Source organism: Thamnophis sirtalis, unplaced genomic scaffold (assembly GCF_051295495.1).
Source record: "Thamnophis sirtalis isolate CommonGarterSnake01/CBP01778 unplaced genomic scaffold, rThaSir2_p1.2 scaffold_12, whole genome shotgun sequence".
In the NCBI taxonomy this organism is placed as follows: domain Eukaryota; kingdom Metazoa; phylum Chordata; class Lepidosauria; order Squamata; family Natricidae; genus Thamnophis; species Thamnophis sirtalis.
The window spans coordinates 1,232,953-1,377,131 of record NW_028261392.1 but is presented as its reverse complement, the minus strand read 5'-3'; the positions used below and the strand labels follow the sequence as shown (position 1 = coordinate 1,377,131).

At 44.4% G+C, this 144,179-nt stretch overlaps 3 protein-coding genes across 5 annotated transcripts in view; 1 reads left to right on the top strand and 2 right to left on the bottom strand.

Moving 5' to 3' along the window:
* Window positions 1–31,524: 31,524 nt before the first annotated feature.
* SPON2 (spondin 2) lies at window positions 31,525–39,425 on the bottom strand. The gene is made up of 5 exons (XM_014071888.2): window positions 39,168–39,425; window positions 36,189–36,412; window positions 34,828–35,019; window positions 34,311–34,485; window positions 31,525–32,445 (listed from the first exon to the last, which is right to left on the bottom strand). The coding sequence occupies exons 1-5, from the start codon at window positions 39,388–39,390 to the stop codon at window positions 32,267–32,269; spliced, it is 993 nt and encodes a 330-aa protein (XP_013927363.2). The 5' UTR covers window positions 39,391–39,425; the 3' UTR covers window positions 31,525–32,266.
* Window positions 39,426–58,068: 18,643 nt separating this feature from the next.
* Window positions 58,069–115,313, bottom strand: CTBP1 (C-terminal binding protein 1). 3 transcript variants are annotated; one of them, XM_087726726.1, is made up of 9 exons: window positions 115,149–115,313; window positions 82,522–82,676; window positions 72,495–72,639; window positions 70,930–71,136; window positions 69,616–69,830; window positions 64,318–64,448; window positions 62,568–62,695; window positions 61,104–61,221; window positions 58,069–58,206 (listed from the first exon to the last, which is right to left on the bottom strand). In XM_087726726.1, exons 1-9 carry the CDS (start codon window positions 115,186–115,188, stop codon window positions 58,173–58,175), a joined length of 1,173 nt encoding a protein of 390 aa, XP_087582852.1. In that variant the 5' UTR covers window positions 115,189–115,313; the 3' UTR covers window positions 58,069–58,172. The 3 variants fall into 3 exon arrangements, with proteins under 3 accessions (XP_087582852.1, XP_087582851.1, XP_087582850.1); XM_087726725.1 differs by lacking the exon at window positions 58,069–58,206 and adding an exon at window positions 58,335–59,565; XM_087726724.1 differs by lacking the exon at window positions 58,069–58,206 and adding an exon at window positions 58,335–59,568 and having other exon boundaries at window positions 115,149–115,312.
* A 24,656-nt stretch (window positions 115,314–139,969) lies between these two features.
* MAEA (macrophage erythroblast attacher, E3 ubiquitin ligase) overlaps window positions 139,970–144,179 on the top strand; it is a 22,869-nt gene continuing 18,659 nt past the window's right edge. Inside the window, exon 1 of the mRNA XM_087726801.1 lies at window positions 139,970–140,126. Coding sequence (XP_087582927.1) covers window positions 140,058–140,126 — 69 coding nt within the window. The 5' untranslated portion in view covers window positions 139,970–140,057. The remainder of the gene's footprint in view (window positions 140,127–144,179) is intronic.

The window sequence follows — 144,179 nt, the reverse complement described above, 5'->3', positions numbered from 1 at the left end:
TATAAGTCTAACTGCTATTGCTATTGCTATTGCTATTGCTATTGCTATTGCTATTGCTATCTATCTATCTATCTATCTATCTATCTATCTATCTATCATCTATCTATCTATCTATCTATCTATCTATCTATCTATCATCCTATTGATCTATGTCTGTCTGTCTATCTATCTACCTATCTATCTATCCATCCATCCATCCATCCATCCATCCATCCATCCAACCATCCATCCATCCATCCATCCATCCATCCATCCATCCATCCATCCATCCATCCATCCATCCAGGACCCGGATTGTTGTTGGGGGCGATATGCTGACTCTGTAAACCGCTTAGAGAGGGCTGAAAGCCCTATGAAGCGGTATATAAGTCTAACTGCTATTGCTATCTATCTATCTATCTATCTATCTATCTATCTATCTATCTATCTATCTATCTATCATCCTATTGATCTATGTCTGTCTGTCTGTCTATCTATCTATCCATCTATCTATCATCCTATTGATCTATGTCTGTCTGTCTATCTATCTATCTATCCATCCATCCATCCATCCATCCATCCATCCATCCATCCATCCATCCATCCATCCAGGACCCGGATTGTTGTTGGGGGCAATATGCTGACTCTGTAAACCGCTTAGAGAGGGCTGAAAGCCCTATGAAGCGGTATATAAGTCTAACTGCTATTGCTATTGCTATTGCTATTCTATGCTTAGCCTGGAAATTCATTCTCTTATCTTGTGTTTGGTAATATTTGGAAACGTTTGGCTGGAGAGGGCTTACATTTACCAGGTATAACGCCTTGGTAAGGCCACACTTGGAATATTACATCCAGTTTTGGCAAACCACGATATAAAAAAAAGATGTCGAGACTCTAGAAAGTTTTAGGTATTGGGAGGGTCCTTGCGCATCGGCGGCGCTCCGTCCAAGGCGAGTGCGGAACACCCCCTCGGGCGGACGGAGGCCGCGTCTGATCGATGCCAAGTTGGCGGATACGCTGGCAGGCTCCAACGGCGGTGGCTACAGCTGCTGCTGCTGCTGCTGGAAGGTAGCCTCTGGAGTTGTGCGAAGGTAGAGGTGGCTGCGACTGGCTGTTTTTTCTTGTTCCAGGCCCTGCGGGAATCGCGTATCCCATCCTCGTCGCCAGTTTTAAGTATTGGGAGGATGGAAACGCAGGAGCCATGGATGGCCAGTAAGATGGTCTTTATTATTACAGAAGTAAGATGACAACGATTCGTGGTTTCACAAAACGCGCCCAATATTTATAGTAGTTGTAACAATCACATTAACCAATCAGGGGCCGGGTACTGCACAGCAACTGCTGAAGCAGTACCTCGGCCAATCAGGGAAGATTAGCTGTTAGGGAAGGCTAGCAACAGCCTCTGCTGCGTCCTACCCAATCAGGGAGCAGCAGAGCTGTTGCCAGCCCTTTTGAAGGTTTCAGAATACATAACAGAAAGAGTGCAGAGAAGAGCAACCAAGATGATGAGGGGCCTGGAAGTGAACACATACAAAGAACGGTTGCAGGAACTGGGCCTGGCTAGTCTAGGGAAGAGAAGAACTAGGGTGACATGATAGCGCTCTTCCAATACTTGAGGGGCTGCCACAAAGAAGAAGAGGTCAACCTATTCTCCAAATCACCTGAAGGCAAGGCAAGAAGCAATGGATGGAAAGGAGAGAAGCAACTTAGAACTAAGGATAAATTTCCAGCTTGTGAGAACAATTAATCAACAGAACAACTTGCTTCCGGAAATTCTGGGTGCTCCATCACTGGAGGTTTTGAAGACAAGGAGACTTCCAAGATCCCTTCCAACTCTGTTATTCTGTTATGCTTCTGTTGAAAGAAATGTCCTTCTGGGTTCAGCTCCAAGTGGGGAAGAAGACACTGGAGACATGGAGGCTGCTGGGAAAGATGGTTTATTAATGGACAGGGCCACATGGCTTGAGCCCTGAACAGAAAAGGTGGTCACATGTTTCAATGTTGATGGAGAAGAAGAGAAGAAAAGGCTGAGGAAGGGGCTTGCTAGGCTTTTTATACCGTTTAGTCCCACCTCTCTGTTTCCTGTTCCTGTGTAAGAAATGTATTCTGATTGGTTGTCAGACTCCCATGGTGCCATGCAGGGGGCTACTCTCTAGGCTGTGATGAGTTCTCAGATGCCTTGTGGTCAGTTGAGTAATATCCCTTCCCCCTACAGCTGCAGTGAGGAGAAGTCTTTATTATGTAAAGTGGGGCTAGCCTGGCCATCTTAATGGCCCATTAGCTGGGGATGGGCAGAAAGCTATAGGCAACTATTCTGTCTTTTAAAACATGCTTCTTTTCGCATCCAGAGAAACATTCTGCCTTTTCAATATTTCCTAGGATATTTCATTTTTCTGGGAGAGGGCTGGATGATAACTTCCCACACTTCTATGTCTGTTTCAGTCATAAGATGCCTGTTGGAGGACTTTTTTAATGGACCACAGCTCGTCTCTCACACGTCTTTCAGTCTTGAAAAATCCTTCACCAGTCTATTTAGTTTTAGGAATTCTCGAAGGCCTTAGGACATTTGAATCAAGGTGAAGTCTTTGAGCATCAATGTAATCTGACTGTTTTTCTTGGAAACAGAAGGAGGCCATTGTTGGCTATCCTGCCGTTATATTTAACATGATTGAGCGGGTCCAGAGGTATTTCACGGGAAGAGTCCTCCACTCCTCTACTCACAATAGAATTCTCTAAGCCACCAGACTTGAAATTTTGGGTTTGGACAATCTGGAATTGTGCTGTCTGCAGTATGATCTAAGCACAGTGCACAAAATTGTCTGCTACAAGGTCTTACCTGTCAATGACGTCTTCAGCTTCAACCACACGGGCACACAATAGATACAAACTCAAGGGAAACCACTCCAAACTCGATTGCAGGAAATACGACTTCAGCAACAGAGTGGTCAACGCCTGGAATGCTCCACCTTACTCCGTTGTTACCTCCTCAAACCCCCCACAGCTTCAACCTCAAACTGCTTACCGCGGACCTCACCCCATTCCTCAGAGGTCCTTAAAGGGGGGCCTGCATAAGCGCACCAGCGTGCCTTCCGTCCCTCTCCTACTTTCCCCATTTACTTGGACTCATTTCCTGTGTTCATGTCCATGTTTATACTTATACCTGTTATCTTGTAGATGTTTGACAAACTAATAAATGCAAATAGTTCAATTTGGGAAAAAGAAGAGAGTTTCACAAAAACTCAAAATGGCGGCCCCCAACGGCATGATTGAATCCCCAGCTATTTTTAACGTTGGCCCATCTTGACTTGATTTCCCCTGTTTTAATCTCTAATTATTTCACCCAGAACATATGCTGAGCTTTTGTCTCCCATTCAGGCTTCTTCTGTTGACAGTTTAATCGCCTGCCAAAAGCCAGCAAAATATTTTAATTCAATATATATACGATTCCCAGGAATAATTGTCTGGATAATATAATAAGATTTTCTTTTTAACACTTTGGCCTTACAAGAAAGAGAAATGCTCTTGGAGCGCTAGATCAGACAGGAGAGCGTGAAACTTTCTGGAACCAAGATGCTAAGCCGCAGCAGAAGACGAAAATTTCCCCTTTTTCTCACACGCTCTCTTTCACTTGTCTAAAGGACTTTCGGTACTTCAATGTTCGTTGGTGCGAAACTTCTACTCAAGGATTGACGCAACTTTTAGTTTCAAGACTCTGATAGCCTGAAGGGGTTCATCTAATGTCAGAGTGCGTCTAGTCAAAACTCTTTGTCTTCCTCTTATATGGAAAACTTAGACCAGTGTTTCTCAACCTTGGCAACTTGAAGATGTCCGGATTTCAACTCCCAGAATTCCCCAGCCAGCGAATGCTGGCTGGGGAATTCTGGGAGTTGAAGTCCGGACATCTTCAAGTTGCCAAGGTTGAGAAACACTGACTTAGACTGATAGTAATAGAACAGAATAGAATTCTTTATTGGCCAAGTGTGACTGGACACACAAGGAATTTGTCTTTGGAGCATCTGCTCTGAGTGTACGTAAAAAGACAAGATACATTCGTCAAGAATCATCAAGTACAACACTTAAGGATAGTCATCGGGTACAAATAAGCAATCAGGAAACAATCAATATCAATATAAATTGTTAAGGATACAAGCCACAAGGTTAAACTCCGGCAGTCATCAGTGGGAGGAGATGGGTGATAGGAACGATGAGAAGACTAATAGTAAGAGTAATGCAGCCTTAGTGAATAGTTTGATGGTGGTGAGGGAATCATTTGTTTAGCAGAGTGATGGCGTTTGGGAAGTGAGTCTTTTCCCACAGTAGACGCAGTTGCTATCTTTGAAAATAATAACAGGTATCGTTTGTTGGAAGGGATCTTGGAGATCTTCTAGTCCAGCCCTCTTCTCAAGCGAAGACACCATACCATTTCAGACAAATGGATGACCAGTCTCTTCTTGGAAACTTCCAGTGATGGGGCAAAGAATTTTTGAATGCAAATCTTTCCACTGGTTGATTGTTCTCACCGTCAGGAGATTCCTCCTTACTTCTAGGTAGCTGCTCTCCTTGGTTAGTTTCATCCATTATCGATAGTTGATAGACTCAATGAGAAGATGGCTTCATTGCATCTACACCCAGTTGACTCCATCTGCTGCCTGTTGATCTTAGACCCTTAACAGCAAAGTGATTTGTCTATGGAGATTCTCCGTCATCCAAGTCATGGTTGTCCCAAAGGGGCTTTTTCAAAGGACAACTGGACTTTCTTGGTTTTTTTTCTTGAAGATGCTTCACTTCTCATCCAAAAAGGATGAGGATCATTTCCCCAGAGGAGATTGGTTGCCTTCTCCTCTCTTTGGAAGAGTTTTATAGCTCCCGTTGCCTTAAGAAAGTTCAAAACATCCTTAAAGATCCATCTCCTCCTGGGCAATCATTTTTTTTTGAACTTTTACCATCTGGCAGCCGGTACAGGACAATCAAAACAAGATCAAATACCAATTACCTCCACTAGGCCAATAAGATCCCATAGATTAGGCCTCCTCCGAATTCCATCAGCCGGCCAATGTCGACTGGCAGCTACCCGGAGGAGAGCCTTCTCGGTGGCTGCTCCGACCCTCTGGAACGAACTCCCCATGGAGATCCGTACCCTCACCACCCTCCAGACCTGCCGCGTAACCCTTAAGTCCTGGCTGTCCCGACAGGCCTGGGGCTAAAGATTTCAACCCCACTCGAATAGTATGACTGTTGTGCTTTTTAATGATGTATTGTTTTATGTTTGTACCTTGTTTGTCCTCCCTCCCCCTGAATTGTGAGCCGCCCTGAGTCCCCTCAGGGAAAAGGGCGGCATACAAATAAAGTATCTATATCTATATCTAAAATAGGCTGAAAAACAGCTTCTATCCCAGGGCAGTAACCATATTGAATTTTCTGGTATAGTGCAATATCAGGTTTTCAATTTCAATTACATAGGAACTAAAGGATGTACCGGGTATGTTTTTGTGTTTTTATTTTTATAGTTATGATGTACACCGAAGACGGCACTTAATTTCGTTGTACCATGTTCAATGACAATAAACTAAACTAAAACTAAACTAAAGCTTCCATTCCCCACCATCCCTGTCAGAGCTGAAGAAGCTTCTTGGATGAGAAGCGAAACGCCTTCAACGAAGTCCAGTTGCCGTTTGAAAAAGCATCTTCGGGACATCGAAGAGATCTCTTCCCTTCCTGAGCTTGGCTGAGTGTTCATTTTACTTCGTTTAAATTCTTCCATCGGACATTCCCATTTTAGGGAGTGAAATTGAAGCAGCTGCTGAAATGGCAAAAAAAAAAAACCCCAACCATTTGCATTAAAAATTTAACATCAAATGTTGAATTGCTTGTTAAGGATAACTTAATACCTTATATATTTGCTCAGGAGCAGACTTTTTACTAAAAAAAAAAAAACACAAACCTTAGCGGAATTTCCTACCCAGGCACAAACAGGCACACATTTCCGAACAAATGAAATGTATATTAAATAGGGTCTTCTTTCATAGGTTAACATTAAATAGGTTTAATGTTAGTTATAAATCTGTTCCTGTATATTAAAGACATTGAAGACATTAAGAGCCGAGGTGGCGCAGTGGTTAAAGTGCAGCACTGCAGGCCACTTCAGCTGACTGTTATCTGCAGTTCAGCGGTTCAAATCTCACCGGCTCAAGGTTGACTCAGCCTTCCATCCTTCCGAGGTGGGTGAAATGAGGACCCGGATTGTTGTTGGGGGCAATATGCTGACTCTGTAAACTGCTTAGAGAGGGCTGAAAGCCCTATGAAGCGGTGTATAAGTCTGCTATTGCTATTGCTATCTATCTATCTATCTATCTATCTATCTATCTATCTATCTATCTATCTATCTATTTATCCATATCTCTTATCTATCTATCTATCTAGAGCCGAGGTGGCGCAGTGGTTAGGGTGCAGCACTGCAGGCCACTTCAGCTGACTGCTATCTGCAGTTCGGCTGTTCAAGTCTCACCGGCTCAGGTTTGACTCAGCCTTCCATCCTTCCGAGGTGGGTGAAATGAGGACCCAGACTGTGGGGGCGATATGCTGACTCTGTAAACCGCTTAGAGAGGGCTGAAAGCCTTATGAAGCGGTATATAAGTCTAACTGCTATTGCTAGAAGTTAAATACTCGTTTTTCATCGTTAAAAATTCAAAGGTTTTCCTTTAGGCCAGTGTTGGTGAACCTTTTCAGCCCTGAGTGTTGAAGCGGGAGCAGAGCCATGCGCATGATGGAGTGCCGGAAATCGGAAGAGCATTTCCCTGGAAGGTCTGTGCACACTGGGAAGCTGAGCTTCCAGTTTCTGGCCTGCGCATGTGCGCTGGTCACCTGGTCTTCCCGTTTCTGGTGCACATGCGCACACAAAGACCAGCTGAAGAAGAGCAACTGGCAATGGGTGCTGGAAGTGGCCCAGAGATATTGGCCCTACATGCCACTTCTGGCACCCATGCCATAGGTCCACCATCAGGGGTTTAGTCTACCAGTTCTGAGTTATTCTGGGCTGGGACAGCGCTAGAAATGTGTTAAGAATGAAGAAAAAAGATTACAAGAGAAATAAAGTGCCTGAGAGACTAGGAAAAAAATGGTTAAAAGGAGGAAAGAAAGAGAAGGATTTGTTAATTAGAATAGAGTGAAATTTAGTGCATAGAGCCAAAGGTTTACGTTTTAACACAATGTGTGGGGAATAGATTAAAATTACTCTTTGTGGATAACTAATTAAACAAAATGTTTAATATACAAGATTAAATTTGAGGATGCATGTTATTAACAGTAAACTAGAATAACAGATGGAAATGATATGTTAAATGTGACTAACTTGGAGAGGCAAATAATGATATTGGCAACATATTAAGAAGGAATTAAAATTAAGCAGGAGACTGTGGAATAAAAATTAGATGACTGAAATGGAAAATGGAAAAAGAAAGATGTAAAATTATGTACTATACATAATTAGAAGATGTAAAGGGGGGAAACCTGGACAACACTTTGTTCATAAAGAAGTTTAAATGTGTATGAATGAAAGAATGAATGAAAAAATGAATGAAAGAATGAATGAAAGAATGAAAGAAAGAAAGAAAGAAAGAAAGAAAGAAAGAAAGAATGAATGAATGAATGAATGAATGAATGAATGAATACCTCTTTTGATTTCTGGAAGGTTACATTTTCATTATCTCTTTGCTACCACCTAACAGTGCTTGGGATTACTGAAGACCAGATATGGAATTCTAATTCTCAAAGTAGGAATAATACTCTTAACTTAGCAGGTTTCACTAAAATTGGCCCTTGCTAGTTTTTGCCTTTTCACACACACACACACACACACACACACACACGCCAAGCTGCTCATTTTATTTTGATGCACCTCTGAAACGGAAGAGTTGGCATGAGACCCAACCAATACCACAGAGCCCCACATCTTGTGTGTAAACCCCAATGTTCAAATTATTTGAGAATCCTTTTTCGCCAGCTCTCTTTCTAGAAGAGGGTGGGACCACTTATTGTTGCAAATGCCATCCGCCCCATGATTTGGACCACCCAAGTGGAATCGTTGTGTTGTTGTGTTGGAAGAGATTGCAAGGTTGATTCTGTTCCAGACATTTGCAATTGGTAGCAAAAACCAACAGGACCATCAAGAGGTGGATATCCATCTTCCCCTTGAAGCCGCTCAGAAATGGACAGCCCAAAGCGTCTGCTCCTTACAGATCTTTAGAAAGATTCTTCTTGCATTTCAGCATGCAAGTGCCACTCAGGAGCATTTTTGGGTCCCTAGATCTGTGGCAATGAACATCTCCTTTCCATCAGTCACACAAGCCAACTTCCTTTGTTTCTCATCCTACAACATTCTGTCTACGTTCAGAAAAGATTTGTACGCCTGATCTGCACAATACTCTCTTGGAAAGAAATGTTACTTTGTTTGTGACTATCAGCTACCCAACCTAGGGTTAGATAGGGCCACCTGCCCTATCTAGAGGTCAAAAAAGTCAAGATGGAGTCCATGGTGCCATAATTGAAGCCCTGATCCAGGGGTGAAATCCAGCTAGTTCTGACAGGTTCTGGAGAACCGGTAGCGGAAATTTTGAGTAGTTCAGAGAACTGGAAAATGCGACCTCTGGCTGACCCCAGAGTAGGAAGGGAATGGAGATTTTGCAGTATCCTTCCCCTGCCACGCCCACCAAGCCACACCCACACCATGCCCACCAAGCCACTCCCACAGAACCAGTGGTAAAAAAAATGGAATTTCACCACTGCCCTGGCCCTTTTTAACCCAAAAATCTGGCAGTTCAATCATGTGACTTGTTCAATCATGGCCTCTACCTTAACTTTCTGGCCCTTCCCTGAGGTTGGTATCCCAGGTTGACGACCCTTTCTAGATGCTTGAGAAGGCTGATGGAAACAACAAGAAGAAGAATCAATTATGGATCCTGCTTACACAAGAAGTTGATTCCAGCTTGCAAGAGAGGCTGGATTTGGCAAAGCTGAAAAAGTACAAATTGTGTTGTTGGAAAAGGAGAAGCCAACTTCCTTCATGGAAAGTTACAGAAGGACAGTAACCAACTCTGGGAGTCAGTGAAGACATCCTCCAAGAGGGATTGGCAGCATTTCCGCCCTTCTGAATGGAGGCCTTGGGAGTTCTAACAACATAACTCAAAATGACTATGTTCCTAGGCCTTATTATGTCTCCAAATAAATAAATAAAAATGAGAGAGAAGTTATGTCTGCACAGCGTATTTCTTGCTTCTGTAATCAGAAACAGAATCCCCTGTTTGAGGGGGGGGAAAGGGAAAACAAGAAATGTTTGGGTTTTTTCCTCTCTTTCTTTTTTTATAAAAAGAACTACAGTTCATGAGACTTTACATAAGTCTGTCATGAAGGATATTTTCCCACTTCCAAGTGTTTAAATAACCCTTGGGAGAAATGAGGAAATGCTCATCAAATTCAGCCAACCTTGACTAGGAGGGCTTAACCAAATCAACCTCCTTTTGATTTAAGGCAATCTGGTATTTTATAAATTAAGGCTGCTATAACGCTAAAATGAGAAGAGCCATAACACTTTTGTCCGGAAGCACCTATTCCTAGGCTAAAACGTGTAAAAGAGCCGAGGTGGTGCAGTGGTTAAATGCAGCACTGCAGGCTACTTCAGCTGACTGCAGTTCTGCAGTTCGGCTGTTCAAATCTCACCGGCTCAAGGTTGACTCAGCCTTCCATCCTTCCGAGGTGGGTGAAATGAGGACCCAGACTGTGGGGGCGATATGCTGACTCTGTAAACCGCTTAGAGAGGGCTGAAAGCCCTATGAAGCGGTATATAAGTCTAACTGCTATTGCTATTGCTATTGCTAATGAACTATTTCAGGAATTGGGTATCCTGATGAAAAGAAGGACGAGGGATGACATGATAGCAGTCTTCCAATATTCAGAGGCTGCCACAAAGAAGATTTGGTGTCAACCTATTCTCCAAAGCACCAGAAGACAAGAAAAGAAGCAAGGGATAGAAACTAAACAAGGAGAGAAGGAAACCAAAACTAAAACCGAAACGTCCTAAAAGTGAGGACAATTAATCAGTGGAACAGAAGTTGCCTCCAGAAGTTGTGGGTGCCCCATCACTGGAGGTTTTTAAGAAGACGTTGGATATCCATTTGCCTGAAATGGTCGAGGGTCTCCTGCTTGAGCAGGGGGTTGGACTAGAAGACCTCCAAGGTCCCTTCCAACTCTGCTATTCTGTTCTGTTCTGTTAAGGACAGGGATGATGGCCATCAGACCTTCTCCCTCTGATATAGTGGGAGTATATTGATTGCCACTGATTGGCTCCAAGGCCTTTCAGCCACCACTTCTCATTCACCATCCTGCTTCTCCCCTCACCATTGTCAGTTGAGCATCTTCCTCTGTTCTTGCGTTTCAGCCAAGGGTTTAGAAGCCCCTCCACCTCCTGGACTGGGGCAGCCTCTTCCACCATAGAATGGGGGCTGCCCCCTCCCCCATGCATAAGAAGGGAAATGGACGACAGGGGGTGGTCTAGTGGCTTGCTTGCATGCTCTATGATAGGAGGAAGGGGCCTTTAGTGGCATAGCTTTTCTCCTAGTTTGAGCCTGATAGATTCTATCATTAAATGATCTACATTATGATTCTTGACGAATGTATCTTGTCTTTTTATGTACACTCAGAGCATATGCTCCAAAGACAAATTCCTGTCCAATCAGACTTGGCCAATAAAGAATTCTATTCTATTCTATTCTATTCTATTCTACTCTACTCTACTCTACTCTACTCTACTCTACTCTACTCTACTCTACTCTACTCTACTCTACTCTACTCTACTCTACTCTATTCTATAGAATGTATCTTGTCTTTTTTATGAACACTGAGAGCATCTGCACCAAAGACAAATTCCTTGTGTGCCCAATCACACTTGGCCAATAAAGAATTCTATTCTATTCTATTCTATTCTATTCTATTCTATTCTACTCTACTCTACTCTACTCTACTCTACTCTACTCTACTCTACTCTATTCTATTCTATAGAATGTATCTTGTCTTTTTTATGTACAATGAGAGCATAGGCACCAAAGACAAATTCCTTGTGTGTCCAATCACACTTGGCCAATAAAAAATTCTATTCTATTCTATTACTATCAGTCTAAGTCCTCCATACAAGATGAAGAGTTTTGACTAGACCCACTCTGACATTAGATGAACCCCTTCAGGCCATCAGAGTCTTCAGACTAAAAGATGCGTCAGTCCCTGAGCAGAAGAAGTTCCACACCAACGAACATTAAAGTAGCAACTCTTGAAAGTCCTTGGCCAAGAAGACAGCCACGATCCATTGATCATATAATTTATGAAAATAGAAGCCTCAACCTACCCATTACGTGGCTTGAGGAGAGGTTGATGAAGGAATCTATCAGGATCAAACCAGGGGAAAGAGTGACATTGCTAAAGGCCCCTTCCTCCTCTCACAGAGCATGCAAGAAAGCCACTAGACCACCATCTCCCCCTCTTCCTTCATCAGCTTCTCCTCAAAGCCTCGTCGATGGCCTGAAGAGGTTGCAACCTCATCCTAACAGTTCCTCACCTCTGTTTTGCAAACGAATGGTTCACCCCTTGGCCAAGAAAACAACCACGGTCCAGGGACACATTAATCATATAACTTAGAGCCAAGGTGGCACAGTGGTTAAATGCAGCACTGCAGGCTACTTCAGCTGACTGCAGTTCAGCAGTTTGGCTGTTCAAATCCCACCAGGCTCAAGGTTGACTCAGCCTTCCATCCTTCCGAGGTGGGTAAAATGAGGACCCGGATTGTTGTTGGGGGCGATATGCTGACTCTGTAAACCGCTTAGAGAGGGCTGGAAGCCCTAGGAAGTGGTATATAAGTCTAACTATTATGAAAATAGAAGCCTTAACCTTAACATTACGTGGCTTGGTTTTTCTGGAAAGGGAAAACGAGGAAGAATGCTGGGGCTTTTAAGCAAGAGGACAGTGTAAACAGACACTTCAACCGAGTCCTGGGTTAATTTATACGAGAGGATGGAAGCTGAGAGCTGCAGGAATACATTGGAAGACTACACACCCTTCGAACGGATGGTGTGCCTGTTTATCTGGGATCAGTCCAGACCTTTTGGCCTCTGGGCCCTGGACATGATCACAGCCCCAGGATATTTGACAGTGAAGCAAACCAGCTGCAAAGTGTGAGGCCTCTGGGGCATCAGGAGGGATCTGTGGTTCTGATCAAGGGAGTGGGGGACTCTTTAGCAACTGGGGGGAATGAGATCGACAGAATAATAGAGTCGGAAGGTCTTCTAGTCCCACCCCCTGCTCAAGCAGGAGACCGGAGATCATTCCAGACAAGGGGCAGTCCAATCCCTTCTTGAAAACCTCCGGTGATGGAAGTTGGTGGAGATTCTCTGTCCTCTAGATCCTGGTTGCCCCAAAGGTGCTTTTTCAGGAGGCAACTGGACTTTCTTGTTTTTCTTTTGAAGATGCTTTGCTTCTCATCCAAGAAGCTTCTTGGATGAATGGATCTCCAGAGGGAAAAATTGCAGACTACAGGGACCATTTGCACCACTCAGGTGACCCCGAGGACACAGATAAACCTCCAAGTGGCCTCAAGGACCCTCTCAAAGGATGCAAAGGACCAGCTGTCTGCAAGGAGTATAAATCCTTCCATTCCCCACCATCCAGTCAGAGCTGAAGAAGCTTCTTGGATGAGAAGGGAAACATATCCGAAAGAAAAAAAGAAGAAGAAAGTCCAGTTTGGGACTCCAGTGATGGAGCACCCACAATTTCTGGAGGCAAGTTGTTCCACTGATTAATTGTCCTCATAGGAAATTTCTCCTTAGTTCTAGGTGTCTTCTCTCTTTGAATGCTTCTTGTCCTGGTGCAGTGTTTCTCAACCTTGGCAACTTGAAGATGTCCGGACTTCAACTCCCAGAATTCAGCCCTCTCTAAGCGGTTTACAGAGTCAGCATATTGCCCCCACAGTCTGGGTTCTCATTTCACCCACCTTGGAAGGATGGAAGGCTGAGTCAACCTTGAGCCGGTGAGATTTGAACCGCCGAACTGCAGATAGCAGTCAGCTGAAGTGGCCTGCAGTGCTGCACCCTAACCACTGCGCCACCTCGGCTCTTTAAGGAATCTCAGTTCTAGTCTGTAGAGAGCCGGCATAATTTGGCAATATACGCTTCATGCTTCCCAAGCCTCTTTATTCAAGTCAAGAAATATGGGGATTGGCGATTCGGCAGCCAGAGTGACGCTATTCAGATTTCATGGCGGAGCCCATTCATGGAATTACGAATGAACTTTCAAGAAACAAGAAGCTGTTCTAAGAGCTGCGCAGCCCGATTCTCTTTCAGTTCTAGCCAAGTTCTTCATTGTGCAACGTTAGCTATAAATCGGATCGATTCCTAGAAGGAATGGGGGAGGAAGGGCTCGGGAAGGCCCAGGGGGAAACACAACACAATGGATGGCAAGAGAGACAATAGCTAAAGCCAGGGTTGTTGGGTGTTTTTTTTGTGACTTCCAACTTCCTTCTGGTCCTTTTTATTTCTGAAAGTCAACACATTGAAAGATCTATTCCTATTTCTTTTATAACCATGAATGTTACAAACACCCTCTTTTTCAGCTAACAAAAGTTAAGGGTTTATTTAGGGCTAGAGTTTCCATTGGTCAGGAATTTGAGAATAACTTGGTAATCCTTGACTTATGACTACAATTGAAATCAGAGCTTTGGTTGCTAAGCAAGGTGCTTTTTAAGCAAGTCATGCCCGATTTTTTGCCATTTATTTATTTTTTTGCCACCATTGTTAAGTGAATCACGGAAGTCACGTGAAACCAGAGTAATAGAATAACAGAGTTGGAGGGGACCTTGGAGGTCTTCAACCCCTTCCCAGAATAGAAAGCAACAGAGTTGGAAGGGACCTTGGAGGTCTTCTAGTCCAACCCCTTCCCAGAATAGAAAACAACAGAGTTGGAAGGGACCTTGGAGGTCTTCTAGTCTAACCCCTTCCCAGAATAGAAAATAACAGAGTTGGAAGGGACCTTGGAGGTCTTCTAGTCCAACCCCTTCCCAGAATAGAAAACAACAGAGTTGGAAGGGACCTTGGAGGTCTTCTAGTCCAACCCCTTCCCAGAATAGAAAACAACAGAGTTGGAAGGGACCTTGGAGGTCTTCTAGTCCAACCCTCTACTCAAACAGGAGACTGTATACCATTCCGGCTATCCAATCTTTTCTTTAAAACCTCCAGCGTTGGAGTACCCACAACTTCGAGAGGCAAATCATGTGGTCGTTAAGCGAATCTGCCTTCCCCCACTGACTTTGCTTGTTGGAAAGATCAGCGATGTTGCAACCATCATCAATACATGCCAGTTTCCCAAATTTTGATCACCTGATTGTGGGGAAACTTGAAGGTCGTATATGGGAGGAACGGTTGTAAATCCTTTTCTCCACTGCCGTTGTAACTTTGAACTAGAAGAGTGGTTGTAACCTGTTCACAATTTAGACCGCAAATCTTTGAAAACTTTTCAGAACCAGAGAGAGAGAGCCGAGCAGGAGAAAGGAGAGCCTTTTTGCCTTCTCTTCCCACAATCTTTCCCTCGAGAGGCTCAGCCAAGCTTCCTCCCGCACTCAGATGTGGGAGAGAAAAAAATAATAATAAAATAAAAATAAAGGGATAATCCAAAGAGAGAAATTGAAACCTTGGGGAGGGGAGGGGAGAAAGGAAGGAAAACAGAAAGGATCCCAAAAGCTTATTAAGCTCCAAATCTGGCAAGGGATCTGTTTTCCGTGGACGTCGGTTGGGGAGAGATTTTTCAGCCGAGGAAAGTAATGAGTGGGGTTTGGTTTCCATCCATGGATTTATGGGCTTCCTTCAGGTCTTAACGCAGCTCAAATGTTCAGGACGGGCTGAAGCCCCCACGTCCACACGCAAGGATCTTCCCTTGAACGCTAAGGAGCGAACAGCATTTTGTGTTAAGTTATATCGCAGGTGGAGCCCCCTTCCTCTACTTTTAGGCTATTCCAGCACAATCATATGGAGACTCAGGCCAGGTTTCCATCGTGGTTGCCCTCCTACCCGTGTCAGGACCACAGGCAAAAGTTACGTTCTCTTCTGTGGAGTTGGAGCTTCGTGTAGAGAAGAGCACAGAGCTGGGCAAAAGTTAAATTCTTCCCCAGAGCCCTCAAATTCACAGGTCTCTGGTAGGGAAACTGAGGCACAGACCATCCAGAGGCAGGAGGAGATATTATCCATTGTCTGCCTGCCTGACTGCCTATCTTCCTTCTATCTATCTATCTATCTATCTATCTATCTATCTACCTACCTACCTACCTACCTACCTACCTACCTACCTACCTATCATCCATCCATCCATCTACCTACCTATCATCCATCCATCCATCCATCCATCCATCCATCTACCTACCTATTATCCATCCATCTATCCATCCATCTACCTACCTACCTATCATCCATCCATCTATCTACCTACCTATCATCCATCCATCCATCTATCTACCTACCTACCTACCTATCATCCATCCATCCATCCATCTACTTACCTATTATCCACCCATCCATCCATCCATCCATCCATCCACCTACCTACCTACCTACCTACCTACCTATCATCCATCCATCCATCCATCCATCCATCTATCTACCTACCTACCTACCTACCTATCATCCATCCATCCATCTACCTACCTATCATCCATCCATCCATCCATCCATCTACCTACCTATTATCCATCCATCTATCCATCCATCTACCTACCTACCTACCTATCATCCATCCATCTATCTACCTACCTATCATCCATCCATCCATCTAGCTACCTACCTACCTACCTATCATCCATCCATCCATCCATCTACTTACCTATTATCCACCCATCCATCCATCCATCCATCCATCCATCTATCTATCTATCTATCTATCTACCTACCTACCTACCTATCATCCATCCATCCATCCATCTACCTACCTATCATCCATCCATCTATCTATCTATCTATCTATCTATCTATCTATCTATCTACCTACCTATCATCCATCCATCCATCCATCCATCCATCTATCTTCCTACCTATCATCCATCCATCCATCCATCCATCCATCCATCCATCCATCCATCCATCTATCTATCTATCTATCTATCTATCTATCTATCTATCTATGATATGATATGATTCTATACTTCTATGATTGATTCGATGATTGATTCTATGATCTTATAGGATGCATTTTTTTATGCCCACCCTGGTCAGTCTAGAAGAGAAATTCTTTCAAGTTCATCCTATGGGTTGTTGTGGCCAAGAAGGAATGTGAATTCCTCCTCCTAAAACCCCAACGTCATTGTCTACTACATGGCAAGAATGGCAAAGGAATTGAGGTCTAGATTTCCCGAGGAGGCCTCTGGGACTGCATGTTGGACCTTCTCAGACTCATAAAATAAGAAGCCCTTCTTATTTTAAGCCACCCCAACTCAAGGCTCCATTTTTTCCCTAGCTAACCCAAGGGAAACTCCTATTGTGCGAACGCATTGAATTTTTGGAACTCAGCCTTGCTATCTGGATTTCATCAATGGTGAATGAATACTCTGGAGCATTCTTGTTGTTGTTGTTGTTGTTTTAAAAAAAGGTAGAAGTTCCTACTATCCTTTTTTCTAACATCAAGGGAAGTAGGATATTAGCTCAGACAAAATTACCAGAACGGCTCACATCATTTTTCTCATGATGTCATATGGATTCCAGCTGGGCTTTGAAATACGATACAAACAGCCCGATGATGAACGCACAACACTTCATTACAGGGTCTGTTAAAACAAACCAGCATTGTATCAAAGGCTGAAATGTCAACCCTGAAATGTTCATGGCCAAACACATTTGTTCCACCCACCTGGATGTGAGGATATAGTAGCCGCCTATATCATAACTGGTAGAGTCCTGAGGTAACATTGACCAGGACGTCTGGAAAATCAAAGAGCACAATGTGTGTGTGTGTGTTTGTGTGTGTGTGTGTGTGCATGCAACACACACACACACACACACCCCTGGCACAGTGTTTGCTTTCACAACGGAATTGAAATGAAATTAATACGGGAGTCTGGAGAACCAAAGAAAGCAAGGGCCAATTATCAATCTCTTTTGCATTATTTATGGTGCATTAAATTTTTTAAGCAATGCCTTCCTTTGCCTGTAGAACCTGGAAAATGTCAATTCATGGCTGGGAAAACTAAGGCTGCTAACCATGAAGAAATACGCACTAACACTGATTTATTTCCTGGCGCTCTTTGCCATGGGGCCCCCCGCAATTGATGGGCTGTTTGATGAACTCGGTCACTGAAGAAGTGTGATCTCAGTTCTCTGGTGGATTGGGAACATAAGCGAGAGATTCCAAGGGTGTTGTTGATGCACCTTCTACATCTTTAAAGGAAAAAGAAATCCGACCTCAGTGAAATGCACCACCAAGTCTCTGTACATTTGCATTAGTTTACCCTTTGAATTTATCTGGATAATTCTGCGAGACCAAATACGTGCATTCCCCAGTAAGAGACTGTTGATTTCTGAAAACCCTCTGAAGAGTTTTTATCGAATCACTCTGTGGGAGACATTTTTGCACAGCAGAATTTGAAATTATTGTTGAATTATTCTTCCCCGGAATCATGTTTTCAAACGAAATGGCCGAATGTGTAAGATTTAATTCTTCACTTCCGAAGACAGACTGGAAGATTTGGATACACCTTCCATAAAAGGAAAGTTTCCAGTTTTGTATTAAAGGAACATGACACTCATTTAATTCAATTGGACTTGGAAGCATATGTTCTGAGCTGGGCTTCCTGATAAAGCATAAATCACAATCTTAGTCCCAAAAGCCCTCTTTTATTTAGACGGCTGTGAATTATGTTCATTCACAGCCCGTAATGATTCACAAACAGTCTGTGAAGAGTCCCACAGAAGTCTGCCAAAGTCTTTCAGGGAAAGGCTGATAAGCCCCCACCTTTCTCTCCCTTGAAACGCTGCCAGAGACCTCGTGGCCAATTAGTTTTGCAAGACCAAATGGAGCACAGAGTCAAACAGGGCTTCTCAGAGCTTGAACCGACCAGAATGAACTCATTGCTTCCTGCAAAGGCTCACATCCCATTTTCTCCTCTTTTATGTCTTGTGGGAGGGGCCAATCATCCCCAAGCCTTACTTCCCAGTCGATCCTTTTTGTCTTAACTCTTCTTGCCTTCTGGCAGCTCTGCACATGTGCACACGGGGAACAGGTTCACACTGTTCTTCTGCCTCACTGATGTTAGACGCCAGAGGCTCCGGAGGCAGCACATAACCCCCAGATGGCCCTGGCCCCCTCTCTGCCTCCGACCCTCATCAGAGCCTTCCCCAAACTCCAGGACTGTCCCATGTTTCTCCCCAACCTCCTCACTGTCCAATTCTACTGTCAGCTTTGCAGGCTCCCAGTGGAGCACAACGGCATAAACCTGCATTGGACAAAAACGTTATTTTAGTCATTTGACTTTCCATAAATGCAGTCGTGTGTTCTTTAACTCATATATGGGCAAGCATATATGAAGGGCAGCTCGACCCTCTGAAGTTTTGGCAAGAAGGGTTGTGTAAATGTTCCATATATTAGCACGTACAACATAAATACTGTGCAGCCTGCTTGAAGAGCTACGTCGCGTAATCCTCTCCAACTTTAAACTGGCCAGGATTTCAAAATAATCGGTGGGTTGAGATGGCAGGAAGTTCTCCAAAGCAATCAGAAAACCATTGATTTGTGCTGGGATATATTGGGAACACTGGAACGCTCAACTGGGAAACTGACCATCCTAGACGAAGTCAAGAGCCGAGGTGGCGCAGTGGTTAAATGCAGCACTGCAGGCCACTTCAGCTGACTGCAGTTCTGCAGTTCAAATCTCACCGGCTCAGGGTTGACTCAGCCTTCCATCCTTCCTTTTAACTCCTAGAATTCCCTAGGCAGCATGGATGGCTGAGGAATTCTGGGAGTTGAAGTCCCCAAGTCTTAAAGTTGCCAAGGTTGGAGATCATCCCTGCTCTAGATTAAAGGATTGTTTTTATTAATTAATTATATGTTTTAGCGTTTAATGGCATCGTTTTTACAGTATGCCACGGTGTATGCTTCTAGAAGAACCACTTGCTTCGATAGCTGTAAATGTTGAAGTGAATTTTTTACCCATGCTGGGCAAAGACCAATATAAATTAAATACTGTAATAACATCTAAAAATAGCTCTATAATAAAATGTATGAAGACAAGGTTTCAGCTATCTGATGGGTTCCATAAAGAGATCCTTTGTTTCTAAAATAGAAAGGGGAAAATGCATTAATGTGTAGATGCTGTCCAAAAACCACTAACCAGAATCCACAAAAGTTTCAGAAAACATTTAGAGTTCTTTCATGTTACCTCTATGGCACTTCTCACATTTTTAAAAATGGAGCGTAGTCATTTTTCAGCATTTCTGAACATTTTTTTAAAAAATGTTCTTGAGAAAACAAAATGGAAACCTGATATTTTTGAGATTTCAGAGTTGGGAAATAGAGTCACATAGAATTTTAGTCCAAACAAAACATTTTAAATGGATATTTGGAAGGTTGAAAGGGCATAGTATACGAAATTTAATAACCACTTCAGTAGAAGCTAATCCCCAAGTAGGACAATTTATGCACAATGGACACCAGCTATGATGCAAAACCTTTAATTTCACAACATATGGACAGACTTAACCATATTTTTCAGTATCTGGGATCCCACCTCCAAGGGAATAGCGACATCAATGGTGAGGCGCGAGCAAGGATGAAGGCAGCCTGGATGTGTTGGCAAGAATTCAACGGTGGGTTATGTCAACCGGTCTTAAATATAAGATTTACAAGACAACGATTTGCCCTGTTGCACTGTATGGCACTGAATACTGGGCAACAACAACAGGGACCAAAAGCTCTCTCCATGCCATGGAAATGCAAATGCTCCGTTGGGTATCGGGCATCATCTCCCTTGTCAACCACATCACAAACGACAGCATTCGACAACATCTTGGTGTGGCACCAATTACAGAGAAGATGAGAGAAGGCCAGCTCTGCTGGTATAGACATGCTGGTATAGACATGTGGCCAAGACTTGCCTACCAAGTAGAAGTCAATGGCAACTGGCAACCTCGTGGCCATCCAAGACAGAGATGGCAAGACGCCCTCAACAAGCAAGCAGTGGAGACGCAGCTGGCCATGCAAAATGGCATTCAATGGTCTGAAAAGCAGACCCTGCCCTTGGGGGAATATGCCAGGAAGAAGTAGAAGATCGGCAGACTTAGCCATAGTTTCAACAGGGAAACAAGGACCGTCTTAGAACAGGCCCAGCCCAAAAATGCCAGGGAAAAGCCCAAAGGTGGGGGCTATGAAGAGTGAGTCTGTTTCCTGCCCCAAAAACATGCTTCTCCGTTTCTTATCCAGGGAAATAGAATATTCGGCCTTTTCAACATCTCCCAGGAGATTCCATTCTTCTAGGAGAGAGACGGGTGCTAACTTCCCACAAAATAAAATACAAAAAGCTGTGTGATGGTGCCTACAATAATGGGAAAGAAAGGGAGAGAGGGAGAGAATGAGAGGAAGAGTAGGGAAAGAAGAAAGAGGTAAGGAGAGGAGGGTGGGAGAGGAAGAGAAGGAGGGTGGGTAGGAAGGGGAAGGGGAAGAGTAGGAGTAGGGGAGAGGTAAGGGAAGAAGGAAGGGAAAGGAGAGGAGGGTGGAAGGGGGAGAAAGAGAAGGAAGGAGGGTAGGAAGGGGAAGAGTAGGAGTAGGGGAGAGGTAAGGGAAGAAGGAAGGGGAAGGAGAGGAGGAAGGAAGGAAGTAGAGAAGGGAGGGAGGGAGAAAAGAAAGGGAAAATAATAGCAATAGCAATAGCAGTTAGACTTTATATAAGTCTTCAGCCCTCTCTAAGCGGTTTACAGAGTCAGCCTATCGCCCCCACAGTCTGATTCCTCATTTCACCCACCTCGGAAGGATGGAAGGCTGAGTCAACCTTGAGCCGGTGAGATTAGAACCGCTGAACTGCAGATAACAGTCAGTGAAGTGGCCTGCAGTGCTGCACTCTAAGCATTGCGCCACCTCGGAGGAAGAGATGGTAAACAAAGCAACCCAAACTGTATATTATAACCTATTAAATGAAATAATAAATGTATAAGAATGATAAATGTAAAGAAGAATAACCATTATGTGAATGTAGACTTAAAATGGTATGTAAGAGAATTTTTTAAAAAATCCCCAAAAAAAAAAAAAAGCTGTGGGACGGACATCACAATCCTGGGAAAAACCGGGATAAACATGAGTGGAGAACGTACAAGAATTGGGAGAAACAATGGGGCTTTCTAGATGAAGGAGAAAGGAAGATGAAAAGGCTGCAGATAATGCAAGTTCATCAGCCTGCTGGACCCTCTGAGGAAGCCGTGCCTGGCCCAGGCCAACTGGCCTTTCCCAGGGAAGAAGCAAAGATGGTTTGAACCCAGGACAGAAGCGGCTCCAAGGAGACAGAGGCAAGCCACCCCCAGCACCCTCAAGGGTCTCCGTGAAAGAAGGGAAGCCCCACAGGAATCTTGTTTTGAGGACTGAAGGGTTCTGGGCTGGAGTTATCCATAGGTCTTGCTTGGAAACTGATACACTTTGCAACGAAAGGAAAAAGACAACTCCTTTGGCTGACCCTGTGCTTTTTTGGCCTCCCCCATCCTGCCTCGGTGCAAAGAAAAGACAGATCCCCCCACAACCGGGATTCCCCTTGGCTGGTGGCCAAGACTTTCAAGATTTCCGCCAAGTTGAAACCAGGGCCGCCCAACCCTCGGGTGTTTTTGTTGGCCTTGGAGCCCATCGCCTTCTTCTAAAGCCGGCCTGACATCTTCTCTCAACATCTTTTCTCCGCGGCTCCCTTTGTGAGGCTGCAGCTGCAGGGCTGGGAAAGGATGCGCAGAGATCAGACGCCGAGCCCCTTATCGAGCTTCGCGGGATGATGATGATGCCCCGGCCGACTGGCAGCTGCCTTGGTTCGTCATCCTTCCTCAAAGGTGGCAGCCGGTTGCTTGGTGAACCTTCAGCCTTCGATTCAGTTCCGATCCACAAGGGAGGAATGGCGGCACGGAAGGGCTCTGCACTCTGTTGTAGTCATAATGGGTAGTCAATCAATCAATCAATCAATCAATCAATCAATCAATCAGAATAGAGCTGGAAGGACCTTTGAGAATGGAATGGAATGGAATGGAATGGAATAGAATAGAATAGAATAGAATAGAATAGAATAGAATAGAATAGAATCAGGAACAGGAACAGGAACAGGAACAGGAACAGGAACAGGAACAGGAACAGGAACAGGAACAGGAACAAGAACAAGAACAAGAACAGAACAGAACAGAACAGAACAGAACAGAACAGAACAGAACAGAATAGAATAGAATAGAATAGAGGAATGAAGAAATAGAATAGAATAGAATAGAATAGAATAGAATAGAATAGAATAGAATAGAATAGGAACAGGAACAGGAACAGGAACAGGAACAGGAACAGGAACAGGAACAGGAACAGGAACAGGAACAAGAATAGAATAGAATAGAATAGAGGAATGAAGAATAGAATAGAATCAGGAACAAGAACAAGAACAAGAACAAGAACAAGAACAGAATAAGATAGAAGGAATGAAGAATAGAATAGAATAGAATAGAATAGAATAGAATAGAATAGAATAGAATAGAATAGAACAGGAACAGGAACAGGAACAGGAACAGGAACAGGAACAGGAACAGGAACAGGAACAGGAACAGGAACAGGAACAAGAACAGAACAGAATAGAATAGAGGAATGAAGAATAGAATAGAATAGAATAGAATAGAATCAGGAACAAGAACAAGAACAAGAACAAGAATAGAATAGAATAGGATAGGATAGAAGGAATGAAGAATAGAATAGAAAAAAATAGAATAGAATAGAATAGAATAGAATAGAATAGGAACAGGAACAGGAACAGGAACAGGAACAGGAACAGGAACAGGAACAGGAACAGGAACAGGAACAGGAACAAGAACAGAACAGAATAGAATAGAGGAATGAAGAATAGAATAGAATAGAATAGAATAGAATAGAATAGAATAGAATGGAATGGAATAGAATGGAATGGAATGGAATGGAATGGAATAGGAATAGGAATAGGAATAGGAATACAAATTGCTCCACTGATTAATTGTTCTAACTGCCAGGAAATTCTTCCTTAGTTCTAAGTGGCTTCTCTCCTTGATTAGTTCCCACCCATTGCTTCTTGTTCTGCCCTCAGGTGCCTTGGAGAAGAGGTTGACTCCCTCTTCTTTGGGGCAACCCCTGAGATATTGGAAGATTGCTATCATGTCTCCCCTAGTCCTTCTTTTCATTAAACTAGACATGCCCAGTTCCTCCATCGTATGTTTTAGCCTCCAGTCCCCTCATCCTCTCTGTTGCTCTTCTCTGCACTTTTTCTAGAGTCTCCGCATCTTTTTTACATCGTGGCGACCAAAATTGAATGCCGTATTCCAGGTGTGGCCTTCCCAAGGCCTTATAAAGTGATATCATGGGCACCTATTTAGTATTTAGTATCCTATTTAACGGGATCATCCTATTCTTTCTTTCACGGAAGATCTGGTTCATCCACAAATACACCAATTTCCTTGACCATCTGCTCTTCGGTTTGTGCTGAGTCCCTGTCAGAAATCAATGCCAAAGCACCACACGTCCATCCAGGACTCCTACAGCGGGGAGTTTCTACTGTCCAGATGTGCTAATTCTCATTCTTTTGCTGAGCCAGGGCCGTAGAAGAGCTCCCATTCCATCCCAGGGAGCAATGGCCACGCTTACAATTAGCCGACCACTTCCTACTTGGCATTCGTGAAACAACAATATACAAGCAACCTTACAACAGGATTGCTCCTTGTATTACAGAGAGAGAGAGAGAGAGAGAGAGTGGCTTGACCAGGGTCACCAAGTGAGTCCTTGGCAGAGAGGCTGTTTAAGGGATCCGCTGAGGTGTAACGGCTCCTTAGCTTCTTGCCAATGTAGGATCCTTCAGCCAAGGACTTCCCCATTTGTCAAGAGATGCCCGGGGATGGATGAGGTTGCTGGATGATAAATGCCGAATTCCTGGTGCTTGGCTGGGCTAGTGCTCTTGGCATGGCCGTGGCAAGCCCAGCATGGTGCAATGGTGGTGGGAGGTTGGACACGAGCGGTGAGACCTGGACCACAATTCCACCAAGGTCTTCAGTCCAGGCCTGGCTCCAGAGTCTTGGCACTCTTCTTCCTGGCATGTCTCCAATGATGTCTCGATCCGATGGTCTTCTCTACCTTGAGCAGATCCAAAGACAACGTGACGGAAGATTTCTCTTCCAGTACACTGTGGGGGAAAGCCAACACTTGTGGTCACAAAATACAGGATGACTGAGGAGACTGGAGACATTGACCCAGCTAACACTCAACGCACATACATAAACCCTCGGGGAACTCCAGCTGTGGGGACCGTGACGGTTGCCAACTGGACCAAAGGCTGAACCTGGACTGTTCCCGACAACTCATGTGTAGATGGGAGGCAGGAACAGATCGTGGTTAGTCCCATTGTGGCCTGGAAGCTCTCCAACAAGCTTTGGTGGTTTGCTTGGCTTTGAGCCGGCATGCTGTGTGTGACCCCCCCAGGCTACTGTGGCTTACTGAATAAACCATGTCTTCACGTGATGGCGAGCCCAGTATTTACATGACCTGCAAATCTAGCAGCACCTCCTATGCACGATCCATGCTTGTGTGAACCTGATGGAAACCCAGGTGTGCCTTTTCATTAGCAGCAGAGCATTTGAGTGTCACCTGGCTACATAATCACGCATTGTTCCTTCTTGCAGACCTCCCCCCTTCCCCCCCCAGAGATCAAAAGCAGAGAAAACGTTTATTTTCCCCGTGCAAACATCAAAGAAGGGTATTCCTCTTCTGCTAGGCAATCTTATCTCATTGTCCACTTCCAGTGATAAAAAGCTTGCTCTCTCTCCCTCTCTCTTCTTTCTCTTTCTTTCTTTCTTTCTCTTTCTCTCCTTCCTTCCCTCTCCTTTTTCTCACTCACTCTCTTTCTTTCGCTTTTGTTCTCTCTCCTTTCCCCCTTTTTCTCTTTCTCTTTCTACCTCTCTTCCTTCCTTCCCTCCTTTCTTTTCCCCCCTGCCTCCTTTTTCATCTCTTTTTCTCTCCCTCTCCTCTTTCTCTCAATCTCTCTCTTTCTCCCCCTCCCCCTCTCCTTTCTCTCTCTTTCTCCCTTTCTTTCTCTTTCTCTCTTTTTCCCCCTCCCTCCCTCACCTTCTCTCTCTCTTTCTCCCTCTTTCTCTTTTCTCTCTCAAACTTTCTTTCTGTGTCTTTCTCATCCCATCTTTCTCTCACTTCAAGAACCGGAGAATAAACTGTTAGAAAGAAAGGAATAGGAAGACTTGCCTCCTCCATAAAGTCGTTGAAATTTTCTTGCAGAGTTAGAGGGCGAGCAAGAACAAGGGCAGGTTTTGAGGGAGAGAAATGGGCCCTTATTTTCAGCAACAGCTCATCCTCCCTCTTCCCCCCCCCCCCACAACCATCTTTGGAAAAGGAGCGTCCTCCAGCCGAATGAATGAATAAGAGGTTCACCTCTTTTCCATCGAAGGTGCATTGCTGCTTTAGACCCATTCACTAAGTTCACACTCGTGGCTCCTCCGATCTGCCCAGGACTTCAGATGGGGGGAACCGTTGTCTCTCCTATCTTTGATCAGCCCTTGAAGTGGGGGAAGGATGGAGCGATGGAGAAAAGAATGGTGTATTCCTGAGAGTTTCAGTGTTACTGTTTGTCTGTATATAATACAACTGCCTAACATGTAAAAACAGCCCAGGTTCGAATCCCAGTAAGGGTATGGCTAGCTGATGAGAGCTAAATAGCTTGAAATAGATCTATACTAGTCTCCCTTTATTTATTTATCAGCAATATATACATATGTATGTATGTATGTATATGTGTGTGTGTGTGTATATATATATATATGTGTGTATATATATATATATATATAGAGAGAGAGAGAGAGAGTGTTTATCTATACTAGTCTCCCTTTATTTATTTATCAGCACAAATACACACACACACACACACACACAGAGAGAGAGAGAGAGAGAGAGAGAGAGAGAGAGTGAGTGAGAGTGAGTGAGTTACAACCCCCGGTATGCCCAAATATGGGAGGAAGTTCACTGCTTCCATTCTCTGTCTATCGGCTCGTCACAAGAGACCATCCAGACACAAAGCCAATATTTTTACTGTTGCCTTTGTTACATTTGTGTTGTATTTGTGCTGATAAATAAATAAAGGGAGACTAGTATAGATCTATTTCAAGCTATTTAGCTCTCATCAGTTAGCCATACCCTGCCTAAGATGCAATACAGCACAGGTTCGAATCCCAGTAAGTAGCCAAGGTTGAGAAACACTGATCTAGATTCTATCTTAGAGACTCAGCATTTCTGACTGGTGCAATTTCTTTTGTTCCTTTTCTTTTCTCTCCCGTGTGTCTTCGTATCTTTAGCAACATATATCATTTTCTCTGCTTGTTTCCTCCCTGTTCTGCTCCCTCCCCACACCTACGTAAAGCTAGGATTTTTTGAAAAGGGGGATACCGAATCTGGGCTGCCCAAATCAGGAAGGTTGGCTGTATCTCTTTGCTGCCATCCTGTGGTCATCTCAAAGGAAGCCCAAATCCTTCATAGTCCACTAAGACCCGTCTCATGGGGGGCACCCAACGGTGCTTTTTCCAAGAGGCAACTGGACTTTCTGATTTTTCTTTGAAGGCTTCACTTCTCATCCAAGGGGCTTCTTCGGCTCTGCAGAAGATGAGAAGCGAAACATCTTCAAGTCAAAACCAGAAAGTCCAGTTGCCTCTTGGAAAAAAAACACCTTTGGGACAACCATGACTGGATGATGATGGAGAATCTTCAGAGACATTCCTCTGAAAATGCTTTGCTTGTCATTCCAAGTAGCTTCTTCAATTCTGAAGAAGAGTTGAAGAAGCTTCTTGGATGAGAAGCGAAAAGTCCTGAAGGAAAAAGCAGAAAGTCCAGTTGCCTTTTGGAAAAAAAGCACCTTTGGGACAACCATGACTGGATGATGATGGAGAATCTTCAGAGACATTCCTTTGAAAATGCTTTGCTTGTCATCCAAGTAGCTTCTTCAATTCTGAAGAAGATTTGAAGAAGCTTCTTGGATGAGAAGTGAAAAGTCCTGAAGGAAAAAGCAGAAAGTCCAGTTGCCTCTTGGAAAAAATCACCTTTGGGACAACCATGACTGGATGATGGAGAATCTTCAGAGACATTCCTTTGAAAATGCTTTGCTTGTCATCCAAGTAGCTTCTTCAATTCTGAAGAAGATTTGAAGAAGCTTCTTGGATGAGAAGCTAAAAGTCCTGAAGGAAAAAAACAGAAAGTCCAGTTGCCTCTTGAAAAAGCACCCTTGGGACAATTGTGGATGACGGAGAGTCTCCAGAGACACTCATGGGAGACAGAAGAAAGAACAGGCTATCTGGGTCTGCAGAGGACAGCGGGCAACGAGAAGGGCAGACACCCTCCTCCACATCCTTCCATGACAAAAGTGTGCCACAATCGCACAATCTCTGCTGGAGTCTCCACTGCTCTTGTGGTGGCTTCCATCCATGTCATTGTTGCTTCATCCTCCTCTGTGATCTGACCCAACTTTGAGACTCAAGAGGAGAGGCAGGAGAATGTGTCGTTGCTCTTCAACCAGGAGTGATGAGAACAGGGTAGATGATGAGGGTTGCAGAAGATGACACGCTTGTGATGACATCATCCTGCAAAGAATTCAGGCGTCATGACGTCTGATTTGGTTCCCACCGTGATGGTGCACCTGTGGTCATTTTGACAGCCCTGTGAATTGTGATGGTGAGGGCAGAGGTCAAAGAGGGAGGGTCGGACTAGAAGACCTCTAAGGTCCCTTCCAGCTCTGCTATTGTGTATTCCATAAAGTTGATGGATGGGGAATCAATGAAGCTTCTGAACAGCGATGAGGCTGAGAGCTAGAGAGGGAGGCAGGCAGAGCACAATATTTGTTCCCGTTGAACTTCTGCCTGTTCTCCGAACACATTCAATTTTAAAAGGTTCAATCAAGGGCATCAGAATGAGACATAACTCTTTCAAAGGTGTTAAAAGCCTCCGAGATATGTCCTCCTGACTCCTAGACCTAAAAGTCACTTTGTTGATTTTGCTGGTATATTAAAAAAAAATACCTGACAGAGGTTTGATTAATTATCAAGCTCTCTCCCTTGAACTTGTCTTGCCAGTTGTATCTTGAGGGCTCAGGTTTCTTAGATGTAGTTTAAATATGTTCAATAGGTAGGTGGGAAGTAAAGGGATCGGGTGTCCCGTGTCAAAATTTCCCCCTTTTTTTTCCTCTGGGCTCTTTCTTGTAAAACAAAAAGGACATTTGAGGCTTCCAACTCAGAACAATGTCAGGAAATTTCTCCTCAGTTCTAAGTTGCTTCTCTCCTTGATTAGTTTCCACCCATTGCTTCTTCTTCTGCCCTCAGATGCTTTGGAGAATAGTTTGACTCCCTCTTCTTTGGGGCAATCCCTGAGATATTGGAGCACTGCTATCATGTCTCCCCTGGTCCTTCTTTTCATTAAATTACAATACAATACAATACAATAGCAGAGTTGGAAGGGACCTTGGAGGTCTTCTAGTCCAACCCCCTGCCTAGGCAGGAAACCCTATACCGTTTCAGACAAATGGCTATCCAACATCTTCTTAAAGACTTCACAACTTCTGGAGGTAAGTTGTTCCTCTGATTAATTGTTCTCACTGTCAGAAGTTTCTCCTTAGTTCTAAGTTGCTTCTCTCCTTGGTTAGTTTCCACCCATTGCTTCTTGTTCTACCTTCAGGTGCCCTGGAGTATAGCTTGACTCCCTCTTCTTTGGGGCAGCCCCTGAGATATTGGAAGACTGCTATCATGTCTCCCCTGGTCCTTCTTTTCATTAAACTAGACCTACCCAGTTCCTGCAACCGTCCTTCATATATTTTAGCCTCCAGTCCCCTGATCCTCTTTGTTGCTCTTCTCTGCACTCTTTCCAGAGTCTCCACATCTTTTTTGTACTGTGGTGACTAGAACAATACTATCCGGTAGAATATCTCTCACGTTCATAATTTCCCTTGGAGGCATTCACAAACCGCTGGGTTTTATTTCCTTGAGATCCGAGATGAATTAAGTAAGAGCAATGGAAGACAAAGAGGATGGCATTAGCACGGTACAGTTTGTTTTAACAAAAGTACCTGTAGCTGTAATTCTAAACGCTCTTATTACAAAGGAAAAGGGATTAGAAATTCAGTCCAGGCTTTGAGTAAAGTTCCTGGTTTTTGTTACCCTGGTAGTGAAAGCTTTTGTTAGAAATGGGACGATCGGAGGTGATAGAAGTGGAGAAAAGGATTTTGATTCTCCAGAGGGCTCCTATCAGACTAAATATTTGCCTATCGTTTCTTTCCCCTGTGCTTTCATCTAATAAATAAATGCCATATATGGAATTATTGTAAAAGGGAAAGAGAAGACAGAGAAAAACAGACCAGTTTTCTGTCTGGCCCTCCAAGAAGGAAAGGATTAGTCCCCTGAATAAACTTTCTCTGAAGCGGCGTTGATGTCTTAATCCAAATTTGTACAACTGGCTGTTTTGTTTCATATATTTCCTCGGGGCTAATAGAAGCTTTTCAATTCGCAATCCATCAGGGGGCTCAACCACTGGAGTGAGATTTAAAAATAGCAAGTGTTGTTAATTGAATTGAATTAATTAAAATTAAATGAAATTAAACGAATAGAGCTCTTCTGAGGATTCGGTTTTTTTTTTTTCGTTTTTTTACCTCAGCCCCTGATGTCTTCCCGTGTCTCTCTCACCCAATCTCCCATTTTCTCACCAAAACATTTAGGGGGACATAATAGTCCTTGATAATCACCTTCAATCTCCAAAAGCAGCGTGCAGCAAAGACTCAAGAGGGTTTTTAAAAAGGCCAAGATAGCAATAGCAATAGCAGTTAGACTTATATACCGCTTCATAGGGCTTTCAGCCCTCTCTAAGCGGTTTACAGAGTCAGCATATCGCCCCCAACAACAATCCGGGTCCTCATTTCACCCACCTCGGAAGGATGGAAGGCTGAGTTGACCCTGAGCCAGTGAGATTTGAACAGCCGAACTGCCGAACTAGCAGTCAGCTGAAGTAGCCTGCAGTACTGCACTCTAACCACTGCGCCACCTCGATAGATAGATAGATAGATAGATAGATAGATAGATAGATAGATAGATAGATAGATAGAGATAGATAGATAGATAGATAGATAGATAGATAGATAGATAGATGGATGATAGATGGATAGATAGATAGATAGATAGATAGATAGATAGATAGATAGATGGATGGATGGATGGATGGATGGATGGATGGATGGATAGATAGATAGATAGATAGATAGATAGATAGAGATGGATGGATGGATGGATGGATGGATGGATAGATAGATAGATAGATAGATAGATAGATAGATAGATAGATGATAGATAGATAGATAGATAGATAGATAGATAGATAGATATAGATAGATAGATGGATGATAGATGGATAGATAGATAGATAGATAGATAGATAGATAGATAGATAGATGGATGGATGGATGGATGGATGGATGGATGGATGGATAGATAGATAGATAGATAGAGATGGATGGATGGATGGATGGATGGATGGATAGATAGATAGATAGATAGATAGATAGATAGATAGATAGATAGACAGACAGATAGACATAAATGATAGAGAGAGGTAAATAAAAAGATAGATAAGAGAGGAGAGATGTTAAATAGATGAAAGATAATTATACATATATATTAGAGAGAGAGAGAATGATAGAAAGATTACTGAGGCAGAGAAAGCACGCTAATAAAATTATAATAAAGCTCTGGATTCCGATGATACCATTCTTCATAACTCTTATAAGAAACGTGATTGTAGAATTTCTTTGTGTGATCTTTCCAGGCATTTATCCTGGGGTTTCTACCTTTAGAGCAAGGGTTTCTGCTCTAAAGAGAAGGGATCCAATTCGGGGACCGTTTCTATGAGTTTGAGGCCTTGTGCTGCCCTCTGCCGAATCCCCACAGCAGAGTGGATTTCATCTGAACTCAAAACGCATATCGAGAAGGAAGGAATGTAATCACGCTTTTGTCTGACACTTTTATAATGTGTGACTTTAATTAGGAACTCCCTCCTGCTGTGGCCGATGCGGCTTCCAAGAAAATAGGATGCCCAAGGATGCAGATTTAGATTATTAACACTCAGAACCAGGAGGTGCTATATTTTAACTTAATAAAAACCCATCGTGAAAATTGCTCCTTAGGTTGAAATGTTTTGCATGCATGTTTAATGTATAACCAACCGAATTACAATGTTTGAACTGGGGGGAAAAAAAACACAATCTCCATCGTTCTATTATTTAACCTGAGGAAAAATGTTCCTTTTTTATTAGGAAAAAAAAAATCCTGAAATATAGAACACTGTTAGAAGACATATACCTTGGTATACAAACTTTTTAGCAAATTATTATTACAGTTTTCCTTTTAGGCCTTGTTAGCTCTTTACAGAACGGGACAAAATTCATGGAAATCTGCATAAAAGCTAGAACTTGCCAACTTTCACCATAGCATAGCCAGCCCAAGAGTTTTCAAATGACAGCTTTAAAATTCTAGAATTTTAACTTTACAAAACAAAAGAAAAAAAACCAAAATCCTCAGCTTTTTCTCAGACTCTTGAGAAAAACCTGGCTTTGTTCTTCCTTCAAGTTGATTCTCCCTCAAAACTTATGCATTTAATTCTCCAGCCCCTTTATAACTCAGTAGAAACTAGCTCATTATTCCTCAGATGCATTAAATACATTCCAGAAGTAGCAGAAATGAAAAGGCTGCCTCTTTGCTCCGTGCAGATGTTGGTAACGCTAGGTTTACTATTCGAGTTACTACTATTACTACTGTTTTTGACCGCTAGGTGGCACTGTAGGAGTTCACAATAAATGTGTAGGAAGCTCAGATACATAAATAGATCTATCTATTGGATTGATTGATGGATGGATGGATGGCTAGATGAATAGACAGCTCTTGAGCTATAAAAAATATCAACGCAGAGCAACCTTAAATATCCCCCAAACTACACGAGGTAAACAATTGTCCAAAGAAATGACCTCAGACACAATTATCATGTTCACAGTGTGTTTCTTCGCTCAGATCTGGACAGGGGGTTCCATTGTTGGCAGGCTGAAGCAACACGTACCGAGTCCGCCTTTTCGTTCCTAAATTTCCACAGGTGCCACGGCAAAGGCCCCACGAAGACCACAGAGAGGTCTCACAATCCAAGGGCGTTTCTGCAGGGGAGAAATGGTTTCAAGTTGTTTTACACGGCGACAAGATACAGATTTGTTTTGGGGATGTTCAGTTGATTTCCTCCAAGACAAACAGGTAGGATAAATGTGTGGAATTGCAGCACAAAAATCCTGCAAAAGCTTCTGAAAGCAGAAGGAGTAAAGCCAATGGGATCGACCCCTTTTGCAACACCCACCCCACCCCAAGCAGCTGGATGGGTGGCGTATAAATTCTATAAATGTATAAATTTGAAATAAATAAGTAAATCTTGTTCATTGTGTTTGCCGATAGGTGATAAAGGACATGTGGTCTGGATCAGTGGTGGGATTCAAACATTTTTACTACCAGTTCATGGTAGTAAAATACCAGTTCATACCAGTGGGCGTGGCAGGGGAAGGATACTGCAAAATCCCCATTTCCTCCAGATCAGCTGGGAGTCGGGAGGCAGAGAATAAATGTGGGCGGGGCCAGTCAGAGGTGGTATTGGCCGGTTCTCCAAACTACTCAAAACTTCCGCTACCGGTTCTCCAGAACTGGTCAGAATCTGCTGAATACCCACCTCTAATCTGGATCACTGGAAATCGCTGGAGGTTTTAAAGAAGAGATTGGACAGCATTTAACTGGAATGGTATAGGGTTTACTTTTTAACCAGGGGGTTGGACTAGAGGACCTCCAAGGTCCCTTCCAACCCTGTTAGCCTATGTTCTGTGTCTTCAAGACATTCCATCTTCAAACTCATCATTCCTAATAAAACTTTATTGAGACAGCTAAATTCTACAAGCTTTGGTGTGAAATTTTACATCCAGCTTTCCCATCAATTGAGAAAGCTCACCACAGAAGCTATCACGAATTGTCCCAGACATTGGAGGATATAGAATTGGGGAATCACGGAGCTGGAATGGATCATGGAGGTCTTCTAGTCCAACCTCTTCTCAAGACAGTAGCCTTATAGAGACTAATAGAATTGGAAGGGACCTTGGAGGTCTTCTAGTCCAACCCCTTCTCAAGACAGTAGCCTTATAGAGAATAATAGAATTGGAAGGGACCTTGGAGGTCTTCTAGTCCAACCTCTTCTCAAGACAGTAGCCTTATAGAGAATAATAGAATTGGAAGGGACCTTGGAGGTCTTCTAGTCCAACCCCTTCTCAAGACAGTAGCCTTATAGAGACTAATAGAATTGGAAGGGACCTTGGAGGTCTTCTAGTCCAACCCCTTCTCAAGACAGTAGCCTTATAGAGACTAATAGAATTGGAAGGGACCTTGGAGGTCTTCTAGTCCAACCCCCTGCTTAAACATAACCTTACAGCATTCCGGACAAATGCTGTCCAGTCTCTTCTTGAAAACCTCCAGTGATAGAGGACCCACAACTTCTGCTAATCTAAGGGCTGGCAAAACAAAGGAACTATTGAAAGATTTTACCAATTTCTCAAGTATTTCTACCCTTCACCGTAGGTTCCTCACTCCCATTCCCCAAATTTCATCCTGTACTCCCAAAAGAGAAGCCTTGAGGTTATTGCAATAGCAACAGCTATAGCAGTTAGACTTATATACCGCTTCATGGGGCTTTCAGCCCTCTCTAAGCGGTTTACAGAGTCAGCATATTGCCCCCAACAACAATCCGGGTCCTCATTTCACCCACCTCGGAAGGATGGAAGGCTGAGTCAACCTTGAGCCGGTGAGATTTGAACAGCCGAACTGCAGAACTAGCAGTCAGCTGAAGTAGCCTGCAGTACTGCACCCTAACCACTGCGCCACCTCAGCTCTTGGTTGGTAAAATATGCTCCGTTTGCCCTTCAGGGTAGGTCTGCCTTCCACGGCTGAATAATTAAAAGAAAACTTTCTCTTTATCCAGGAATAAAATCCTTACCCGAGACAGAGTCCTCTACTTCGTTATGGGCGGTTGTGACGTTTGGTTGAGAGAAAAGAAAGCCCAATTTCTTTCTTTTGAGTTTCGACAAGGTCACCTTGGCGATCGGCGGCAGAGTCTTAAGCTTAGGGTAATAAAAGGAGTTTGCAGGATGACTTGGAGAGGAGCAGGTGATCTGTGAAATCAAGCAGGTGCAAAAAAGGAGTTGAGTTTAGGCAACCAGAAATGGCCACAAGGTGGAAGAATCCTGATTCTGTTCCCAGATCCTGTCCTGTTCTTTACAGGCTTCACTCCTTCCCTCTAACGCTCAACCAACCTCCCCAGTCCTCTTCAGCCTATCATAGAAACAGAGGGCTGGAAGGGACCCTGGAGGTCTTCTAGTCCAGCCCCAAAGCAGGAGACCTCATTTCATCCTGGACAAACAGCTGCCTCAATCTTTTCTTGACACCTCCAGGTAACAGTTGACTGAGGGCATGCAGTGGGTCACCCCAAATGTTGATAAAGTAAAGAAACTTACTTGCGTGATTGTATCACGGGGGACTGTGGCGAAGTTGGGCGCGGAAAACGTAAAGCCGCTATCCGTTCCAGCATCATATGGAAATAAGTCAATGGAGACGTGCTTCTTCCAGCCATTCTTGCCGCACAAATTAAAACTCTCAATGCCCACAAACCAGTCAGGGCTGGGCACAATTCGTACTGCAAGGGACACCTGGATATTTAGGAAAAAATATCCTTTGTTTCAATAAACTGGACAGAATGGGCATAGGTAAAGGCAAAAGGTTCCCCTGAACATGCGTGCTACTCATTCCCGACTCTAGGGGGCGGTGCTCATCTCCGTTTCAAAGCCGAAGAGCCAGCGCTGTCCGAAGACGTCTCCGTGGTCAAGTGGCCGGCATGACTCAACGCCGAAGGCACACGGAACGCTGTTCCCTTCCCACCAAAGGTGGTTCCTATTTTTTTACTTGCATTTTTACATGCTTTCGAACTGCTAGGTTGGCAGAAGCAGGGACGAGTAACGGGAGCTCACTCCCTTACGCGGTGCTAGGGATTCGAACCATTGAACCGCCGACTTTTCTGATCGACAAGTTCAGCCTTTTAGCCACTGAGCCACCGCATCCCTCAATACTTGTATACAAGGCTGGCAGAAGCTGGGACAAGTAATGGGAGCTCACTCCATTAACGTAGCACTAAGGATTTGAACCGCCGAACTGCTGTCCTTTCTGATCGACTAGCTCAGCGTTTTAGCCACTGAGCCACCGCGTCCCCAGTTGTGAGCATAGTTCTCTGTAATTAAGATCGTTTTAATAGACCCCCCCTGCTAGAAGTAGGACAATCGAGACATTAATTATTTTCAAGTTATTCCAACTTATTTTCAAATCAATAAAAAAAAATATTACTTCCCCGAGAAGGTTCGAAGCAAGTTGGCAATAAAAATAGAAAGGCGCCCAGCAGGGTGTGATAGATTAAACTTCCCAGATTATAAGTAATGTAAAGTGAAGCATTACTTTAATAAAGTTGGATTCATTGCCGCACGGATCTGAGAGCTGCCGTCTTAGCAATGAGTTATATTTCACTGACGACCTTCTCAATGAATTAAAAGGTTTCCCCAAATAATCCGGCTGTTTTATGGTAATAAAACACGTGGGTGATGGGCACGGTCTTTAATCTTCAGTTCAATCAACTACGGGAGGAAATGCCAAGGCGGCCAGTCGAGATAGATCCCTGCTTCGGATGCTCTGCTGATTTAATTGCTTGCACATTTATGCAACCGTAATTAAAGAATAATAACCTTAAGTACAATGGACAAATAATTCTTTAGTTCGTTTGCAGCTTTGCTGCGCCTTAAAAAGCAAAGGCTGGGAGATACTCCCAACTTACTAAGGGGTGACCTGGGTCAACTTCAAAGAGAGTTGAGCTCTGTCCTGTTCCGGTGACCACAGGAGAAACGGAGAAGATTCCATAAACGCTTTGCATTTTCTCTCCAGCTGCTTCAATTTCCTTCATGAGCACCCAGGGCTCCCCCCTCTCCACCAACTCACGCAGGCCGTTGCTGGCGTAGCCGCCGGCCTTCCACATGAGATAGTCCGAGTTGTGGGCCACACCTGTCAAAGACAAGAGAGGCAAAGGGCAGACATGGAATTACAACTTCCTTCACAAGGCTTTGCTGCTTCTCTCTCCTCTTCCCGGAAGGGAGGTTCCTTTGGGACTCAAACCCTGGGGTTGACTTCTGCTGAAGAAGAGGAACACCTCCCCCCCCCCAATTCTGTATTTAGGGCTGTCTCTCAGGGATGTGAATTTGGATGTAGTAAAGTTTTGAGGTCCCTAAAGGGGGTCTGTATAAGTGCACCAGAGGGCCTATCGTCCCTGTCCTGCTGTCCCCATTTATTTGTCCCCATTTCCTGTGCTCTTATTCATGTTTATTCTCATTCCTGTTATCTTGTACATGAGTGACCGACTAAATAAATGGATAAAATAGCAATAGCAATAGCAGTGAGACTTATATACCGCTTCATAGGGCTTTCAGCCCTCTCTAAGCAGTTTACAGAGTCAGCATATCGCCCCCACAGTCTGGGTCCTCATTTTACCCACCTCGGAAGGATGGAAGGCTGAGGGAAGGAGGAAGGAAGGAAGGAAGGAAGGAAGGAAGGAAAGAAGGAAGGAAGGAAGGAAGGAAGGAAGGAAGGAAGGAAGGAAGGAAGGAAGGAAGGAAGGAAGGGCAATAGCAGTTAGACTTATATACCGCTTCATAGGGCTTTCAGCCCCCTCTAAGCGGTTTACAGAGTCAGCATATCGCCCCCAACAACAATCCGGGTCCTCATTTTACCCACCTTGGAAGGATGGAAGGCTGAGTCAACCTTTGAGCCGGTGAGATTTGAACAGCCGAACTGCAGAACTGCAGTCAGCTGAAGTAGCCTGCAGTGCTGCATTTAACCCCTGCGCCACCTCGGCTCTAAAATAAATAAATAGCTGAAGAACCAGCAAGAGAAGGTAAGGATGTCCTCCAGGAGGGCTCAGAAAGCCAAGATGGCAGCCTCAACTACTATTCGGAAAGACTGGGGCTTTGATAGGGTGTACGTGTCTGCCATGTTGGTTTTTGTTACTACCCTGTAGTAGTAGGACACGCTTGGGAGAAGACATTCAAAGTGGTGAATGCAGCCCAGAAGTAACATGACAGATTGCACAGCAATGACGAACATGAGCTGAACATGGGAAAGCAAGCACATCAACCAATCCCCATCTGTCTTGTTCCCTGTAGCTACCTCTGGTTGTGAAAGTTGGGCCTTAAAAAAACAAGTGAGGGAGTAAATCAACTCTCTTGAGCTGTGGTGCTGGAGAAGGCTTCTTCGTGTTTCACAACAGCAACAAGGAAGAACTGAAACACATGAGGCCAGACGGAAAAATCACAAACTGTGTCTCACTTACTTTGGCCATGTCGTGTGAGGGAATTCATTGGAGAAAGTAATTATGCTTGGAAGAGGTAGAGATAAAAGGAAACCAGGTCTCCAAAGAACATGATGGCTTCATGCCATCAAAGATGACTCCAGGCAGAGCATAGAGCAACTCAAAGAAGTAGGGCAAGATGGGGAGATGTGGAAAGACCACCTGGCCCACTGAATCACCAAGAATTGGACTCAACTCAATGAATAATATTATCACCATCTTCTTCTTCATCTTCATCATTTAATGGCTGGCTACCTACCTACCTACCTACCTACCTACCTACCTACCTACCTATCTTCTCTATCTCTATATCACTATCTCTATTTCTAAGGTATCTCTATCATATATCAGCCATCAGCCATCAGCCATCTCTATTATATATCCATCCATCAATCCATCCATATTCTATCATCATACGTCTGTCTGTCTATCTATCTATCTATCTATCTATCCATCCATCCCTCCATCCATCCATCTCTATCATCTTTATATATCACTATCATCTATGTCTATCCATCTATCATAAATATATCCATCCATCCACCATCTATCATTGTCCATCCATCCATCAATCCATCCATCCATCCATCCATCATCATCTTTATATATCACTATCATCTATATCTATCCATCTATCATAAATATATCCATCCATCCACCATCTATCATTGTCCATCCATCCATCCATCCATCTCTATCATCTTTATATATCACTATCATCTATATCTATCCATCTATCATAAATATATCCATCCATCCACCATCTATCATTGTCCATCCATCCATCCATCCATCCATCCATCCATCTCTATCATCTTTATATATCACTCTCATCTATATCTATCCATCTATCATAAATATATCCATCCATCCACCATCTAACATTGTCCATCCATCCATCCATCCATCCATCCCTCCATCCATCCATCTCTATCATCTTTATATATCACTATCATCTATATCTATCCATCTATCATAAATATATCCATCCATCCACCATCTATCATTGTCCATCCATCCATCCATCCATCCATCCATCCATCCATCCATCCATCCATCTCTATCATCTTTATATATCACTATCATCTATATCTATCCATCTATCATAAATATATCCATCCATCCACCATCTATCATTGTCTGTCCATCCATCCATCCATCCATCCATCCATCCATCCATCCATCTATCATCATCTGTAAAAGAAAACCAGGCATCCAAAGACCACAGTGCCTGGACACCATGAAAGCTGACATCAGCCAGAGTCTAGAACAACTCAAAGAAGCAGTGCAAGATGGGAAGATCTGGAGAGACCACCTGGCCCATAGGATCACCAAGAGTTGGACAAGACAGAATGGATCTCATCCTCATCCCCCTGTGGACCCTCTTCTTGGGAGAAGACAGGTGGTTGTCCTTACCTAGGAGAGAGGACCACTGCGCCGGGGGTCTATACAGTGGGTATTGCTTTGGAAAAGCTGCCTGGCTCCATTTCCCCGTGAAGACGATGCTGTAGGTCGTAGGCTCCTCTGCACCACACGGGATCCCTCCCTCGAGGGGGACACAATCCACACAACTCAAGAGTGCGACCAGCAGTGTTGCGATCATCTGGTCAGAACCAGGCATAAGTAGCGAGTTTTCCATTTCTTTGCCAACGGGGGTTAAAAGAAACGCAGAAATGAAAAAGAACCACAATTAATGGATTCCACCAGCAAATGCAGCATCTCCACCATGAAATCAGCAGAGATCACTTGAGACCCAGAAGGTTTTTTTTTAAGTCCAAGCAAAGGGGGGGAAAGGTGACTTTCATTGTTTAACAGAGTTATATAATAACAAGAGTTGGAAGGGACCTTGGAGGTCTTGTAGTCCAGCCCCTCTGCTCGAGCAGGAAACCCTAGACCATTTCAGACAAGTGGCTGTCCAACCTCTTCTTAAAACACTTCCAGTGTTGGAGCATTCCCAAGTTCTGGAGGCACTCACTGTTCTAGCTGTCAGCAATGACAGAATAACAGAACTTTAATGGAGTTGGGAGGAACTTTAGGGGTCCTGTAATCCAACCCTCTGCTCAGGCAGAAAACCTTATTACATTTCATATAAACGCTTGTCCAACATGTTCTTTAAAACTTCCAGTGTTGGAGCATTCACAACTTCTGGAGGCAAATTCTGTTCCACTGATTAATTGTTCTAACTGTCGGGAAATTTCTCCTTAGTTCTAGGTTGCTTCTGTCCTTGATTATAATAATAACAATTGATGATGGGCTTTGAATAGGCTGGTTTAATTTTCTTAACTTATTAGAATCATACACGTGGTTTAATTCTGGTCCCCACCCTTTCAGAACAAATAGGTAGAAGAAGATACAGCTGCATTCTTCTTTACTTTTCTGCCTAAGACATATTTGTTTAAAAATAAGATAAAGAAACACCGAATCCTCGCTTAATCCATTCCAACTTGAATTCATTACCTAATGGCAGGGAAATATTTCAGAAAACACCGAGAATTGAATAAAGAAAAAAGAAACCTGAACTGCTAAGATAAAACACTAAAGTTTAACCTTTCTTTTAAAACAAAAAAAAGCTTTTCTGCTTTAAGAGCAGAGCATAAATACGCAACGGCTCAGCTATAATCACTGCGCATGAATCAGTAATACAGACCGTGTTCACTTGTGGGTGTTCCTCTGACTGTGAGGTTCTTAGGAGGAGAACTTCCTTTGTCTCCCAGCTGGAAAATCTGTAGAGGGAAGAGAGGCAACCTCGCTATTTATGCCTGCAAAAGTCCCTTCAGTCCAACCGGGACAGCGCTTGGTTTCTCCCCACCCCCCCCACCCTCTCGACTCCCTGAACGCATCTTGTGCTGCTGGAAACATCTGTATAGTTTGTGGCCGTGCGTGGTGTGCCAGCTGTGGGGAGGGGGGAACTGCAGGAGTTGAACTGCATTTCAACTTTTGCTAGCCTCCAAGTTTGCCCCCTCTGCCTTCAAGGGTTTTTGATGGATGGGATTTCTCCACGCTGGGCCCGGGGCCCATAAGTTGCAGAAGAAAAGCTGCTCCCGGCACAAAACCTTTCTTGTGTGCATCTGGTCGTGTTAAGTTTTATGCCTTTCCCAAAAGCTGATTAAAATCCCTCTGCGCTTATCTCGGAGTTAGGAAAAGGAAGCCTCCAGAGAAATCGGGGGCCGTTTTGGAAAAAGGCTGCAATGTACATGTCATTTCATTCCTGAGTTGTATCTGGGGGAAGGGTGGAAAACATGGAGCAAACTGTGTGTGTGTGTCTGTGTGTGTGTCTGTGTGTGTGTAGAACTCTGAGGCTTTGTTGTTATTCTTGATGCTAGTTAACCTGTTTGACTTACAGAATACAGAATAACAGAGTTGAGATAGATAGATGATAGATAGATAGATAGATAGATAGATAGATAGATAGATAGATAGATCAATAGTTAGATAGATAGATAGATAGGACAGACAGACACAGACATCATAGATGATAGATAGATAGATAGATAGATAGATAGATAGATAGATAGATAGATAGATAGATAGATAGATAGATATAGATAGATAGATGATATAGATAGATAGATAGATAGATAGATAGATAGATATAGATAGATAGATAGATAGATAGATATAGATAGATGATATAGATAGATAGATAGATAGATAGATAGATAGATAGATAGATAGATAGATAGATGATAGATAGATAGATAGATAGATAGATAGATAGATATAGATATAGATGGATAGATAGATAGATAGATAGATAGATAGATAGATAGATAGATAGATGTAGATTGATACAGTAGATAGAGATGAAGAGAGACAGACAGACAGACAGACAGAGATGATAGATGGATAGATGGATAGATGATAGACAGACAGAGATAGATGGATGGATGGATGGATGGATGGATGGATGGATGGATGGATGGATGACAGAGATAGAAAGGCAATTGATCCCACCATTAGGGCCAATATGACTTTTTTGGGGAGGCATCTCTGACCTGCTCTGCAAAACAACAATTCCCAGTCTCCTGGTGATTGGCCAAGAGTCAGCCCTGGCTGGCTTTCAGGCTTAAGACAGGACTAGAACTCATGTTGATAAATATTCCCCTGAAAGACTGTTTGCTAAGCCTGGCTGACTGTGACTGAAAGGAATTCACAGTTGTGTAATAAAAGGGGTTTTGCAGGAACCAAGGCTGTGTTTCTTGCTTCCTAAGGAAGCCTGGGTCAAGAACAACAATATGAACACATTAAAGCGTTAAAACAAGAGCATTAAAATTAACAAAAAACTGGATAAAACAGGAATGAATGCCTAAACTGAGTGAAGGTGGGATCCTCTTGTCATTCTACTAACCATCTTCAGAATGGCTTCCTGTCCCCATCAAGGAGGGACCCCAGGCCAACTAAGGGGAGGCAGGTTTTCAGATGCTTCCAGAAGACCAAGAGGATGGAGGCAGATCCCAGCTTGAGGAGCACAAGGTACCAGAGGGTGAGGGTCAGAGCAAAAAAAGGATCCCACTGGATCACTTCCGCTTCTACTGGATCCCACCGGCTGAAGTCCCTTAGCCAACAGAAAACAATATATTTATGGAGTGTTCAAAAAATGAATAGCAGAACTCACCTGAGCAAAACTGAGGCTCTAGAAAGAGTGCAGAGAAGAGCAACCAGGATGATTGGAGGCTAACACAGCCGATGGACGGTTGCAGGAACTGGGCATGGCTAGTCTAGTGAAGAGAAGGACCAGGGGAGACATGATAGAAGTCTTCCAATATTTGAGGGGCTTCCACAGAGAGGAAGGAGTCGAGCTATTTTCCAAAGCACCTGAAGGCCAGACAGGGAATAATGGATGGAAACTGATCAAGGAGAGAAGCAACCAAGAATTAAGGAGGAATTTTCTGACAGTGAGAACCATCAACCCATGGAACAGAAGTTGCCTTCAGACGTTGTGGGAGCTTCATCAATGGAGGCTTTCAAGAAGAGACTGGACTGCCATTTGTCACAAATGGTGTAAGGTCTCCTGCTTGGGTGAAGGGGTTGGACTAGATGACCTACAAGATCCCTTCCAACAGAGCCGAGGTGGCGCAGTGGTTAGGGTGCAGTACTGCAGGCCACTTCAGCTGACTGTTATCTGCAGTTCGGCGGTTCTAATCTCACCGGCTCAAAGGTTGACTCAGCCTTCCATCCTTCCGAGGTGGGTGAAATGAGGACCCGGATTGTTGTTGGGGGCAATATGCTGACTCTGTAAACCGCTTAGAGAGGGCTGGAAGCCCTATGAAGCGGTATATAAGTCTAACTGCTATTTCTATCTATGATCTATCTATCTATCTATCTATCTATCTATCTATCTATCTATCTATCTATCTCTATATATCTGTCTGTCTGTCTGTTTGTTTGTCTATCTATCTATCTATCGGATTGTTGGGGGCGATATGCTGACTCTGTAAACCGCTTAGAGAGGGCTGAAAGCCCTGTGAAGTGGCATATAAGTCTAACTGCTATTGCTATTGCTATTGCTATTGCTATTGCTATTGCTATTGCTATTGCTATCTATCTATCTATCTATCTATCTATCTATCTATCTATCTATCTATCTATCTATCTCTATATATCTGTCTGTCTGTCTGTCTGTCTATCTATCTATCTATCTAACTCTATATCTCTGTCTGTCTGTCTGTTTGTCTATCTATCTATCTATCGGATTGTTGGGGACAATATGCTGACTCTGTAAACCGCTTAGAGAGGGCTGAAAGCCCTATGAAGCGGTATATAAGTCTAACTGCTATTGCTATTGGTATTTATTTATCTGATAATGTTAAAAGCTCTAAACAATTTACGTTAAGGCAGCCATTTGGAGGATATAACAAACCTGGTATTAACACAAAGGGTTTAGTGTTAGTTGCAGACGTTCTAAGTTTCCTCTCTCTGTGCCAGATATTTAACTGGTGAAGTGGAATATTTTCTTGCAAGAAAACAAACAAGAAGTGAGTACGATTTTCTGTAGCTACATCACAATGATGAGTCATCATGGCCTCCGCCAGCATTTTCCAGCTGAAAAGCCCCAGAAAATCGCAAATATGTTTGTGATTAAACATAAAGATTGATTGCAGTGTGTGCATTTTGGGTTCCGTTCCATTCTTTTCTTTCCATTTCATGAGGTTATCCACATTGGCTTCCGTCATCCTCACAACCTTTCACCTACATCTGCTTTCTGCCAAGAACGGCAAAAGTTGGTTATTTCCAGCTATTCTGAAGGAGAAGGAGCCAAAGGCCACCATTGAAGAGGAGCGACCTTTGGGGGAGAAAGGACTGCCCCAAAAGTGAAGGTGGAGACCACATAACCAAAAGACCACTCATGGTTTGCCGGTGCCTTGCATGCCCTCAGCTGCAGTTACCACCTTGGCTATCTTTGAGGGAGATGTCCACCTTCTCTGAGGGACACCTTCCTTCTTTTCAACATCAATATCTTCAAGAAATCAGAATAACAGAGTTGGAGGGGACCTTGGAGGTCTTCCAATCCAGCCTCCTGCTCAAGGAGAAGACCCTATAATGCCATTGAGGTCTACCAACCATAGGACAAATGGTTGTCCAAGATCTTCTTAAAAACCTCCATTGATGGAGCATCCAGAACTTCTGAAGACTCCAGAAGCATCCAGAACTTCTGAAGACCCCAGAAGCATCCAGAACTTCTGAAGACTCCAGAAGCATCCAGAACTTCTGAAGACTCCAGAAGCATCCAGAACTTCTGAAGACCCCAGAAGCATGCAGAACTTCTGAAGGCATTCCACTGATTCATTGTTCTCACTGTCAGGAAATCTCTCCTTAATTCAAGCGTGGACCTCTCCTTGATAAGCTTCCACCTCTTGTCTTAGCCTCAGGTGGTTTGGAGAATAAACCAGCCCTTCAAGTATTAGAAGATGATTACCTGGCACACACACACCCCCTCCCCCAGTCCTTCTCTTTGTTATACTAGATGTGAGCATCCTACGTTGGGACTCCAGAGAGATTAAGAGTTTGCTCTTCTAAATATATGAATTGGCTCTTTGTACGTGTAGACCAAGGATCTACGCAGGATTAAATCACCAGACGGAAGGAGAATCAGGAGCGATAATGATCCATTCTTAAGGTTGGTCACCAAAGATGAATACAGGTAGTCCACAGTTGCAACGGCACTGAAAAAAAGTGACATAGGACCATTTTTCACCCTTATGACCATTGTGATATCCCTGTGGTCATGTGATCAAAATTCAGGACCGACTCATATTTATGACGGTTGCAGTGTCCCAGGGTCACGTAATTCCCTTTTACGACTTCCTGGCAAGCAAAGTCAACGAGGAAGCCAGGTTCACTTAACAACCGGCTTACTCACTTAAGAACTGCAGGGATTCACTGAACAGCTGTGGCAAGGAAGGTTGCACTAGACAAATGTCTCACTTAGGGACAGAAACTCTGGGGCTCAGCTGTGGTCATGAGACTGCCGTTACTAGAATACTGCGGCCTTCAAAAAACCAAATCTTTTCATCTCACATCAGTTATTATTATGGCTCCCACCAAGTCCCTGCTGTGAATTCCTAACTTGGAAGCCTTTCAGGATTGGGGAAGCCAAATTTGGTGGCAAAAACCCAAAAGGTTTAGATAGGACACCAAGGTGTCACAGAAACAATGATTCTTTGCTACTTTCTGGTGTCCTTCTGGAGGTTTCGGCCCAGTTATATATCTGTTGCTTGGTGTTCTCCATCAGGAAGGCTGAGTACCAATACTGGAGACATGTTGGACAATAACTCTTCCCCAAGTCTCCTTAAACTCTTGGCTCTTAGATGTTTCATGAAGGAGACCCATTGTAGAAGACCTTGGGATACAAAGCAGGAATAAGAATGCACTTTTAGCATTAAGCCTTAATTCGTTTAGCATTAAGTTTTGCTTGTGCATACATTTTTAGTTATGTTGCGATGCGACAGAAAAAGGGAGCAAATTTCTTGTGCTTATCCGTTGCCTACTTCTGCCTAAGAGGCCACTAACCACAATACAAACCATGAAAGATGATGACTACAGTTTGGCTGACCCGCTTCTTATTTTGCAAGAGCGAAAAGTAGGTCATCCTTTTTCCTCTTCTGCTAATCCCATTCCGAGAAGAAGAAGAAGAGAAGAAGAAGCATCTTTTAAAAAGATTAAAGCTTCCTTGGCAGATTTTTTTTTTCCTAGCTTGCCTTAAAAAAAAAACCAAATCATACATAAACACCCAGCCTTCTTATGCTTCCTCAATCCTGTTAGCAGCAACAGTCTTTTAGAATAAATCCAGAGGTAAGATTTATTCCCCATTTACAAGTAAGAAAATGAAGCTGAAGGACAATAAAGATTCCCACCTAGAAGGGTAAAGGGGAGGAAGGGAAAGGAGAGAAGGGAAAGGAGAGGAGGAAGGAAGGAAGGAGAGAAGAAAAAGAAGAAAGGGGGGTAGGAAGGAGGGAGGGAAGGAAGGAGGGAAGGAAGGAGAGAAAGAGAGAAGAAAGGAGGGAAGGAAGGAGGGAATGTAGGAGAGAAGGAAGGGGGAAGGAAGGAGGAAAGGAAGGGGGAAAGGAAGGAGAGAGGAGAAAAGAAAGGAGGGAAGGAAGGAGGGAAGGAAGGAGGGAAGGAGGGAAGGAGGGAAGGGGAAGGAGGGAGGGAAGGAAGGGGAGTAGGAGAGAAGAAACGAGGGAAGGAAAGAGGGAGGGAGGGAAGAAGAAGTAGGACCGTTGTAAGATAAGATGGATCTATGGGATGATAAAAAAGCAATCTTCAAGTATATTGTCAACTGTAGGGAAAAATTGTTATAAATACATATTATTAATAACAGTTATGAGATCATATAATTGTGAATGTATATATGAAATTGATAAAATAAAATAAATAATAATAATAATTTTAAAAAAAAGATTCCCAGCTACGTGCAAAAGGTATGGGAGAACCATCAGATTAATCCAGATTGTAAATATTATTGGAGCAAAAGAAAGGGAGAAAAGTGGTGTGTTTATATGAGTCACACTTCTTCCTGAATTAAAAGCAACATGTGGATTTCCAAAAAAGCCTACATCAAAAATGAGCTCTTGAAGGCCCTCGTCTCTGAATCAGAGGAGCCATTACGGGAAGCTTTAGAACAGTGGTTCCCAAACTTGGCAACTTTAAGACTTGTGGACTTCAACTCCCAGAATTCTCCAGCCAGCAGAGCTCCAATCTGGGTCAGTCCACTGGGACCAGAAAGTTTGGTCTTCGGAGCTTTCAGAAGGAGCCCATCCTCAAGGAACTTCCCCCTAGCAGTGTGTGTAGAAAGAAGTTCCCCGAAAGCTTAGACCAAACCTCTAGTCCCTGTGACCGACCCATTCAGGATCCTGCAACTTCTGTAGTTGTTGCAATACAAAATACATTCCAACATACATTCCAATATCAAAGAAATTTTGCTCTCCACTCTCAAATCCAGTGAATCCCTGTGGTTTTAGCCACATTCTAGAGGTCGTTCAATTCCAAATTTCTTGCCCTTAAATTAGGTCAACCAAGGGGATTGTCCGTCATCCTAAAACTCGGATGCAAATCTCCAAAATGAATGATGATGGTTTATCCAGAGCTGCAATAAATAAAGGAAGAGTCATTCCACTGGATGCAAAAAAGAAGCTCTGAGAATAACAAAATAAAAAAGAAAACAGTTACAAATCATTTAGAATTGGTTGTAAGGTGACGATTATCTCAAAGCTGGTGCTAAAAGTATTTACAACGTTGTTTACACAGAGTCTCTGCTTCCTCGACATCCTGTGTGCTGGTGTGTGACTTGACGGACGGTGTCATTCAAGTTCAGGTCATCTAAGATCATCTGGAGGGTTTTCAACTAAACCAGGAGAGGATGTAAGGGAGACTATTCCTTAAAATCACACTTAAGGCACAATCCCGTTTTTCTTTAAAACTAGGATATGTTAAGTATATTGATATGGAAGCGGAAATACACCAAGGAGAGGAAGAGTGGGAAACAGAAGGGAGAAGAAAGATGGGAAGAGAGGGATAGGAGAGAGGGTAAGGGGGGAAGATGAGGAGGAGAAGGAGGAGTGGAATGTAGAGAGAGGAGAAGGAGAAAGGAGGAGAAGGAGAAGGAGAAAACTTGTCTGGAATGGCACATAGAGTCTCCTGCTTGAGCAGGGGGTTGGACTAGAAGACCTCTGTGGTCCCTTCCAACTCTGTTATTCTGTTTTTCTGCTAGTTTCCACAACAACGGACCATACCTGAGTCTCACCTCTACTAACGGCTGAGTCCACTTGTTAAAGTTTTCTTCTATAGCGCAAAGAGGTTTTTTTTTTAATTGTCACACATTTTTTGGGGAGAAAGAGGGTGAGGATGGCAAGCAAGACAATATACTTTTAAAAAGTGCTAGAGAGGATGAAGAAAACTGTGCTTAATACCCAAGGACTGAAGTTAAGAGTTGCTCCTTCAGGCCTAATATTTTATTTCCACAAATTGCATCAGGATTCCAAGCCAACATTTTCCCCAGCCAGGGTATATTTTATTTCCTAAAAAACTTCTGTAGAGCTGACATTAAATTCTTTTCTCCTCCAGGGCAGTATTTCATTTTCAAAAATTGCTTACGTATCAGCAGGAAGATATATTAAGTACTCCAGCCAAGGGCCCTCGCTTATCCAAAATTGTATTTTATGTCTACGCTTTTGCTGTGGGATGAAACTCAAACTTTAGAATGGAGGACTTTTCGCTTCTCATCCAAGAAGAACCAAGGAGGCTTCTTGGATGAGAAGCGAAATGTCTTTTGCTCCTTCCTGAAGGGAAGAAAAAAAAAATAGCCCATTTGTCTTTTGGAAAAGCACCTACAACTGAGAACCTCCACAGACAACATTATATTATATTTTCAAGAGGTTTTTGTGGCAACCTGTCACAAAAAAAATTATAGGCAAACCCATTGCGCAACACATTCAGTTCCCTATATTCTGCAGAGGGCAGAATATGGATCTATAAAGTTTTCCACCTGGAAAATGAAAAGAGGTGCAACTTTGGCTCAACCTTTTCTTCACGTCTCACCCAGTTTCTTGTTGCAGCAAGAGTTTCTGGAAATCCTACAGGGCAGCAAGTCCATGAGATGGAATCCATCTGGCTTTAACAGCCCTTTAAGTTTTCTGATTATAGTTTTTGCTTTTCAGAGATTTGCCGGAGAACTTTGACCGATAGCTTTACACGCAGCTGACCTTTCCCTAAGAATGGGGCTTCCCGTCATTAGGGGGGTGTTGAACGTCAGAGAGTGCAACCATTTCCTGTTAGAAAGACAGCACCAAATTCATCAGGCCCCGTCTGTCTGTCTGTCTGTCTTTTGGACGGCCCGTCCATCGCCTTTCTTGCATTAATTCAGTCGTGAAGGTTTTTCATTTGACTGGGGGAGTTTTAAAACATGTGCTTTGCCCAATCCTAACTTGCAGAAGAGCAGATGGGGGGAAAATAATAATAATAATAATAATGCTCTTCAGATCAAATCCTCAATTAGCACTAAAAAAAAAAAAACAACCCTGGATGCCAATTCATTAAAACAGCTTCATTAAAAGAGCTTTATGGTTCTTTGGCATGTGACTGAAGAGACAAGAAGGATCCTTCAGGGCCGGCTCTGTTTCACAAAGTTCAGAAGAAAGAGGGAGAGGGAGACACACACAGAGACAATCACATGTAGTCAGACAAGAGGGCTTTGATCCCACCATTAGGGTTATCTTGACTTATTGCAGGGGGGAGCAGCAGGAGGAGGAGAGGAGAGAGAGAGAGAGAGAGAGAGAGAGACAGGACTTCAAGTTGTCAAGGTTGAGAAACACTGCTCTATATCATTTCAGACCAATGGTTGTCCAGTCTCTTCTTAAAAGCCTCCAGTGATGGAGCATCCACAACTTCTGGAGGCAAGCTGTTCCACTGGTTAATTGTTCTCACTGTCAGGAAATTCCCCCTTAGTTCCAAGTTGTTTCTCTCCTTGATTAGTTTCCATCCATGGCTTCTTGTCCTGCCTTCTGGTGCTTCGGAGAATAAATTGATCCCCACTTCTTTGTGGCAGCCCCTGAGATATTGGAACATTGCTATCATTTCACCCCCCCCCCCATTCTTCTTCTCAGTAGAGTAGACATGCCCAGTTCCTCTTAACAGATTAACAGAGTTGGAAGGGGACCTTGTAGGTCATCTAGTCCAATCCCCCCCCCACTACATCATTTCTGACAGATGTCAGTCCAGCCTCTTTATCCTGCAACCATCCTTCCTATGTTTTAGCCTCCAGCCTCTTCCTCAACTAATTGATCAATGGATAGGCTCTAGTATATTAAATGCTATCGTATAAATATATCACAAATAAATTCCTTTTGGGGAAAACTATTCTGATGGTAAACGAAGAAAAGTGGACAACAGATTTAACTGAATACACAACAATTATGCTGATGGGAAATGATGGATTTGAAAGCTCTCTGGAACTCATCCAGAAGATGCCTTCGTTTCTCTTTTGTCCTTTGTAAGCAAGCAATTTTCTTTTATATTTATGCATTTATCTCCTGAGAAAGGACTACAGGCAACCTCAATCTTACTCAGTGTGTCAGCCTTGATTTTTGGAGTGTTTTTTTTTAAACATATGTATCAGGTCAAAGAAATGAATAATAGGGAATAATAGTCCCAAAGGAAGAACTATTTGCAACCAAAACAAAACAATTGTTAAGGCTGGGTTTAAAAAAAAAAAAAAAAGTCTGTGTTGTCTGCAAAAGAAAATAGTTCAAAATAGTTTGATAAGCTGTGACATAGACGACAAGGAATTTTAGCAATGGCGCAATGCAGACAGATTTATGGTAGCTGGAAGAAGGAAAGAACTTCTGCAAATGTTAAGGCAACCTTGATCATTGTGTCCATCTGGAGAGAGACACGGCACTACTGTCTAACACAAGACAAAACATCTTTTTTCATGCTCCAATGCAATGAAGAGACGGCAGCCGACATCAAATGGGGTTTATATGTTGTGTTGAGAGAATGAAAGGCCCACACGAACTGTGTTCATTGAGTCGTTTTTATTCAAAGCTTACATAATTCCAGAATAACCAATTTGAAAGGTCTTCTCGTTTGCTCAAATAGGAGACGCTATACAGATACAGACACAGAGTTGGAAGGGACCTTGGAGGTCTTCTAGTCCAACCCTCTGCTCAAGCAGGAGACCCCAAGAGATTCTGGAAAAATGGCTGTCCTGTCCCGGTCTCTTCTTAAAAAACTCCAGGCATGGAGCACTCACAACTTAATTGTTGCTAACAACAAAATCTTGAATGACTGTTAAGAGTTTCTTTCCACATTCCTGACTGCTTTGTGTTATCCTTATATCACTGTTGTTAATAAGCCTCATTGAGTCAACTCTGCTGGTTCTGGATGACACAAGCTTTCTTCTCAACATTTTCCATTTTATTTTTTGGAGTTGGCCTTGCCTTTTTCTATGACCCCAACCAAGACCCCCAGCTAATTCCATGCCATAAAGCAGTGACGGTACGGGAGGGAGGGAGGGAGGGAAGAAGGAAGGAAGGAAGGAAGGAAGGAAGGAAGGAAGGAAGGAAGGAAGGAAGGAAGGAAGGAATAACAGTTTAATAACAGTTCTTCCAGTTTACAGAGTCAGCGTATTGCCCCCAACAACAATCCGGGTCCTCATTTGACCCACCTTGGAAGGACAGAAGGCTGAGTCAACCTTGAGCCAGTCAGGATTAATCTCCAGGCTGTGGGCAGAGTTAGCCTGCAATACTGCATTCTAACCACTAGGTAGGTAGGAAGGAAGGGAGGGAGGGAAGGAGGGAAGGAGGGAGGGAGGGAGGGAAGGAGGAATGAATAACAGTTTAATAACAGTTCTTCCAGTTTACAGAGTCAGTCTCTTGCCCCCAACAATCCGGGTCCTCATTTGACCCACCTTGGAAAGACGGAAAGCGGAGTCAACCTTGAGCCAGTGAGATTTGAACTGCCAAACTGCAACTAGCAGTTTGAAATAGCCTGCAGTGCTGCTCTCTAACCACTGCCCCGCCTTGGCTCTTATACCCTTAGAGGTCTTCTAATCCAACCCCCTGCTCAAGCAGGAGACCCTGGGCCATTTCAAACAAGTGGCTGTCTTTTGGAGACGGAAGTCACTGAGAAAGAAGAGTCTTTAACAGCAACTGAAGGGGAAGAGTTTGCTTCAATGGGGTGAGGAAAAATGGGAAAGACTTGCAGAGTTTTACCGACAAGTGTCGTTTCTGCCTTGCAGGATGTTTAAAAATCAGAAATCCTGAGGCCTTAATACGGATCTCCAAGACTGGCAAACTCTTCATTTATTCCTTCTCGAGCACCGTGCCCAGCGATGGCTCAGAGCCGTAATCCAATTTAGCTGGAAGAAAGCAAGAAACAGCTTTTTCTGGGACCAATTCAAGAGCAACATCTTGGCCAAGGATGGGCAATCTGGATTTTATTTAAACCGAGAAGAGCAAGCGGCCGAAATCTGCAAGGCAAAAAAGGGCTTTGGGAGGTGCGTTTTTTAATCTTCCTCAGACTTTTGCTCCAGATCACAAAGTAAAGAAAGAGTACAGAGGTTTCCTCGGTTTACAACTTTTCCCTTAGCGACCATTGGAAGTTAGTGACTTATGGCTGTTTTTCACACTTAATATCTGTTGCAGCATCCCCAGAGTCACCGGATCATAATTCAGAGGCTTGGAAACTGACATGTACTAATGACGGTTCTAGAGTCCGGGAGTCATGTGATCCCATTTTGCGACCGTCCGACAAGCAAAGTCAATGGGGAAGCCAGATTCACTTAGCAGCCGTGTTATCAACTTATCAACTGTAGCGATTCACTTAACAACGGTGGCAAGAAATGGAGCAAAATTCACTTAACAACGGTCTCACTTAGCAACAGGAATTTTGGGCTCAATTGTGGTGATAAGTCAAGGACTATTTGTAGATACAAACAGTCACACATAAAGTTAATTAAAAAAAACCCCACAAAATGCATAAATTTTTCATGTAGCACTCAGGTGAAACTCCAATTATTAAGGAAAACATTTTGGCCGGTCCCAAAAGTTATGATTTGGTTCTGTAACCAAGGTAACATCCTTACTTATTAAAAGTAGCTGAGAGCTTTCATTAAAATGATTTTAGGGCACCCAGCATTTATTATGCTGATCTGGTGTTGATTCTAAACAAAATGTATATGATCTCAAGAGAAACCAGAGTATTAAAAAAGGCATTATTTGCATTTGTTGACTCCAACAAGCTAGTTGCTACATTAAATTATAGTTTTATAAAAACAAAATATTCTAATGTACTGCACTTCTAGTTGCATTACGAGGTTGCCCGATATTTTGATTAGAATTATAGGTTAGCCTGTGTGCTTTGCAAAAGCTAATTTGCCAAGAGAGGACTCTATATATTGCATTTAGAGACACACAATTCTGCTTTAACTTCCCAGGGTTTTTTTTCCAATGAAAAAGAAAAATTTTGTAACATGACAGGCGTGTTCAGTATATTTTTGGGGGAGACGGAACACATTTCTAGAATTGAATTGTTGTTGTTAGTCGCAAAGTTGTGTCTGACCTATCGCAACCCCATGGACAACGTTCCTCCAGGCCTTCCTGTCCTCTCCCATCCTCTGGAGTCCATTGAAGCTCAGGCCGGCTGCTTCGGTGACTCCATCCAGCCACCTCCTTCTCTGCCGTCCCCTTCTTCTTCTTTTGCCCTCCATCGTTCCCAGCATGAGGCTCTTCTCCAGTGAGTCCTTCTTCCTTCTCATTAGTTGGCCAAAGTCTTTGAGTTTCCTCTTCAGGATCTGGCCTTCTAAAGAGCAATCAGGGATGATCTCCTCTAGGACTGACCGGTTGGATGGCCTTGCAGTCCAAGGGACTCAATGCAGGAGTCTTCTTCTCCAGCACCAGATTTCAAAGGCCTCCATTCTTTGGCCCTCAGCCTTCCTTATGGTCCAACTTTCACAGCCATCCATCGCAACTGGGAAAACCAGAACTGAATTGAGGGATGAAAATCTTACAGTGTAGGATTCCTTGTACATCTCTCACAGGTTTTGTCAGATAACTCTTTTTTCGGAATGAAGTTGTTGCAAAGTTTTCAATCGTTGCTTGATCTTCTTGTTTTTTCCCCCGTTGGGGAAGGAACTTCTTCAATCTCTTCTACGATGGTCTTTGCTATCATGGGAACGAAGGCCGTTTGATGCTTTCCCACACTGTTCGGTAACATCAGACGCCTGAACTTCAATGGAAGGAATTCCTTCGAATGGGAGCTGGCTTGGGGTGAGAAGGCTAAACTTTTGTCTCTTCCCGTGTTTTGGGGACTTCTAACAATTCTTGCCGACATCTTCCAGCTGTCGCCATTGCCTTTAATTTCAGTCTACTGTCTGTTTGGGAATGTTATTGGAGACATTTCGGGCAAAATGATGGATTTGCATAAAAGTTCAATGAAGAGTTGGACGTCATCGGATTAATCTAACAGAGTTTGCATCAATGGAGGGATTGTTTCAAGATCACAGGAAGTGATAGTCCTGCTTTAGTGAGGCCCTGCTTGAGTCCAGTTGTGGTCACCACGATACAAAGAAGATGTTGAGACCCCCAGAAAGAACACAGAGAAGAGCAATTAAGATGATTAAAGGCCTGGAGGCTAAACCACATGAAGGAGCATCTTCCAGTATTTGAGGGGCTGCCAGAAAGAAGAGTGGGGGTCAACTTATTGTCCATAGCACCTGCAGGCAAGACAAGAATCAATGGATGGAAATTAATCAAGGAGAAAAGCAACCTGAGATTAAGGAGAAACTTCCTAACAGTTGGGACAATTGACCAGTGGAACAGCTTGCCACCAGAAGTGGAAGTTTACAAGAAAGTTTGACAGCCACTTGTCTGGAATGGTATAAGGTATCCAGTCAAGTAAGGAGTTAGACTAGAACAGTGTTTCTCAACCTTGGCAACTTGAAGATGTCCGGACTTCAACTCCCAGAATTCCCCAGCCAGCATTCGCTGGCTGGGGAATTCTGGGAGTTGAAGTCCAGACATCTTCAAGTTACCAAGGTTGAGAAACACTGGACTAGAAGACCTCTAAGGTCCCTTCCAACCCTGTGATTCTACCTTCTATGTCAAGATTCTGCAGAGGGTGTGGCAGCTTCATTGTGAACTTTTAGATGAGTGCAGAGTTTGGGGAAAGCTTTTGTGGTTCAGATTTGATGAAACGCCTCGAGAAGCCGAATGTGTTAGAACCGTTACGCTGCTGGCCTGTTTTTCTAATCAGGTCCGAGGGAGGAGACCTCGAAAGGCTGGAGCACGAAAGGCCATCTGGCACCCGCGGCTCGAGGAGGTTTCCAAAGAAAGATTCATCCTAGAATTATTTCTGCCGTCAAGGCGGATGGTCTCGGAGTCCCCCCGGGGGAGCTCTCCAGATGCCAGGGAAATTGAGAGCCAGAGCAGGGAGCCTCACTCCCCACTTCTCGGGCCACGGAAAATACCAAGAAAGGCCAAGACCGAGAGTTCAGAGAAAATGGGGGCGTTAGCTGGGATGCCCTGCAGGAAGAAGCCACAGGAAAGAGAAAACGGGGTGAGAAAATGTCCTGGGATGGCGGTTCTATAGGGGTTATTGCATAAGAGAAATATTGGGAAGGAAGGAAGGAAGGAAGGAAGGAAGGAAGGAAGGAAGGAAGGAAGGAAGGAAGGAAGGATAAGGGAGGGAGGGTGAGTGGAAGAAGGAAGGAAGTAGGAAAGAAGGAAAGAAAGAAGGAGAGGAAGGATGGAAAGAGAAAGAGTGAAGGAGGGAGGAAAAGGAGGAGGGAGGAAGAAGGGAGGGACAGAGGGAGGGAGGAAGGAAGGAAGGGAAGAATGAAGGAGGGGGGAGAAAGGAAGGGAGGAAGGAAGGATAAAGGAGGGAGGGTGAGTGGAAGGAAGGAAGTAGGAAAGAAGGAAAGAAGGAAGGAGAGGAAGGATGGAAAGAGAAAAAGAGTGAAGGAGGGAGGAAAAGGAGGGAGGAAGAAGGGAGGGACAGAGGGAGGAATGAAGGAAGGGAAGAATGAAGGAGGGGGGGGAAGGAAGGAAGGGAGGAAGGGTTTATGTTGGGAATTGACTGATTTCACTTATTCTCAACTCCCAGAAGTGACATGAGAGAAAAGGGGTTTGTTTTTTCTATAGTAGATAACATATTTCACAATTGATTGCATCTTTTCTGCATGCGGTTTGGGCAAAATGTGATTGCACCAGGTGAACTCACCTGCCTTCTCTGCTGGGACTCTCAGGCAGAAACTCTTCACGCTGGCCAAATGCTAAGCTTACACCGTATAATTTCCCCATATTATTTTCACTCTCCATAGGTTTTTTGAATGCAGCTTTTAAAAAAAAAAACAGTTTTGCCCAGTGCTGAAAAACCCTAATTTTGCAAATCCCTTGATTAGCAACTTAGTGTGACAGCCCAAAAAGTCTTTTTCTAACATGATCTCTGTGGTAAATAGCAATAGCAATAGCAGTTAGACTTATATACCGCTTCACAGGGCTTTCAGCCCTCTCTAAGCGGTTTACAGAGTCAGCATATCGCCCCCACAGTCTGGGTCCTCATTTCACCCACCTCGGAAGGATGGAAGGCTGAGTCAACCCTGAGCCGGTGAGATTTGAACAGCCGAACTGCAGAACTGCAGTCAGCTGAAGTAGCCTGCAGTGCTGCATTTAACCACTGCGCCACCTCAGCTCCCCTAAATGCGGGGAGGAAAACGAGGACATAAAATCAGAGTTATTAAGGGAAGCGTTATCACACGTTTCAAATGAAATGACAAGACCTTTCCCAGAAATATATATAATTAGGGCAGCCATGAAAAAGTTATCTTGCGGTGAATTATTCTAGCCTTCTGCAGCCCTCAGATCCCACCTCAATCTAGAAAGGATGCGTAACTACCCAGCGATAGACTAGCTAACTTGGACTGGACCTTAATGGAGAAGTATGAGGAGGACCTGGCAGGATGGCCTGCTCAAAATTAGGGTCCAGCCATTCTAGAATTAGATCGAGCAGCTTGAAATTTTACTTTCACACTTCGTCCCGATTCAGAAGAGCCTCTGCTTGAGGGAAACAGGTGGTGACTACCAGTAAAGTTTGCTTCCCAGATTCCTGAAGATCTTCAAGAAAATATTGGACAGCTATTTAACTGAAAAGAAGGAAGGAAGGGAGGGAGGGAGGGAGGAAGGAAAGAAGGAGGGAGGGAGGGAAGGAGGGAAGGAGGGAAGGAGGGAAGGAAGGAAGGAAGGAAGGAAGGAAGGAAGGAAGGAAGGAAGGAAAAGGATTCCTGCCTTGGGCAGGGGGTTGGAGTAGAAGACCTCCAAAGTCCCTTCCAGCTCTATGTTCTAAGTTTAACCCTTTGGCCCTGCTGTGGAAGCTCAGGGAAGCATCCTCAAGATTCAGGCTTTTATTATGTTCCTGGTAGGTGGTGTGAACACTACTAGCCATCCATCCATCCATCCATCCATCCATCCATCCATCCATCCATCCAGCATAGTTATTAAGACACCATTTATGGACAAAAGTGTCAAAAGCCCATTGTGAAGTTGAATTATGAAGAACAAAAGCACGGCCAACTTTTGTCTCTTCGTGAAACCATCACATCCCTGAAGCAAAATCCCAGAATTTGCTCCCAATGACCTGCAATCCAGTTACGATACGAGGTTGGATTCAAACATCCTGCCAGAAAATTCAGCATGGGCCAAGCTGAAAGGGCTTTACACTGACCCATCTATAAAACTTCAGAAGATTTAAAGTTTCAGCCAATATAAAGAGTTTTCCTGAACATTATGGCTGAACAGAATCAATCTTTTTAGCGGAGTTAATAACCAGCTGGGCTACAGCTCAAGAAATTGATTAATCCCAGAACTTTCCACTTGAGTTGGTTTGGAGGGAAATCAAATCAATGGTGGTGTAACTGAGGGACTCGGCTGAAGGACGACGTCCATAGGACACAGGGAGGAAGAAGCGTTGAGCGAGGAGAAAGGAGTTCTGAGGTCCCGAGATGGTCATTGTTGGCCACCATAATGTCCAGACAATCTTGAGGACCCTATGCCTTTCACACAGAAAGGCAACCTGAAGACCTCCAACTGTTGAAGGAAATAAAACTTCCTTCAAGTTTGCCAAGAATCTTGCAGGGATCAATTTCCACTTGTGTGAATGTAAGCTGGGTAGGGTTTATGAAAAAAGAGGAGAGAGTTTTGTTTTATTGGAGGAATTTGGTGGAAAATTAAATCCCATAAGGCTATCTAGCTTATACTTCAAATAACGTATTCTCAACCCGCATACGTACAGGCAAAATACGTAGGAAAAAGAAGGCTAAAATTTCTTATCTGCTTTGTTTATTTAAACTAAAATTTCTACTGACGTCGTTATTCATTACAAATCGATTCCCGCTTGCGATTGTTTCCAATCTCCTTCCAATTTTCTCTCTTAGAAATTGGCAATGACACAAATTCTTTCCAGCCTGCATTAGGGGAAAAAAAACAACCCTCATTTTTTTTATACTGTTTTAATTTGTAGGAAAGCCACGCCAAAATGAAATGCGCCTATGAAATAAATGACGTCAAAAAAAGGAATTAAAAGAGTCGCGTGTGGTTTGTTTGGAATTTTTATTTCTTTAAAATAATTCATACAAATGGATACAGTCACAAACATGATTTAACGCAAAATATTGCTAGCCTACTAACATTACTTGGGAAGGAGTTTCCATGTAGGCAATGAAATATTTTTCTACTTTTCGTTAGCTCTAGTGCGCCTTTCTCAGTCAATCTCTCTTCTCTTTCTCTCTTTCTTTCTCTCGCTCTTTCTCTCTCGGCACCTCAGCAATAATATATACTTTTAACTGGTGACGAAAACAAAAAAAGCATGACCTTTGTTTATACAAAAACATTTTTTTTATTTGCACCTCAAAAATCTCTTTCAAACATCTTCATTCTGAAATGTGGGGGGGGATTTATGCCAAAATCAGGAGAAAGGTGTTTTTGCGTTTCATTAAATTATTCTAAAAAATAATAAAAATGAAATAATAAGACAAGAAGGTAGAAAAAACAATGCACTGTATGGCATAGAAAGAAAGGAAAAAAAATATCAGTGGGTGGAGTCATTATCCTGAGAAGTTTCATCAACTGCCTCAAATTTTGGGGCACTTTTTTTAAAAAAAAACAACATATAAAACCAAAACTTAAAAAAAAAAAAAGTTTTCAACTTTTGAAAGTGGTTTGTCGAATGCCTCTCTTTGTGTTTGTTGTTGTTGTTGTTGAGCAAACAAACCTTGGTTAATGTTCTAAAAACTGTACACAGACAAGTACATTCATGATATAATTAACTACTAACTTCTCTGGCTTAACAAAGAACCCACAGGAATACAGGAAAACTTGTGATTCAGGTCACTGAACAGGAACAAACTACATTTTATATGGAGGAGTAAAGTTTTCAGAGCTTCGTTCCATCACCTCTCTCCCCTTCCGCTGCTCAGGAGGAGGATGCGGCGTCTTGGACCAGTTCCTTAAAAACGGGAGGCAGAGCCTGTTCCCCAGGCCCTCCCTCCTCGTGGCTCGGCCTCTGTCCGAAGGTTTCACCACGGGCTTCCAAAAGCGGGGGGGCAACCGTCGGCATTGGGAATGGTCTCCGCGTAGTAGGCTACAATTGGTCGCTGGCATGGTCTCTATCCACTTCCGGCTTCACCGTCTGGCCGGGAGAAGGGGCGTGCGGGGGGTGGGCCACGGGAGGGAGGCCGTGCGACAGGGGCATGGCGTTAGGGACGATGCCTTCCACGGCGGTGGGGATTCCGGGGGGAGCCACGCTCACCACACCAGGGGGGTACCTGCTGAAAGAGGAGGAAAGGAAGGGCCGTTACACCTACGGGGGGGGAACCGTGGCTTTCACCCAGCCGAAATGCTTCGGGAGAGGCCCAAACCCTGAGGCCGGCTCTCCTGGGGGGGCCTCTTGAGCTGGGTTGGCTTTCTCCCAGATGTTTCCTTACCCAACTACCGTCTTTCCCCGGAAATAAGACAGGGACTTGTTTTCTTTTGATCCCCCCCCCAAAAAATAAGCGCTTAGCCTTATTTTTGGGGAGGTCTTATTATTTTTGAGGTGTAGGAGGCGGAGAGGGTGGTCACCTCGTGGCTGCGGCTGTGTTGCAATATTTTCAGGGAGGGCTTATTTTAGCCCATGCGCTCCAAAGCCCAATTGGCATATTATCCGGGGAGGTCTGATTTTGGGGGAAACAGGATAGGTAATATCATCAGTGCTAGAAGGGGGTGGAAAGGAGGAGGACTGTGAGGTCCTTGGTGTTCTCTGAGCTTGATGGCTTTCCTGCAGATGTTTCATGACCCAACTAGGGAACATCATCAGTGTTAGAAAGGAGGAGTGTGAAGTCCTTGGGGCTCTCTAAGCTTGGATTTGTTTTCTTGTAGACATTTCGGGACCCAACTGGGTAACATCATCAGTGCTAAGAGGGAATGGAGGGGAGGGGGGAGGAGGACTGTGAGGTCATTGGTGGTCTCTGGGCTCAATGGTTTTCCTGAAGACGTTTCATGACCCAACTAGGGAACATCATCAGTGCTAGAAGGGAATGGGGGGGAGGAGGAGGAGGAGGAGGAGGAGGAGGAGGAGGAGGAGGAGGAGGAGGAGGAGGAGGATTATTGTGAGGTTTTCTCTGAGCTGGGTTAGTTTTCTTGCAAACATTTCATTACCCAAACTAGGGTACTTCATGATGAAGTTGTCTAGTTTGGTAATGAAACATCTGGAAGAAAACCCCGTAGATCAGGATCCCACAGTTCAACCCTGAGTTACAAACCTTCTCTCCCACTGGTGCCTCATCTGGATTTCAAAACACTTCACTGAGCGCACAAATGGGAGGAATTCGCACGTAGGCACCCCTTCAACCAGCTAACACTGATAATGTTACCTAGTTTGGTAATGAAACGTCTATCTAAGCTCAGAGAGCACCAAGGACAACACAGTTCAACCCCAAACTACAAGCATTCTCCTCTATTGTAGCACCTAGTCGTCTCCTGCCAGGACATTTAAGGTCTTTGGGAGGTGGTAGAATGGGTGTTTCCCATTTTGGACTCCATGGGAGGTGATGGGAGTGGAGTTAGCAATAGCAATAGCAGTTAGACCTATATACCGCTTCATAGGGCTTCCAGCCCTCTCTAAGCGGTTTACAGAGTCAGCATATCGCCCCCAACAACAATCTGGGTCCTCATTTTACCCACCTCGGAAGGACGGAAGGCTGAGTCAACCTTGAGCCAGTGAGATTAGAACCGCTGAACTGCAGAACTGCAGTCAGCTGAAGTAGCCTGCAGTGCTGCATTTAACCACTGCGCCACCTCGGCTCCTAAGTTGAAGTTGTCCTACCTGTAAGTAGCGCCATTGAGCTCCGGGTGGACAACCCCTGGGTCCATGCTCGCCCAGTGTGTAGCGGTGGTCAAATGTTCCTTGTTGACACAGTTTTTCAGGCTGTCTGGGATGCGACCTAGGGGAGAGGGAAACATCACCGCGTGAACATTGCAGCTGGTGCTACGGGGAAAGTGTGCGTAACAAGAGCAGGCCACACCTTTTGGGCCACAGCCGACACCCTCATGATAGTCGCACCCAAACCTCTTCTGTTTCCCAAAGCTTGCTAAAATGTCTCCACTTTTGTGCGCCAGTAAGAGGTGAACTACGGGGATGATCTTGCAAGACGTTTGCTGTTTGTTTCGTTGCAGTTGCCCTACACGGTTCACCGACAAAAGCGCGCCGACGAAACCGTGGCGAGAAAACCGCGAGGTTGAAATTGCGCCGACGAATGAGCGCAGAAGCGCACCAACAACAGCGCGCCGACAAAAGCGCGCCTTCAAAAAGGACTAATAACAACCTAATAACCCTAACCCTAACTCTAAACCTAACCCTTACCTTAACCCTAACCCTAACTCTAAACCTAACCTTTACCTTAACCCTAACCCTAACCCTTACCTTAACCCTAACCCTAAACCTAACCCTTACCTTAACCCTAACCCTAACTCTAAACCTAACCCTTACCTTAACCCTAATCCTAACTCTAAACCTAACCCTTACCTTAACCCTAACCCTAACTCTAAACCTAACCCTTACCTTAACCCTAACCCTAACCCTAACTCTAAACCTAACCCTTACCTTAACCCTAACCCTAACTCTAAACCTAACCCTTACCTTAACCCTAACCCTAACTCTAAACCTAACCCTTACCTTAACCCTAACCCTAACTCTAAACCTAACCCTTACCTTAACCCTAACCCTAACTCTAAACCTAACCCTTACCTTAACCCTAACCCTAACTCTAAACCTAACCCTTACCTTAACCCTAACCCTAACCCTAACTCTAAACCTAACCCTTACCTTAACTCGTGCTTTTGTGGGCATGGTTTTGTCGGGGCGTTGTTGTGGCCGCGTTTATGATGTCGCGGTTTTCTCGGTGCGCTTTTGTCGTGCGCGCATTTGTCGGGTCACAGCCCTATACAACTTGCGCTGAGATGTTTTAAAGCTGGCATTCTTATTTCTCCCTCTTCAAAATATCAAGCGGGGAAAGTCCAGTTGAAAAAAGGCACCTTTGGGACCACCAGGATCTGGAGGATGGAGAATCTCCATGGACATCCTTTAGGAAATGTGTTGCTTCTCATCCAAGTAGCTTCTTCAGTTCTGAGGAAGAAGAACCGGAGAAGCTTCTTGGATGAGAAGCGAAACCTCTTCAAAGGAAAAAACCAGAAAGTCCAGTTGCCTCTTGGGAAAAAAAGCACTTTTGGGACCACCAGGACCTGGAGGACGGAGAATCTCCAGAGACATGAGAAGAAGGTGGATGCCAACCTGTGATGGCTCTCCGGATCTCCCTCGCAGCCTCCTCCCGCATCTCTATCGAGGCTTGTTCGCTGTACCAGGCAGCGTGGGGCGTGCAGATGAGATTCGGGGCATCCTTCAAAGGCCCTTGGCTAAAGCTGAGGAAAGAAAGAAAAAACAGGCGGGCCTCCCTCAACAACCAAGAAAGGAAACTCCTCGCAATAGGAGAGAGGGAAAAGCAGAGGAAGAATTGGAGGGAATGTAAGAGTAGGAAAGAGGGGAGGAAAGGGAAGAAGAGGGGAAGGGTAAAGGGGAGGAAGGGGAAGGAGAGAAGAAAGAGAAGGGGGAAGGAAGGAGGGAAGGAAGGAGGGAGGGAAGCAAGGAGGGATGGAAGGAGAGAAGGAGAGAAGAAAGGAGGGAAGGAAGGAGAGGAGAGAAGAAAGGAGGGAAGGAAGGAGGGAATGTAGGAGAGAAGGAAGGGGGGAGGGAAGGAGGAAAGGAAGGGGGAAAGGAAGGAGAGAAAAAAGGAGGGAAGGAAGAAGGGAAGGAAGGAGGGAAGGAGGGAAGGAGAGAAGAAAGGAGGGAGGGAAGGGGGAAGGAGGGAGGGAAGTAAGGAGGGAAGGAATAAGAGTAGGAGGGAAGGAAAGAGGGAAGGAAGGAAGAAGAAGTAGGATTGTTGTAAGATAAGATGGATTTATGGGATGGTAAGAAAGCAATTTCAAGTATATTGTCAACTGTAGGGAAAAATTGTTATAAATACATATTATTAATAACAGTTATGAGATCATATAATTGTGAATGTATATATGAAATTGATAAAATAATAATAATTAAAAAAAAAGAAAACTCCTCGCTCGATCGCGCATGGAATTAAAATACTTTGACTGGTTATTGAAAAGATAGCAGCGGAATAAAAGCAAGATCTGAGCCAGGAAGGCGCGAACAAGCACATATCAAATGATAACCCAGCCCTCTCCCTCCAATCTGCAACTCCCTTGGGTGTCATGTGGGGTGCATCTCCAAAGGGCATCATCAGCTCGGTATGCAAGACGGTTGGCCTTGACCAGATGGCAGAAGACAGTGAGAAGGAAACCCCCTTTTCATATCACCTCCTATACATACAATAAGGCCAACCTTTTGTGTAATATTGTCAAGAAAATTGCCTAGACCAGTCCATACAGTTTACTGGGAGTCAAGCTTGACTGGACAACAGTTCCTTTTCCGTAAAGAATAAAAATTAAACCTTGAATCTGATTTTAAAAGGTCTGGAAATGTCAGGCTTGAATGAAAGAGCTAATTTTTTCCCCCTACATAACTCCAGAGTGATAAAAGGGAGTAAAATAAGATAGCTTAATTTTTTTTTAAAGGATCTATTCCTTTTTTTTTTTAACTTCCAAACCTGCATATTTTATTCTGAAATAAAACGTTTTATCTGTGAACCGTCCAGTTCAAGGTCATCTCTCAGTTTGTCTATGGGGACCGTGCTTGTATAATTTTGAATTTTTGACCCTTAAAATTAAGCTTTAAGTTTATGAGAGCGATCCTTGCAGTCCCAAAATGTATTAACAATGTTTTTAGGGCTTACTCTCTGGAAATGCTAGGACGTTTTCCCACCAGGCTTTGAGGCAAACACCACAAATGCTCTTAAACAATGCATTTGGGATGCTGGTTTTCAAAACTGGTTTGCGCATAAGTATTAAGCATTCCCCCAAAGTGGAGAGTATTATTTCAAGGGCCCTCAAGCCGTTGAAATAATTTAAAGAATGAGAAGTCCAGTCACCTGAAGGGTTCTGATTCGTGGACATCTAAGGCTGCTCCCCGTATTCTGCCTTCCTTCAGCGCTTGTGCGAGGGCTTTCTCGTCCACCAGCCCTCCGCGAGCCGTGTTCACGAGGAATGCCCCTTGTCGCATCTGTAGGGTGTGAAAAGACGAAGCATCGTGCAGTTAGTAGGATATCTGGGTTGGAAAGGACCTTGGAGATCTTCTAGTCCAACCCACTGCTCATGCAGGAGACCCTATACCATCCTGGTCTGTTTACTGCTCTACAGAACAAACAGTGCACAGTCAACATGTCCTTTTCTCCTTAACTGCGACAAGGGAGCAGGAAAGTACATGTGGACTGTGCACCGTTCATTCTGTATACAGAATTTCTAACAGGTTACGGGCCCAGCATGCTTCCAGTGCACCACTCTTGCTTTAAAAGGGCTTTTTTGATCATTTTTCCTTTGGTCCCAGCCATAGCCAGCTACAGCAAATAAGTGCAAGATACAGCAACACAAAAAAAGACTGCATGAAAGAATAAAAGAAAACGTAACACAGCCGCAACAAAGCTTGGATTTGCAAATGTAACACAGTCACATGGTTGTTTAGTTTATTCTCGGAAACCTCCAGTGATGGAGCAAGCCATTCCATTCACTGTTTTAATTGTCAGGATAATTCTCCTTAGTTCTAGGTTGTCCCAAAGGCGATATTTACAGAAAGCCACTGGACTTTCTCGTTTTTCTTTGGAGACGTTGCGTTTCTCCATCCAAGAAGCTTTTTCAGCTCTCCAGCTACTTGGATGAGGAGCGAAACGTCTTCAAAGAAAAACCAGGGAGTCCAGTTGCCTCTTGAAAAAGCACCTTTGGGACAACCGTGATCTGGAGGATGGAGGATCTCCATAGTTCCAGGTTCCTTCTCTCCTTGGTGAGTTTCCATCCGTTACTTCTTGCTCTGCCTTCTGGTGCTTTGGAGAATAGCTTGACCCCATTGGATGACTGCTATCATGTCACCCCGAGTCCTTACAGAGTTTTCTGGCCAGTGTTTTCTGGCCAGTGTCGACTGGCGACTACCCGGAGGAGAGCCTTCTCTGTGGCTGCTCCGACCCTCTGGAACGAGCTCCCCGTGGAGATTCGAACCCTCACCACCCTCCAGGCCTTCCGCAAAGCCCTTAAAACCTGGCTGTTCCGACAGGCCTGGGGCTAAAGAGCTGTTGCCCCCCCGTCTCGAATGGTGTGACTGTTGTGTGTTTTAAATTATGCATTGTTATGTTTCGTTTTTTATTTTTTGTCTGTACCCCCCATTCCCTGATTTGATTTGTTAGCCACCCTGAGTCCCCTTCGGGGGAAAAGGGCGGCATATAAATATAATAAATGAAATGAAATGAAATGAAAATATACTATTATGGTGAGAAAGATTACGAAACACACTTAACTATCTGCTGAACAAATGGGAAAAAATATCCACGTGTCATTTAAACAATGGCACTTTTAATATCCTGGCTTACCAGGCAGACCAGTGGTGATAGATCAATTTAGCCTTCCACCCGAAAGAACCAAAGATGGCTTCTCGTGATCTCTTCAACACCTTAACTAGCATTCTTGGCTAGCTTTTTCCCCCATTAATAAGTTAGAACCGTGAACAAAAACACCCAACAATGCAGAGCTGCAATTCTCTTTTACTTTCAACGTGTCAATCAGACCAATAAAAAACATTTTGTCCAGCATTACACAAAGCCGGGAAGCGTAAAAGTTACTGAAAACAACACCTATCCGTTCTGACATTCATCCAGGGAAGGTTTCTAACAAAAGAAACTTACATTTAACATGCTTATTTTATAGTCAACCCTATTTCGACAAGGAGCGTTTCAGCTTTCATAAGTGTGCAATAAATGGTATCCTTTTATCTTTAATTCTCTGTATAATGTAATACCCAGTTTGAAATTTCACCTGCAAATTATGTTAATCTCGTTCTACAAGTGGCAGGACTTTTCTGCGTTGGAGGCTCAATGCTTGTTCAGACTCATCTCGTTCAAAGTTCAGAAAACTCAGATCAGAAGAGCAGGGCTGCCAAAAAAATATTCGAAGAGAAACGGAAGCCCAATCCAATCTCTCTCCTTTTGATGTGTAAATTTTGATCTATTCTGACTTAACAATCCCCCATTTCTACTGTTCTCGCCATTATGACGAGAATACAAAAGGATTAGATATTATATAAATCCCGTAGCAACGAGGCAGCCGATTTAAAACCCCACTGAATCTTATTTATTTCCTATTCCACGGGCTTTCGAGAAGCGTCCTGTACCCCGGGGGTTCGGAATCTAATTTTAAAACCTGCAGGGTTAAAGGGACGGGGGTTTCTGCAACCCGACTCAAAAGGAGGGGGAGAAAATAGAGCCACCAGAGGACCCAAACTCTGGACTGGCCCTCGTGACGGTGTAGAAGGCAAGCTGGACACTCGGACAAAATCAGACAGAAGCACAGAGCCTTCGGAAGTTTGGCTAAGGCATCTTGAACTGTCATGTGGCAGGTTGGGATAAGCAAATCCAGAGCAGCATCTGCAGCAAAACTCTGCAAAGGTTTTTGCTTTCACTCTGCAGGGAAAGATAAATGAAACCAACTTCCGCCCCCTGCCCATTCAGTACAAATGAGGCATTGCAGGTAGTCCTCGCTTAAGGACGGTTATTGCGACCAGCAACTCTGTCACTAACCAACCCTCCCCTAAAACACAAGGCCAACTTAGGACAGCAGCGGCAGTCACTAAATGAAGCTGTTGAGTGTAACCACCGTTTGCCAACTCCTCGCGGCCGGGTTTGGTCGGGAAGTTGGCAGCGGAAGTCACAAAGGGGGCCACAGGATGTTGGGACCGTCGCAACTGAGAGGCGGCTGCACGAATGACGCAACTGCAAGGAAGGTTGGGGCTTCAAGCCTCTCTCGTTCAGCCCCGTGTCGCAACTTACAACAGCCGCTGAGTGAGAAGCCTTTGCGCGGGGATTAGCGGGAGAAAATATTCCAGGGGAATTAAGAGATTCCCATCATGGCTGGAAGTTTTCTCGAGAGGTCCAATTACTCCCTCGGAACACAAGGGGGCGCCAGTCCCTCACCACAACCATAGACTTAGGAAATCCTCACAGCGTCAAACGGTGTTTCTCAACCTTGGCAACTTGAAGATGTCCGGACTTCAACTCCCAGAATTCCCCAGCCAGCATTCGCTGGCTGGGGAATTCTGGGAGTTGAAGTCCGGACATCTTCAAGTTGTCAAGGTTGAGAAACACTGTCCTAGACACTGAATTGTTTATATGCGAATGCTGGCTGGGGAATTCTGGGAGTTGAAATCCGGACATCTTCAAATTGTCAAGGTTGAGAAACACTGACTTAGAACTTTTAAGTGCACAAGTAAATAAAGGTCAAGATGGGTGATGGCGCCCCCCCAGATCACCCCCCCCAAAGGACCTGGTGACAGAACAACGGCACATGGGCAGGGATGTAGCCAAGTTGCACAGCAGTCAGAAGGTGCTGGCGCAGACCATAATAATACAGCTGCATTGGTTCCTTTCTTGTACCCAAACTAGGTAACATCATGAGTGCCAGGATGGAATCCGAGCCATCATGTGTAAACAGAGAGAAATCCCCACTCCCTTCTAGCACTGATGATGTTACCTGCTTGGGTCGTGAAACGTCTGCGTGAAAAGCTCAGTTGAGCGCTAAGGGACCTCCTCTTCCTCCTCAAACCACTTTTGGCACTGGCGACGTTACCTACTTGGGTCACGAAACGTCTGCCAGCAAACAGCCGAGCTCAGAGAGCACCGAAGACCCCACAGTTCAACCACTGAGCCGAGGTGGCGCAGTGGTTAAATGCAGCACTGCAGGCTACTTCAGCTGACTGCAGTTAGGCGGTTCAAATCTCACCGGCTCAGGGTTGACTCAGCCTTCCATCCTTCCGAGGTGGGTAACATGAGGACCCGGATTGTTGTTAGGGGCGATATGTTGACTCTGTAAACCGCTTAGAGAGGGCTGAAAGCCCTATGAAGCGGTATATAAGTCTAACTGCTATTGCTATCTATCTATCTATCTATCTATCTATCTATCTATCTATCTATCTATCTATCTATCTATCTATCCATCCATCCATCCATCCATCCATCCATCCATCCATCATCCTATTGATCTATGTCTGTCTGTCTGTCTGTCTATCTGTCTGTCTATCATTCATTTATTCATTCATCTTTATCTATCATCATCTACCTACCTACCTACCTACCTACCTACCTACCTACCTACGTCTCTCTCTCTCTCTCTCTCTCTCTCTCTCTCTCTCTCTCTCTCTATCTATCTATCTATCTATTTATCTATCATCTATCTATCTATAGAGATGGCGCAGTGGTTAGGGTGCAGTACTGCAGGCTACTTCAGCTGACTGCAGTTCAGCAGTTCGGCTGTTCAAATCTCACCGGCTCAAGGTTGACTCAGCCTTCCATCCTTCCGAGGTGGGTGAAATGAGGACCCAGACTGTTGGGGGCGATATGCTGACTCTGTAAACCGCTTAGAGAGGGCTGAAAGCCCTATGAAGCGGTAGATAAGTCTAACTGCTATTGCTATCTATCTATCTATCTATCTATCTATCTATCTATCTATCTATCTATCTATCTATCTATCATCTATCTATCTATCATCCTATTGATCTATGTCTGTCTGTCTGTCTATCTGTCTATCATTCATTTATTCATTCATCTTTATCTATCATCATCTACCTACCTACCTACCTACCTACATCTATCTATCTATCTATCTATCTATCTATCTATCTATCTATCTATCTATCTATCTATCTATCTATCTATCATCTATCTATCTATCTATCTATCTATCTATCTATCTATCTATCTATCTATCTATCTATCTATCTATCATCTATCTATCTATAGAGATGGCACAGTGGTTAGGGTGCAGTACTCCAGGCCACTTCAGCTGACTGTTATCTGCAGTTTGGCTGTTCAAATCTCACCGGCTCAAGGTTGGCTCAGCCTTCCATCCTTCCGAGGTGGGTAAAATGAGGACCCGGATTGTTGTTGGGGGCGATATGCTGACTCTGTAAACCGCTTAGAGAGGGCTGAAGGCCCTATGAAGCGGTATATAAGTCTAACTGCTATTGCTATTGCTAACCCTGAGCTACAAATAGCCCCCTTTATTGGTAACGCAGCTGCAATAAAGGGGGTACAGAAGCCAGAGCCCCCTGCTCCCCCCCCCAAAGGCTTCTGCAGCCCTGGACAAACGCAGTATCAAGTTAGCGTCCTCACTGCCCACCCTGATGGGGCCCTTACCTGCTTAATGGTGAAGTCGTTAATCAGGTGATGGTTGTGCTCGTTGAGGCTGCAGTGCAGGGTGACACAATCGCTGTGGAACAGCAAATCTTGCAGGGTGCTGACCCGTTGAAGGCCAAGAGCCCGTTCGATGCCGTCCGAGAGATACGGGTCGTAGAAAATGACGTTGAAGCCAAAGGCTTTGGCACGTAAAGCGACGGCTTGGCCCACTCGTCCTGCCAGGAAGGAAGGAAGGTGGATTTCAGACAATGCGCAGAGGGTCACTGCCCCCTTTTGGAAATTTGGATTAGTACGAGGGGTGCTACATTGTATGGGGTGGCGCAGTGGTCACAATGCAGCATTGCAGGCTGACTCAGCATTCCCACTGCCATGAGTTCGATCCTGACCGGGCTCACGGTTGACTCGGCCTTCCATCCTTCCGAGGTGGGTAAAATGAGGACCCAGATTGTCGGGGGACAATAGGATGACCCTGACAACTGCTTAGAGAGGGCTATAAAAGCACTGTGAAGCGGCATAGAAGTCTACGCGATATTCTAATTTCTGCCTATCGGGCGATGGTGGCGCAGTAGTTAGAATGCAGTATTTTAGGCTGATTCTGCCCACTGCTAGCAGTTTGATCCTGACAGTAGGCAGTAGAGGAGAAGATGATTCAAGATTCAAGATTCAAGATTCAATGAATTTGTATGCCACCCAATCCCGAAGGACTCTGGGCGGCTTACATTAAAAAAAATTAAAAATACTAAAACAATTTAAAATACAAAGACAAAGCAAGTTAAAAGAACACAACATGCACTCAATTCTTAGTGGGGCTGGACCTCAATCAAGAGGTCAACAGCCCCAGGCCTGCCGGAATAGCCAGGTCTTTAGTAGACTTTCGGAAGGCCGAGAGAGTGGGGAGGGTCCGGATCTCAGGGGGCAGATCGTTCCATAGGGCCGGGGCAGATACAGAGAAGGCTCTCCCCCGAGGTGCCGCCAGACGGTTAGATGGTTAGATGGTGTCATCAGGGAAGCCTCTGGGAGACAGTGGAGAGCAGGAGACCTCTCCCCCACTGGCCACCAAGGGGGAAGAGAGGATTCCTTGGAGAAGACCCTGATGTTGGCAAAGATGGAAGGAGGAAAGAGAAGGGGGAAGTCAGAGGAGGAGATGGTTAGATGGGGGTCATTGATGCCATGAACATGAAATTTGGGCAAACTGAGAGACTGTGGAGGACGGGAGGGCCTGGCGTACTAAGTTCCACGGGGCCGCGAAGAGTCAGACAAGACAATCAAACAATCAAAACATCCTTGGCTGTACGCCAAGGCCCTTCGACCCACCTAGTCCAATGATGCCCAGCGTCTCCCCTCGGATCCTGGCTGCTCCAGAAGCCACTTCCCGAATCTGTTCCACGCTCTGCACCCTCGTCCCTTCTCGCAAGGCCTGGTGCAGCCAGGTGGTCCGTCTGTAGAGATTCAAGATGTGGCACATGGTGGAGTCCGCCGTCTCTTCCACCGACGCAGCCGGGACGTTGCAAACGGCGATCCCTTCGGGAAGGAAGCAGAAGGGGGGGGGAAGGGATGAGGCGGTTTCACGCGGGGACGACCAAGCCTTCTCGCGGGCAGTTTTTGGAAAGAGTCAACTTTATTTTCTATTTTATTTTATTTTATTTTATTTCCCCTCTCTGTAAGCCGCCCGGAGTCCTCCGGGATTGGGCGGCCTATAAATAAAATTAAACTTCAAATTTCAAATTCAACTGGACACGCAATGATCTTCAGGCATGATCTTGTAGAACTTACTGAATATATTCAATGAAATAACATCCTAATAAAATTTAGGGGCAGTGTGGCGCAGTGGTGAAAGGCTGAGGGCTGAAAACCAGGCAACCGTGAGTTCTAGTTCCACTTAGGCATGAAGGCACCCGGGTGACCTTCTCTCAGCCCTGGGAAGCAAGCAAGGGGGAAAAAATCCCTTCCAAAACCTGGTGATGGAAACCACAGGCAATCCAAGTCACAAGTAAATACGTACCATATTTTTTGGGCTATAAGACGTACCAAGATTTCGAAGAGGTAAGTAAGAAAAAAGCGTTTTTGTCCTCCCTGGCCCCCAGGAGCCCTGGACAGGCTTCAACAAGGTTGGGAGAGGGGGAAACAAAAACAGAGTTTTTGCAAAAAAAAACAAGCAGAAAACAGGCCCCTTTTTTGCAAAAAAAAAAAAAAAAAAAAAGGAGGTGTCTTTGCCTTCCCCCAGTCCTGCTGAAGCCTGCAGAGCGTTGCTGGGGGAAGGCAAAAACACCTCCGTTTTTTGCGAAAAGGGGCCTGTTTTCTGCTTGTTTTTTTGCAAAAATGGGATGCAGGGATGAGGCTTCGGGAGGCCAAAACTGGCTGTATTCGGTGTATAAGACGCACCAACACTTCCACACTCTTTTGGGGAGGGAGAGGGTGCATCTTATACTCCAAAAAATACAGTAAATAAAATTGAAGGGTGTATAAACAGTCTTTTATAATATAATCTTTCCGTAGGTAAAAACAGATCAGTTCTCATCTAAAATAAAGACTTTGGAGCTTCCCAAGTTTGGCCTGTAGCTCTGATTCAGCCACCAATTTTGTGCGTGTGTGAAACAACAAGCTGGGCTTTCCTTCTGCCCTCTTCTCACCATCTGGCTATCAATGTTTCCCTCAGCCGTGCTCCCCCACTGATCATCAGAACAAGATTTCTGGGCCCCTGGAACCAAACCCCTCTTTTCCTTCAGACCTTCGGTCTCCTTCTGGGAAGGAAGCTGGACCAGATCCCTTCTGACAAGGAGGGCCGCTTCCCAGACTACGGCAAGATTGGCCTTGTTATTTTAACGCCCCCAACTTGGTTAACAGCCACTGCTTTTTAAAGACCCAGAGGGAGAGAATACCTAGGTCGCCAGCAGACTTGATATCGATGTTATCAAAACCACTTCCGATTCGAACAATTATTCGAAGTGCTTTAAATTTCTCCAAGTCCTCACGGGTTAAAGTGATGGTGTGATACATCAGGGCCCCCACAGCTTCATTCAGGACCTGCAAAACAAAAAGAGAGAGAGAGTAGTTTTCCCTACAAGGAAAAAAATAAACTATGATTCAGTTGAAAGCCTTCCCTGCTGCTGAGCTGAAATACCCGCCCACCCATCGAATTATGTCTTTATCTATCCACGTTACCCATCTATCCATCCATACATCCATCATGTCCTTATCTATCCATGTTATCCAAATCCATCCATCCATCGACTATGTCTTTATCTATCCATCTATCCATCTATCCATACATCATGTCCTTATCTATCCTGTTACCCATCTATCCATCCATCCACCCACCCATCGACTATGTCTTTATCTATCCATGTTATCTATCCATACATACATACATCATGTCCTTATCTATTTATGTTACCCATCTATCCAAATATATATACATCATGTCCTTATCTATCTCTATTATCCAAATCCATCCATCCATCGACTATGTCTTTATCTATCCATCTATCCATACATCATGTCCTTATCTATCCTGTTACCCATCTATCCATACATCTATCCATCCATCCATCGACTATGTCTTTATCTATCCATGTTATCTATCTATCCATACATACATAGATATCCTTATCTATCCATGTTATCCAAATCCATCCATCCATCAACTATGTCCTTATCTATCCATGTTACCCATCTATCCATACATACATACATACATCATGTCCTTATCTATCCATGTTATCCCACCCATGTTATCTATCCATCATCTATCTATCTATCTATCTATCTATCTATCTATCTATCTATCTATCTATCTATCTATCCATCCATCCATCCATCCATCCATCCATCCATCCATCTGTCTGTCTAATCGACCGACTGTCTAGTCACTATACGGTGCTTTTCTGGATTCAGCTGGCTTTGCTTCTTCAAATAAGCAGTGTAACCATAAGAAGAATTACAGAAAGGACACAGGACACAGGGAAGGTTGAATCTGAGCATCTTGTAATGCCCATCATTTGTTAGGCACGGTGGATAAATTTTAGCAAAGTACGACTAAGAATCTGAACAAGTCGCAGTCTCTATATGATTAAACATACGGAGAATATAAATATAGTTATAGAGATGCACAGTGGGAATTTCAATGGAAAAAAAGGGATGACATTTACTTTGAATGTGATATTCAGAGAAAATTGGCATAAGATGTTTTATCCTCCGCATATTTACTCTAGTCCTTTTACTTCTAAAATGAAACACTTTTTTTCCTTCAACTTTTTGGAAATATAAGAAGCCGTGGGGTTTTATTTCATATTGGTGGCAAACAAGAGTAAAGCTCAAAATATTGGAAAATGGAATGAATTTTGAAAGTTAAAATCCCCGGGCAATACCCCTCTAAGATATTTTTTAAATTAAATTTCACCATGCCTTACATCCAAATATACTGAATTGGCATCGTATATGTCAGCAGCTGCAAAGCATTCTATGCCTTTTCATTCCTTCTAGGGAAGAACGGCTAACTAAACTGTGCCTCCCTCCGTGTCTTAAAAAACAAACACTTTATTTTTAAAAAGTAAACCTGAGACAGATTTTAATTTTAACTGAAAACCATACCTATTGTACACAACAATCTTTTATATAGAATTTGGGTTTCAGGGTTCATTTTTTTCACTTCTTGCATAATTTATACTACTGGTGGCATGCATTTATTTACTACTTATAATATTCTTTCAGTGATTGCAATAATGTTAGCAAGTATGTCTTCGGTTTAAAGCTTAACATGGATAACGTGGATTTTGACTAGAAAATAGATATGAAATATCTCATAAGTTTCTAATGCTGCTTTAAATCTTCTTGTGGCAAGCTGTTCCAATGGTTAATTGTTCTCATTGCTAGGAAATTTCTCCTCAATTCCAGGTTGCTTCTCTCCTTGATTAGTTCCCGTGATATTGGAATATTCATTGCCAGGAATATTCCTGATGGTGAGAACAATTAATCATCAGAGCAGCTTGCCTGCTGGAGTTCTGGGTGGTCCATCACTGGGGGTCTTGAAGAAGAGATTGACAACCAATCTGTATTGGTCAGGGGGATGGACTAGAAGCCTCCCAGGTCCCTTCCAGCTCTATGATTCCATGTTAACTAAAATCATTGGTTGAATGACAATCAGGCTTAAGTAAATCTCACAAATGTCCCCTAAATGGATTCTTTATAATACATACAGTACTTTACTGGGTTTTGCAACATTAAAATCCACAAATATTCTTCATTGCATCCCACAACCTAGCAATCAAATTAATATTTCTTATCCACTGACATTAATTCAGGCTTTCAATCACATCCTTTCCCCATAAAGGCACTCATACATTCATACTCCGACCATCAGTATCACCACAAACATTCCTTGTATATTCATTATCCATAAATATATTACTCACCCACTCCCTATAACACATTTATATTTTAATATTTTTCTGGTTACACAACCAGCACCTGCTGCCTTACTATTTTTCAACATCTTCACAGCATTTATTAATTCTTTTCATCCCCCCTTTTTTTTTCTTCTTCTTGGCCGGAATATTTATAACTTTCATTTTCATTCTGTTCTTCAAGGCTTCAATATCCTTCCAATGCAAACATTTTAATATATTCCTTCACTCCATTCTGACCCCAGATCATATCATGTATCCTTCTTAATTTTTAACTCCATCCCTGCCTTCATGTTCTCACCCTCCTCTCAAAGTCATTCGTTCTCCCCAAAATCCCACTGCCTGCCCTCCATCTCTTTTAATCCTCCCTCTTCTTTGCAGCTATCATTTCTCTACACATATTACACATCATCCCCCTTTCCATCTTGTTTTTTTATTATTATTGCAGCAAACTTCACTCACATGCATTTTTTTATTATCTGCAGCCTTTTGTGTCTCCATTCCACCCTACATTTTTTTTTTCATTTTCTTCATTAACAACTTTTCCCTGGCAGCCTGACACTATTATTTTCACCCCACCTTCCACATCCCTTTCCCATCCATTCAGGGGAAGATTAATCTATCTTCTAGTACTTTTTCTGAATAGGATTCATACTTTCCCTCCCTGCTATTATTTTACTTTCAGTCTAGTTTCTTTCTCTTCTTCTTCGCCCCCCACTCCCAAAATCTACTCTTGACAAAATATACAGTATGTTTATGGAGATTCAGAGTCATCTGGGACATGGGTATCCCAAAGTGGTTTTTTTCAAGAGGCCCCTGGACTTTGTTTTTTTCTTGAAGAGGTTTCGCTTCTCATCCAAGAAGCTTCTTCAGTTCTGACTAACAGTTCATTTCTTCAGTCAGAACTGAAGAAGCTTCTTGGATGAGAATATATAGCAGTAGCAGTAGACTTATATACCGCTTCATAGGCCTTTCAGGCCTCTCTAAGCGGTTTACAGAGAGTCAGCATATTGCCCCCAACAATCTGGGTCCTCATTTTACCCACCTCGGAAGGATGGAAGGCTGAGTCAACCCTGAGCCGGTGAGATTTGAACCGCTGACCTGCTGATCTAGCAGTAGCCTGCAGTGCTACATTTAACCACTGCGCCACTTAACCACTGCGCCATTTAACCACTGCGCCATTTAACCACTGAAACCTCTTCAAGGAAAAGCAGAGATAAGTCCAGTTGCCTCTTGAAAAAACACCTTTGGGACTCCCAAAATATAGTTTATCCCAAATTGAAACCTTCTCAGCTTTGTATACTTCACTAATTATCTCTCTTTTTCATATTAAAACAAATCAGTCAAGGTTTCTGGTTCTATCTGCAGCGATGAGCTGACTTTTGCTTAAAAGACGTATTCAGAACAGATTTCCTCAGCGTTCTCCTTCTCTCCAAATGTCCCCCTTCCATATTTCTATATTCTCATCTCCTTCCCAGCCATCCGTTCACGTCCTTTAAATGAATCATTTTCCCCCTAAATTGCATCCATTCGGCATCGGGCTCAATTTCCCTCCCAAAGTCATTCCTAAGTTCTTCCACAATTGAAGTTTGCCGAAGCATAACAGGCAGCCCTTCGCATCCCCTACTTGCGAGACTCCCGATGACACCAAATGAGACTTTCTAACATACATTTCATCCTTTTCCTTCGTGAATTAAAATTACTCCTTCCCTCCTCCTTTGCCTATATCCACCAACTCCATTCCACAAAATCAGCTATCTGTGCAGCGCAATCTCCTTGTTTTAAGGGCAAAATTGTAAAATACAGCGTCTTCGTTAAAAATGCCAGATGCAGACATCGGAGGCAAACTTTTGAAATTATAATAATAATACTAACAAACCTCTCTCCAAACTTTGTGGCCTTAGAAAGACTAGGAAAAAAAATAATTGCCCCAAGGAAAGTTCTCGTGTTGCTGTTTAAATAAAAGGCAGAAGATAAATTTGACAGTTTTACTGTTTGCAAATGCAGAAAGCAAAAGGAGGAAGAATTCTAATGCACTCCTACACAAAGATAAAGAAAAGCTTTTTAAACCTCTTTTATTAATGGAAGGTTTGACATAATGGTTTTCACAAATCCAGCCATGAATATACTTCATATACCCCATTTGCAGGATCATTAAATTGTGTGCTTAGCATACTGTTATTATTCTAAAGCCCAATTATTCACTTTTGATCATTTTATTTTTATAAGCAGGTGTGGTCACCTAATTATGTTCTTTCCAAAGCATGTCTATGCATTATAATATATACTGTAGTAGATTGAATGTGTTATTTTGGAAACCACTTTTGAAATTTTTGCTTGAGAAAGATTAAAAACAAAGTTTCATTTTTAGGGTTGGATGATTAGATCTGTTCTTATAGAAATGTTGTGTATTTTCCATTAGGCTATGAGGTTTGTATATTGCATTTTTAATGTTTAAGTTTAAAGTTAGAGTAAGAGGACATTTTGTTATATAATTCCAACGCTATTATCCTTTTGACGGTTAGGTTTAAACTTAGAATATGAGGTCATTTTGTTATGTAATCCTAATGCTACTTTGATTATCTAATATTTTATGTATGACTTTTTTGTGATTTTAATTCAGAGTAAGAGGTTATTTCATATATATATATATATATATATATATATATATATGTGTGTGTGTGTGTGTGTGTGTGTGTGTGTGTGTGTGTGTGTGTATGTATGTATGTTTGTATGTATGTATGTTTGTATGTATGTATGTATCTGTACTTTAGAAAATAGGAAGCCTTTTTGTCATTTTTCCCCCTTTTTGATTCCCTTTTCTTCAAATTTTCCCTTTTTATTATTTTGCATTCTCTTCCCCTCTGAATAAAGTTGAGCATTGCCATACGGTACATAGAGACACATCTCTGTGTGATATTAATACAGTCATTTGACATTCTTATAAGAGCCGAGGTGGCGCAGTGGTTAGGGTGCAGCACTGCAGGCCACTTCAGCTGACTGTTATCTGCAGTTCAGCGGTTCAAATCTCACAGGCTCAAGGTTGACTCAGCCTTCCATCCTTCCGAGGTGGGTAAAATGAGGACCCAGATTGTGGGGGCGATATGCTGATTCTGTAAACCGCTTAGAGAGGGCTGAAAGCCCTATGAAGCGGTATATAAGTCTAACTGCTATTGCTATTGCTATTTTATAACCGCTGCTTTCTAAAAATGCTACAATAACAAACTAAGCCATAGTTTACATTCCCAAAGTAGAAACCAACAATTCCCAAAGGTGCTTTTTCAGGAGGCAACTGGACTTTCTGTTTTTTTTTTAATTTTGAAGACATTTTACTTCTCATCCAAAAAGCTTCTTCAGCTCTGAGAGGATAAGTGGGGAATGGAAGGATTTATATTCCTTGCAGACAGCTGGCTATTTGCATTTGCAAATCTAATTTTGCAAGGAATATAAATCCTTCCATTCCCCACTTATCCTCTCAGAGCTGAAGAAGCCTCTTGGATGAGAAGTGAAATGTCTTCAAAAGAAAAAAGGGACAACCAGGGACTTGGGAGGACGGAGAATCTCCACAGACTTTTAGAAAACAACATCAATTTATTTAGGAGATTATCCACAATCAAGGCAAGACCCCATCCAGCCAGTGATATTCTGAGAAGGAAGGTTACACAACTCAAAATGTTGCAGCTCTAAACAGCTGTTCTAACTGGTTCTCAGTTCACTTCTTGGCCTGTTGGCTCAGGCCAAGCGCGTTATCGGTGCCACAGAACGTTTCATCTTCTAAACAAAACAGATGTTTTGCTTCCAGCTGCTCTGCGTAGCAACCTCACATCTGGTGTGTCCTTTCAGGCAAAGTGGTTTTTTTCTCCTCTTGAACGTTCCTGTCTGGGAACGCAGAAGACAAGAGGACCAAGGGTCTCTCTTCTGCTACTAATGTTTGTGGTTCAGGTGATCTGCAGGTAGAGCTTTAGAACAAAAGGGCTGGCATTTTAGAAAAGGCAGCTTGGGCCTCATGGTCCTCCTACTCATGATTGGCTACGGAGTCTCCGTCATCCAGGTCATGGTTGCCCCAAAGGTGCTTTTTCAAAAGTTTCACAAAGGACATTTCGCTTCTCTTCCAAGAAGCTTCTTCGGTTGAGGAGGAAGAGCAGGAGGGGTAGGAGAGTGAGGGATGGGAGTGGGAGGAGGAGAAGGAGGGAGAGGGAGGAGGAGAAGTAGTAGTAGTAGTAGTAGTAGAGGAGGTGGTGGTGGTGGTGGTAGTAGTAGTAGTAGTGGAGGAGGAGGAGGTGGTGGTGGTGGTGGTGGTGGTAGTAGTAGTAGTAGTAGTAGTAGTAGTAGAGGAGGTGGTGGTGGTGGTGGTAGTAGTAGTAGTAGTAGTGGAGGAGGAGGTGGTGGTGGTGGTGGTGGTGGTGGTAGTAGTAGTAGTAGTGGAGGAGGAGGAGGAGGTGGTGGTGGTAGTAGTAGTAGTAGTGGAGGAGGAGGAGGAGAAGGAGGTGGTGGTGGTGGTAGTAGTAGTAGTAGTGGTGGAGGAGGAGGAGGAGGTGGTGGTGGTGGTGGTAGTAGTAGTAGTAGTAGTAGATGTCTTCCCCTCCCATATAAGTTGTTAGCCGCCCTGAGTCCCCTCAAGGAAAAGGGCGGCCTATAAATAAACACAACTGAACAACTGAACTGAGTAGTAGTAGTAGTAAAGTAGTAGTACTACTTTTCTTGGATGAAAAACGAAATGTCTTCAAGGAAAAACCAAGCCCAGTTGTCTTTCTGATAAAGCACCTTCTGGTCCAACTGATTAACTTGTTCCCTAACTGCCCTAGAAGGTTACCTACTGGTGATGCTGTGTGTTTCTCTGTGTATGTTGTGCAAGGCTCATAGGAGAAATGCTACCTGGATGCCATGTTTATTTACTTATTTAAGCCATTTGGAGCCCCCTTCTCCCCAACTTCCTCTCCTCAACATGCGGGACATGTTGTGGGTCCAAATTATTTGGGAAATACACCAAGTAGGAGCTAGGAAATAGGCCTTCTCTGTGGTGGCCCCTTCATTCCCCAAAGATAAGACTGGTCCCCAGCCTTGAACAGATGAGGTGACCAAGGCATGAGTGACCCTATGAAGGACCCCCGCAGTCCAGCAAAGAGGGAAATGTGTACACTAGAGGGTCCTGTGCAAAAGACTCCGTAACTGTGTGAGAGCATCTACATATGTTTAACACACCATCAATATAGTGCCGTAAAATCCTAATTTAACAGGCTTGACGTTTGCAGACCAAAGGCAGGATCTGCCTGTGTGCCACATGCTTTTGCACAGTAAGAATTGCCTAAATTATCCCTTGTGGAAAATACCGTTTCCTTTTTAGCATAAAATAAGTAAAATAGACAGGAGTCAAACCCCATTTGGATTTAACAGACATTCTCTTTTAACGGACACTCCATCTGCCCAAGGGTCCGTTAAATCAAGAGGCTCCACAATTTCTTTTTTAAAAAATTATTCCTTTATAGGTTGGTTTGGCTGACTGAACTTGGGACTCTTGTCACTTCCAAACCACAATAGTCCCTTCTGAAAGACCAGGAGGAATAACTGATTGGTTGACCAGCTTATTTTGGGTTGTGGGGGGGGAGGGGGGGCGCGTTGGCCATTATCCTGGCCTCGTCGTGCATCTTTCTGTCTGCGGAGAACTTTGCATGGGTTTAAAAATGCAAAACACTCCCCCAGTTTGTGTGTGTGTGTGTGTGTGTGTACTCTGTCCGTGCCCTTGTGCTCTGTTCAGGCACTCCGCGGTGTGTTGTGTTGCGAAGGCATGTCTACCTCGGCAGGTTAGACCTGTTTGCTGCAGCCTTCCTCTTCCTGCATCATAACAAGAACAGTTGTGTTTTGCTGAACAACAGTAAGTCAAGGAATATATATATATGTATGTATGTATGTATGCCTGTATATGTGTGTGTGTGTCTGTGTGTGTTGTATTTGAGCTGATAAATAAATAAATACAACACAAATGTAACAAAGGCAACAGTAAAAATATTGGGCTTTCTGTCTGGATGGTCTCTTGTGATGAGCCGATAGACAGAGAAAGGAAGCAGTAGGCTCCCTCCCATATTTGGGCATACCAGGGATTGTGACACTAAATACATACCTATTTCCCTGGCTCAGCTGATAAAGGAGGAGAACCTTGTGGCTTAGTGAGGCAGATTTTTCCCCCCCTTGTTTTCCTCCCCAAAAGCTCGGTGCATCTTATACTCCGAAAAATATGATACCTTGGATAGTCAAAAGCCTTCTGCTACAATGGAAGCCAGGGGTTATTTTTCCCCGGACGGAGCAAACTCGTTATCCGGGGAAGATGAATGTTAGCCACCTTCAAGAATAGGCCAAGTTTTCCCAGAGCAGGCAGCGCAGTTTTATAGGAAACCAGGTTACTCCAGAGTAGAACCCCCCCCCCATCCTCCGCCTACCAGAGCCGAGGTGGCGCAGTGGTTAGGGTGCAGTACTGCAGGCCACTTCAGCTGACTGTTATCTGCAGTTCGGCTGTTCAAATCTCACCGGCTCCAGGTTGACTCAGCCTTCCATCCTTCCGAGGTGGGTAAAATGAGGACCCGGATTGTTGTTGGGGGAGATATGCTGACTCTGTAAACTGCTTAGAGAGGGCTGGAAGCCCTATGAAGCGGTATATAAGTCTAACTGCTATTGCTATCTATCTATCTATCTATCTATCTATCTATCTATCTATCTATCTATCTATCTCTATATGTCTGTCTGTCTGTCTGTCTATCTATCTATCTATCTATCTATTATCTATCTATCTATCGGATTGTTGGGGGCGATATGCTGACTCTGTAAACCGCTTAGAGAGGGCTGAAAGCCCTATGAAACGGTATATAAGTCTGCTGTTGCTATTGCTATCTATCTATCTATCTATCTATCTATCTATCCATCATCTTTCTATCTATCTATCTATCTATCTATCTATCTATCTATCTATCTATCTATCATCTTTCTATCTATCTATCTATCTATCTATCTATCAATCATCTATCTATCTATCTATCTATCTATCTATCTATCTATCTATCTATCTATCTATCTATCATCTATTTATCCATATCTCTTATCTATCTATCTATCTAGAGCCGAGGTGGCGCAGTGGTTAGGGTGCAGTACTGCAGGCCACTTCAGCTGACTGCAGTTCTGCAGTTCGGCTGTTCAAATCTCACCGGCTCAGGGTTGACTCAGCCTTCCATCCTTCCGAGGTGGGTGAAATGAGGACCTGGATTGTTGTTGGGGGCGATATGCTGACTCTGTAAACCGCTTAGAGAGGGCTGTAAAGCACTATGAAGCGGTATATAAGTCGAACTGCTATTGCTAACTGCTATTCTTTCAAGGCACGACAAATTGCACAATCCTTCTGTTTAGTTTCGGAGATTCCCTCAATGTCGGAAACCCAAATCCTCCCGTTAGCAAAAAGGAAGCCCTGGGCGCAGGTGGGGGAGGATCTTTGCCTGTTGAGCGCCGTTTCCAGGCTTACCTTTTCGTGGATTTCCTGGGTGGATTGGGCGTCGCAGAAGGCCACGGTGGCCACGTCCTTCAGGATGGGCATCTCCACCGTACAGTCCCGGCCATCCAGCAGAGCAACCAGGGGACGCGGGTGCATGGGGCCGTTCATGATGGGAGGTCGAATGCCTGGCGGGGGGGGGAAAGGAAAGACATTTTAGCAGAATCACAGAGCCGGAAGGGACCTTGAAGGTCTTCTAGTCAAACCCCTTGCTCAAGCAGGAGACCTTACACCATTCCGGTCAAACAGCTGTCCAATCTCTTCTTGAACACCTCCAGTGATGGAGCACCCCCACAACCTCTGGAGGGAAGCCGTTCTGCTGATTAACAAGAGGGACAGAATAATATTTGAAAAGGGACCTTAGAGGTCTTCTAGTCCAACCTCCTGCTCAAGCAGGAAACCCTTATACCATTTCAGGCAAAGGGTTGTCCGGTCTATTAAAAAACTCTAAGTGATGGAGAACCCACAACTTCAGGAGACAAGTCCTTCCACTAATCAATTGTTGTTACTATCAGGAAATTTCTCCTTAATTCCAGGTTGCTTCTGTCCTTGATAGGTTTCCATCCGTTCCTTCTTGTCCTGCCTTCTGGCGCTTTGGAGAACAGGTTGCCCCCCCCCTTCATCTCTGTAGGAGCCCCTCAAATATTGGAAGATGCTCTCCTGTCTCCCCTGGTCCTTCTCTTCCCCAGACTAGCCATGCCCAGTTCCTGCAACTGTTCGCTGTATGTTTTAGCCTCCATCATCCTTGTTCCCTTTCTCTGTATATCTTGTTTTTATTTATTTTTGTTTATTTATTTAATTTTATTTACACTCAGTTCAATTGGAAAATGGAACAATATATCTTAGGAGAATATTCAGATTATATATATATATATATATATATATATATATATATATATATATATATATATATATATAACTATATAACTATATAACTATATAACTATATAACTATATAACTATATAACTATATAACTATATAACTATATCTATCTATATCTATCTATATCTATCTATATCTATCTATCTATCTATATCTATATCTATCTATCTATCTATCTAATCTATATCTATCTCTATATCTATCTATCTATCTATCTCTATATCTATCTATATCTATATCTATATCTATATCTATATCTATATCTATATCTATATCTATCTATCTATCTATCTATCTATATCTATATCTATATCTATATCTATATCTATATCTATATCTATATCTATCTATCTATCTATCTATATCTATATCTATATCTATATCTATATCTATATCTATCTATCTATATCTATATCTATATATCTATATATCTCTATCTATATATCTCTATCTATCTATCTCTATCTCTATCTCTCTATCTATCTATATCTATATCTATATATCTATATATCTATCTATCTCTCTCTCTCTCTCTCTCTCTCTCTCTCTCTCTCTCTCTATCTGTCTATATCTATCTATATCTATATCTATATCTATATCTATATCTATATCTATATCTATATCTATATCTATCTATTTATCTATCTATCTATCTATCTATCTATCTATCTATCTATCTATCTATCTATCTATCTATCTATGGAGAATTCAATGAGGATGATAAGGGAAATCCTAAATTGAACCATTTGGTGAATTTACACCACCTTGGTAGGAAATACCATGTTTCCCCCAAAATAAGACAAGGTCTTATTTTCTTTTGACTCTCGAAATTGGACTTATTTTCAAGGAGATCTTATTATTTTTGGGGTGCAGGAGTCGGCGAGCGTGGTCACCTCATGGCGGCTGCTGTGTCGCAATCTTTTTGGGGAGGGCTTATTTTAGTGCATGCGCTCAAAAGCTCCGATTGGGCTGATTATCCGGGGAGGGTCTTTATTTTCAGGGAAACAGGGTAGAGTCCAGAATTCCCTCCCAGATCATAAAGACGATAAAACCAAACGCTTGATAAGACTCTAGGCAAACATTTGTGGAGGATAACTCTCTCATTGTTCTGATGAGAAAGCCATTTGCAACAGACCACATCCTGTTTGTCTGCAGAGAGAATAGGCGGACCACCGAAATGAGAGTTTTCAAACGAATCACAACTGGGGAGCGCCACACAACAGCAGCGACATCCACAATTGCCACAAAGCAACAAAACACACCATTCCCAGCCTCTGCCCTGTGTCCAGCCAAGTTGGAAAGGAAGGGCTAAAACTTTGCACAAGTCCGATTCCTCCCCGCTTCTCATTTACACCTCCTGCCCTTTTCTCAATCTTTTCTCACGTAATCCTGAGAAAAGTTGTGGCTACTTTAAAAAAAGAACCTCAAGAACCTTTGTGTGTTTTAAATTATGCATTGTTATGCTTTGTTTTTTAAATTTTTGTCTGTATCCCCCTTCCCTGGTTTGAGTTGTGAGCCGCCCTGAGTCCCCTTCGGGGGAAATGGGGCGGCATATAAATATAATAAAATAATAAAAAATAAAATAAATGTTCCTTTGAAAGCAGCTGCTTTAATGAGCATCAAAGAGGCGCTGTGTTCATGGGGTGTTTGGATCGACTCTTCCAAGTTATTTTCAAAACTTACCCAGCCCAACAACTTTGGTTAGGAATGGTGGGTTAAACCAGGCAAGATGGCATTAAACCATGGCATTACAACCCCAGGCCTCTTATTCCCTGAATATTTGTCAACTTTGTTCATCATCCCCACAGCTGCCATCCCAGCCAATTTGAACCCCCCTGCAGAAAAGCACCAGCAATATGAACAATAACACAGAAATTACGCCATAACACTAAGACACTGTAACTTCTTAATTCTGAACGTCTTTGTTTCAACGGCAGCACTGAAGGATCAGCTCCATGGTTAAAACACACACACACACATGCGCGCGCACACAGACACATACAAAATTAACTGGTCAGCCCCAGGCCAAGCTAAGAAAATCAAAGGGACAGATGGGGGTGTGCTAATTGCTAATTATTTTAAGAGGGTTAAAGCCCAGGGACGAACAGGGAATCCAGAGAAATATAAGATGCAGATCAAAGGAGGAAGGAATTGAATTGAATTGAATTTATTGCACTTATATGCCGCCCTTTTCCCCCCAAAGAGGACTCAGGGCGGCTCACAATCCAAGTCAGGGAAGGGGATACAGATAAGGGATAAAAAAGACGAACAAAACAATACACAATTTAATCCTAGGAATCCTAGGGTTGGGCGGGAACCTGGAGGTCTTCTAGTCCAGTGGTCCCCAACCTTTTTATCGCCGCGGACCAGTCAGCCTTTGATAATTTTACCGTGGCCCGCTGAGCACGCGCAGGGGTGGGGGGGCGTTGTTCGCGATGACACATTGATTGCGTACCTGCGTGGGGCTCTCTTCCCTGGAGCCTTTGCGCACGGCCCAGGAGCCTTTGCGCTGCAGCGATCATAGCCCCCGGCCGCTGCGCGGCCCGGTGCCAGGTACTCCACGGCCCGGCACCGGTCCGCGGACCAGGGGTTGAGGACCACTGTATCTAGTCCAACCCCCTGCTCTTAGAAGGCAGGAGTCCTCATACCATCCCTGGCAACAGATTGTCCGATGATCTTTTCTGGAAAGCCTCCAGTGACGGAGCACCCACGACTCCGGGTGGCAAGTTCATTCACTCCTAATTCCCTTTAGCCATTCAACGTACGGTTTAGCCTCTAGCCTCCTCACCATCTTGGCTGCTCTTCTCTGCATTCGTTCTAGGGTCTCAAGAGACCTTTTTTTGGTATTTTGGTGGCCAAATCTGAACAGAGTATTCCAAATGTACACAGCAGTGCAGTATAAAAATAGGATTAAATACTTCTTGATGCTGTCCCTCTGTTGATGCAGCCCAGGATTGCATTGGCCTTTTTGGCAGCTGCCGCACATGGCTGGCTCACGTTTGAGAGATTGTTCACTAGGATTCCCAGATCCCTCACACAGGCACGACTGCTGAGCCAGGTGCTACCTCTTCTATACCTGTGCATGGGGGGGTGGGTGAAAAACCTTATTCTTCTCATCAGTGAACTGCAGCTTATTGGATAAACCGCCAGTGAGAACAATTAATCAGTGGAACAGTTGGTCACCAGATGTTGTGGCTCCTCCAACACTGGAGGATTTTAAGAAGAGATTGGACAACTATTTCTCTGAAGGGGGTATAGGGTTTCCTGCTTGAGAAGGGGGTTGGACTAGAAGACCTCCAAGGTCCCTTTCAGCTCTGTGATTCTATTATTCTAGACAGATCATCTTCAACAAAGTAGGATCCTGGGCCACACTGATAGCAAGAGTTATGGTCAGGCCAACATGTTCAGTAGACTCTAAAATGTTCCCCCTGATCAAAAGCTAATCTTATTTTCAACAAAAACGGCGTATAAGGCTCAAGATAAATATGCCTCCTTAGCTACAACTGCAAATTAAATTCACACGCGTTTTGACAAGCATTTGATTATAACCTAAGCTTGGTTAAAAACAGTCCCAGCTCCAGGAATTCCTACCAATCTGATATTTCTTAAACTGGATTTCAGTTTCAAAGCCATTAATTCCACTTTTGGGCTATTTGCAGTCTTCAGTCCTGGGGAGCAACCTGTCCTTTGCTCCTCCTTTTTTATATCTTTTTAACATTTTGTCCAGCCTCCTAAACTTTTTAAACTTCTTATTCACTGCAGCTGCTCTTTCTTGGACAAATGCGTTTTTGTTTTGTTTTTTTGCTTTAAAAATAAAACTCCCCCAAAAAATACGGAAGGCAACATTAAGGGTTGGAAAAAAAAATGCAAAAGATGGGAAATGCAAATTTGTTAAGTCCTCGCTGAATCTTGTCAAAAGCAGGTTGTCATCTTCCATTAATGTCCTGCTGGCTTTAGCAGATCTTGAAGGTAAATAATAAATACTGATATATCAAATATGTCAACCATTTTGTTGTTCCCAATCCCTAGGAATAAATTAACACGCAAAACGCTGGAACAAAAACTCTAGAAATCTCTTAAAATTTGCTTTAAAATGAGCCCTGCAGGCAGTTGCACAAACAATAGGTTTGGCTAGTCTAAAGAAAATAAGAATTCCGGGTAACAGGATAGCAGTCTTCCAATATTTGAGGGGGCTGCCACAGAGAAGAAGGAGTCAAATTAATTCTCCAAGGCATCAGAGGGCAGGACAAGAAACAATGGGTGGAAATTAATCCAGGAGAGAAGCAATTGAGGAGAAACTTCCTAACAGCGAGAACAATTAACCAGTGGAACAGCTTGCCACCAGAAGTTGTGGGTGCTCCACCACTAGAGGCTTTGAAGAAGAGACTGGACAGCCATTTGACTGGGATGGTATAGAACCATGATGGTGAAACTATGGCACGCGTGCCACAGGTGGAACACAGAGCCATCTATGAGGGCACATGGCCTAGGTCAGTTGCAGCATGCGTGCACATGCTGGCCAGCTGATTTTTGGCCTTCGAAGAGCCTCTGGAGGGCCGGGAGGGGCCGTTTTCACCCTCCCCAGACTTCAGGAAGGCGGGGGTGTCATGCGCACATCCAAGGGGGAAGGGCAGCAGGAGTCATGCGCGCATGAATGTGATATGGGTATGGGCACGCACACGCTTTTGCCACCCGAGCCAAAAAAGGTTAGCCATCTCCGGTGTAGAATCTGCTGCTTGAGCAAAGGGTTGGACTAGAAGACCTCCAAGGTCCCTTCCAGTTCTATTCTATTCTTTAAAAAAAACAATGTGAGAGGCTTTTGAGAACATTTTCCACAATCAACTCAGCAGAACTGGGAAGTGATTATTGCAACGAGGGCATTTCAGTGTGCATTACTTGAAGCTTCATGGATTTAGTGGGAGCTCAAAACAATGACCAAGAGCCTTCAGCAACCCCAAAGATATAGTATCATAGGGCTGGAAGGGACCTTGGAGGTCTTCTAGTCCAACCCTCTGGCCAAGCTAGGAGATCTTACAGCCATACAAATAGCAATAGCAGTTAGACTTATATACCGCTTCATGGGGCTTTCAGCCCTCTCTAAGCGGTTTACAGAGTCAGCATATCGCCCCCACAGTCTGGGTCCTCATTTCACCCACCTCGGAAGGATGGAAGGCTGAGTCAACCCTGAGCCGGTGAGATTTTGAACAGCCGAACTGCTGAACTGCAGTCAGCTGAAGTAGCCTGCAGTGCTGCATTTAACCACTGCTTCAAGACCTCCAGCGATGGAGGAGAGGAGATCCACAAACATCACAATGCATCACAACTTTCTAAAATGCAGCTTAAGGGACTTAGTTCCCTGATGCTTAACACATGACAAGACTAACATGTGACCTTTAAAAAAAAACTACAGCTTGTACGTTAGATCTGCCGAGAAACCTTACTTTTTGAACATGCAGCATCTAGGGAATTTAAGCTTAAGCCTTTTGTCTTCTCCAAATGTATTTTTAATTATTTATCTAACATTTCTACAGAGACAAAAAGCCTTTATTCTACAGACAACTCTCGAAGGCAGAGATACCTCTGCTCTGTCATTCATTCCAGATTGCATTCGCTGCCTTGATAAAAACTATTAATTTGGGCGAATCTCTTGTCCACTCCAGATATTTTCCAAACTAGTTTTTTTTTTTTTTACTATTAACCGTTGAACAGGATTCTGAACCGAAAGCTATTTTCTTGCCTTGAAGATTCTGCAGTTTTTCATTTATCTGATAAAGGAAATGATAAAAGCAAATTATTCTAAACCCCTGCATCAAGAAATCAGGATTGATTGATGCTCGCAAAAGCCCTTTTTATAGAGATGAACTAGGCCAAAGCATCATCAGATATTAACATCTGTCAGCCAGAACAAAACAGCTGTCAATATTAACTGTGAAATGACGTCTATTTATCTGTATTGATGTCAACGTGCAAGGTAACATTTTGGGGTTCTTAATCGATTATCAGGGTAGCCATATATGTATAAACCTTCAAGTTCAACCGAAAGATTAACAGAGCGTATATCCAGTTGCCCTAATTAGTTATAGCGTTGCAAACCATCCATCGAAAAAGGATATTATCTTCTGCTAATTTACCAAGTGGGAAAATAAATAAACCGGACTTCCCAAGCTAAACTCAGAAACAAAAATTACAGCATCCTTTACAGAACGTTGTTTTTTCATAATACATCCTGTATTTGCAAGAACAGTTTAAGGAGTCTGTAGTAAATTGTCGCGTTTGAAAAATTAAACGCTCATTATACAGGTAGCCTCACAACAGTTCGTTTACTGACCGTCCAAAGTTACAACGGCATTGAGAAAAAGAGATTCCTGACCGTAATTTTCACACTTATGCCGGCTGCCGTCTGCCCTTGGCCCTGTGATCAAAACTCAAGAGGCTTGGCAACCGGCATGTACTTATGACGATTGCAATGTGATCCCCTTTTGCAACTTTTGGACAAGCGAAGTCAATGGAGATGCCAGATTCACTTAATAACCATGTTGCAAAATTAGCAGCTGCACTGATTCACTTAACAACTAGAAAAGTTGTAAATTGGGGCAAAACGCACTTAACAAATGTCTCTCATTTTTTTTAAAGAGTTATTCTCTCTCTCTCTCTCTCTCTCTCTCTCTCTCTCTCTCTCTCTCTCTCTCTCTCTCTCTCTCTCTCTCTCTCTCTCTCTCTCGCTGTCCCTCCCTCCCTCCCTCCCTCTCCCTCTCCCTCTCCCTCCTGGGGTGTGTACACACACATACATACACACACACCCCAAATACATTGACTACCACACCCTCACGAGTAACCTTATACATTACAAACCAGGACAGTGTAGGAAACGAAGCAATGACCCAATAGAAGACCGTTTAGTTCCCTCAGTTATTTTAAATATGTATATACCTTGTTCTGCAGAAAAGGTTCGATCGGCCTCAATACAGGAATATTATTATTTTGATTTTAACACAATCTATTCCGCACCAGCTGACCTACCTCCTTTGAAATAAGGGCATCCGTGGGAGGAAACACAAGAGCTACCAAAAGGAACTCCCATTGGGGTTTCTTTTTTAAAAAACCATTTTAAAAAAAACCCTTTTAATTCTGAATTACCTCTCGTCTTAGAGATGATCGATCTCGTTGCAAAGAGAAACGTCTATTTTTTTTTCTTCCCTGAGATATTAACGTATGGAGCGGAGTTTTTCGCTCTGATTCATATTCCCCTTGCCTAGAACTGCTATTTGTGGCAGCAACATTTCCAGTGCAACAACAGCACAGCATGGTTAGCATGATTTTATTTTTATTTTTAATTTTAAAAGCATACTGATTGGGAAAGGGGGGGAAAAAAAACTATTGCATTTCATCTCTTAATTACCAAATGCCACCTAAATGCACTCAAATTTGCAGGCAGTTTTCTGTGATTAAAATTAAAAGGTCATTCTCACACTAAGAAGGTTGTAGAGCAGTGTTTCTCAACCTTGGCAACTTGAAGATGTCCGGACTTCAACTCCCAGAATTCCCCAGCCAGCGAATGCATTCGCTGGCTGGGGAATTCTGGGAGTTGAAGTCCAGACATCTTCAAGTTGCTAAGGTTGAGAAACACTGTTGTAGAGACTGTGGAATCAAAACCCCGTGCTTTACAAACCTGGTAACTACAGCAATAGCAATAGTTAGACTTATATACCGCTTCATAGGGCTTTCAGCCCTCTCTAAGCGGTTTACAGAGTCAGCATATTGCCCCCAACAACAATCCGGGTCCTCATTTCACCCACCTCGGAAGGATGGAAGGCTGAGTCAACCTTGAGCCTAGTGGGATTTGAACAGCCGAACTGCTGAACTGCAGTCAGCTGAAGTAGCCTGCAGTGCTGCATTTAACCACTGCGCCACCTCGGCTCCTGGTTAGTCCTTGGCTTACAACAGTTCACTTAGTGACCATTTGAAGTTGCAACAGCACTGATTTATGACCGTTTCCCACACTTTACGACCATTGCAGCAGCCCCCATGGTGAGAATTCAGGCCTTTTGACAACTGACCGGTATTCATGATGGTCACAATGTCCCTGCCTGGGTCAAAACAACAGGGAAGTCGGTTGTGTTTAACAACTGTGTTACTAACTGATTCACTTAGCAACTGTGGCAAGAAAGGTCATAAAAATTCACTTAAGAAACGTCTCACTTAGCAACAGAAATTTTGGGGTCAGTCAAGGACTATAACAATTGGCAATTCTAACCTGCCCTGTTAACGGCTAAGTATTCTCCAGGTGAGTTAGCTTGAAATGCTAGAAGTTCTAGCTAATTTAATAATTTCTAGAGGTATTGGAGGCCAGCCAGTGGTGAAATTCAAATTTTTTTTTACTACCAGTTCTATGGGTGTGGCAGGGGAAGGATACTGAAGGATCTCCAAAATCTCCGGTATTTGCCAGTTCTCTGAACTACTCAAAGTTTCCGCTGCCGATTGTGCAGAAACTGTCTGAATTCCACCCTTGAGGTTAGCACTCCATTAAACCCCCCAAACATAGTAACTGCAGAGGGAAATTATATTTTTCTACTGCTGAGTTATGAGATGCCCTGCGAAGACCTTAATTCTGGCAATCAAGGTGAGATTTCATTGCTTTAACCGGCAGGGAAGATAATACGTACATTAGAAAGCCTACGGAGGAGTAGATGTCGGTGCAATGCAGCATTTGTAATCAATAAGGCCCGCAGATCAATACTGATCCACAAAAATTAATTCGCGGGAAAGGTTATTGGAGGCTCTTCCTGAAGTCAAAGAAAGGCAGTTCGCAGAAATGTTTTATTTTCCACACTTTTATTTTCCCTTGAAATAAATGAAAACTTTTATGAAAATAAATTTAGGGAAGAACAAACTGAACGGTAATTCCAAAATCCATCCCACGGTGGACAAGGCCTTGGTTTAACAACTGCCGCATTCACTTTACGACGGCCGTAAAAAGGACCACAAATTGAGGACAGTCACATGGCGACTTGTTTAAGGACCGTCGTGTCTTATGACTGAAATCGCAGGCTCAATTACAAGCAGTCGGCTTGTGACGGCAAGTCAGCCCAGAAATTTCTGCTGCTAAGCAAAGCAGTTGTTAAGTGAGCTTTGCCTCATTTTATAACCTTTCTTGCCACCGTCGTTAAGTGAATCGATGTAGTTGTTAAGTTAGTAAGACGGTTGTTAAGTGAACCTGGCTTCCCCGTTGACTTCGCTTGCCAGAAGGTCGCAAAAGGGGACCGCCCGGCCACAGGACACCGCAACCGTCATAAGAGCCAAGGTGGCGCAGTGGTTAAATGCAGCACTGCAGGCTACTGCTAGATCAGCAGGTCAGCGGTTCAAATCTCACCGGCTCAGGGTTGACTCAGCCTTCCATCCTTCCGAGGTGGGTAAAATGAGGACCCGGATTGTTGGGGGCAATATGCTGACTCTCTGTAAACCGCTTAGAGAGGGCTGAAAGCCCTAGGAAGCGGTATATAAGTCTAACTGCTATTGCTGTTGCTATTCCGGCTGCCTGGCTCCCCTTTCTCAGTTGGTCTTTGAATCAGGCTCCTCCGGGGTCGCTCGGGAGCTGCTTATGGCATCCAGGGTGAATTGCGCATTGATAGGAGTTGCAGGTTGTTATACAACCTCACAACCATTGCAGGCCTCCGCTCCATTCTAGCTAACTGCACCAAGATTGTGGTCTCTTGTGGTGCTGCATCTGCTCCAGAACTCAAGTACATCGGCCCCTCTCGAGCAAACTATTTGGCAGCCGGCCTCAACGGGAAGAAAACTCGGATTTGCTTATCAGCTATGCGACGACTAGCAAAACTCTTATTAGAGGAGACTTTTTTTTAAAAAAAAAAAATCATCTGCGGCTTGTTTTCTTTCGACAGGAAGCGCTTAGAAGGAAGGATTCGCGATGCTTCAAATATAGAATTGGTGTTTGCCTCTTTTCTGATCAGCCAAAGTGTCACTTATGAGCTGCAATATTCCATCGATTTTGCCCCCAGATATTACTTTACATCTAATCCTCTTGGTGAAACTCACAAACCTCCTTTCTTTCCTTCCTTCCTTCCTTCCTTTCTTTCCTCTCTCCTTCCTCCCTCCCTTCCACCCTTCCTTTCTCTTTTCTTTCTTTCTTTCTTTTTCTTTCCTCTCTCTCCTTCCTCCCTCTTTCTATTTTTCTTTTCTTTCTTTTCTCCCTCCTCCCTCCCTTCCACTTTTTCTCTCTCTCTTTCTTTTTTTCTTTTCCCTCTCTCCTCCCTCCCACCCTTTCTTTCTTTGTTTCTTCTTTCTTTTTCTTTCTTTCTTTTTCTTTTTCTTTCCTCTCTCTCCTTCCTCCCTCTCTCTCTCTATTTTTCTTTTCTTTCTTTTCTTTCTTTTCTTTCTTTTCTTTCTTTTCTTTCTTTTTCTTTCTTTTTCTCTCTCTTTCTCTCTTTCTCTCTCTCCCTCTCTCCCTTTCTCTCTTTCTTTCTTATCCTTACATCCCCTGTCATCCAACAAAATCCAAAACTGACAGACTTGGACTTAGAAGAGTTTGTTTAGTGACTGTTCAAAATTACATCGCTATTGTCATCTTTTAAGGACCCCATTATATGGATACATAGATGGATGGATGGATGGATGGATGGATGGATGGATGGATGGATGGATAGGTAGGTAGGTAAATGGATGGATGGATGGAAGATTATATGGATGGATGGATGGATGGATGGATGGATGGATGGGTAGGTAGGTAGGTAAATAGATGGATGGATGGATGGATGGAAGATTATATGGATGGATGGATGGATGGATGGATGGATGGATGGATGGATGGATGGGTGGGTGGGTGGATGGGTGGGTAGGTAGGTAGATAAATGGATGGATGGATGGATGGATGGATGATGGATGGATGGGAGATTATAGGGATAGACAGACAGATGGATGGATTCACTTAACAACAGTCGGACTAATTAAACAACTGCAGTGATTCACTGAATAATTGAGGCAAGGAAGATCATCAAACGGGGCAAAACTCACTTAACAAATGTCTAAATTAGCAACAAGAATGTTTGGTCTGAAGTCAAGGGCTACCTGTACAAGGAGGTGTAAAGGTTCATTTTCTTTGTTTCTGCATCCAAATGTCATCCTGGATTAGAAGGGGGTGGGGGTTGGGGGTTGGAATAACAACGGAGCCTAACATTCACACAATCATCTAACCAGCATCATAAGGAGAGTTTCTCCCTGCTGCTGATTGACCCTGATCTATTTCTAATCCTCCCACATCCAGAGTGTTCACAAGAGCTCAGGTTCAGCAAACAACCGGACAGAGCATCATGTTCGTACTTTCAACAAGAGTCAAACCAGCCTTCCGAAGGGTTGGACCTCTGTTGACGGAGAATTTCCTGCTGTTCAAGCCATTAAATGTTTTTTCTAGGCAGGCCCTTCCCTTTTATTCATGCACGGAAAGAAAATTTGGCATTCTGCAATTATTCTTTCAAAAGACAAGAACCGTGCTGTAGGGTCATACTGCATTCAGCATTTCAAATAATATCTTATTTATAAAATATCCGTCATTCCTGGTGTGTTTTATTTTCCTTTTTTTAAAAAAACTAGCAAGGTGGGGAGGAAGGAAAAAATATAATAGAATTACCGTTCAAAACTGTAGGAAACACACTGGGTGGGTGATTTCAGCACACTAGATTAGAATGTGATTGTAACATGGTTTGCAAAAAAAAAACTTTAAGTTAGGAAATTGTGGGAAGACAGCCATGTGGATGTCCCTAAAAAGTTAGATAGATAGATAGATAGATGATAGATAGATAGATAGATAGATAGATAGATATAGAGATATATATTGTGTCACAACCCCTGGTATGCCCAAATATGGGAGGGAGCATACTGCTTCCTTTCTCTGTCTATCGGCTCATCACAAGAGATAATCCAGACAGAAAGCCATTATTTTTACTGTTGCCTTTGTTATATTTGTGTTGCATTTGTGCTGATAAATAAATAAAGGGAGACTAGTATAGATCTATTTCAAGCTATTTAGCTCTCATCAGCTAGCCATATCCTTACTGGGATTCGAACCTGGGCTGTATTACATATCAGGCAGTTGTATAGGCAGTAAGGGTATGGCTAGCTGATGAGAGCTAAATAGCTTGAAATATATCTATACTAGTCTCCCTTTATTTATCAGCACAAATGCAACACACACACACACACACACATATACTATACTATACTATACTATATATACATACATACATACATACATTTATATATATATATATATATATATATATATATATATATATATATATATATATATCTCATCCATCCATCCATCCATCCATCCATCCATCCATCCATCCATCCATCCATCCATCCATCCCTCCCTCCCTCCCTCCCTCCCTCCCTCCCTCCCTCCCTCCCTCCCTCCCTCTCTCTCTCTCTCTCTCTCTCGGATTAGGGGCAGTTCTTAGACTCTGGGGAGAACTGGAGGACAATAAATAATAAGGTACAAAAGAAAGAAATTATCTCAATGCAAGAAAAGCTCCTTTGGGAATTAAGTACAAGATGGCAAAAGTCATTAAAAGATAAGCATCCAACTCAGAAGTAGAAAGATACAGCTTGACATTTCGAAACTTGAGTTTGTGAACTGACAAGGGATCCTGCCCATAACAAAGAGTAAATTAAATCCCTTTGTTAATTTTTTTAAAAAATTATTAAAATGAGTGAAAGGTAGGGGTTTCCCCCCCCCCCCCCGTCTCTTCTTGGAGCCCAATGCTGGGCATATTTACTTGGGTGCCAACCCAATACCAGTCCTAACTTTTAAACAAGAGAAAACACAAGACCGCCTCAAAATAACCAGATCTGCCCAGGGAGCCATTTCACGATGCAGAAACTCCTCCCACTCGGACTGCTGAGGTCACAGATGATGATGATGACCCTTTACATTCAGAATGGACATTCATCTGTAGATGCAAGCACCACCTCTCCAAATTGCACCAAAAGCAAAATAACAGAGTTGGAAGAGACCTTGGAGGTCTTCTAGTCCAACCCTCTGCTTTGGCAGGAGACCCTAGGCCATTTCAGACAAATGCCTGTCTGGTCTCTTCTTCAAAACCTCCAGTGATGAAGCACCCACAACTTCTAGAGGCAAGTCGTTCCACTGGTTAATTGTTCCAACTGTCAGGAAGTTTCTCCTTAATTCTAGGTTGCTTCTCTCCTTGACTAGTTTCCATCCATCATTTCTTGTCCTGCCCTTTGGAGAACAGGTTGACCCCCCCCTCCTCTTCTGCCCTTGTGACCTCTAGACTGGACTACTGCAACGTGCTCTACATGGGGCAGCCCTTGAAGAGCATTCGGAGACTTCAGCTTGTCCAGAATGCAGCCGCGCGAGCAATCGTGGGTGCACCTCGGTTCACCCACGTAACACCTATCCTCCGCGAGCTGCACTGGCTGCCTATCGGTCTTCGGATACGCTTCAAGGCGCTAGTCGTCACTTATAAAGCCCTTCATGGTATTGGACCTGGGTACTTGAGAGACCGCCTGCTGCCAATCACCTCCACCAGACCGATTAGATCCCACAGATTAGGCCTCCTCCGAATTCCATCCGCTGGCCAATGCCGACTGGCGACTACCCGGAGGAGAGCCTTCTCTGTGGCTGCTCTGACCCTCTGGAAAGAACTCCCCGTGGAGATTCGAACCCTCACCACCCTCCAGGCCTTCCGCAAAGCCCTTAAAACCTGGCTGTTCCGACAGGCCTGGGGCTAAAGAGTTTTTGCCCCCCTTCTCGAATGGTATGGTTGTTGTGTGTTTTTAAATTATGTATTGTTATGTCTCGTCTTTTTTATCCCCCTGTTTGTATCTCCTTCCCTGATTGAATTGTGAGCCGCCCTGAGTCCCCTTCGGGGAAAAGGGCGGCATATAAATGTAATAAATCAATCAATCAATCAATTTTTCTTTATGGCAGCCCCTCAAAAATTGGAAGATGCTCTCGTGTCCTCTCTAGTCCTCCCATTCATTAAACTAGACCTACCCAAATCCAGCAACTGTTCCTTCATAGGTTTAGGCCTCCAGTTCCCTAATCATCTTGCTGGAAGATGTTTCTCCTCTGAGGACCTCACCCGTCCCATTCTGGCTTCAGCAAAGGTGCCCTTTGCTTCTCAGCAAAATATAGGAGACAAATATATCATTCACAACCACAAAATGCAAAGAACAATTTCCCAAGATCAGCTAAAATATCTTGGCAAAAGCTCCAGGCTGGATCAATAGATTTCGGTAGTATTCTGATGGAGGAAATACCTTATTTTTCAGCGTTTAACAAGCACCTTCCCCCACTCACACACTAAAAGAGGGTGAAAATTTGGGTGCGTCTTATACACTGAATGCAGCCCCATCCACCCACCGTTCCCCCCCCCCCCGCTGCTTCCCAGCAATTTACTTCCTTGCAGCAAACAGGGAAAACGGGGCTTCAGGAGGCTGCAATCGCCTATAACAATCCCTGCAGCCTGAAATGATCCAGAGGCCTGTGCTGAGATTGAAAGTGAAACTTGCTGTTTGCTCCACCAGGAAAATTGCTGGGAGACAGAGGCAGATTTTTTCTTCTTCTGCTAATCAGGCTGTTTGCTGTTTTTCTGCAAGGAGGCAAGTCAATAACTATAAATGATCAAATCAAATGATTAGACTTATTTCTTTTAAAGACTGCTTTATTATTGTTCTAGAGAAGCTTAACAAAATGAAGAAGCTTTTTCAAATAAATGCTTGATCTGAAGAGGCCCAGTGCTATTGTTTTAAAAACAGCAGAGAATAACGTATACTTCCAGAAAGCCCATCAATTTTAACAGCATCTGTACAAGTAGAATCTGAAATGTAACACTACAAACAGTGTATGTTGTTTGGTCCAAGGAGGCAATTTGCTGGGAGGCAGAAGATTTCCCCCCCTTGTTTTCCTCCCCAAAAGCTCAGGGCGTCTTATACTTCGGGGCGTCTGATACTCGGAAAAATAAGGTAAGTAAGAGAGTCAGTTCTGACCCAAAGTTTTCATTGCAACAACTTCTCTCTCTCTCTCTCTCTCTCCTTCTGTCTCTCTCTCCTTCTGTCTCTCTCTCCTTCTGTCTCTCTCTCTCTCCTTCTGTCTCTCTCTCTCTCTCTCCTTCTGTCTGTCTCCCTCCTCTCTCTCTCTCTCTCTCTCTCCTTCTGTCTCTCTCCCTCCTCTCTCTCTCTCTCCTTCTGTCTCTCTCTCTCTCCTGTCTCTCTCTCTCTCTCCTCTCTCTCTCTCCTGTCTCTCTCTCTCCTTCTGTCTCTCTTTCTCTCCTTCTGTCTCTCTCTCTCTTTCTGTCTCTCTCTCTCTCCTTCTGTCTCTCTCTCTCTCTTTCTCTCTCTCCTCTCTTTCCTCTCTCTCTCTCTTCCTCTCTCCCTCCCTCCCTCCCTCCCTCCCTCCCTCTCTCTCTCTCTCTCTCTCTCTCTCTCTCTCTCTCTCTCTCTGTCCCAAGTAAGAGAAGAGAGAAATCAGCTAAACTGGAGGGCCAAACAGTTTTGGAATGAGGGCATTTTGCTTCAAAGCAAAAAGGCTAAACAAAGGAAGCATTATTCAGTGTTGCAAGCTCCCAGATAAAGGCACTGCAGACTCCAATACACATCTGTGGCTGCACTCCCAGGCCCAGAACTTCCTCCATCAAAGGCCTCCAGAGTTCATGGAAAGATTAAGTGGCTTTACCTTAGTCGACGCAGATAAAACTGCAGAAGTGAAAGGAAAAGGAGCCGGAAAAATCTTTCACAAAGGGCTCCTGGTGAACTCTGTCCGATTTATGAATGTTATTTACAAAGGTGAGTCAAGGAAAATTAGCACAATTCCACTTCCAAGCCCACCTCCTACCTGATTAATGACTTCCTACCCAAACGGCACAAAGGATCTATTGTACGTCTCTCTCTTCCCCTGGAATTCGCGCACACACCGCTCCAGTCTCTTTTATCTGCACAGTTAAGTTTAAAACACAGCCTATTCTTCCACAGACAAAAGGTGGTTTTCTTCCATATGGCTGTGGCGGCCTTTAATAGAAACCCATGGATCCTACCTGGATCAACTTTAAAAGATTGCATGGAGGAGAACAGACAAGCCAGCTGCTAACCAGGAATCTCCCCGGCGAAAAGAAAACAAAAAAGCAAATTTATAATGCATAATTAAGGGGGAAAGCAGCCCCCCCTGATGAATCCCACAACTGAACAGCCTCGAATTAAGAACAAAGACCCCCAGAGGGAGGGCAGATCAGCAGGAAGTCCTAGAGGGCTCCAGGGGCCACCCTTAAATTTAGGAAAACAGATTTTTATGGATGCGACTGTGTGCATTGGTGAGACTCCCTTGAAATATGTGTTAGGAACCTGGGACACAGGATCGGGAACAAAGGGAAGAAGGGAAGCAGGAAAAGTCTGGGAGACCTTTCCTGATTTACGGATTTTATTCAGAGGCCCAGAAAAAAGGAAGCTGATCTCTCCAGATACGCATCAGATCGAGTTGTCTGGAATTGATCTGCAATTCCCGAAAACTTTTGCACCTTTTAATAAAATAAAAACCTGTTGCTTGGAAAACGCACCCCCAGCCCCTCAGTTTCCTCCAGCCAAAGACTAGCAGATCTCTGCTCCTTTGCAACAAAGAGAATTAGGGGACTGGAGGCTAAAACATATGAAGAACCGTTGTAGGAATTGGTTATGTCTAGTTTAATGAAAAGAAGGACCAGGGGTGACATGATAGCAGCCTTCTAATATTTGAGTGGTTGCCACAAAGAAGAGGGAGTCAAGCTATTCTCCAAGGCACCTGAGAGTAGAACAAGAAGCAATGGGTGGAAACTAATCAAGGAGAGAGGCAATTTAGAACTGAGGAGAAATTTCCTGACAGTTAGAACAATTAATCAGTGGAACAGAAGTTGCCTCCAGAAGTTGTGAATGCTCCAACACTGGAAGTCTTTAAAATGTTGGATAGCCATTTGTCTGAAGTGATGTAGGGTTTCCTGCCTAGGCAGGGGGTTGGACTAGAAGACCTCCAAGGTCCCTTTCAACTCTGCTATTGCATTGTATTGCAGCCATGAGGGTTGACTCGTCAAACACTTCACAGCCAAGATCCAACATTGAGCCACCATTGCGGGCATGCTAGAATCTCTCTCCTCTTTCTGGGAAATCACTCCCAGTTGGTCCGAAGCTGAGCATCCCAGGCCAGGAGAGAATAAAATGAAGCCGTAATGTCAGGGTTGATTGTCTTGACCCATTGACATGCAGTCCCCGACTTAGAGCCGAGGTGGCGCAGTGGTTAAATGCAGCACTGCAGGCTACTTCAGCTGACCGCAGTTCTGCAGTTCGGCGGTTCAAATCTCACCGGCTCAGGGTTGACTCAGCCTTCCATCCTTCCAAGGTGGGTAAAATGAGGACCCGGATTGTTGTTGGGGGCGATATGCTGACTCTGTAAACCGCTTAGAGAGGCCTGAAAGCCCTATGAAGCGGTATATAAGTCTAACTGCTATTGCTATTGCTATTAGGAGCCACAATTGTGCCCAAAGTGTTCCTTTGCTAAACAGTTGTGGAGCAGTTGACAATTGTTCAAGACAACTTTGCCCAATCTCTCGTGCCGTGGTAGTCAGCCGAATCACTGCAGCGATTCAGTTAGCAACACGGCTGTGACGTGAATCTGGGCTCCCCATCCAGTTTGCTTGTCAGATGGTCGCAAAAGGGGTGGGGGGGGGTCACGTAAGTCCGGGGCTCTGCGACCGTCATAAATGTGAATCAGATGAAAATATAATTTAAAAAAAATATTAGATGGTGCAGAAACGGAGAGGTTAACGCTAAAGATAAAGAAGACAGAATATATTTTAAACTTGTTATTTGTTTTATCAATGGTTAGATCAGTGTTTCTCAACCTTGGCCACTTGAAGATGTCTGGACTTCCAACTCCCAGAATTCCCCAGCCAGCGAATGCTGGCTGGGGAATTCTGGGAGTTGGAAGTCCAGACATCTTCAAGTGGCCAAGGTTGAGAAGCACTGGGTTAGATGATAAAGGTAGAAATTAGAAGTTGGAAGAATACTATTATATACAAGTAAAAGAATATTTTACTATTACTATATTATTATGTATAGGTAAAATGATGCAGACAATACACTTCCTGCAATTGAGCCTGCAATTTCAGTCATAAGACACGACGGTCCTTAAGCAAGTCACCATGTGACTGTCCTCGATTTGTGACCCTTTTCACGGCCGTCATAAAAATGAATGCGGCAGTTATTAAACAAAGGCCTTGTTCACTAAATAGACTAAACGGACAGGCAGTTGGTCACTAAATCAACTGTTGTATGTCAAGGACTTTAAAGTAAATAAATGAAGGGGGAAAGTTTTCTGGCCCACCTCTCAAGAGCAAAGTGGGAGCATCCTCTCCTGCCAGGCAGAGGGAATGCAAACCCCTTCAGACCATTTTTAATTAAGGAAATTCAACATTCTGGCATTTGGGGGGGCTTCCACCAAGAAGAAGGGGGTCAAATTATTCTCCAAAGCACCAGAGTGCAGGACAAGAAGCAACGGATGGAAACCAATCAAGGAGAGAAATGGAGGAGAAACTTCCTAACGTTGAGAAGAATTAACCAGGGGAACAGCTGGCCACCAGAAGCTGTGGGTGCTCCATCACTGGAGGTTTCTAAGAAGAGACTGGACGGCCATTTGTCTGAAATGGTCTGGGGGTCTCCTGCTTGAGCAGGGGGCTGGACTAGAAGACCTCCAAGGCCCCTTTCCGCTCTATTCTATTCTATTCTATAACACCATTCAGGCATTTTTCAACTCGGGAAAGATTCTGGCAGCACAAGCTATCAGAGCTGGCTTCCTGGACGCAGACCACCCTGGCTTCAACCGTAACCCCCCCCCCCCACAATTCAGGATTAAAGAAAAAGGGGAGTTTGGGAGCTCTTTTTCCAATTTTCCAAAGTTTCATTGGCAGAAATTGAGTGTTTTCCTCCTGCCTTCTGCTTCTGTGTTCAAAACTGTAGCATCAAACAATTATCATAATGGTGGGCCTTCCAGTCCTGCTGGGAAATCTCATTTTCCTGGCAAGATTGGAGGAGGGGGGGGGAATATGGAGGAAGAAATAGGTAGTCAGGGGTCTCTCCTCTCTAAAGAACGCGAGGTCCAGGGAGAAGATCTGTGACTAGATACGGCTCAGGAAGGAGATGTTGGTCACACATTAGCTCCTGCTGTTTAATACAGCTGGTCCTCGGGTTACGACCGCAGCTGAGCCCAAAATTTAGGTGGCTAAGTGAAACATCCGTCAAGCTGTGTTGCCCCATTTTACGACCTATCTTGCCACAGTTCTGAAGCGAACTGCTTCAGTTGTGACGTTGGGGAACACAGTTGTGAAGGGTTTTTCCCCCCCTGGTCCAGAGTTTTGCAAAAGAGAATCGCATGACCCTATTTGCGACGGGGCATTGCAACCGTCACAAATATGAAGTGGTTGCCAAGCAAGGAGATTTTGATCCTGTGACCAAGGGGGGGGATGCTGAAAGCTGTTAAGTGTGAAAAACAGACGCAAGCCCCATTTTTTCTCAGCCCTGTTGAAATTTTGGTCCTTAAATGAACTGTTGTAAGTCGAGGCATACCTGTATTTCCCTGGTGGTTTTCTATTTTACAGACGACTCTTATGTTGCTGATTACATAATCCATCCAGGGCCTCCATGGACTGCTGTGTGGGTCTTAAGAATAAATGGCAAGTAAGGTTTAAAACCTTACTTATATGTTGCATTTTTGCTGATAAATAAATGAAAGGAGACTAGCATAGATCTAATTCGAGCTGCTTAGCCAGACCCTTGCTGGGATTCGAACTTGGGCTGTTTTTACATGCTAGGCAGTTCTATTAACCTCTAAGCCACAAGCTCTTCTCCCTTATCATATATAGATATAGATACTGTATATAGACCTACAGATGTATAGATGTATAGAGATAAATCTATCTCTATATCTCATAGGAGCCAAGGTGGTGCAGTGGTTAAATGCAGAACTGCAGGCTACTTCAGCTGACTGCAGTTCTGCAGTTCAGCGGTTCAAATCTCATCAGGCTCAGGGTTGACTCAGCCTTCCATCCTTCCGAGGTGGGTGAAATGAGGACCCAGACTGTGGGGGCAATATATGCTGACTCTGTAAACCGCTTAGAGAGGGCTGAAAGCACTATGAAGCGGAATATAAGTCTAACTGCTATTGCTATTGCTATATCTGTGTGTACATACTTACATACATGTATTTTGGAGGCTTCATTCGTGTGCTGCTACGTCTCTCTGGTGAAAGGGGGGGGGGGAGAGAAAAACTGTTCCGTGTCCATCCCTGGAGGTAAAACTATCTAAATTTAGCCAAGTGGTTTTGCTGAAGAAGAAGGAGCCGGGTACAGGAAATGCTTTTTTTGTTTGTTTGTTTTCGCTCTAAAAATACATTTAAAACACATTTACTTTAATCTCTTAGGGAGGGAGGGAGCCCAGGGAAGTAAGAAGCCATTATGAGGATGGTGCAAACTTAAAGTCTTTGTGGAGCCTGGAAATAATAGAGATGGATTTTTGTGGTTCCCCCTGATGTGGAGACCGGATGTCCAGGGACCCCGGGGTGAGAACCCCATGGGGGGGGGAAGAAAGGACACACAAGATCTTCTTAAAGTTTTCTCACCCTTCCTAATGGCAGAGCCTCCCTGCCTTGGGGGGGGGTGGAATTGGGAAGCCTCCGAATAATGGCCAAAGATCAAAGTTACAAGCTTAGTACAGAGGCTTGTTGTGAGCACTTAAGAACCCTCACTTTCTCCTTTCATCAGATTTCCTCCTGGCTACAGCCTCCTGGGGCACCTCAGTCTAAATACAGACTGTCCCAACTTATGACCCCAAATGTCCATTGCTAAGCGAGACGGTTATTGAGCGAGTTCTTTTTTGCGACCTTTCTTTCTCCAGTCACTCTGTACGGTTGTTAAGTGAATCTGACTTCCCCCTCGTCCGAAGGGGGATCACGTGACTCTAAGACACCACAACCGAGCACTGTGAATTATTATTATTATCTTTTAATTTCCTACTATTACATTTATTTAGTGCTTAATAAACACGGGGCTGTCTGCGTTATTTTGTTTGCTCAACAATGCAAATTATATTCCTAATCTTTACCCCCCCTCCCCTTTTTTTTTTATTTTCCCCCCAGCCATGGACAAAATAAATTCCATGTTTGATAGTCTTCAAATAGTATTGATAGCAAAAGAGGAAAAAAAATCAGGGAAAAATACATGTGTGGTTAGAAAGGATATTGGGAAAATATGTAGATCTTTTAAACCTGAACCCTTTTTTCTTAGAGCCGAGGTGGCGCAGTGGTTAAATGCAGCACTGCAGGCTACTTCAGCTGACTGCAGTTCTGCAGTTCGGCTGTTCAAATCTCACCGGCTCAGGGTTGACTCAGCCTTCCATCCTTCCGAGGTGGGTGAAATGAGGACCCGGATTGTTGTTGGGGGCAATATGCTGACTCTGTAAACCGCTTAGAGAGGGCTGAAAGCCCTATGAAGCGGTAGATAAGTCTAACTGCTATTATTAAACTGCTATTAGGTATAGTATCAGAAAAATGTGATAAACGAAAGTACATAATATTGCATGCATGAACAGCAGTGAGGGTTTTATTTGCTCAGCGTTGTAAAAATGAAGAAACGCCACGCGATGAAGAGATAATTGAGAAGATAGAAGACTGGGCAGAAATGGACAGGCTCACGTTGAAGATTAAAGAGGAAGATGATACAGAATACTGCCAAGCGTGTGGATTATGACTGTGTGGCTGCAGAGATGAAAAATGGTTGCAAGTCACTTTCCTGAGTGACTTTCTGCACCTTCGAAACGTCACTAAACGAATTAGATGATTTCTCTGAATTGCTTTAGTTTACGGTGCAAAAACACAGGCAGTGCTCAACCAACGGAACACATAATGTATCTTGCTACGCTTACATTAATCCAATTCCATTTTGCCCCATTTTACGGCTTTTCCCACCACAGTTGTTAAGTGAATCGCTGCGGCTATTAAATCAGCCAGGCAGTTGCTAAGTGAATCTGGCTCCTCCCCACATTGACTCGGCTTGGTCAACTGGGGGCCACGTCACCCCATCGTAAATGTGAGTCGGTTGGAAAGCATCTGAATATAAAGCAGGAACCTCATGGATGCTGCTATAACGGCCATAGATGTGGGAAATGGTCGTGTCCCTTTTTTCAGTGCCGTTGCGGCTTCGAACGGTCACTAAGCAAACCGTTATAAGTCGAGGACTCCCTTGTATCGTAAGAAGCTAAAAGAAACCAAAGGTTTCAGATCCAGGAAAAAAACTGGAGGAAGATGTTCCTCTAGAACAGTGTTTCTCAACCTTGGCAACTTGAAGATGTCCGGACTTCAACTCCCAGAATCCCCCAGCCAGCATTCGCTGGCTGGGGGATTCTGGGAGTTGAAGTCCGGACATCTTCAAGTTGCCAAGGTTGAGAAACACTAATAAAGCAATGCCAAACAGGTGTTGAGACTCTGGAAAGGCTGCAGAGAAGAGCAACCAGGATGATGAGGGGACTGGAGGATAAAACATAAGATGGATGGTTGCGGGAACTGGGCATGGCTAGTCTAGGGAAGAGAAGGACCAGGGGAGACAGGAGAGCATCTTCCAATATTTGAGGGGCTGCCACAGAGAGGAGGAGGTCAAGCTATTCTCCAAAGCCCCCGAAGGCCAGACAAGGAATCATGGATGGAAACTGAAGAAGGAAAGATTCAGCCTAGAAATAAGGAGGAACTTTCTGACAGTGGGAACCATCAACCCATGGAAGAGAAGTTGCCTTCGGAAGTTGTGGGAGCTTCATCCCTGGAGGCTTTCAAGAAGAGGCTGGACTGCCATTTGTCAGAAAGGGCGTAGGGCCTTCTGCTTGGGTTAGGGGGTTGGACTAGATGACCTCCAAGGTACCTCCCAACTCTTGTCAATCTGTGAAAGTGCATGCTTAGATAGCAGCTCCTGTCGGTTTTCTCCAGCTGCTTAAATAGGATACTTGGCCCCGTGCCCATCCCATAATGAAGCGGGCATGAGAACGCCGCAGATGGCCAGGCCTAAAGAAGGAATAATTGCTACCTCTGTCAAAAGGAAGCCAACGGTGATTCCGGAACCAAACAACCAACTTCAACAGCAAGCAGAGACCATAATGCTCAGCTTTAACAAGGCAGATATCGAAGAGCCGAGGTGGCGCAGTGGTTAAATGCAGCACTGGAGGCTACTTCAGCTGACTGCTAGTTCTGCAGTTCGGCTGTTCAAATCTCACCGGCTCAAGGTTGACTCAGCCTTCCATCCTTCCGAGGTGGGTGAAATGAGGACCCGGATTGTGGGGGCGATATGCTGACTCTGTAAACCGCTTAGAGAGGGCTGAAAGCCCTATGAAGCGGTATATAAGTCTAACTGCTATTGCTATTGCTATTGCTATTGCTATTGCTATCTATCTATCTATCTATCTATCTATCTATCTATCTATCTATCATCTATCTATCATCTATCTATCTATCTATCTATCATCTATCTATTTATCTATCAGATTGTTGGGGGCGATATGCTGACTCTGTAAACCGCTTAGAGAGGGCTGAAAGCCCTATGAAGCGGTATATAAGTCTAACTGCTACTGCTATAGCTATTGCTAAAAGTTATAAAGATTTAAGGGGGGGAAGGTGTACGCTAAAAGATATGAAGGAGGTTACAGGAATTGGGCATGTCTAGGACTAGGGGGAACATGATAGCATCTTCCGATATTTGAGGGGCACCTTACAAGGATTGGGGGGGGGGTGTCAAACTATTTTCTAAAGCACCGAAAAGCAAGACAATGATTGGAAACTATCCAAGGAGGGAAGCAATCTAGAATTAAGGAGAAATTTCCTAGTAATGAGGACAACTTAACCAGACCTATTAGATCCCACAGACTAGGCCTCCTCTGGATTCCATCTGCCGGCCAATGTCGGCTGGCGACTCCCCGGGGTAGGGCCTTCTCTGTGACTGCTCCAGTCCTATGGAACGATCTCCCCGTTGAGATCCGGACCCTCACCACCCTCCTTCTGGCCTTCCGCAAAGCAACTAAGACCTGGCTGTTCCGGCAGGCCTGGGGCTGTTGAATTATCCAGCCCCATCCGATGTTATGACTGTTGCTGAATTTTTAATTGTTGTTTTTATTGTACCCACTTCCTTTTCTTATTGTTAGCCGCCCTGAGTCTCTTGGGAGTAGGGTGGCATACAAGCCAAATAAACCTAACCTAACCAGTGGAACAGCTTGCCACCAGAAGTTCTGGGTGCTCCATCACTGGAGGCTTTTAAAGAAGAAACAAGAGACTAACTTGATTCTGCACCTAATAACTGCAGCAAGACTGTTGGTGGCGCAATACTGGAAGAAGGAAGACTTGCCTACAATCCAAGAATGGACATTGAAAGTCACAAACTTAGCCGAGATGGCTAAAATATCGGCGTATCTTAAAGATCACTCAAATGAGAGATATAAACGAGACTGGAAAAAATGGATTGACTATATACAAAATAAATACGGGACCAAGAAATTCCAGTTAGCCTATGCTTAAGATCAGAAATGATTTAAACTGTTTAAAGTTAGTTCAGTAAGAAGAAGCTAAGGTCAATGTAGAGATGTCATTAATTTCTTTATTTCTTTTTTCTCAATAGATTTTAGACTGTGTTAGTTAAAAATCCATACCGTGTACGGGTTCTGGGAAGTCGGGGGGGGGGGAGGAGGAGGGGGGTTGGGGGGGGAGGGAGGGAGGGGCATACAAAAAATTGCACTTCAATGTTTTAGACCAGTGTTTCCCAACCTAGGCAACTTGAAGATGTCCGGACTTCAACTCCCAGAATTCCCCAGCCAGCGAATGCTGGCTGGGGAATTCTGGGAGTTGAAGTCCGGACATCTTCAAGTTGCCAAGGTTGGGAAACACTGTTTTAGACGAATGATGAAATATTTGTGTTTTTTAAAAGAAATAAAACCTTTTTAAGGATTAAGAAAGAAAAAAAGAAGAAGAAACAAGACAACCATTTGTCTGAAATGATTCATAATCCCCTGCTCCAGCAGGAGGTCAGACTAGAAGACCTCCAAGGTCCCTTCCAACGCGATTATTCCGTGTTCTATGATTTAAATCCCTCCCCTTGACTAACGCAACATGCATACGAGCAATTACTAAAAATATAAAGTGGGATCCGTAATTTTGGTCTAGTTGCAACAGTTCCATGAGAGTAAATTTCCTTTTCATGCACGTTATTTACATTTTTTTTTGAATAATTCTCTGACTGGTAAACTGTAAACTGTTGATTAAAAAAGCCAAGTGGTCCTTTTGGAAAAAAAATATATTCACCGGCTGTTTTTTTTTTAAAGGTTCAAAGCAGTTGATGATAAAGCACTGCATTCATTTAAAAAAATAACAACCTGAATAGCTACCACCAATATTACAACAGCATTCAAGATGCTCAGCTCAACTCCCGGTTCTTAAACAAACGTCGTGCAACTTTTCCCAACGGTCAGGATGGGAAATGCCACATCTGTTTATCACTTCCCAAGCCCTGCTCCAATCCACCAAGAATGTAAGAGCTGATAAAAGTTATGGAACACGGCCTGATTTTAAAAATCCCAGGAATACAGCAGCTCGTACGGTTAGACACAAGTCTCCCAATAATACAGGTTAAACTGTGCTTATTGCCATAGATTTTAAAGGTTAGAATCTCTGCTTTGGATTGAGAAGGTACGGAAAAACTCAAAACTCCAGTGAGAATTACAGACCAAGAAATGGTCTCCATTCCTAAAATTCCAGAGACGGGTTCAAAGACAGTTCCATCCTGTCAAACCAACTACAGAAAACATCTGTCTGCTTCTAAAGATGACACTCTCAAGCAAGTACAAAAACATCTGTCTGCTAATCAGGGTTAGCTGCACAAAAAGGTAAAGGTTCCTCTCGCACATATGTGCTAGTCGTTCCCGACTCTAGGGGGCGCTGCTCATCTCCGTTGCAAAGCCGAAGAGCCAGCGCTGTCCGAAGACGTCTCCGTGGTCATGTGGCCGGCATGACTCAACACCGAAGGCGCATGGAACGTTGTTACCTTCCCACCAAAGGTGGTCCTTATTTTTCTACTTACATTTTTACATGTTTTCAAACTGCTAAGCTGGCAGAAGCTGGGACAAGTCACGGGAGCTCACTCTGTTACACAACACCAGGGATTTGAACCGCCGGACTGCCGACCTTTCTGATCGACAAGTTCAGTGTCTTAGCCACGGAGCCACCACATCCCATAGTACTACTGCATACATTGTGGCTTTTTCTGTCCTCTATTTTGTGTCACCTACTGATGCTCCGGATTTTAATAGCTTCTACATAATAGCCAACATTCAAAATTGCTTTTATCCAAGAAGTCATGGGACTTAACGAAACAATTTCAGTGCTGAAAATGAAAACCATCTCTGTAGGGTTCACACAATTTGCTAAGCTTTTGCGTCTTCAGCTGTGTGTGTGTGTTTTTTCATAAACAGGAGTTGATACGGGTCAACCTACACAGCCATAAACTCCGATTTATAAATCACAAGGACTAGGTTCATTTAATACACTGAACCAAAGTCCATTAAAACGTAATCCATGTGTAAACCGCGTGTAGGGTCCGTTTCGATTCCCTTTAGGATGGTTATTTCCTCTACTATAAAAAGTCCAGCCTCATTCGGGGCTCCAGGCCTAAAGAATCAAACTTCTCCTGAAATTTAATGCCAGCAATTCACAGAAACAAGGCCTCAACGATGCCACTCCGCTCTTTGAAAAAATGTTTTGCAAGCGGAAGAAAGGAAGCTGGCATGACTCATCTATTATTATACGTGGCCATCGGTTTGGGAATGAATCAAGCACGGACTGTTGAGAGACACTGAAACACTCAAAATGTAGGAAATCCTCGACTTAAAAACCGCAATTGGGCCCCAGGCGTCTTTGGCTAAGTGAGACGTTTGGTTAAGGGAGCTTCGCCCCGTTTTACAACCATTCTTGCTGCAGTTGTTAAGTGAATCCCCACCGTTGCTAAATTAGTGACACGGTCGTTAAGTGAATTGGGCTTTCCCGTTGAGTTTGCTTTGGCAGAAGGTCGCCAAAGAAGGGTCAAGGTGAGCCCCGGGGACTCTGCAACCGTCATAAAGTACATGCCAGTTGCCGAGTGTTTGAATTTTGACCATGGGAACGAACGCTGCAACCGTTATGTGATAAAACGATGCTAACTCGCTTTTCTCAGTGCCGTTGTAACTTTGGTCGCTAAATGAAGCATCGTAAGTCGAGGACTACCTGTAAGTGGATGGTGGGGAAAAAAACCTTGTCTTATTTAGGCAATAAACTGCAGTTCTGCAGTTCGGCTGTTCAAATCTCACCGGCTCAAGGTTGACTCAGCCTTCCATCCTTCCGAGGTGGGTAAAATGAGGACCCGGATTGTTGTTGGGGGCAAAATGCTGACTCTGTAAACCGCTTAGAGAGGGCTGAAAGCCCTATGAAGCGGTATATAAGTCTAACTGCTATTGCTATTGCTAATACCTTCGGCACAACGGACTGCAAACAGGCAGGAAGTTTCTAGAACAGTGTTTCTCAACCTTGGCAACTTGAAGATGTCCGGACTTCAACTCCCAGAATTCCCCAGCCAGCGAATGCTGGCTGGGGAATTCTGGGAGTTGAAGTCCAGACATCTTCAAGTTGTCAAGGTTGAGAAACACTGTTCTAGACTCCGTGCAAAAGCTTATTTCAGGGTCCAACGTCCTGCAGTCCAAGCCTGAATTCTGCAAATATATATATATATATATATATATATATATATATATATATATATATATATATATATATATATATATATATATATATATATATATATATATATATATATATATATATATATATATATATATATATATATATATATATATATATATATATATATATGAGTGACAGATGCCTTCCTGTCTCTAGTTTCTTCCTAGCCAAACTGCAGGCTGGATACGGACCCACAAAAGTGACTCACACCGCGTCTGATGCGTGTTGTTGCTGTCGCCCTGGGCCATCTTCCCTTCTGTGGGCCAGCCGGATGGGGAACAAAATACCGTATTTTTCCAAGTATAAGATGCATTTCCCTCCCCCCTAAAAGAGCGTGGAAATGTTGGTGCGTCTTATGCATCAATTACAGCCATTTTTTGGCCTCCTGAAGTCCCACCCCTGCATCCCATTTTTGTGAACAATGGGCCATTTTTTTTGCAAAAACAGGGGTTTTTGGCTTCCCCCAGCAGCACTCTGCAGGCTTCAGCAGGGCCGGGGGAAGGCAAAAATGCCCCCATTTCAGTGAAAAACGGGCAGGAATTGGGCCATTTTTCACCAAAACGGGGGCGTTTTTGCCTTCCCCCAGCCCTGCTGAAGCCTGCAGAGGGCTCCTGGGGAGGGCAAACCCCCCCCCCTTTTTTTTTCTTACTAATCTCTTTGAAATCTTGGTGCATCTTATACACCGGTGCGTGTTATAGTCCGAAAAATACGGTAGCTCTGAGCTTCTAATCTTCATGCGGGGGGGGGGGGGGGGAACCAAGAATTGAGATTTCTATTTTATTTAACTCGGTAGGAGTCTCAGCACAGGGGTTCCCCCACGTACAAGTTCATTTAGTGACCATTCAGTTTCAACGGCACTGAAAAAAAGTGACTCATGACCATTTTTCACACTTATGACCGTGGCCGCATCCCCGGGGTCACGAGGTCCAAATTCGGACGCTTGGCAACTGACCCGTATTTATGACGGTTGCACTGTCCCCGGGGCTCACGCGACCCCATTTGGCGACCTTTTAACAAGTGAAGTCAATGGGGAAGAGAGATACACTTCACAATTGTGTTGCCAATTTAGCAACTGCAGTGATTCACTTTACAACTGCAGCAAGAAAGGTCGTAAAACGGGGCAAAACCCGCTCAACAAATTTCTCGAACTAGCCTGTGATTTTTTCCCCCCCGTGTCACGCATGTGTGTGTCTGTGTGTGTGTATATATACGCATAATGGTTGTGCGTAATGAATGCAACAAAATTTCATTTTAACGTAGGCAGATTGAGCGTTCATTTAAAGTGGTAATAAAGTTTTGTTCTCTTCTACTTCTGTTCTTACTTAGCAACAGAAATTTTGGGCTCGACTGTGGTTTATACTTGGAGGGCGTACCTGTATTTGGCCCCAAGAATTGCTCAGTTTCTCCCTGTGTTTTCTTTTAGAAATTCTACCTGCCTTTCTAAAACCAGGATCTTGCTGCAGAGTGGGAAACATCATCAGAGATTCTAAAATTGCAGATCCCAATAAAAAGAGCATTTCTAGGATGGATTCAGAGTGCAATTTCTATGCCTTATTGGGAGGAAACCGCAGGGCCCTGACTTAAATAGAGATACACAGGGCTGTGTTGTGAATCTTTCCTAACCACAATTAATTCAACAAAACAACTAAGGGACCTCTTTCAATCAGCTCTTTCAGCTCTTTAGAACAATTATTCAAATATTCTCCCCACCCTCTTAATTCACATCATCAGGGGATTTCCTGTAACCCGAAAGATGCACACACACACACACACACACACACACACAAATCCCCACTATAATTGAAAATATCACCTTGCAAGGCTGGAGATGTTGACACAACAAGGGGTGGCTGTAACAGATGGAGGACAGATCTTGATCACAAAATAAAGGACACCACATTGTTCGCTTCATTGAACAAGATGTGTGACGCCTGATTTCTCCCATTGCCTCTGTGTCACTTTTTTGGGTCCTGTATAACTCAGTTATCTCTCAACTTCAAGATACATGGACTACAACTCCCAGAATGCCTAGAGCTGGCTGGGACACTGGAAAGGGATGTGCATTTTGTACACCAATAATCTAAAATAAACACAATTTTTGGGTAGCGGGGAGAGGGACCCTGTAGAGTTTAAAACACCCACGAACCACAACTATAATTTAAAAACCATACTAACCAGTGCTGTTTTTCTTATTTGTTTATCCTGTTTTAATAAACAGAGATATCTATGGAATTCTTTGCTAATAATTTGAGTGCCACTTTTTCACAAGCCGAATATACTAACTATTGAAACTTAATAACCTTCGCAATGTTTTAATGGTGTCGATCCAGTAATTTTAGGTCGAGAGGCCAAATGGCAATGCTACTTGATAGCAAGGTTAGCCAATTAAAAAAAAAACAAAATATGGAGAGATATTGAGTTATGTGTGTCAAGAAGGCAGAACTCTTGTAGAAAACAGGCAACTCCAGAAATCGATGAAAGAAATAGCAACCTTCCAAACAATCATAGGAAAAACTTCCAACGATCAGATTTCTTTTTTGCATTAGCTCAGTGTTTCTCAACCTTGGCCACTTGAAAGATGTCCGGACTTCAACTCCCAGAATTCCCCAGCAGTGGTTAGGACAGTGTTTCTCAACCTTGGCCACTTGAAGATGTCCGGACTTCAACTCCCAGAATTCCCCAGCCAGCATTCGCTGGCTGGGGAATTCTGGGAGTTGAAGTCCAGACATCTTCAAGTGGCCAAGGTTGAGAAACACTGCATTAGATATTTATCGCTGACGTATATCATTTACCCACAGGTATTACCAATTTCGATTCCTACTAAAAACGAAACTCTCTAAGTGGAAAAGAGCAATGCTAGGAAAGGCAACAGAATAAATATGCATTTCAAAGAAGAAAAGAGCCTTTTGCAAAGCAACGGAAATAAAATGAAAATGATGAATATCAGAGCTAACCAGGGGGGGCCTTTGGGAGGAAAGCCCAGGCAATGGAGCCGGCTCCCATTCATGAATGCCCCCCCCATCAGAAAGCACCGGGGATCCCCCCCATCCCTGCAGCCCCCATCCCCAAAAAGTCTTTTTTTAAAAGGAAACTTTTCCTTGCTAACCTCTCTTTGGAGCAACATCCGGGCGTCGTTAAGCGGGGCATCTGTCCCAAAGGCCCATCAAGGCGACGCCTGGGCCTGCTTCTTTCTCCCCCTGGCCGCTTTCTGACATTCCCAACCCCGGGCAACCTCTTCCCGACTCCCAAGCCCCATCATCCACGGCCAAAAGACCCAGGGCCGGCCCAACTTCATACACACACACACACCGAGCCTGGATCCTTCCCGAGGGGACCAACCTTGGGAGCCCCCAATGAGACCCTTCCTGGAGGAGACCCATGGGGGGGGTCTCCATCTCGGGGAGGGGGATCCACCCAAGCGCGGCTGATCGAGGGGGAAGGAAGCGCTTTTCTCCCCCCCCCCCTCCACGCCCAACCGCGGCCTGCAGGGCGCCCTTCCCGCGGAAAGACCCCCCCCCCGTCTTCCCAGGCCGCCCCCCACCCTCCTGGGCCTCCGCTGGCGGGCGAGGCCGGCCATCCCTGGCTGCCAGCCCAGGCGGAGGCGGCGGTGGAGGCGGCGGCGCAGGCCCTGCCCTTGGCGGGGAAAGAGGCCCCGCGGCCTCCCCAGGAAGCGCGGGCGGAGCGGCGGGGCCCACGGCGAGGAGAAGCCCCCTCCTCTCCTCCTCCCTCCCCCCGGCCGGATCCCCTTCCCCGGCCGGCACAAAGAGGAGGCGGCGGCCGCCTTGCCACAATGTCTCGGGCGGGCTGGCAACAATGTAGCCGAGCGCTGGGCCGGCCGTGAGGGGCGAGGGAGGGAGCGCGGGGGCTGCTTACCCAGCGGCAAGGCCTTGTTGAGCAAGTGGGAGCTGCCCATTGAGGCGCGGGGCAGGGCGGGCAGGGCTCCGGCGGGCTGCTGGGCGCGAGGAGGCGAAGCAGATGGCGGCCCCGACGGTCCCCCCGCCGCCCGCCCCGACCGACGCTGCGCCCAGCCAGGCAGCAGGGAGGGAGGGGGAGGAGGAGGAGGGGGAAGAGGGGGAGGGGAGGGAGGGGCCGCCCAGCCCCGGGACGCCCAGCCAGCCCACCCGCCCCCCGCCCGCCCGCCTCGATCTCCCGGTTGCTGCCGAGCCCAGGCCCGGGAAAGGCGGGCGGGCGGGCGAGGAAGGCAAGCGCGAAGGGGGGGGGGCAGCCGCGGATCTTACCCGAGGGACCCGCCGGCCTGGCGAAGGCGCTCCGACGGCCTGGCTGCTGCTGCGGCTGCTGTGGCTGCGGCGGCGGCGGCGGCTTCTCTTCCTCCGGCGCGGCGCTCAAGCTCGGCCGCCCCTTCCGTCGTCCGCTGGCCGGGCGCGACGGGGCCAAGGCGGCCGCTAGGGCCGGCCAGCCGGGTCTCCTGGCGGGGGACGGCTTCGGCCAGAGGTCTGCAAGAGGGAGGGAGGGAGGAGGGGGCGTCAGAGGGGAGGGGAGGGCAGAAGCGCCAAGTTGGGGCAAGACGGAGCTTTTGGGGCGTCTCCTGGAGATGGGGAGTTCGAGTTCCGCTTTAGGCAGGAAAAATGCCCGGGTGACCTTGGGAGCCTGGGACTTCTAGTCCTGCTTTGCATCTGAAAGCCGGCTGGGGAGCTTTGGCACAATCACCAGGAGAGAAAGGGAGTTCTAGTCCCACTTTAGCCCTGAAAGCCAGCTGGGCGACGGTGGGAGTTCTAGTCTTAGCCCTGGAAGCTGACTGGGCGATCTTGGCCCAATCACCAGGAGACGGAGAGTTCTAGTCCTGCCTTAGCCCTGAATTCCAGTTTGGGGGGGGGGCTTTGGGCCAATCCCCTTGAGCCCTGGTGGCTGGGGGAGTCTGGGAGTTGAAGTCTTAATGCTGCTGAGGTCAAGAGACAGAGATTTTAAGGGCAGCATCTCCTCTCGCTTGACTTAATTTACTTTATTAGATATAAGCACAAATTTTGCTATTTGCCACGATCGTCTTATACGATAACCTGATTGGCTGGCTGGCTTAATCTGGCCTGGGAAGTTACCTGTATGGGGTCCAATTCATAATTGGGTAATATTTTTTTTCCTTGCATGCGGTTTGCATTTTTAAATTATTATTAAGCCTGATCCCTTGATTGCAACAGGAATTGACCCCTCTGGTTGTGCCCCTCTCCCCCCCCAGCCTGATGTTGGGGGACTGAGAGAGGGCCTGAGACAAAAGTCACCCAGCCCGGGTTTTATGGCTGGGACAGAACTAGAACTCACACACCCCTAGTTTGCAGCCCGGTACCTTAATTACTAGAGTTTGCTGGAATCACCCCAGCAAACCCAGGCTGATCCGCCAGACTGAAGATCCGAGGAAGGCCCTCGGTCAGCAATTGGGGGGGGGGAAACCCACCCCCCAAAACCCTATGAGAGATTTGCAATGTAAAAATTACATCCATGGAATAACTTAAAAGCCCAGTTCAACTTTGGAAAGGCTTCATTTTTGTCTTTTAAAAAAATGTAAAGAACTGGGGACTTTCTTACTCAAACTTTTTTTAAAAATCAGTTTTGTCAAGTTAAGAGATTTTGGAGAAAGGAGGGAGGGGGGGGCAAAGGGAACCAATAGAGAAATCCTCAGTTTTAGAAAAGGATGTTGATTTCTTCCTGCTGGGGGAAAAAAAAAATAACAATATCAGATTGAAGAAGGATGCGGAAGGCCGGCCCAATCCAGCCCTTCCTTCCTTCTGGATCCGTTTGCAGGGAAATTAATCAGGTGGTTTTAGCGGATTAAGGAATAGCAGACGGTCCAGTTATACAACCGGAGCTGACTGGGCCGAAATGCCTGGGAAAGATTATCCAACTGCACACGTGGGGGGATTAGGGGGGGGGAGTTGCAGAGAGCTGCTTTGGGGGCACCACAGCCAGGCAGATCAAAAATTAAAATGTACTTTCCTTGCAAGAGCCCAGCCTGAAATAGCAGGGAGCTTCCGCCCTCCAATGGGTTCCTGCAAGGATTTCCCCCCACCCACAGTTGCAAATCGCCATCAATAGCAGTAGACTTAGCAGTAGACTTATATACCGCTTCATAGGCCTTTCAGGCCTCTCTAAGCGGTTTACAGAGAGTCAGCATATTGCCCCCAACAACAATCCGGGTCCTCATTTTACCCACCTCGGAAGGATGGAAGGCTGAGTCAACCCTGAGCCGGTGAGATTTGAACCGCTGACCTGCTGATCTAGCAGTAGCCTGCAGTGCTGCATTTAACCACTGCGCCACCTTGGCTCATCTCAAAACCGGTGCAAAGGAGAGAGAGAGAGTGTGTGTGTGTATTACATATATGTATATATGTATGTATATGTATGAGTATATATGTATGTGTGTATACATACACACACACACACACACACACACATATATATATACACGCACGCCCGCACCCCGCGGTCCCTTCCAGCTCCGGTGGATTGATTGAAAGCGAAAGTAGCGCCTGCATTCTTAGGAGACGGTTCATTTCCAAACTCTCCACGCAAACTCAAAAGAGACGCACTTCGATCCTCGCCCTCTTTTCTTCCTTTTTCCGCCTCCCCCCCTTTTTTTAAGCGGGGGGGGAGGGGGCGGGACCTCCCCCCCCCCCGGAAAACTCCTCCCAACTCCTCCGCTCTCCTTGACTTTGATGCTCTTCCCATCCGGGAGAAACGCTCCGGAGGGAGACGTCAAACCAAGTATTGCGCACAGGCGGCTGCCCGCCCGGGTCAGCTGACACGCATAATGCAGTACACACACACACACACAGAGGCGGCCGTACGTAGGGAAGGGGGGGGGGAGACTGGCTTAAGTGGCGTAATGGCCGTGCACTTCACGGGCTGCTGCCTCACCTGCCCGCAGCTGCAGCCATGGGTTCCGCAGCCAAGACATGCCCGGCCGCCGGCTCTTTCCAGCGACGTGGGGATGCGCTTCTGACTCTCCTCCCTTATCCAGCGGTTGGCAACTGCACGGGAGAAGAGGAGGAGGAAGGGGAAGAAGAGGGGAAGAGGAAGAAGTAGGGGAAGAGGAAGAAGGGGAGGAGGAAGAAGAGAAAGGAAGGGGAAGAGAAGGAAGAAGAGAAAAAGGGGAAGAGGAAGAGAGAGGGGAGAAGGGGAAGAAGAGAAGGAAAAAGAAAAGGAAGAGGACGAAGGGGAGGGGGAAGAAGAGAAAGAAAGAGGAAGATGAGGAAGAAGACAAAAAGGGGAAGAGGAAGAGAGAGGGAGAAGGGGAAGAAGAGAAGGAAGAAGAAAAGGGAGAAGAGGAAGAAGTAGGGGAAGAGGACGAAGGGGAGGGGGAAGAAGAGAAAGGAAGGGGAAGAGAAGGAAGAAGAGAAAAAGAAGAGAGGGAGAAGGGGAAGAAGAGAAGGAAGAGGAAGAAGTAGGGGAAGAGGAAGAAGGGAAGAAGAGAAAGAAAGGGGAAGAGGAGGAGAGGAAGGGGAAGAGGAAGAAGATCATAGTTTCCAGCTTGCCATCATAAATCTGGCCCGGTGGGGGCTCCCCTCGCCTCCCCCCTCCCTCCATGCAATTCAGTTGAGATCTTTGGGGTCGCTTGCCTGCACAAAGACCCCCCCCCAAACAAACAAACCAAGAAAAGCCATGCCCCGTTAGTAGCCAAGCCCACCGACCAAATTCGCCAATTCTACCCCTCCACCCTGCCATAACTGCCCAATGCCCCATAGCTGATGGCTCGAGTTGGCATCCTGTCCTACAGCGGTTATCCTCTCTCCGGCAGTTGGAGTTCAATAACCGTAGCCCTAACAACCGCTGGTGGTTAGGGGACAGCCTTTAAAAATAAAAATGAAAATACAGTTCACAGCCCTTTTGAGAAAGCTGTCTGGCAGTGGGGGAATTCGGTGGGATTGCAAAGAGGAGTAAAGGTTGAGGGGCACTGCATGACATAAGGGGGCGGATTTCAGTGAGGGGCGAAGTTCATTTGGCCCCACTGAAGCCATCCGTGGCTCCAAAGCCTTACAGGGGGTCAGATCTGCATTCCCTCCACCTTGCATTCCCTTCAAAACATCACCATTCGAGGGGACCAAGGTTAGAGTCAACCAGGGGTAAAATCCAGCAGGTTCTGGAGAACCGGTAGCGGAAATTTTGAGTAGTTTGGAGAACCAGCCAATGCTACCTCTGGCTGGCCCCGCCCCCATCTATTCTCTGCCTTCCGAATCCCAGCTGATCGGGAGGGAATGGGGATTTTGCAGTATCCTCCTGCCACGCCCACCAAGCCACATCACGCCCATCAAGAACCGTTAGTAGCAATAGCAATAGCAGTTAGACTTATATACCGCTTCATAGGGCTTTCAGCCCTCTCTAAGCGGTTTACATAGTCAGCATATTGCCCCCAACAACAATCCGGGTCCTCATTTCACCCACCTCGGAAGGATGGAAGGCTGAGTCAACCTTGAGCCGGTGAGATTTGAACCGCTGAACTGCAGATAGCAGTCAGCTAAAGTGGCCTGCAGTAGTGCACCCTAACCACTGCGCCACCTCGGCTCATAAAATAATAGTAAAAATAATTATCCCCAGTTATCTTATTCCATTCGCTGTAGGTAGAACAACCGGGATTCTGGCTTGAGCAGTGGGTTGGACTGGATGACCTCGGAGGCCCCTTCCAAATCGGCTATTCTTAAAAGAGAGGAGGGCCAATCTAGAATGAAGGAGAGATTTCCTGATGGGACACTTAATCAATGGAACGGCTTGTCTCCAAAAATTGGTGGGTGCTCCCATCATTGGGAGGTCTTTAAGGAAAGATCGGAGGAACCCTTTGTCCAGAATGGCACGAGGTCTCCTGCTTCAGCAGGGGCAGGACTAGAAGACCTCCGAGGTCCCTTTCGACCTAGCCATCTCTTCTCACCCATCACCCAGCTGGGATAAGCCTTTGAAGAAGGTCAAGAGGCTTCGCCCTCAAAGAAATGGGGTGCCTGAGGAACTGATGGGAAAACAGGCAGTCAAATTCAGTTGCCTTCATGTAAGTCACTTGTAACTTTCAACAATAGTTTAACAAACCTTTGTAAGTCAATAGCAGTTAGCAGTTAGACTTATATACCGCTTCATAGGGCTTTCAGCCCTCTCTAAGCGGTTTACAGAGTCACCATATCGCCCCCAACAACAATCCGGGTCCTCATTTCACCCACCTCGGAAGGATGGAAGGCTGAGTCAACCTTGAGCCGGTGAGATTTGAACCGCCGAACTGCAGAACTGCAGTCAGCTGAAGTGACCTGCAGTACCGCACTCTAACCACTGCGCCACCTCGGCTCTTAATGTCAAGGATGACCCATAGCAGATCCAATGGGAGTCCGGCACTATTTATTGACTTTGTATCCTGCTTTTATTTATTTATTTTTCAAATAACTCAAGGAAGCAAACATATTTCATTGCTTTTTTTCTCCAGCTATTTGCTCCCAAACGACAACCTTGTGAGGTGGGCTGGCCCGAGAGAGTGACTGGCCCAAGTTTATCCAGCTGACTAAGGCGGGTCTAAAACTCCCAGTCTCTTGGTGATTGGCCCAAAGTCACCTGTCAACTTCCATGCCTAAGGCGGAACTAGAACTCACTGTTCCCTGGTGATTGGCCCAAAGTCACTCAGCCCAGCTTTCACGGCTAAGGCGGGACTTGAATTCATGGCCTCCTGCTTTCTAAACTGGGGCCTTAACCATTAGACCAAACTGGCTTTTTATGTATTTACTATGCAAAGTAATTACTGTTAAATAACAGATGTTTGCAACCGAGAGACGCTAGCAATTCATTTAAAAAACAAACAAACTGTTTTTCATGCAAATGCCAAAAATTACCGTATATTTAACAGGGCCAAAATACAGGAAAGCCACCAAATAGCACAAGGTTTCAGTCAGGAAGTGCAGCCTCTATTTTTACTGAAAACGAACGATGGAGTTCAGCCCCACCACGAATTCTCAGAGGCTCCCCTACCAGAGAGAGAAAAACCTCTTCTAGCTACTGGCCATGTTCTCTCTCTCTCTCTCTTTCTCTTTCTCTTTCTCTCTCTCACTCATTCACTCACTCACTACATTTGTAGCCCTGGAGTTGTAGCCACTACTCTCTGTCCCTTACTATTACCTTTCTCATCTTTTCTACAAGGTTCTCCCATTGGTATCTTGTGATTATATAACTTTGTTTGTATGTATGTACACTACGAGCTTCCGGAGACAAATTCCTTGTGTGTGTCCAATAATACTTGGCCAATAAAGAATCCAATTCCATTCCTTATTCCAATGCATTCTATTCCATTCCAATATTCTACTCTATTCGATTCTTCATTCCAATATTCTATCCTGTTCGGTTCGGTTCCGATTCCATTCTACATTCCAATATTCCATTCTAATATTCTACTTTATTATTCTTCATTCCAATATTCTATTCTGTTCTGTTCCTCTGTTCTGTAGTCTATATTCTATTCCAGTGTTTCTCAACCTTGGCAACTTGAAGATGCCCGGACTTCAACTCCCAGAATTCCCCAGCCAGCATTTGCTGGCTGGGGAATTCTGGGAGTTGAAGTCCGGACATCTTCAAGTTGCCAAGGTTGAGAAACACTGTTCTATTCTATTCCAAATTCCAACTCTTAACTCTAACAACTCTTAACTCCTCTAACTCTAACTCAGTGGTGAAATTCAATTTTATTTTACTACCAGTTCTGTGGGTGTGGCTTGGTGGGCATGGCAGGGCAAGGATATTGCATAATCCCCATTCCCTCCCCACTCAGGGGCCAGCCAGAGGTGGTATTTGCCGGTTCTCTGGACCACTCAAAATTTCCGCTACCGGTTCTCCAGAACCTGTCAGAACCTGCTGAATTTCACCCTTGCTCTAACTAGTCTAACTCTTAACTCGTCTAACTCCTCTAACTCTAACAATTCTAACTGTAGCAACTCTAACTCTACTCCGCTTTACTCTTCATTCCAGCATCCTCTCCACCCCGCCCTTCTCCCCCCCTGGATGCGAGAATCCCTTCCTGTCCATGAATATAAAGGGAGTTTGGGTTTAGCATTCCACAAATGTGTCCGGAAAAACCTTTCAACTATGAAAAGACCAGCCTCCAACTTCCCTCCTCACTTAGCCTCAACTTTCCATTTTTAGGAAGTGTAGAAGCTTCTCTAGAGCCAACACACAGAGACACAGACACACACAAACACGGTGAGGATGACTCACAACTGATGGGATATGTGAGTCCACTTTAAATCCATGCGGCTCAAAGTGGGATGGGGAGGCAGATTCAACTTGACTGGGGCTTCCTGGGACACACATCTGAGCACAAGGGACAAAATTTGCATTCCTGCTTTCCAGATTATTCTTAGCTGCTAAAATAGAGACCGTTTGAAAAAAAGCAGTGGTTTTTTTTAATGTGTGTGTGTTTGTTTGAAGTGTCAAAAGTGCTGTGAAAACCACAACAGCCTCCTTCTTTGCGTGCCACACTTTTGTACCTGGGAAAGTTGTGTAGCAACAGCCCTCCCCCCCCCACCCCAACACTAACGTTTCTCTATTTCCATCCACAGGACTTGCCTCCTTTTGCAATATTACCTCTTGAGGACTTGGTGGGGGGAGGGATAGAGAAAGTTTGCTAAGCCAGGATGATAATTAAGCTCTTTAAAAGATGGGGTTGCATTTTGGAAGGAAAGAACTCAGCAAAAAAAAAACCGGGGAAATTACAGCATTACTAAAACAATGTTAAGAGTAGAGACCGGTTTAGGGGGATTATTTTAATCTCACACGGGGGATGATATAAACAATTTTAAGTCTGAAGATTGGCTTCCCATTGGTCACTGCTGCTGTAGGCCATGTTTATGGGGGATTATCTTCTGTCTGAACCTGTTGAAAAACTGTTGGGACTGAACAGAGGGTGGGGACTCCTAAACAGGAGCAAAAACTTCCCTACTTTTGGTCATTTTTAGGGGTGCATTTCCCCCCACCGCCAAAATGTCACCCCTTGGAACCAGAGTGCAAATCCTTCCAGCCCCACGCCCAAAACCAGTGACAAAAATCACCAAATTCGGTAGAACGATATAATCCCACAAAATACATTGTTCCACTTCGTTGTAGAATCCTGAGGGTAGAAGGGACCTTCAAGGTCTTCCAGTCTGACCCCCTCCCACACACACAGACACACTCAAGGCAGGCGTCCTTAGACCAGTGATGGAAAACCTTTTGGGCACCAAGTACCCAAACTAGAATGTGCACGCCGGGAAACCGAAGACCAGCTGGCCGGGGCTCATGCGTGCTGGCCAGCTGCTCTTCACGTATTCCGGAGCGTTGGAAACCCAGCTGGCCAGCGCAGGCATGCCTGTTTATTGGCTCTTTTGGGCCACATTCCTGGTGCTCCAGCACGCGCCAAGACCCACTGGCTGGGAAACTAGAAGAGCAGCTGGCAACGGCACATGTAGTACCCACAGAGAGAGCTCTGTATGCCACAGGTTGACCATCACGGCCTTAGACTATTATTGGCTGGGAACATTAAGTGTAGATAAAGTTATAGCTTTCTACCCATTCACCTAAACCAGTGGTTCCCAAACTTGGCAACTTTAAGACTTGTGGACTTCAACTCCCAGAATTCTCCAGCCAGCAGAGCTGGCTGGAGAATTCTGGGAGTTGAAGTCCACAAGTCTTAAAGTTGCCAAGTTTGGGAACCACTGTCCTAAACACCCCAAAAGGTAACTTAAGAAGAAAAGACTGGACAATTTCTTTGACTGGAATAGCCTTGAGCAGGGGGGGGTCAGAGTGGAAGACCTCACGGGTTCCCTTCCCGCCCTAGGTTTCTACAACAAAGTGGAACCCCCTTTTTTGTTGTTCTTTCATCGCTCTCCTCTATGGCTTCTTCCAACACCTTGGAAGCTGAGTGGGTCATACCTGGCTCAGGTGTTCCTTACCTCTGTATAAGCCGCAGCCTTGCCTTCTCCTTCCCCCGCTCCACGACTGGCAGCAAGCCCACTCCCAATCTGAGAAGGCACCGTCTGCAGGGAGAGCTTTCCATCCAAGGGCCTCCTGATAAATGGGCTGACTTCCGCCCAGGGAGAAAGCTGCAGCTGTGGGTGGGGGGGTGGGGGGGTTCATTTTCTCTTCCGTGTCCTTTGGAGAGGATCCTGAAAGGGAAAAAAGCACCAGAGTCGGCCTTGACAAGAGGCGTGTGGAGGTCTGGGGCAGCGGAATCCCAGCCCTTCGGGGTCTTCTGCATTGACCGTCCCCCCCCCTGGGTTTTCTTGGCCACTTCATTTTATGGAATTAGGTTGCCATCATCTTTTCCCAACAAGTTCCCCTCCCCCCACCTCTCCCCAGTAATTTAGTCAAACCAACAGACCTGAAATTGTAGGGTTCTCTAATCCAATAATTAACAAGGTTAATTATTGGATTAGGTCAGAATAGAATAGAATAGAATAGAATAGAATAGAATAGAGTAGAGTAGAGTAGGGTAGGGTAGGGTAGGGTAGGGATAGGAAGAGAAGAGGAATGGAATGGAATGGAATAGAATAGAATAATAGGATAGGGATAGGAAGAGAAGAGGAATGGAATGGAGTAGAGTAGAGTAGAATAGAATAGAATAGAATAGAATAATAGGATAGGGATAGGAAGAGAAGAGGAATGGAATGGAGTAGAGTAGAATAGGATAGGATAGGATAGGATAGGATAGGATAGGATAGGATAGGATAGGGATAGGAAGAGAAGAGGAATGGAATGGAGTAGAGTAGAGTAGAGTAGAATAGAATAGAATAGAATAGAATAGAATAATAGGATAGGGATAGGAAGAGAAGAGGAATGGAATGGAGTAGAGTAGAATAGAATAGAATAGAATACATTCAGCAATAGCAATAGCAATTAGACTTCTATACCGCTTCATAGGGCTTTCAGCCCTCTCTAAGCGGTTTACAGAGTCAGCATATTGCCCCCAACAACAATCCGGGTCCTCATTTCACCCACCTCGGAAGGATGGAAGGCTGAGTCAACCTTGAGCCGGTGAGATTTGAACAGCCGAACTACAGATAGCAGTCAGCTGAAGTGGCCTGCAGTGCTGCACTTTAACCACTGCGCCACCTCGGCTCATTCATCAAGAATCATAAGATACAACACTTAGGGATAGACACAGTTACTAATAAGCAATCGAGTTACACAAGGAAACAAATAATATAAATTGTAAAGATACAAGCAACATGGTTATAGTCCTAAGTGGAAAGAGAGAGGTACTAGGAAGGAAGAGAAGAATAGGAATACAGTCTTAGTTAGCAATAGCAGTTAGCAGTTAGACTTATATACCGCTTCATAGGGCTTTCAGCCCTCTCTAAGCGGTTTACAGAGTCAGCATATCGCCCCCAACGACAATCCGGGTCCTCATTTCACCCACCTCGGAAGGATGGAAGGCTGAGTCAACCTTGAGCCGGTGAGATTTGAACAGCCGAACTGCAGAACTGCAGTCAGCTGAAGTAGCCTGCAGTGCTGCATTTAACCACTGCGCCACCTCGGCTCTATAAGTTGGTGATATTAGTTGGTGATATGACAGTGTTCTTTTTTAAAAAAAGAAGATGCTTGGTTGATACCAAGGATGCTGGTAGCCACCCGTATCAACCATTAGCACCAGTCAATGGTATTTGTGATACATCTTCAAATGCTCAGTTGACTGGGTTTCATGTTTAATGAATAAAAGTATAATATAATCCCAGTTTTAGGAGACCTCACGGCGATTCAAGGATGTTAGTGAAAACAAACCATAATTGCTTTGACTCTACAGCAGTGTTTCTCAACCTTGGTGACTTTAAGTCCTGTGGGCTTCAACTCCCAGAATCCCCCAGCCAGCACAGCTGGCTGGGGGATTCTGGGAGTTGAAGTCCACAGGACTTAAAGTCACCAAGGTTGAGAAACACTGCTCTACAGTTTCTGCCCTGCGAAAGCAAAATGGCAACCAATGACCTGGGTCGTCCATATTGGTAGCTACAAAAAATGTAGGGACAAAAACGAAGGGCTTGGGACAGACCCCAAAATGTTCAGCAGTGGCTCATCTCTGCTTGAAAGGATTTGTTTGGCCATCTTGGTCTGTTTCCCTTTGGGGATTGGATACCAAACCCTCTTCCGTCCTGCAAATGGTGATTATTCTAAAGGACACCCAAGCAAAGGAGCGTCAGGAGTTCTTACAAATTCCTAATTGTATCTAAGAATGGTGTTTCTCAACCTCAGCAATTTGAAGACTTTTAACTCCCAGAATTCTCCAGCCAGAGTTGAAATCCACGCATCTTAAAAGTTGTTGAAATTAAGAAATATTGTTCTAAGGAAGTGGGTGTGTATGATTAATGCATTTTTAACGGAGCACATAGACTTCATTGCCAAGTGGGATCTGTCTCGCAACAACTTTGGTGTGTAGTTTTTTTGTGACAAACTGGCAGGCAGTTTCATGCTTTTCTAAAGCACAAAAGAATTCAGCAATAAAGGCTGTTGACACATCCTTTCCCAATGAGATAAATTAACCCAGGGGTGTCCAAACTTGGGAACTTTTAAGACTTGTGGACTTCAACTCCCAGAATTCCCCGGGAGTTGAAGTCCCACAAGTCTTAAAAAGTTCCCAAGTTTGGACACCCCTGAATTAACCAGCCTGACATCTGAACACAAATTGCTGCTATTCCTTCCTCAATTTATACACAACCAAGACTGAAGCCAAAATTTCTGCTGCTAAGCAAAACATTTCCTAAGTGAAATTTGCTTCGCTTTACGATCTTTCTTGCCACGGTTGTTAAGTGAATCATCTTGCTTGTTAAGTTAGTAACACGGCGTTAGGTGAATCTGGATTGATTTTGCTTGTCAGAAGGTCACAAAAGGGGGGGATCACGTGACCACCGGGACGTTGCAACCGTCATAAGTACATGCCAGTTGCCAAGCCTCTAAAATATGGTCACGTGACCCTGGGAATACTGCAGTGGCCGTTAAGTGTGAACAATGGCCGTGTCCCTTTTTTCAGTACTGTTGCAACTTCAAATGGCCACTAAATGAACTGTTGTAAATTGAGGACTTCCTGTGTGCAGGCTGTAATCAATATTTATTTATTTATTTTATTTATTTGCAAGATTTATAGGCCGCCCAATCCCGAAGGACTCCGGGCGGCTTACAAGGCAAAAGAAAAAGAAATAGTAAAAAATAAAGAAGGACAAATTTAAAAACATCACACATGCATTCGATCTGATCGGGGCTGGATCTCAACAATGAGGTCAACAGCCCCAGGCCTGCCGGAATAGCCAGGTTTTAACAGCTTTTCTGAAGGCCATGAGTGGAAGAGAATAAAAAGTCTGTCAATGGAATATTTTTAAATCACAGTAAACGACACAATAATTCTAGTTTTGCCTCCCATCTCTCTCCATGAGGAAAATATTTCATAACATCTCAACTCTCTCCTAGCATCCATATTTGCATACCTTCCAGTCAAAATATTGTATTTTTAACTTTTCGTCATTTCATTATTGGTAATTTATTCACAGGGTGAGTGATTCATACAGTGGGTTTTCCTTTCTTGGCTGCATTTATAAACGTGGTAAGGAGTTTCTTTCCTAGAGTTTGTTTGCTAACATTTGTTTGCTAACAAAATACTTTATTTGCATGCTTAAGATATGCTAATGCATGTTGATGAAGCTTGCAGAAATTGATTGGAAAAACCAGGGTAGAATGCAGGAATCTCTTCCCAAATCTGGTTAAGGAGGTTTTAAAAAAATCAAGACGGCAGCTGAAATTATGAGATTGAATTCCTCCCCTGTTTTTACACACGCCACACCAAACCATATCCATTAAAAACCGGGAGAATGTGCGTGCAGACTCATTTTGCTGTTCCACCTTTGGATGCTGGGCAGTGGTCAAAATCCAAAGCTTTCCTTTCAACCAGAGGGCAAAAATATGGTCTGGGTTTCATGACGTATTTGAAAAAGTTGCTGTAAAAAGTTCGTTTTTTAATTTTTTAAAAAGATGCTCTTGGTGTACGTGGTAAGGGCAACCGTCTCTTAAAATTTAACCCAGGAAAAGAGCAGAGCAGAGAAGCGAATTTCCCCAGTTGGCGTGTTTGTTTGTAGTTTTTACAGGACAACCCAAGAATTGCACAATTTGCCCTGTATTAAATACAATGAAAAATCTGTCGGTCTAATTAGTTAAAAGGTAGCGGTTTAATTATTCACAGATGTTGGGTAAGACTCCCTCAGCTGTTTTAGAATATAATATTCCTGTCTGGAAATTTTCCCACACTGTCTTCCACAGCTGCTGCACCTATTTACACATCCACACAAATTGTGTATTTACCAGGCCTGATAGTGGCTCAGATAAGGATGAAGGGGAATTTCAGCAAACTGGATCCTTTTTAGAAGCTCCAACAGTGGATCAAATTTAATCTCAATATAGCGTTATGTTCCTAAAATAGATGCATTTCCCCTATTAAGAACTTTACTTTTTATTTATTTTTTTAGAAATAATACACAGCTCACAAAGCTTGGTAATATCTCCATGGGATCAACCACTGCCAGAAACTGTCTCACTTATACTTTTTGTGTCTTTTAGGCTGTTTAGATCAAACAAGTCTTAAACCCTTTGGATAGTAAGAGGCAGCATAATGGGAAATCCACTGCAATGATTAAATAAATTAAACAGCCTCTTCTTCTTCTTCTTCTTCTTCTTCTTCTTCTTCTTCTTCTTCTTCTTCTTCTTCTTCTTCTTCTTCTTCTTCTCCTCCTCCTCCTCCTCCTCCTCCTCCTCCTCCTCCTCCTCCTCCTCCTCCTAGTTCTTCTTCCTCTTCCTCCTCTTCTCCTCCTCAATATGATGGGAACACCTAAATATCCACTGCAATGATTAAATAAATTAAGCTGCTCCTCCTTCTCCTTCTCTTTCTCCTCCTCCCTCTTCTTGTTCCTCTCGTTGTTCTCCTCCTCCTCCCTCTTTCTTCTTGTTCTTCTTTTTCTTCTCCTCCCTTCTTGTTCTTCTTCCCCTTTCTTCTGCTTCTTGTTCTTTCCTCCTTCCTTCTTCTTCTTCTCCTCCTCGTCCTCCGCCAGCTCAGAGCCATTGGAACAAATGGAAGTACTTTCCCATCTCTTGAGGCCATTGTGGGAAGGGGGCAGCTGAGATCAGTTCGGGCGCTGAAACCTCGTCTGCTGGGATTCCTCGGGTGACATTTACCCAGCACTCTTATAAACGAGAACACCCCCCCCCAGCATTTATCCATATCTGTCTGTACAGAATGGAAAATTTATGCCTTTGAAGGGAGAGTCGGAAAGATTACTCTTCGTACATACCACATACAGTCAATAAATAAGTCTTTAATAATTACAACATTACTGTTTTTCAAATTAGAAACCATTCTCTGGCGCTGCCAGAACGTATTATTAATAGGTGTGTTTTCAGGGAGCCCCGTACAATTAAGAATACTTAAATAGCACCAAATAATACAGAGGCTTTCAGCGAGTTCATGAAATATGTAAAAATAACTGGTCTCCGGGGCTAAATGCAAAATTGCCAAACTATCCGGGCAAAATGCATTTCACTGACCGTTAAGACTCTCCCCTCCTCCTTGAGAAATGAGGGATTAAAAAAAAAAGCCAGCCCCCTCGTTAGAAAAAACAATCAGGAAAACCTTTTTTTCTGTCCGTACGTATCTATGTAAACAGAAGCAATGTTGTTGGTGCAACAGGAATAATCCCATTGCTTCTAAAAGAAAAGAAATAAATATTCTCATGGGGAGGGGGGGATTAAAAAGTGCATTTTGAGGCTGCTATTTGAGTTTGAAGCTCCAGCCGTCTCTCTGCGTTTTTTTTCTTTGAATGTTAATTCAAAATTCAAAACTCAAATCCGGAGCTTAAAACCCTGATTTCATTAGAAACCCACCGGATCCTTTGTGAATAAGACGGGGGTCTCTATCAGGATTTATTTGATGGAAACTGAGAGCAGAAGAGACACACACAACACATACACACACACACACACACTTTAAAATTACCTAAGGTCACTTCATGGGCAAAACGATGCATTTAAAGTAAGGAGCTGACAACGTGTTTAATATTTCTCTGCGGAAATGGCTGGCTTGATTACAATACATTAAAGTCCTCATTGCATATTCATAGGCCTTTGACAAGGCTGGGTGACATATATGGCTGGCCTTAGAAGGCAAATGCACACCCCCTTCTCCGGGCACCCTCGGCTGAGGAGGGGCCAGAAGTTCCCGGAGGGTCTCGCTGCGTCTCACAAACACAACCGCAGCTGCACAAATGCTCTCCTAGTCCTCAATTTATGACCCCAAGATCTCTGTTGCTAAACGAGAACGTGTCTTAAGGGAATTTTGCCCCGTTTCATAAGCTTTCTTGGCCACCGTTGTTAAGTGAATCAGTTAGCAATGCGATTGTTGAGTGAATCTGTCTTGGCTGGTCAGAAGATCGCAAAAGGGGATCGTGTGACACCCCCCCCCCAATCCAGACACTCTGACCGTCGTAAGTACAAGTCATGCTTGACCTACACTTAGGGACCGTTTGAAGATACAATGGCACCAAAAGGAGGGACCTATGAGCATTTTTCACACTTATGACCGCTTCAGCATCCCTGTGGTCGCATGATCATAATTCAGAGGCATGGCAACTGGCATGTACGTGTGACGGTTGCAGTGTCCCGGGGTCACGTGAGCCCCTTCGGCGGCATCTTTGAAGCCAGATTCACTTAACGACGGTGTTACTAACTTCACCACTGCCATGACTCACTTAACAAATGTGGGAAGAAAAGTCATAAAATGGGGCAAAACCCACTTAACAAATGTCTCACTTAGCAACATGAATTTTGGGCTCAATTGTGGTCGTAGGTCGAGGACTACCTGTATGAGTCAGGGGCCCAGCGTCCAAACGTTGATCAGGTGCAATTCTTCAGTGTGAAAATTGGTCCTGTCCCTTTTTTCCAATGACGTCGTAACTTTATTTTTCTTTTTAAAAATTTTTTTAATTGTAAACATTTGAACATTACACATTGGCAAAAACATACACAACACTTACAAATAACACCGGAACTGCGTGTTTCTTCCTACAGCAGAGATACCTATCTCTTGTGACTCAGCAGAAGTTTGCTGTGAGTTGAGTCGGGATGCAGGATTAACAATGCAGCTGGGGCTCATTAGTGTCGTCTTCTGGAGATAAAAGAACGGATGGTGCCACGCCCTGGTTGCAGAAGTCAACGTTCATCGTTCATCGGTCGTGGTTTGTTTGTGAGAGACACTTGGATAAGTGATTTGCTTTCTGTAACCCTGATTCAAAGAGACACTTAGAGAAGTGATTTGCTTTGTAAGAGATCTTTGTTTTTGCATTCTGTTATCTTCTTGCCAGAGACTTTATTTATGTTCATTTTGGCGAGATTTTGTCGTCGCACATTTCTCGGTGCACTACTGTCGAAAATCAATTTGCGATTTTGACGTTGCTCATTTGTCCGTCGCAGTTTCGTCGGCGCGCATATGTCTATCGCGCATTTGTCGGTGAACCCTTCTGAGGACCCCGAAGGACACAGTTTCCTTGGCCACTGTTGACTTCTTCCAAGACCCGATGGCCATTCTCCACTCTCACCTAATAACCATTCGAGTGAGTAGTAACTCCGACAAGATTAGCAAGTTCCTGCTATCTGCTCCTAATGTTGCTTGAGGTCGGGTCCCTCCTTTAATCAAGCTAATGTTCTGTGCTCTTACTGAAGTGCTCATTAGAGGTAATGTCTTACTCGAGAGATTAAAATGTTTTGCATTAAGTTAAAAGTGAAGATCGCTGGGAAAGCCAGAAGCCAGCGAGAAAGATGATATTTAAAGAAAACATTTTTTTCCTGGCCAGCCATAATATTTTGCTTTGCTTCGTTAACCTATTACAGGGTAGATATTCGAGGATCCCATACGAAGATCCAATGCAGAAGTAGGAGTATGGAAACCGCTTATCCTGCGTGTTATTTTACTATATCAAACCCAAGGAGCATCTGCGTTGGCAATTGGAATGTTGAAATATTCTTGATCGGCGAAGTGTGATTGGACACACAAGGAATTGTGTACATACCAAGAACAAAGGGATACGTCATAGATCACAAATCATAAGACATCATAAATCGTTAAGATACAAACAACGTGGTAAATCATAAGATACCAATAGGAGAATGGGCGACTTGCCAACGTCTACTCACCATTCCTTACCTGCCCACCCAGGGGCTCCTTAGGGCCCCAACAGGAAGCAGTTGCTGGAGCTAAGCAGCCCCCAGGAGAAAGAATTGGCAAAACAGCTCACTTCAAATTGGATCTGGCCGAGAAGAAGAAAAGTCTGTAAGAAAACAGCCAAGAATCAGAGAGCACCAAGGACCCCACAGTTCCCCCTCCCCCCCTCCTCTCCACAAACTCCATTCCTCTCCAGTATTGAAGATGTTCCCCAGTTGGGTCACGAAATGTCTCCAAGAAAACCACCAAGCTCAGAGAGCACCAAGTCCTCCTCCTCCTCTTCCTTCCTTTCGTGCTTTTTTTGCAAGAAAGAGAAATAATTTTCAATAATGCAATGTTTTATGGAAGGGACTACATTGCAAGGGCCTCCTTCTGGCACTGAAGTTGTTCCAGAGTTGGGTCACGAAACGTCTGCGAGAAAACCACCAAGCTCAGAGAGCACCAAGGACCCCACAGTCTTCCTCCTCCTCCTCCTCCTCCTCCTCTCTGTAATCTCTGTAATCCCAATTCCCTTCTAGCATGGATGATGTTACCTAGTTGGGTCATGAAACATCTGCAAGAAAACAACCAAGCTCAGAGAGCACCAAGGACCCCACAGTCTTCCTCCTCCTCCTCCTCTTCCTCCTGCCCCTTCTAGCACTGATGATGTTCCCTAGTTGGGTCATGAAACGTCTGCAAGAAAACCGCCAAGCTCAGAGAGCACCAAGGACCCCACCGCTCAACCCTGAGCTGCAAATATTTTATCGGTACTTGGCTGTTCTTCCAAGCCACGGTAGTTAAAGCACCTTGTGGGATACGTTTTGCAGGAGTTTTTCTGTCGATTGCCCAGCTTTCCCTCTTGCTGATTTATTTTGTACTGTGATATTTAATGTTCATTCCTTTTCACTTTATCGTTGGCTACCCAGACTCATCTCAGAGTCAAACCACGCCAAAAACGAATCAATTCAAATTTAGGGTGTTATCTATCCTTCCAGAGTTTTTTCATTGCAGGATTTTCTTCATTTTAACTCTGTTTACTTTCAGTTTGAAGCTCCCTATAGTTTAAAACCTAACATTCCATCGGTATTTTTTGAATGTTTGTTTTTGATTTGTAAGGAGCGAATCATTCCTGAAGATGAAAAGGAGCAAAATTTGTGTCTTATTGCCCAAAGTAGTAGTAGTGAGCGATTTAAGAAAATCTGGAAAACAGACCAGCGATCCTATGCTACGAAGAACATTTAAGACATCAACTGTAAGTTATTTAAAAGTTCAAATTGCCCTTTATTTTTAATTTATGAGCAACTTACAAACTAACTCTTGAGTTATATGATATACCAGCACCATCTAATGGATAGCAGAAGAATGAGGAGGGAAGTATAATTCTGGCCAAGTGGCCCCCCTCAAAATTAGACAGGGGAGGGAGGACTCAGATCTAAATGAGAAGTAAAATCAGGAAAGAAAACGCTTTCAGAAAACTGAAGAAAAATAGATCTCTCGGGGCATGAAATAATAAGCAATTACCATTGTAATGTGTTTTTTTTTAACTTTGCAACTTTTAGCTGTAGGTTTACGACTTACAAACTTTGTTTTTTTTACTTCATTGGTACTACAATCATTTATTTAGCCACTGGAAAAAAAGGTTTGGTCCTCAGAATTACAATCTTTTCAGCATCCTCATCGTCACATGATCAAAATTTGGGCAAAATTTGACAATTGACGTGTATTTACGACAGCTGATGGGGTCACAGTCATCCCCATTTCTGACCTTCCCAGCTGGCTTCTGAGAAGCAAAGTCAACGGAAGATGCCCGATTCGCTTAATGACTGTGTGATTCACTTAACAACTGTGGCAAAGAAAAGTTGTCTTGCTTATCAATGGAAATTCCAGCTTCCATTTTGGGCTTGAGTTGAAGCCTACCTGTTTATTTATCTAGTATCGAATTTTAGAACATCAAAGTGGCTTCAGGTTGTTCCTCCCTATTTGTCAGAAGCCGGTTTTCCAACCGTTTTATGCGAATTTTATTGGCTACTGACATATTCCCAAAATATAACAAACCCAAGTAATTTGTAAGGATCATAAATTCTGTCTAGATTTCATGTTTTGTCCCCTCATATGTGCTCCAATCTCAGCAGAGCCGACTTCCCTGAATAAAACTGTGTGTTGCAAAATGGTTTTGTCTACACCAGAGGTTCCCAAACTTAGCAACTTTTAAGACTTGTGGACTTCAACTCCCAGAATTCTCCAGCCAGCAGAGTTGCTAAAATTGCTAAGTTTGGGAACCTCTTTTCTACACTAACAAACACAAGGAAAGGGTTTTTTAAAAAAGACTTTTTGATTTTGTTTTTTTCTTTTCCACCATATTTTCCCCGAAAATCAGACCTGGTCTTATATTATTTTTTATTCCAAAAGACGCATTAGGTCTTCTTTTTCGGGGAAACACAGCAATTCGAAGCTTGGCCTGGTCAGAAGAATAATTTGGGGGTCCCATCTGCAGCAGGGGCTGCGCAAGGATAAATAGAAACGAGATCCAGACAGCTGTGAGGAAAGAAGAAATATTCATTCCTAAAAGCAAAACAATGTGCTTTTAAGGGTAGACTGCAGAGAAATGGGATACAGCACCAGAATTTTACAGGGGGAGCTTGCCTAGGTGTTGATTCTCAGGTGACACTTGAGAGGGATGTGTGTGTGTGTGTGTGTGTGTGGTGCCTAGACATGTTTATTCCTGTGAACATGCAGATCCTCTGGGAGACCTAATTTAATTAACTCCGTGTTTGCTGCACACAGGGCTGGGCATCCTGGTTGGGGACGCACATTCCGCGCGCATGCACATACCACCACCCTGAGACACCCAGCTCCTTGGCGGTGGTCGTGCAGGCAGTGCGCGCGTGTGCAATTGGCTGGATGCGTTATAAAAAGCTATGGAATGCAGGCGGGCAGACCAAATGAGCCGCCCTACCCGTAGGGGTGGCCGCTGCTCCTGGCTACTCCCGGTATAGCCGTAGCGGGCCATACTGCCCGGAACCCACCACTGTTGCAGACCTTAACCTTTGATATGTGGATTAGGTGCGGATAACCTATTTGGGGGTTTGAGGAAGGCTGCTAATTTTAGGGTTGATTAACTTGCTTTCAGCTTGACTGTCAGTTACCTGTTGTGACTCAGCAGAAGTTTGCTGTGAGTTGAGTCGGGATGCAGGAATAACAATGCAGCTGGGGCTCGTTAGCGTCGTCTTCTGGTGATAAAAGGACGGATGGTGCCACGCCCTGGTTGCAGGAGTCAACGTTCATCGTTCATCGGTCGTGGTTTGTTTGTGAGAGACACTTGGATAAGTGATTTGCTTTCTGTAACCCTGACTCAAAGAGACACTTGGAGAAGTGATTTGCTTTGTAAGAGATCTTTGTTTTTGCATTCTGTTATCTTCTTGCCAGAGACTTTATTTATGTTTATTTTGGGCTCGCAGCCAAGGACTGATAAAGTTCTTTCCTTTTAAGTCTGTCTGACTGTCGTCTTTGAATGAGCGGAGAAGGGGGGACAGAACAGTTACCTAACGGAGATACCGATTCTCAAACTACGGTGGATTCTGTTAATATTTTAAGGGATAACAGTGTAAGGAACAAAATATATTTGCATGGGGGGGCTTCTCACAGCCTTCTGAGTTTTACATAATGACAACATCTTCCCAGTCAAAGATTGGACCATGTGGTATTGAGAGCGAGGCGTTAACGCATTCCGTGAAAATGTCAAGAAAATAAAAGTTGACACGCTTGCCAGGACGTCTTCTTGATGCCCATTAAATATTTATGGCCATGCATTTATTGAGAAATCGATAACGCGATATCTTGCTTAGCATATTTATAGTGGGGGGGCTCTCCAAAGGCAAGCGATGATAATGTCCTTTTTTTACAAAGCCAGCAACGCTCTGTGTTAACTTGCGTGGGGCAACACAATTAAGATTCTTATGATTCCCATGACGCTCCCGTTTTATATTTGGGGTCTCGCCAAATTAGGGAAACAAATCGGTTACCCTGGAAACTAATTTACTCCGCGATTGTTTCACGGCTAAACATAGCAAAAGTATTTGCAAATCTGACTCTCTGTTCCGGCTTGAAATTCTCGATAGTTTTTCTCCGTGGAAGCTTTTGAGTTGACAAAATGAGGACAAGCTAAAATGCATCCGCTTTTGATGGCTGGAAATGTTCGCTGGGTTATTTGCTATCTGACAATTAACAATGAAATACTTGACCTACGGATGCAACCAGAGCATTTCCAGATGATGGAGGAAGGGAACGAAGAATAATTACCTGTTAAAGGGACTTTAAACGCACAGAGTCCAACCTCAGCTGGGCTCTGCAATTGTTCGTTCATTATTTGAATATTATCTCCTGTTGGCAAGAAAATCCATCTGGTTCAATCAGCGCAATGAAGGAGCTTTGTGTTATGAAAGGCTGTTGGGCAATTCTTATTCTGGTTTAACGGCTTTCGTTCAGTGCTGGATCTTGGGTGAGGGGCTGCGTGTTAGCAATAGCAATAGCAATAGCAGTTAGACTTATATACCGCTTCCTAGGGCTTTCAGCCCTCTCTAAGCGGTTTACAGAGTCAGCCTATTGCCCCCAACAACAATCCGGGTCCTCGTTTTACCCACCTCGGAAGGATGGAAGGCTGAGTCAACCCTGAGCCGGTGAGATTTGAACAGCCGAACTGCAGAACTGCAGTCAGCTGAAGTAGCCTGCAGTGCTGCATTTAACCACTGCGCCACCTCAGCTCTAATCCTACCATTCTGCTTTTGCCGGCTGGTCAAGCTTTGCTGCGAGGCGTTTAGAAATATCCTGTCTTGAATGAGTTCCTGCCTGCGGTGTTTGCTTTCGCTTATGAATGGAGCCATCTAGACAGTCGGCTTCCTCTTTCAATAAGCTCTTTTATCTCCTTACATGCCAGCATCTCCTGTGGGTTATTAAGAAAGACCGGGGGGGCTACTCAAAAACACGTTTCTCCATTTCTCCTTTAGGGAAATGTAATAGCTGACTGTTATCTGCAGTTCAGCGGTTCTAATCTAACCGGCTCAGGGTTGACTCAGCCTTCCATCCTTCCGAGGTGGGTGAAATGAGGACCCGGATTGTTGGGGGCGATATGCTGACTCTGTAAACCGCTTAGAGAGGGCTGAAAGCCCTATGAAGCGGTATATAAGTCTAACTGCTATTGCTATTGCTATTGCTATAATATTCTGCCTTTTTAAAAAAACATTTCTCAAAATATTTCTTTCTCCTGGGGGAGGGGGGCTTCCCTCGCTCCTTTTGTTCTAATCAATAAATAAGATTGAAGGGCACCAGGGAAATCATTTCAACTCTGGCTCTGCCCCTCCTTCTCCTACCTACACAGACGGACACATCATATCGTATAGTAACGGATGGTGGGACAATCAGGATAACAATTAACTTGCCTTAGACTTAAAACTTGCATTTCGTTCAGGAATTCGATGCAGCCTATGTAGTGGCTCCCTTTTTCTATCTTTTCCCATCACAACAACCTGGATTGTTAAATACATGAAAGGATAAAAATTAAACTATTACAAAAATTACAGTTTGGAGTGAGGCAGTTCTGCGCTAGCTATAATGCTATTTCCTTGCCCTTTGGCTGAATGAAAATTATGGTTCTTTAATTGTGGTTAACGGCACGGCATGAATGATAAACTCCTAAACGGCTTTTCAACAAGCTATTATTTAAAACACCCGGCCTAAAAGTGAGACAATTTTGTATAGATAAAGCAGAATGTTGTATTTTTAAAAAGCCATTCTGACTTTGGGGAGCCTGTAGCTCCCTCTGGTGGTCTTCCCTTGCAATAGGACAGTGTTTCTCAACCTTGGCAACTTGAAGATGTCCGGACTTCAACTCCCAGAATTCCCCAGCCAGCATTCGCTGGCTGGGGAATTCTGGGAGTTGAAGTCCGGACATCTTCAAGTGGCCAAGGTTGAGAAACACTGCAATAGGACTTTGCAAAGCTTATTGAGAAATCTAACAATTATATACCGGGGAATGTTTTAAACCGTGTACTGTAGACTGCAAATTTCCTGGAAGTTAGAATAGACTTTTCTAATTGTAATCTTACCACTAAATGTATTTTTATTTTCCAAGCTTAAAAGTTTGGTTCTTTATTAAAAGGGATGTTTTCTCCCTTACCTATTTGTGCTGGGCTCTAGGAATGGAAGGTCATTAGTTTTCACACTCATCTAATTTATTTAGATTATGTAGATTTACTAGAATTCTTCTAGTAAATTCACTTAACCACTGTGGCATGAAAGAAATGGGGCAAAACTCACTTAAGCTGGCTTTGCAGTGGAAGTTTTAGCTAAATCGTAAACCGAGGACTTTCTGTGTAAGGAAAGGCACCACAGTCTGTTGGTCCATCCACTTAACAACTGCAGTGGTTCACTTAACAACCCTGGTAAGAAAGGTCATCAAATGGGGGTAAAAACTCACTTAAGAACTGTCTCACTTAGCAGGAAAAGTTTTGTGGTCATAAGTCAAGGACTAATGATAGATCCCATGTATTTATTTCTTCATCTTGTCTCCACACATCCATATTATCTATCTATCTATCTATCTATCTATCTATCTATCTATCTATCTATCTATCTATCTATCTATCTATCTATCTATCTATCTATCTATTTTTCACACTTATGTCCATTGCAGCATCTCTGCCACATGATCAAAATTCAGAGGCTTGGAAACTGATTCACATTCGTGAAGGTCGCAGTGTCCCAGGGTCAGGATCCCCTTTTGCGACCGCAAAAGTCAACAGGGAAGCCGGGTTCACTTAACGACCGGCTACTCACTTAACAACTGCAGCAAGAAAAGTCATAAAACGGGCAAAAATCCACCCGCCTCACTTAGCAACATAAATTTTGGGGTCAACCTAGGTCGTAAAGCGAGGACTACCTGGCAAGCACAAATTTGTGCAAACGCAGGGGGGGAGGGGAGAACCTGCAAAGCAGGAGAAAAAAATAATAAACCGGAGATGCAGGTTATGCGTGCTGGAGGAAGCCAGATTTAGGCACAGAAGGGACCGATTCCCCGCAGAGCGGCGGGATCTCCCTCGATCTTTCTTTTTGCAAAGTCGAAAAATCCGCCTATGCCATCCGTCCCTGAGCCACGCCCACTCTTTCCAGGCTCCACCTCGGATTGGCCGAGAAGGGAAGAGTCTGTCCCCCCCCCCCTTCGCTCTTCGTGCAGTGGTTCAATCCGAGTCAGAGCCGCGCCCCCGAAGGGCTTTAAACCCCGCCCTTCCCTTCTCTTTTCCAATCACGCGACGATTCCTCGGCCGCTCCTCCTCCAACGGCCGTTCCCATTGGCCGGCAGGTTCCCCCAAACGGAGAAAGAAAGGAGCGGGGAGGGGGGGAAAGAGGAGGGAAAGGACTCAGGGAAGCTCCCTCAGCTTCTCTGCTCGCGGCTGAGGCGTCCTCCTGTCAGGGGAGGGAGGGGCGGGAGCGCGCAGGCGCGGCAGGGCGGGGCGTGAGGGGGAGCGGCGGGGCGGGGCCGGAAGCGTCTCTCGACGGCCGCGGGGGCTGCCGGGAGAGGCCGGAAGCGGCGCTGTTGCCGCGGCGGCGGCGGCGGCGGCGGGTCCAAGATGGCGGTGCAGGAGTCGGCGGCGCAGCTCTCCATGACGCTGAAGGTGCAGGAGTACCCCACGCTCAAGGTGGGTCCCCCTCGCCCCCTCCTCCTCTTCCCCCCTCAGGCGGGACCCTCCCCCTCCTCAGGCTCTTCCTTCGCAGCCCCCCCCTTTAAGCCCCCCCCCCCCGCCGACATGGCCTTTGTGGGGAAGGGAGGGCGAGGCGGCTTCCTCCCTCCAGGCCGGAGCCCGAAAGGGGGGGGGTGTCTCCCCGCCCAGGAGGAGGGGGAAAAGGGGGGGGTCCCGGGGAGGGAAGGGGCGCCGCCCTGGAGGGTCTTTTGAGGGGAGTTTCGGATCTTCACCGCCCCCCCCCCACGATTTCCTTTTTTCAAATGGAGAATTAACACAAAAACTGGCCCTTCTAATGCTCCCCCCCTTCCCCATAGCAACAACCCTGTGAGGTGGGCCGAGAGAGAGGGGGGGAGAAGGGCCCAAGGACCCTCCAGCTGATGGGGGCGGGGCTAGAACTCGCCCCTCCCTCCCAGACGAGTGAGTCCTCGACCTACGACCACCAGGTAGGGAGCCCCCCCCCCAGCCCCCCCTCCCCCCGTTGCTCAGCCAGACCTTGGTTCCATGAGGCTTTTGCTCCCCTTTTAACGACCTTTCTGGCCACGGCTGCTAAGCGAGTCAACGGTCGTTAAGCGAATCCGGCTCTCTCTTCCCTCCACCCCTTTGACTTCGCTTGTCGGAAAGTCGCCAAAGGGGATCGATCACGTGACGTCGTGACGGCCATAAATATGAGTTCAGGGGCCAAGGGTCTGAACACGCATCATAGGACCAACAGGAGATGCGGCGACAGTCGTTAAGTGTGAAAAATGGCTTTTTTTCAATGATGATGTGACTTCGAATGGTCGCTAAATGATCCGTTGTAAGTCGAGGATTACCTGTAACTCCTTTTATTTGTTTGTTTAGTGTTAAACTTTACTGGCCGCCCATCTTAGCATCGGGTGGAAACTCTGGGAGGCTCTCAGTGACATCTGAGCCGAAGCAAAAAAAAAAAGTTTAAAAGTAAATATTAATGCTCAGAATTATGAAATAATGAAGGTAACAACAGTTCGCTTAGTAGTCGTTCGAAGTCACAACGGCACTGAAAAAAGTGACTTTTTTCCACACTGTGGTTTTCCACACCCGTGGTCACGTGATCAAAATCCAGGCCCTTGGCAACCGACTCATACTTATAACGGTCCCAGGGTCATTTGATCCCCTTTTGCGACCTTCTGACAAGCAAAATCAACGCGGAAGCCAGATTCACTTAACAACTGGGTGACTAATATATCAGTTCCAGTGATTGACTTAATAACTGGCAAGAAAAATCGTAAAGGGGGGCAAAACTCACTTAACAAATGTCTCACTTAGCAAGAAAAATTTGGGGCTCAATTACAGTCGTAAGATGAGGATTACCTGTAGTTGACTTTGCCACAATGCTCTTAGACTCAGACATACTTTTTGGGGGGGAGGGGGTTTGCCTTTGACTCATTGATGACCACCTGGGCTGGTGCCTCCCCTTTCCTTGGCAAGTGGCCTGCCATTGCCTCCTTCCCAGGGCTGAGAGAGTGTGGCTGGCCCAAGGTCACCTCCCTGGCTTCATGCAGAAGACGGGACTACAGCTCTCAGTCTTCTGGCCCCTAGCTTGGTGCCTTAACATAGATCAGTGGTTCCCAAACTTGGCAACTTTAAGACTTGTGGGCTTCAACTCCCAGAGCTGGCTGGAGAATTCTGGGAGTTGAAGTCCACAAGTCTTAAAGTTGCCAAGTTTGGGAACCACTGACATAGATCATACAACCATAGGACTGGAAGGGGCTTCAGAGGACTTCTAGTCCAACCCCCTGCTCAAGCAGGAGACCTCATACCATTGTGGACAAATGGCTGTCCAGTCCCTTCTTAAAAACCTCCAATAATGGAGCACCCACATCTTCTGGAAGCAAGCAGTTCCACTGGTTAACATAATTATAGAGTAATATTTGAAAGGGGACTTCGAGTCCAACCCCCTGCTCAAGCAGGAGATCCTGACCTAGACCATTTCAGACAAACGATGGTCCAGTGTCTTATTCGAAATTTCCAGGGATGGAGCATTCACAACTCCAGGAGGCAAACTGTCCCATTGATGAATTGTTCTAACTGTCAGAAAAATTCCCTTTACTTCCAGGTTAGCTCTCCTTTTAACAAGCTCCCACCCACTGCTCCCTCGGGTGCTTTGGAGAATAAGCCCATCCCTTTCTTCCCTGTGACAGCCCCTCAAAGTGCTTGGAAGCCAGCTATCCTGTCACCTCTAGCCTCTTCTTCAATAGGCCAGGTGTTCCTAATTCCCTCAGCCTTTCATCAGGTGGTTTAGCCCCCCCCTTTTCCAGATCCCTTCTCTCTGCACGCTTTCTGGGGTCTCAACGTCTTTTTTAAAATCATGGTGACCCAAACTGGACTCGAGTTTTAGATGTGGCCTCCCCAGGCTGTGGGAAGCACCAACTTGGCTCTCTGTGAAGATCCAAGTGAAGTTATTTCAAATTTTGCATCTCCTGGGTGAAAGGACGGCATTTTCTTTGGGGGGAGGGGGGTTGGCCCCCTCTATGGACAGAACTTCCAGAGTGGAATTCCAGGATACAGCAGCCCCCCCTCCCCTTGTCATTTTTCAGATCGGATGAAATTATAGACCAAGATTGAGAGCGGGGTGCCTGGTCTGAAAAGGTCTTGGGGGAATTTCCTTGGTGTTTTCACGGGACAGGAAACCTGTGATCAGCATGCCTGCCTTCTAAATCCCAGGTGCCCCATTTCACCTGGGAATCACTCCTCAGTTGAGGGAGCGCCTGGAGGCTCTGAAATGACTGTTCTGGAAACCATTAGTGCCTCTCCTGAAGGTCAGAGGCAGATAATTCAAATGATAATGGTGGGATTTCTGCAGCCCAATAACCTTCACCTTCCAAGGCTGATTTTAATGATACCTTTGATGGCTTCAGATCCACAAAACAGTCTGCAGAATTAGCAGGTTGTGACGACCCTCTCTTTCAAAGGACATTTTACAGTTGAAGGCCCCTCCCCAGAAGCCACGCATAAGATTTAAACTTCTTTAGAAGCTGGAGAAGCCTTCTAAAACCGAGTTGCATGGCAGTCACCTATAGTACTGATGTTCCAGATGCAAACTTTGGGGTTCCAAGGAGTTGAGCTTCAGTTGATTAAGAATGGAATTGTTAGGAATAAAAAAGCCCCAAAAGCAGGGATGAGATGAGAAAGGAAGGAATGGTTTTAAAAAAAAATCAAATATTATTCTAAACCATGTTGCATTTGGGCTCCTTTTCAGCATACGAGACCATTCAGGTATATCTAAACTACCAGCCTTCCGATTGAGTAAAAAGCCCACCCTTAGAAGGGGGTGGGATATGGAAGGAAGTGGAGTTTGGGTAGCAACAGTGGGTGGTGGTGAGAGAGGGCGGGGGGGGGGGGGAGAGATGACTATCTCAATTCCTGTTGATTTGCCTCTTGAAATAATATGAACCACGTTGGAACTAATCAAATTCTGCAGAGGCAGGACTGGTTTTTGCCTCCCTAAGCAGAGACAGCGCACAAACCGCCATGCAGATGCACAATACAGCTGGGAAGGATTAATGTCATCAAGTAAAATATGCCAAGGAAATTGCAACTTTTTTCGTATTCATATAAACATTGAAAAATGCCGATCCCCCCCCCCGCCACTTAAGCCTGTGCTTCCCCTTTCATTTTTGACAATCCTGTATAGCCTGTTTACTCCACACAGTAGGAAGAGAAATGTGAAATAGATTTTTAAATCTCTTGATCATTATTCATAACTCCAGCAGTGACTGATTTTTAGAACATTGAATGCAGATAAGTGTCTTTAATATTTTTCTTCAGATGATTTGAGGGTGTGAATAATATTTACAATCAGAAATTACCTGTTTCTAATTATTGTGGCCTTTGGGATGAGAATATGAAGTTCAAGAAAGAAACAACAAAGAACTGAAACTTCTTAGTTTGTTTTTTTCTTAATTATAGTAACATTCCTGTTTATACAAAATGAACTTTCTCTTTATTTAAGCATGCAATCAGACAGACTGTAAACATCCCACTGTATAC

Excerpts from the sequence above, each read along its gene's own strand:
- CTBP1 (XM_087726724.1), bottom strand. The coding sequence starts at position 115,188 with ATGGGCAGCTCCCACTTGCTCAACAAGGCCTTGCCGCTGG. Across the intron at positions 69,831-70,929 it reads GCTGGGCATCATTGGACTAG|GACGAGTGGGCCAAGCCGTC; the intron begins GTGGGTCGAAGG and ends CCTTCCTGGCAG. Across the intron at positions 64,449-69,615 it reads ACGACTTCACCATTAAGCAG|ATGCGACAAGGGGCATTCCT; the intron begins GTAAGGGCCCCA and ends CACACCCTACAG.
- SPON2 (XM_014071888.2), bottom strand. The coding sequence starts at position 39,390 with ATGGAAAACTCGCTACTTATGCCTGGTTCTGACCAGATGATCGCAACA. Across the intron at positions 36,413-39,167 it reads GCAGTGGTCCTCTCTCCTAG|GTGTGGCCCACAACTCGGAC; the intron begins GTAAGGACAACC and ends TGTCTTTGACAG. Across the intron at positions 35,020-36,188 it reads TTGACCCAGGTCACCCCTTA|GTGTCCCTTGCAGTACGAAT; the intron begins GTAAGTTGGGAG and ends CTAAATATCCAG.